This window comes from Colletes gigas, unplaced genomic scaffold (assembly GCF_013123115.1).
Source record: "Colletes gigas isolate AHSC1104 unplaced genomic scaffold, ASM1312311v1 Colletes_gigas_Sc00007, whole genome shotgun sequence".
Taxonomy (NCBI): Eukaryota; Metazoa; Arthropoda; class Insecta; order Hymenoptera; family Colletidae; genus Colletes; species Colletes gigas.
Genome location: NW_025106636.1, coordinates 6,392,417 through 6,514,312, shown reverse-complemented (window position 1 = coordinate 6,514,312; position 121,896 = coordinate 6,392,417). Strand labels below are relative to the sequence as shown.

The following is a 121,896-nucleotide window of genomic DNA, read 5'->3' as shown; positions in this document are numbered from 1 at the left end:
TAACAGGGTGATACGTTTTCTCGCAACATTTTACATTCTCCGTCCGGTTAAAGTAGCAAATTTCACCGAGAAGTTTTTGCCATTATGTTTTGCGCAGCGTCCTTTCCCCGTAAAATTGAATTAAACAGCGGACGACGCGAATGCCCGATGAAAAAACCATCTCACGTTGGTGCAGTATTTTACGTAAAAACAGGAAAAAGTAACGCGAGGACAGGCTAGCCAGAAACGTGTACGTGTGGTGAAAGTGTTTTTTTTTTCTTTTTTTTTAGAAATCTTGCCAATCGATCTCACCGATGGCACGATGTCAAGCCCCCGATCGTCTGCCCGTAAGACAGTTTATCTTGTCGCGGTAAACGACTGAATACGTAAATAGTCAAATATGGCTAAGGCCAGTTAGAAGCGGATCGTAGATGTACTTTCGTTACGACCGCGTCGCCGTGGTTGGATGTCCTTTTAAACTCGCCGCCTCCGCCATGGTCTTTGGATAGAAATCACTGATCTAACCTCCGCTTCGAAACCTTGACGAGAAAATTGTGAGAACGGAGGCAAATATTGCTTCGATAAATATTTTTTCGCGGTCGACACGCGTTTGCTCTTCGTACCGTTTACGTAAACTTTCACGTTATGCGTTTGAAGTAGGCACCCGGTGTCATAATAGTAGATTTCCCGATAACGAGGATTTATATAATGTCTGCTAATTATCCCCCATTACTTTTAACTTCTCATTCGAGTAACTAAAGTTCTCGTTAAGCGTATTATCGTCGATATTGTCTAACGAAGTAATTTTTCTTTTCATGAACTTTATTTGTAAATGCATACATAATATATAAATAAATAATCATCAGAATACACAATAATCACATAATTCAATTATCATACAACGTAACTATCTAAATTAGAACTCCATCTTCGCGTCTGAAAGAAGAAAAAAAAATCATGTAGGAACAATTATACTTTTTACACGGGTATAAGAAAATAAATACCGCTTTCGATAATTTTCTGGCCTTTACGATCGTTCTCTAAATTCCATAGAAATTCCTGGAAAAGCCGGAGCGATTTATTCAGGCTTGTCTTTTTGTAGTCTTTTATTCTCTTTGTGTTCAAATCGTATGTCTTCTGTTCGACTTTATCCTTCAGATCGTACTCGTTGATTTCTTCGATCAGCGTTGCGATTGTCGGTACTTTATCTGGTTGAAACTTATCTACCGTGTTCGCGGTGAATGGTATGCAAACTTTGCCTGTTTTCGGATGGATACAAAAAGGGGATTTCAAAAGATGATTCATGCCTTTACTGACGTTTATGTCCAATCTTGGATACGCGTATTGTAACATTATTTCCTCTACCAAATGACGATACAATCGCCTCTTTTGGTCACCCTAAATCAAATATCCAATATTAAAAAAAAGAGTATCTCAATAATTTCGAAGATTCGATCAAAATTATGATGTAGCACCATTGTCTTTTTGCTTTTAACGTATTTAACAAACTGGTGCCATCTATCTTTGCTGGAATTGCACTGATTAAACAGTGCTTTCAATTCTTGTCTGTCTTCTTCTTCAGACAATATCTGCAGAAACTTCTCCACTCTTTCATCGGTTCCTAGTATATTTTGCTCTTCTACGCAAAATGGTATGAAAACAGCTTCTATCGTTTCAAGAGCACGTCTGAAATCATAGTTTCACATTTTTCAATAAAAATTAATAAAATCAAATTCGCTCAACGACAATTATACTCGCTTGATAGAAGGGTGTATTTCATCGCGATTTAATTTCACTTTTTTCTTCATGTACTCTCCACCTTCTATGATCTGTAAATACTCTGCCACTGCACCACGCTCGTAACTGGACAGACTACGTGCACCAGGATCGCATACCCAACAATGTATGCCTCTCCTGCCGGAGAATATCCACAAAATATGCTTGTATCCAAAATCCTCTGAAAAATGTAAAACCAGGTTGATATTCTCATCCATATCGACGATAGAATATTTTTACTATTTCTTCTTACGTCTTAGAGCATTGTCTAATATTTTGCAGGCGACAGACATAAACTTCCAGCACTTGGGACAGATATCTGCACCGCTGCAACATGTTCTTACTTCGTCATAATCAGTCATATCTATATCGAATACTAGTTCTCTCTCGACAGGCTGAAAATTCGGGGTCCCCCGCATTTCCTTCGGGCTATGTGCAAAAAAATAAAAAATTGATACATCGATAAACGCTCGTAATCACGCGAATGCTTACCAGTAATTGTACACTGCCCCTATATCTATTTTGAAGGGTAGAAGCCGTTTTATTTCGTGTTCCAAGTCTTTTGCGCCTTTGAACGATTGATACCGGATGTAAACATCGTCTTGTAGAGTAAACGAAAACTCTCTGCGGGTGAATACGCTCACTGAAAAGAATTTAGTGGAAAATGTAGAGAAAATGTAGGATGTTGGATGACAGAACCCAACTTACAGAAATATTAATCATAATTTGTTTCGCGTAATCACGATTAACGTACCGTTTCCGTAACTGAGCCAACGATAGTAATCGAGAAAGGGAAATAACCTCGCGTAGTAAGTTGGCAGTAAATCAGCCACGTTCGATAAATCTTCCATGTCGATGAAGAAGTGAGAATTTAACACATAAACAGATAATACAAATTATTACAAATAATAATTACAAATGCCACTGTTTAAACGCTTTATCGAAGACAGGTTCTGGCGGGAAAGTAATAACACTGTTAGAGAAACGTCCGTAAGAGGCGCTGGCTGCTGGGAACATGCCAGAGATTGTTTAAATAATAATCTTTAATATGTTTAAAAGATTCCTTAAATGAAAACCATATATTACTTGTTTTATATTCTTATAGAGAAAATTGTGATATTAGAATTAACAAACTAGATGTACCACCACTTCCGGATGTCCGGTCGAACTTAATAGGTACTTCGGGAACGAAATGAATTGCATAAAGTTTGACTGTAACTTTTATTTTTTTTAATGTCGTTACACGTATACTGAATCAAATTTAGAGTGTAGTACCTTCAACCCTTTTACATAGTGCAAAAATAGAACCATTCTATTTTTGAATAAACGTTACTGGTAGGAATGTATCGTTGAACTTATCTAAATAAAAACAGTGTCGACGCTACAGTTAACGTCGACGACACTCGCATATACGTGTCCAATAACAATTCTTTGGAAGAACGTCAGAATCCCTTAACGTGCAAGAACTTGCGAATTCAATAAAAAAAAAAAAGAGAAAAGAAAAGAAACCAAAATTCTTTTCTCGCCGACGTGTTCTCGTTTATTTATTCGCTGTGCGCGCCTCTTGCCTTCTTCCTCGAATTTCATTAAAAGAAAGATTAACATAAGTACGAACTATTTAAACGACTAAATATTTTCTTCACGGTGTGTTTATTTACAATTCGGTGAATATAGCTGTGTATCTATATGCACATCACGTTTAACCATATATAAAGTAAAAATAAATTCGACGATCGCCTAAACTTATCTAAACGTAAGGAATTAAAGATGAGGAGAGGAATATGTCTCGTGTTTGAAGAATATGTCAGAATGCGACTAACATGTATGATACAGTCTTTAAGCCTGGTGTTGGTTAACACACAGTTCTCGTTTTAAATACGTTTCACGGTAAAACGTGGCCGTAGGTTTACCTAAACCTGGCGCGAACATTCCGCGTGATATGACATTGAATGTGATATCCCAGCTCCCGAGAAATTATACAACGAAACTCATCCTTCGAATAATCTATCGCACAGTAAAGGATGGAAACGTACACGCTACACATTTCTCACATGTGTGTTTATAAACAAATTTCATCAATGAATTACTCGTGGTCTACTGTACTTCTGTAAATAGCTTCTTTTGCGTACAGTAGCATAAATAGAGTCGTAAATTCTATTTCGTTAAAGTTAAAGCTACGATAGGTATAATTCTAATATATATGTATTCGTGTCAGTTTTATGTTTCTATATAGTAATTATATACAAATATTTTTTTTTATCATCGGCAACAGCAATAATAGTTGTAAAACTCCCGTAATAAATTCTCCTTATAAATAGGTAAATCTTACATGTCGTTGAATGGATAAAAACTCTTGGAAAAAATGTCCTAAAAACGATCCGATCTACGTAGGTATGCGATGGTCTTTGACTAATAGGCGAAATACAATCGATACAAATCGAAGTCTCGTGATAAGTACGGTTAATACGTATTAATACACAAAAGACGATCAATGACGTATGAATATGAGATAGCTTCGATGTCCTAAATGTAGATACGCAATAATAGGAGCGACGTAGTACAGAAACTCGTGTGTACTAAAAATTCATTGAAAACTAAGCTGTCCTTAAAACTGCGGTTTTTAAAAAAAATGTCCAACCTCGAAACGAAAGAGTCGAGCGACTGTCGAAGCAGATTATTAGCCAAACAAATTTTTTCCGCAATTCTATCAAGCACGCAGAAAAAAATGTATTAAAAATCCTATGCGACGTGCCAGACAGACTGCATCATCTACACGTCTCTCGTTCAAAGAGACATACTTTCATCAACGTTCAAACCCTTTGCAATTTCTCATCTAGAAGAGATTGTTACAATTACTTAACAAACGAGGAATATATTTAAAGGATTTTCGGTGATTCATCTCTCGTGATCTGTGATTCCTTTCTCAAAGAAACTTCGTAGAAAACATCGTGAAACGACTACCGTTGCTCGTAGTCGCGGAACGCGACGTGCGTACCATTCTTCCACGAGAAGAAGGCACAGAGTGTTCACATCCCCACTCCTGTTGCAGTCCGCCGACTCACAGGTAATTGGTCGAGAACGGTGACGAAGATCGATGACAGCCAATCAGCGGATTGCAACAAGAGTGGGGGTTGTAACACGCTGTGCCTTCTTTTTTGCGGAAGGACGTGTCGGTAGGATAATACGATCGTGCAACAGCGCCATCTCACGGTGACTGGTGCATGTTAAACCCTTTCGGTGCTACGATTGGTTTTCTTGGCACGCACAGTGTATGGAAACGGTGTAATCGTGTATGTTCGATCACATCACGGACTGCACCGATCGGTCAGAGCAATTGCGAGCACCTGTACCATCGAAAGGGTTGATCTATTGCTCCTGGGGCACCTCGAGAAGCACGGTCCTGGTGCCGTCGGAATCTGAAATGTTGATTTTCAGCTCGTTCGTCAGCGCCTCGAGCTTGTCGACCACCTTCTTCTGCCCGCCTGGTTTAGGCGGTGGCCAAATGTCGTCCAACGGTGGCTCGATGTACTGCCTGGTGGACTTCGATATGTAGTTCTGTCTTCCACAGAGCGTCCCGCCGACATGGCTGGAAGACGAGACACATTTCGGTGTCGATTCTATCTCTATGCGAGGACGTTTGTAGAGGGGCGGCTGGATCACCGGGCTGTAATCGTGATCCAGGAGGCCCTCCACTTCCTGCAGCAATTCCTCGCTGTATTGCTGCAGCTCTTCGTCCATCAGCTGCTTCGTATAGAGTAATGTTCGAGAGCGACCTGCAACGTAAAAGCATAGGCGTGTGTTTTGAGGTTAAATAGCGTTGGTGATACAAAAAGTTTGATAGGGAGGTTAGGTAAGGTTGCAAGATTCTATACGAGATCGTTTCAATCGTTTCATATCGTTTGTCGAAAGCAATTATCTCAGATGCCATTTACAGCGTGATTAATTGTTACCCGCTGCAAGCAGTATTTGGTAGGCACGGTTTGGGCCATCTGTTTCGTAACCGACAACGGGAAACAGGTTACACGCTAACGGATCTAAAGTGCTGGCGTTTGAATTTCAATCGAGTTCAATGACCTCTCGAGGTTCACGACACGCCTTCGAAAATCGAGAGGCTACTCGAAGGCCGTTGTCGACGAAAAATGTGGCGATGGACTTCAATCCCTTCTGCTATAGATTCGTTTAGATTTTACGCGACAAATAGTCTAACCTAAAAATCGAATCGGTGGGGCAAATTTTATTTACGATCAAGGAATAGTGATTTTTGATTCGTAAAAACGATTGTAATAAGTTTTAAATTAGAAATCATAAATCAAAGCATTCGAATACTATTGTTGCCCACTGTATAATCTGAAACGAAATGCGTTCGAATTGACGGTGCTGTTGGTATTCATCATGAAAGTGGTTGGATCGGAATATCGGTGGAAAGGATCGTCCAATTCAGACGTTGAGAAAGGATCCGGAGCTTTCTTGCCCTCGTTTTGAAAGTAGCCGAGCAACTTCAGGCTCGATCTCATAGCCTGCTCCGATTTCACCATACCGGTGTAAATATATCAATCCCATAGCTATCAGTTTCGAAATATATTCATCATTGTATCTATCAGGGAATATTTAACGAAACATCCGCGACAATAAATTTTCTCGACACCTAAATTGGAGTTAAAATGTCTTTGTTCGACTCGGAAGAATATATTTGGCTGTATTATATTATATCTGTAGAATTCTAAGAAAACAATGGCGTTTGGACAAAGACGTTGCGCGCATGTCGGCCATCTTGGTGTTTGCTAAATATTTTTCGCGTTCGCGTTCTAGGATTAATTATTTGAACATTATTCTTGCACGTGGCCATAAATTGTTGCTTTTATATACTACGTTGCAGAAACGATTGTGCGTAGAGTAAATTTTGTTTCGTAATCTGAAATATAACTGATATCGTATCGCGCGTCTCGCTATTTTTTATGGCGCAATTCAAACGTTCCCAGCTCATGGAATTTGCTGTCTGAGCAATCGGCATCGCGGGCAATAAATTTGCGACGGTTGTATGCAAATTAGCCGATGAATCATTTTCGCGCGATATATAATATGAACGCAGAAAAATCGACGTCTAATATCCGGTATGCAATAAATCATAATTGGAGGCACATTTTATTCGTTTAAAAATTTTCCATCGCCTGGAATGTTGGATTATAATGCTCTCAATTTATGAGCGAAGTGTAAACGGATGTTAGTTTACAAATGATTTAAAAATTCCTACTCGTTACGCGTGGATATGTTCTTGCATTTAAAAATCGAGATTACGAACTACTGTATGGTTGTGAATAAAGGTGATTTCATCCAAGATATTAGGTTGTTATCCTCAAGACAATTTTATCTGATAACTTTTTATGTGAAAATCATTTGGTCGATAATACGATAATTGTTAGTAAATGAAAAGAGTTCGACTCTTCAAAACTGGATCGACTTTGAACACCTTTGATCGTTTGCATTCTAACTATGAGAACGGTTATCAGGATTACGAATCGATGGTTGCGTAAAATATTCACCTAACGCCACACAATTATCTGGGGTTACCTAATCGTGTCTGAAGATAATGGATATATGTCAATGTATGTACGTCCACTTCGACGAAGTTACGTCTTCGATACGCGTTTGTTTTTTTTACTAGGAATACTCGAAGGACACAAATTAAATGCCTATTAATAGCGATATTTACCTTCAATGTGTCGCGTTAATCAAAGTTCGCTCGGTTATCAATCCACATTTTATACAATCGTGGGCATTTTTTTCGTGGTAGGATAAAGTGCTGATAAAACTATAAGAAATAGTAAACATAAGGCGACGATACTCGATTATTCTCGAGAAATAAAAGAAAAATTAAAAAAGAGTTTGAAACACCAGTCACCAGTGACTACCACGGCAGTGCAACGTATTAAGAAACCTTTCTAACTTATAAAACATGATAGTATTGTATACTTAGAAAGTTGAATTGTCTGTGTCATTATTTTGTTCTGTAAAATATTTGTTATGCCTCAGATAGTTCGAAAGTTCTGGAAAGTCAACTTATATGCATATGTAACCATTGTACTCTATCGTTTTTAATTTTTTTTTAAATTTGTTTGAGAATATTACACAAAGATTAAGCGACATAAAATGAAGCAATTTTCATCTTTGATCGTTTTTACCGATTATCCAAAGGTCATGTTGTAACAGGTCTTTGAATTTGTCTCAACACGAGCATAATCAATAATGCATAGACACGCAGCTCTTGCAACATAGAGCTAAAAGTATCTAACAATAATTTAAAAAAAAAAATCCATCAAAAATTAGCGGTCTGGACTTTATCTTCTCAAGTGGATCAATAGCATGGATCTTCGAATTGTGGAAAGTGCGCTACTTTTCGGTCATAGACTTGAAAGTACATGCAAGAGGAACACATCCAAATACTTCAAGACAATTTCGACGGAGCATAACGTCTCTATTTTCTGTAAAAGTAATAACGAAAATGAGGATAGTGGACTGGTACGGTGAAAATGATAATTTTAGATACTTTTCCTGGTGTCCACTGGTCCCCGGGCATTCTAGGGTTAGACAGAACTTGGAGGAAGACTGCATGCGATTGGAGATGGAGGAAGCGTTGCACTCACCTGCTAGCGGTGGCATTTTCTCTGGCTGTTCCTGTTCCTGCGTGAGTTCGTTGTTGGAGTTGGAGTGAGGCCGCAAGTTCGGGACAGCAACGAGAGCCAACGAGAGCAGCAATACCATTAAACAAGTGGCCGGTTGGGCGCTCTTGTTGCCCTTTTGCAGCAACGTTTGCAGCCTCTTCAGTTGCCCGGCCAGGCTCTGATTCTGCGACTGGAGCGCCTTGATCCGCTTCAACAGCGTCATGTTCTCCTCCGTGCACTGTTTCACGCGATCCTCCAGCCCGTCCACGTACTCCTTTTTCCTTTTCCGCGAGTCCTGCGCGGATATCTTGTTGCGGATCTTGCGCCTGATCCTCTTCAGCTCGCGTTCCTCGTGCTTCGTCAGCGGATAATGGGTCGGCAACGTTATCCCCTCCTTCTGGAGCAGACGTTTCTCCTCCGCGTTCAGCTTCAGCCTCGGGTACGGGGAATCCGTCTCTGATATCTCGTCGCTCGAATTGCGGCTCTTCTCGCTACCCGAGTCCTCTTGCTTGATGGTCACCTGATCGACAAATGAAAGAGAAAACTAATTATACAGGGCAAGTGTACCGACCTCTTATTTATTATGATTCAAAGATATAACTGGAAAAATATAAGTGTATAGCTCTATATAGGTCTCGAGGTGACTGGCGTTTGAATCAACGGCTGACCTACTAATTTTATGAGATAATGATTTCAGTGGACATCTTTTATGTAGGAGATGACGGAATGCAAGAGATGTTCTAATTTTTGTGCTCTCAAAGGTTATTTTAAGATCCTTAAGACAAGATTATCTGGAGCTTGAAATGTTTAGAATGATTGAAAATACTGTATTTGATAAAAAAAAATAATGAATGATAATGATACACTTTTATTATTAATTTTCATGGCTCGCGTACTTGAACGGGTTTGTTGATGATATTTGCTTGGTTGATCTTGAATCCTTTCAAATTCCTCGCTTGCGACGCGTTGATGATTTTTATGGTCCGCACCTCCTTCATGTCTTTGAGACTCACCGGCAGTAGAATTGATCTCGGGTTTCCAGAACCCATCGGCGTGACGCGTATCAATTGTCTGATATTGCGTTTACCGTTGCATGTGATGTTACGGACATTTATCGTGTTGTTCTCTTGAGACGCGACGCGTACCTTCGGTAATTTGTCTAAAACAAGAACAAAAAACAATTCTCTTTCATACCACACGTTTAAAAAATTATAATTGCTGATTGAGAAAAATTCTGTCGCTGTTATATTCATGTTGATGGAGGCTTCGTTAAAAAGTTATTAACGTTCAAAGTTCCGCTCGTACTGAATTTTTTTCTCGAAAGGGGGTAGGATTTCGGGGTTATGTCTATTCACCAAAAATGATTGTAATTGACCCCCGCAAATAAACATAATTTTTTTAGAACGATTTGAAATTTTTTAATTTTGTCGAAAAATTTCATCCTTCTCGAATTTTTTTCTAGAAAGCGGGTAGGATTTCGCGGTCATGTCTATTGACCAAAAATGATTGTAATTGACCCTCACAACCGAAAATAATTTTTTTAGAACGATTTGAAATTTTTTAATTTTGTCGAAAAATTTCACATATACTCGAATTTTTTTCTCGAAAGTGCGTAGATTTTCGGGGGTATGTCTATTGACCAAAAATGATTGTAATCGACCCCTGCAATTAAAAATAATTTTTTTAGAACGATTTGAAATTTTTTAATTTTGTCGAAAAATTTCACCCCTTCTCGAATTTTTTTCTCGAAAGTGTGTAGGATTTCAGGGTTATGTCTGTTGACCAAATATGATTGTAATTGGCCTCCGCAAATAAAAATAATTTTTTTAGAACGATTTGAAATTTTTTAATTTTGTCGAAAAATTTCACCCTTCTCGAATTTTTTTCTAGAAAGTGGGTAGGATTTCGGGGTTATGTCTGTTGACCAAAAATGATTGTAATTGGCCCCCGCAAATAAAAATAATTTTTTTAGAACGATTTGAAATTTTTTAATTTTTTTTTTAATAACTTTTTAACGAAGCCTCATTCAACAAATTAGTATCCTTGATTTTCGTCTTATTTTGGTCTCTAGAATCTCCCATTAAATTTTTTATCAGTGTTTTTCATTTTCATTGATGAAGAAGAATGGGGATGATTTTAGTATCTTTTTCTATATTAACAGATTTGTCAATATTAAATAATCGCAAGAATACATTTTTTATCTATCATTTTAAATATTCTTTGGTGAATGGTAACTTTGGCAAACTGCGTGTTACCGTCGTATTTAACTTCGATGGTCGTTCAGACAAACAACAACTGTTCAAATTGTATTAGTTCGACGAATTGCTAAGCATTGTGCATCCTCTCAAAGCAGAGAAGCAACGATCGTTTGTTTCATCACACCAGCGCGAATAATAACTATGACGCGTTTTATGGCGGTAGACCACATTCCTTCGGGAGTATCTATTATACTATTTCTAATCGCGATAAAGATTCATTCGCTCAGACCTTTCGAGCGTCACTAAACTAAATAGCAAATAACAAAGTATCATAAGACACCATCAACTAGAAATACATTACCGAATATTTAAATTTTCTATTCGACTGATGATTACTTTAACTTTCAAGTTTACGACGATAACAATATTATCAAGAATTCAATAATAAATTAATCGAACTTTCGGGGTCAAACTTTGATGGGTGGTTTCGTCCCTTAAGCTTAAGTTACTGCAGCTAAAAAAAATACGTATGTATTTCACTCTTTTACAAACCTAACCTAACCCAGACCTAACCTAGCCTAACCCAACCCAACCCGACTTTGGCTAGAATATTCAACGAAAGTAATCTCACGATCGAGACAGTGAATAATAGGAATTTACCTAAATTCAGAACCGGTTGGTCTGCCAGAATAGTGGCGTTGGCATCTGCCAGGGTGTTATTGGGGTTCACCACCGCCACGAGTGTCTGCTCCACATCCATTTCTTCGGCGATGTCTGTACCAACCGGTGAACCGATGTTGGAGCCGACAACCGACCTTTCCGGACTGTCCACGCTGCCCACCGATTGGTTCGGACTGTCCAAGGATTCGAAATCCATGAAATTCTGCGGACTGCTCATTTCGGAGTTGCTGATCTCCACCTGATCCTCCTCGATCGGTAACAACGGGCTCAGTTGTTGCTCGCAGGAGAGGCTGAGAGCGCTCGAGAGCCCGCTGTCCGAGGAGGAAGACGGTATCGTCTCCAAATCATTCTCGATCAGGTTGAACTGATGATCCTCCAGCTTGAAAATGGAGTCGAGGAAGTCGTCGGGGTTCGTCGGCCATTCCTCCGCCTTAAACAATGAAAACGTGGTGCGTTTAAAATTATTCTTGCTTTATTTAACCATAACCTCAACTGGTATCGTCTGTTTGCAATAATTGTTTTCGTTTTATGCGATTACGCAAAATGATAAGGCTCGATATTGATTGTGAATAAAATGAACGTAGTCGTTGGGATATCAAAGTACTCCGTGATACCAGTTGAAGGTTAATTGCCCGCTTTAGATCGCGAACGTGTCAATTTTATTTTGACTCGAGTATCAATGGGCAGATGTGGAATCATTTTATTACAACAAAGTACAGTATGACCCCTCGTTTTGACCGCAAGTTATTCCCGTCCCTTCTTGGAACTGCTCATCTCGAACGAGGCTCGAGAGGGAGAGGTTAGAATTTCTCACATCGAGTGGAGCTAACGACGATTCGAGTTAACTAATTCTTTTTAATATAGGTGGTGATTTTTTGAGCTGGTGGCTACGAATTTGGGGTTAAAAGAACTTATTTATTAATTTATTAACCAAAAATTAGGTTTCTAATATTAGTAATAAGGTGCTTGTTTAAAATGTAATTTTGCATGTTAAAGAAAAATAGGAAATTATTAAAATTCAATAGATCGAAATGTCCAAAATATCGATGCGTTTTGATATCGATACATCGATATGACAATACAAAATGGCGGAAATTCGACTTTTATACTGGGATTCGTTGACATTACAATGGACCGATTTCTTTGTTGCACGTTTCGCGCATGGTTTCTTATTGAGATCGGATTATTGACCTGATGCATGCTCGCTTAGCTCGCTTGGACTCGATAAATGGCTAATACGACTTTTAAACCTACATTGCACAGAGTCGATCAAGGTTATCGAAGTTCCAAGTTAAAGAAAATGGCGGATGTCAAGATTGTCGGATATTTTTACAAGAGAAAGCACCGTCTCTCAAAATGTCTATGAAAATAACGATTGTAACAAATTCTTTCAATATTTTTAACTCCAAGTTAAAGAAAATGGTCTATGACAATAACGATTCCAATAAATTCTTTCAATATTTTAAGTTTTATTAAGAAAATTTCTATGTTTAATCAAAAACATATTTATTTTACAAAGTTCAGTTTGCTACATATTAAAGTTATCGCGAAATGATAAAACGTTTAATTGACTGAAAAAATGTTAGTAATTCGAGAATAATCGTGTCGTCGAGCATTCGTAAAAATATATTTTAATGGCTGTGCGCGTTCCACTTATGTATCTGGCTGAAAATCAGGCTAATCAACTTAGCAAAGTTTGAGAAATGGCTGTTCGTACGACGTTTTGTTGCTCGACCCGAGCGAACCAAATGTTTAGCCAATGTTCGGGTAACCCAGTTTTCGAGGAATTGTAAATATAGTCAAGTGGTCGTCGAAGATAGGATCGTTCGAATTTTGTATTTATTCCTTGAACCGTAGACAACGAGCTTAACATTAATTACAATTATAATACGCAGAATTATCAAAATTATTTTATATTATCATTAATTTTTACAAAAACTCATACAGTAAATAAAAAAACTAATCGATATACATTATTCCTTCATTCACAGGACTCATTGCAGGGATTCCTCTTTAAGGTGGCTAGCGATACATTAAAAATATGAGGTAATTTATTTTATCTATGTCGTATAACGCATAAATGAAAAAGGGAAGTATAGTTTTTCAATACGCTTTAAAAGTACTAAAAATAAATCTGAGCTAACGCAAGATACTCGTGTGTTTACAGGGCTGGTCTGCTTTCCATGATTTAAGTTCCAGCACAGTCCGTCTGGTCTATTTCTTTTCACAAAATAACCGGCAAGCACTTGTTCCATCAAACGTAAGTATTCAGAACAATATACGTGTAAATTAGTAGAATTAAATTAGAAGATCATGTCGATGTTTCCTTGTTAAGTTGTAACCATCTCTTCAGTGAATCGATTACAGAGGTTCTACAACAAAAGGTGATGAACGAGAAAAATAGTAAGGTCATCGTGTGACGTCTGGTGTGCACTTTGTTCATTGCTAAGTGCGTTTCTAACGGGGAGTCCCGTGAAGTCTCTCAATAACCGCCGACCAAAACGAGAAACGAGAGAAATTCCTGGCTGAAACTGTGCGAAGATCCGAGAGGCCTGTAACCATAGCGTGAGACGAGATAAAATCTGAGTGTTTAACCGTAACCCTTACCGAAATAACCGAAAATCTAAGAGGAACGGTCGGCAGATCTTTGAAGCTTGAAACCCTCGAGTTCGACCGTATCGAAGAAACCAAGAAGATATGCTATTTCTGGTCGCATTGTCCATCGCTCTCGTATCGGGACTTAGGCTTGAATTTCTTGAAGACAAACGCTCTTTGTTACTCGATACTTTAAGGCTGCTACGCTAGTACGGCGTCGATGCAAAGAAACAATTTCCTTTTTCAAAGTTTAAATTATTTTATTAAAAGTACAGTGTTCCTTGCATTTATCTCGTACGTTGGAAATATCTCTAAACTAAAATTAATTTAGATATAAAATTGTTTTTAAGTAATTGCGAAATAATGTTTACAAATTGCAGATATAAAAAAGAAGTACTCAAAATACTATTACGGCGGGTAAGAATGGCTCAGGTCGTTGCTCCTATTACGACCGAGAGAGTTTGAGAGAATTTCTTTCAAGGAACCCTGTTGAGGCGATCGCATATCCCATTTGGGTCGTTTCAATGACCGTGCCCGTGACTGTAACCGAAACGTATCGGTTCTCGACTCCCCAGGTCTCTAAAATAATCGACAAACGTTTATTTTATTAAATGAACGATAAACAAGGAGAAAATATCTATACGATAACGCACAGAAGCTAAGAATTTTTGCTGATATACTTTCTCAGTCGTCGAAGCTCCTTGATTGCTATGGAAAAAAAAAAATATTTATCTGTAATGTTTTGGTCATAACAGAAACGCAGATTGCGTTTCGTCGTTCTACGCAAAAATGAGTCAATTTTTGAGACTGTTCGCAGGAAGTCCCGTAATGTAACGGTATCTCACATTCGAAGGTCGCTCGCCATGATGAGCAAGTTCCCATTCTCGTTCTGATTTCATATTTAAAGCCGTTTACCCGCGCCACGGATCATACAACAAATTAACCGGACCATAAACTATAATCTGCTCATGCACGCTTCCGAACAGTCGATTGTATCAATTTTTTGAGAAAACGGTTGGTCCTTAACTTTCGTTAGGCGCGTTGGGTTTATACATAGAACAGTATTAGTCACAAGTCACAATAGATTTGGCAGGCTCCCGTAGTTTACGTTTTGATTGACATCACTCCAACAGGTGGTACTATGATACTACGAATTTAGGGGATTTTCAATTATATCACCGTTAATGTTACGTGAAAATATTAACAAGCTCTTGTTTCTCATTTAGGGTTCACCACAAGCTGAGCAAAAGAGTTTCCAAATTTTCATGCAACTTCAAAATTATTTGCTAAAGAGTTATTAGATTTACATAAAAAATGGTATACGAGGTTTTTTAGTGCCATTAATCACGAAATTATCACGTGCTGAGTATGCTGATACTTTGAGATAGCATTAACAATGGCATTGGAGATATCCTAAACAGTTTCATAGTCCCACCTGTTGATATGACATCGATCAAGACGTAAAGTATGGGTCTGTTAGGTCTATTGCCATTAACAAATGGTTAATGGGTCAAACGGAGGTAGGTATGTACATTCCCACCCAGGTAATGAAGATTCCAATATGGCGGCGCTCGCTGCATAAGCACGTGCATTATACCATTCCATATGTTACAATAAGTCCGGCATGATTACGTAATATTCGTACAAATTCTTTTTTAACGGGTGACAGCGAGCGTGGAATACAGATAATTGACAGGTCGACCACCCTCGATGACTTGACAGTTATAAAAAATTAATTTTTACGTCCAACCGGTAGAACGGTGAGGTTATGTAATTATTATATCTCCTTATAAATTGATCGCGTGCTACTCGAATACGTCTCGATATCACACGACGATAATAATATAGCAGACACCCGACGATTCGTCTCTCAAAACGAAGTACTTACACAATGCATAATAGGTGGCTATCTAATGGCTCCTCGAGCAGCTATTGCACGTGGCGTACGTGCACGTGGACCGTACATACCATATGTTAACGCGAATTAACGGCAATTGCACAAACAACGGAAGTTGTCAGTTAATTTGCATTGTTGTTTGGATACATCGGCGTAAACATCCGCTGCACAGAGTGTACACTGGACGAAATACCCTCCGTGCCTCGTTGAAAGTTTGAATATGGAACGCGTGTTCAGTTGAGCGCAATTAAATACAATCGTTTGCAATGAAAGCAACAGACGCCCTCGTCTCCTTAGTCGAACGGAGAAGATACGATGAAAGTGGCACAGGCCAAGATGTACCATTACTTTTCGCATATTAAGCTACGAACATTCACCCGTCGCTGCACGGAATCGGGTGCATATGTTTCAAGCCTGCAACCATCGATGGAAATAAAATAAAAATACAAGAAAATCGTTCATCGACTTCAATTTGCAGAACAATGAACTACGAACGGATGGGGGTTCAGCTCTCGCGTGGGCGTCGATCTTTCTACGTTCGCGATATTCCTTTTCGTCAGCTTTGAGAATCATTCCCAGTATTAGCATTCGCAGATAACTGCGACAGAGGTCAACTTTCTTAGTCTATGCTCTCTATCTTTTATGGGAATCGAATCAAACGCAAAGCAGATACGGGATAGCTGTGTCCCCCTTTTCGTTACATAAAGGAAATATCTGAACAAAGTTCCCGGAACTTTGAAAACCGTGCGTATTAGTAAGCGCGTTTGCTCGATCGTTTGCCTCGATGTTTTGGCGCAAGAGGCGCCAGGTTCATAGTTCACGAAGGTCGTCGAGGTATGTGCCTTTATCACGCGTACCCGCAAAGGAGCGTATCGCGAGGATAAAGGGATAGAAATAAGTGTAAAGTCCGGCGAGCGCGTATTAGAAACTCACCGTGATGGCGTCGTCGTTGTAGCTTTGGTCTATGAAAGGCTCGTCCTTAATGTCGCCTTTCAGGAACGAGTCTTCACGCGGGAAGAGCAAGTCCATCAGGTTCATATCCGACGTCGACATCCCGATGCTTGGTAATCAGCGATCAGGTTAATCACCGTGACAGGCGTGGACACTACGCGCACACCGTCGACCACTACGCTTCCATTAAAAAAAAACACTGCCCACTGCACCGACGTTGCACCTCGACACGATACGGTACGCCAGTCGACTAATGCACACGAAAAGAACTCGTCACGGACAGACGGACGTTTAGCCACCTCGCCCCACCCTGTGCTTCATGCACTACGCGAAAACAAGGATAGAGAGAGGGAGAGAGGGAGAGAGAAACCGGTTTTCGAATTCCTACCTGTTCACTCGAGCATTTTTCGAGGGTTCACTTTTTAAGCATCGCGGGGCAACGATTGTACCGAGAAATAGAAATGTTGCGCCACAATACCCGCGGTGCACCGTAGACGGACGATTGTTTTTTTACCGAGGTACACGCAACTATCGTCAATTGGACTGCCAGCGTGGCACTGAACGCGTCATTTCGGCGCATGAGTCTGCGAGCAGAACGATTGGCTCAGCGCAGTCTACGTGCAGCGATAGGTCGATTCGTCGAGATTCGAGTCGTCCGTTACTGGCCATTCTCTCAGTAAACCGTATTAGCGTTAAAGAACTATACCAAAGCCGCACTTTTAAATAATTTAAACTCGAACACGAACACCTCGGGATTGATTTTTTACATTTGAGCCACTTGGACTCTAAACCGATCGACGTTATTAAACGAAGATGATGTGACAAAATTTTTTACCTTAAATGAACTTAATAAGAAATAGGAACTGAGCCTTCCTGCAGGGCATAATTTGTATCGTATTTACTTATTCAGCAAATGATAAAGACTCATTATCTTTCATTTAGTTTAAGTTACTTTGGAAATGATGAAATATTTACGAACTGTTGGACCGATATTTTTTATTTGATTTCGAGATTACGTCAGAAGCTGATGATTGTTCATGCTTTCGAATTCGATGATCGATGACGTAAAAGCTGATTGTAATAAACGCGAATTTTATACGAGAGTTAAAATAGATGCGCAGAATGTTAAATACGAAATTATGTTTGTAGTCCTTGATATTGCATCAGACTGATCGATATCGGCTGGTTGGAACTGCACAACATATTCTGTCCACATCGATGAGTCACAGTTTATTTACCCAAAGTATCCCTACTAATTGACTTTTCAAAATTTAACCACTTTCGAAAAAAGTTGTCATTTTTAATGTTTGCAATGCTATGAATCATATCTCGTTACAGAGTTTAGTTTATTTTTAGTTTAAAATTATTCTGGAATCCGTACCTCGGAAGTCCCATCGTAATATGCATTAGGTCGTAGACCTTTTTCCCTTTCCTTTTGACTTCGAGAAGGGTCAGGTATACTGGAATTTATGTCGTCATTGGGTCTCGGATTTCTATAACATATCGGTCAACGTAAGAAATTTTCATTTTCGATCGTCGTTCGTTCAATTTAAAAAAAAAAAATTGGAAGGTAAAAGGAAATAAATTCATTTTACGGATCTCAAATCGATACTGTTGTAGGTCATTGAACGGCTTCTAAAGGAGCGGTGGCGTTACACGAACAAAAACATACAGATTATGTTTATTTCTTTGGTTGCTTTGTTACGAATACCTACATGTATATAATTATAGTAGACTAATCCGATTGCTGTGAGGATTCCAATAAAGACTAAGAAATTCCATCCTTGCCATGCGAAAAGAGAGGATCCACGAAGTACGGCTGTTCTTCTTGAGCACACCCCCATTTTGTTTACCAAAAATGGTGCTATGGTTATAATACGATACGAACTTTAATTAGACAGCAAACAATTTTTTAATTCGAACGTAAATGTTAAAACAAAGAAAATTGCAAGTGGAAGGGTTTTACTTAACCTTTCGGAGATTCAAATTGTTATATAATGTTACAATTCATCGAGCTTTGTAAATTTTCAGTTATTCGAAAAGACAAGACATTCGTGTTACGGGACATACGAGAAAACGAACATTCGTGAATGTCTTCGTTGAGGGTTACGAAAAATTTTGATGAAATGAACCTGATCGAGTCTTGACAAACATTTTTGTAATTTTGACGTTTATAAAATTATGAGAAACTATACGCTAAACTTGTATCGATCATGCGTTTTACGATGCCGAATCGCGTCGCCGCTCAAATAGCCACTACAGTCACACCATGGCGTTGATCATGGCGGTTGTGAGAAGGTTACGACCGGAAAACCAATTTAAAATATGCCAGTTGTAGTAATTTATTAAATAATTAAATTTTATGAAATGAGGTAGGCAGAATAGCAGCGTCGGCAGGAAAATTAGAAAATTAGTTTTCAACTTTAACTTCTAATCGAACAGAGACTGCCGCGTTTTGTCTATACTTATAAGGTTATATATTCTAATATTAAATGTTTCGCGTATAATTAGTTCAATTATTGAGAAGTAATTCAGTGATCAATCCAGTTCGTTATATACTTCTTTACGATAATTTACGATGTTACAGACGTTACTTATGTAGGAGAAATTATGTGTAATCTTCTAACATCAGCTATGGAGACTAAAGTAACTAGTAAAACCAGCAGTTTAAAAGCTCTTTTGCTACGAGCATGGAGAGAACGCTGGAGTGATTTACAATGGGGTATTAATATTAAAACAGTAAGCAATACTTGCGGTACAAATAATTATATATAAATATAATTATTGCATTATTTATCTACATACTATCGTTCGACCTTTCAGATTTTACCAAGAGGTGTTAGCGGAGATGTATATAATTTAGCAGACTGTATATTACAACAAGCATTAGTTGGACTTGGTCCAAATCAGTTAGTACTCTCTTACTTGAAACATTCTTTAAGTTCACAGGTACGTATAAATTTGTAATTGTTTACTATCAACTTGGCATCTACAATTTCTGAATCTACTTTCAGTTGGTCTCCTATGCTGCTGTATTGCAACGGATAAGCAAATACGATGCCTTTCACAAGCCCCATTGTATTTTAAGTCTACTAGAATTTCTAGAATCTATTCAAATAGGTATAACCTGTCGTGGTAAATCAGAAGAGGATCTCCTGGCAGCTGCAGTGTTATCTATTGTGCATTGGCTGTTGCAGTGTTATCTGCATACTTTAACAAAAATGCCTCAAAACAGTCCACTAACACCACAACCGACAGAACTGATGGATAAACCTGCCAGTATATTGAAACAGATGCTTAGTTCAGATTTTCTTTGCGCTATGATGTACTTAGCCAAATACGATGACAAAGGTGACTACAAACGAAATATTTTACATACATCATAATTCTCCTGTTAGTATGCTCAATATTGAAACTGTGTTTTCAGATTTGTACATAGATGTTGTGAAGAAATGTCAAGAAATCGAGGCTCTACTGAAAACTAGCAGTTTAAAGTCTTCTGTGCCGATCGAGGAGTCTCTTAAAAAGCTGTGCAATTTAGAGATCGAATGTTTAGCTCTTTCTTTTGAAATGACGCAAATGGAGTCCATAACTCACTGCCTGCAGCCATTGTTCGCGGTCCAAGTGTTATTAAATCCTAGTACAGAGACGGCCGTGTTTGTTAATCAGTTGTTAATGGTCCAAAGACTTAAGAATTACACGAACGCGAGGTTGTACTGTGAAATAATTCGTGCGTGTTTAATGTGCCTGCACAACGTTACAGGCACGTTCAAAGAGTCACAGTGGGGTGCTTTCACGTTTTTGAAAGTACCTCTTATTTTAAAGGAACTGCATGTTGCACATTCGAACGGTAGGTGATAAATTGTAATACTATTTTTGTTTATATTAACCCTTTGGCGAGTAAATTTTCTAGACAGCAATAATTTAACATTAACCGTACACGTACGTCCATGTATTATCCAGCATGATTTAACCCGGACGTATTCATCAAAGGGTTAATAATACGAGTACGCGATATAAAAATTAATGTCTATCGATATGTGTCTCGATAGGCGATGATAAATCGGAGTATTCTCAAGATATTTTAGATGCGTTCGAACTTCTACTCCAATTTACACCGCTTCTCGACATAATGGACACCGCGTGTTCTTGCAACAGTGTCGAGTGTTTACTGAACGCGTTGCAAAAAGTGAACTTAGTCACGGAGAAACAGGCCAAACAATTGAGCAGTAGAAGGTAAGAAAAATAGGTAGCAAAAGGTAACGTAAGAGCGTGGAAATGCATCGGTTTCATTTTCGTTTCTATTTTAATTCAGAGAGGGTGTCACAGCAACTTTACAAAAGTTGGAGTCCTCTACGTCCACACCCTCTATTCCAAAGGTAATCGTGCGCGCAGAGCCCACGTTATCCGGGATTTTAAAAACGCTCAACGCCGATTACACAAAGATCCACGAGGCGCTGTTGAGCATGCTGCACCAGGTGTTAACCGGGAACAGTTTCGAGCTGATGTTGGCCGTGGCGACCGTGGAAGGTAAACTGAAAACCTTCGTTACGAAACTGATCAAATTCAACGAATGCAGCAAGCAGAATAACGAACCTGTCCCACCAAAGACTGCCGCGACCAGAGCAATGCTATTCGACGTATCGTTCCTCATGCTGTGCTCCATAGTGCAAACGTATGGATCTGATGTAAGTTAAAAACACAATTACATGACACAGTTCAGATTTCTGTGGCTGCAATAAGCTGGTTACAGTGTAATCGAACGGATGCTATTTTACAGGCTGTTTTAGAGGAAGGAGGAGGAGATTCCTTCTTTGAACAATGGGTACGCGAATGTATGCCGGAACGGAACCAACCAAAGTCGCCCCAAAAGATGTTGCAAAACATTGACCCTGCCAGGGTGGACGCGTTGCTTGCGCAAATCAATTCCCCGGATCCTGACTTTAAATCTAGTAATATAAAATGGCACATCGCCTGTCAGTCGGCTATGGGGGTCGTGAAAGAGCTTCTTTGCGCGTGGGAAAGCGACGTACTGGGAGCTGGCGACGTTAAGAGAGCTTTAGACGGTCTGCGCGCGACTGCGTGCTGTTTACCAGTTTGCGCAGCAGCCTGGCTATGCGCGTACATGAGCATCACGCATCAGGATGCCCTCTTGAAACCTATGAACATGGTGCAACATTTTTTAACGCCATTGCCCGGGGATGAAATGCAGGACAATCTCAAGGAACGGTTAGTATATCGACAAATAGCTTTAAGTCTGTTAAATTAAAGCAGAACGTTTCACTGTTAGGTCTAGCTTAATGTCTCAAATCATTCGCAAAATGCAGTACGATGTTCATCCTCCCACTCAATCGAAAACTAAGGTGCTTTCGATGTCCCACAGGTATGTAATCTGCTTTTACTCGTACAATACTGAATTCGCGTCGGTTCCGTGGACAGTTTTTATTTTTCTTAGCATTATATCGAGACAACCTATATTGGAGCAATTGGAGGCCGTGTGGAAGAACGTCAATCAACGGGGGTGGATAAATATCCAAGCGACACAGTCTTTAGAATCTTTATTAAATACCGGTGGCTCGCTGTGGTTCGTTTCGAACATAGTGAAAGAGGTGTTAAAGTATCGTTACCAGCAGGAGCTGGACCAAGCCGTAGACCTTGCATTCGCCATTTTTCATCTTGATATCGAGAACTGTACCTTAGATCTCATAAATCATATCATTCCACAATATTTATATAACTCCTTACAGTAAGTTCTATTCGTTTAAACTGGTGATAATTTACTGTCGATTTTTAACCTCGAATCTTATATCGTAATATATTTTTTTCGTATTTATTGTAGAAGCGAAGAACTCGTTGAGCCACAGTCCTCGGTTTTAGCGAAACTGTGCGTGTACTGTATATTTTCTACGTTAGAATACAACAATTCGAACCCGTATCGTGGAAGTAGCAGAAAACGCGGGCGTCGTGACTTAGATGCCGATGAACTCGATGCTCTTGGGGTGCCAGCGAATAAGATCCTTCGATTAAACGAGTCGGGTGATTCTAACCCCATTTTTGGTTCGCAAAGTCCGCAAGCTCAGGGACCGACCAACGGACAAAAATCGATCGTATTGAGGGATCCCCTGTTGTCAGCGTTAAACGGATTGTTCACGATATTCACGTTCCTCGCCGGCAGAGACGGCGAAGTGTCCCAGCAAACACATTTTATACTTCAATTTTTGCGTCTTATGGTACAATGCGGGAAAGACAGAACCCGTATCGTATTGCAAGGGATGCCACAGACATTGGTGGGTTGTAATTTCAGTTACTACGTACGCAATGGATGAAGAATCAGGTTTTCACTTTTGTGGCTGAATTTTAGGTTCCTTGCCTTCTAAAAGCACTGCCTGAATTGTTCACGACTGATATTCTGTTAAGATTTTACGATATTCAGACAGCAGTTGGACGGAAAGCGACAGCGCGTGATCTGTGCATGCTGCGAAATATCACTCTGAAACCCACGAAGTAGCGCTGATAATATTTTTTAAGCAGACTGCTCTTTCGGACGATTCATAGAAACGAACAATTACAAATAATAGACATCGATTATATAATTATTTTAAAATATACGAATTTAATACAATTTAATTTTTTCGTTTTGTGTACCTTTCATTTTTTTTTTGTTCAAGCTTGCAGCAGGATCGGAGAAGGGGTAATTGTTTCAGAGGTTTTATTTCTTGTTTTAAATTTATAAACAGATCTATAAATAACTCTTACATTTAAAATTATGTACAGTAAATGATACATGGAGTATTCCCGAGACGAGAATTTTTACATTATATAAACATGTTGTACGCGGATAAATGACTGACATAAAGTCGATGTAAGAATACAGTCAAACCATTTTGTCCGCCACAACTAAAAATGTGTCTTGTAAGTGATTCCTTACCGCTCCTACGTAATATTTACATGAAATATAGTATTTTTGCGACTGAAATTACAAAAAAAAAAAAGCAATGAATTTTAAAAGAAAACCGTACAAATCAAGAGATCCGAAGGACGAGGAATACCAATGGACGTAGATGTTTCTCGCATGAAATCCAAATTAATAGAAATAATACAGATTTTGCACAGATACCGCGAGAAACATCTACGCTCGCCGATATTCTTCCGTATTTGTTGAAGACTGGAAGCACAATTAGGCCCGTTGGAGAACGCATTTACAACCACGGATGCCAAGATGGATCCATTCTGCACAGATTGTCGTGGCTGTTGGCTGCAGCGACCAGCGTACTGACCTTGCTGTCAGTCCCGTCAAAGTTTGCCAAAGAGTTCAGCCTCGCGACGATAGCTGTGACCGCGCGACTTACCATCGTTATTAAAAGTTCACCCTTCATGTCCGTCGGGGCTTGAGATGCATTCTCCGCGTCCTCTTGCTTCTTGTTATGATCTGCGATTACTTCGTCCCGTAAGATGGCGCGTAATATCGTGTGCACTTTGAACGACGGTTGCACCAAACAACGTGCAGTGGCGATGGCACTGGCAGTCAACGGCCCGGAGACACCTGCACCAGGTGAGTTTATTTCAGTATTGCATCGAACGAGATTGCTTCTTGCACATTTTACGAACCTGTACTTGTGAGGAACTCGAGAATATTCGGAGTCAGACGGAATGGAACTGGCCTGTTGGCGTCCAGCTCGCCCGACGTGTCGTCAACGTCGAACTTGAAGTAAGCAATGTTGATGAGACCCGAGTCCTGGTGCACGTACATCATATCCGGGTTTAATCTTGTCAGGTGAAGTACGTACTCCGCGAAACAAGCCAGAGATAATTGCAAAGTAAACTGTAACACGAAAACACGTTGGAATATTTAGGTACCCGATATTATACTTTGATTCATCGTCGCGTATAATATTACCATTTTTCTGAAAGTCCAATAATCAGTGGCACCCGGGAATGTTTTAATCGCCCAATCCTTGAGCATAGTCCTGGCAACCATGGTCGTTTGCACCTCTTTCAGAATGTCCCTCAAGACTTGATGACTCGCTTGCGCGCCCCTAGCTTGCACCGTCGCCAATCTGTCGTAGTACCTAGCTATTGGCGCGTCGTGTTCTATTCCTAATTTCGCACAGCCTTGTTTGTAAATGTCCAGCAAAGAGACCGACGCGGGATTGTCTTCGACGAGTCGCATCTGCGGCGAGACCGCGACCACGCGAGGCACGGTGAAGTGCAAGAACCTCCTGGAGGTTTCTTTCTGTTTGGCCAGGTAGTGATTCAACATACGCAGCAACTGGAGAACGCGTTCTTCGCGTCTCGCGTCCCCCAGCCCTGCGTCGTTCACCACTAAATAAGGATAGAGGCGACCGTTGTGACCGCGAATACGTAGCCTCCTGGCGGCGGTGTTGTGTCGTTGAACGACTTCGACCCTTGGCATGAACCTGGCTATCCTCACGTAGTAGTGAGAATGCTTGGGCAACAAGAATTCACCGGGAAGCTCGACCTCGGCAGTTTTCAGACTGAAGTTACTCAGGAACCGGCACTTCTCCTCGATCAGAAACGATCTGTTGAGAATTGTTCGTTGATCGACCATTGTTCAGAAGCAAACGTTAGCTTTTGTAGAACTATACTTACTTTGGTAACTGTTTCGTCTTCCCTTCGAGGATCTTGATCCACTTCTTGAGCTTGCTGATCAAATTGTGAAGCAACCTTGCCCCGGGGACGGTAAAATCGAAGTCGCTGGTGAATTGACCTTTCATCTTCTGGAAAACGGGATCTTGGACGGTAGCTTGTGCCCTGCGCGCCAAGGATTCTGAAGCCGCTGAGCCAAATGTGTTGTTCACGTTTTGAGACGAGGATATGTTTTCTACGATTTATAGAAATCGTTCTTGACAATTTATTTCGTTCGGAAAATTTTAGAGATCCGGACGCCTGCCTTACCGATTCCAATTCCGAAGGTCGAGACCAGCTTCTTAACGAAGTTCAGCGTGTGGGGGGTAATGGTAGCTTCGCTCACGGCACCACGGTTCTCGAACGCTATCGCGTAACACTTGGCCAGACCTTGCCTGAGCTGCCTCAGAACCTCCTCGTACCACGTTTCGCGGAACCATACCATCTACAAAATTTATTAATTCAATTTTGGTAATAAATAACAACGCGACTACCAACTAATCCGACCTAACCTGATCTACAATGCCCTCCAAGCTAGACAGAATCGTAGGATGAATGTCCCTTTGCATGTGCATGATCTTCGAGCATCTCCACATCGGCGGTGTGGCTCGAATTGGCCCCGTTTCAGGTACTCCTTGTTGCTGTACATTCCCCGCAGTTCCACGTCCCTCGACGCCCTCCTGGTTCTTCCCCGCGGCTAACTCAGCGCTTTTATACCTCTCGCGTTGCTCGATCTTCAGGGTAAGGTACAGAGTTCTAATAGAAAAGTAAACCGCCTGGGGGAACACCCTTCCGACTTGGCTCAGTAGATTCAAGATAACGTTGCCCTCATGTCGAACCAAACACATCAACAGTTGAGGTATCCAGGGTAGCCACTGAATCGGAGGAACTCCCACCGCGTATTTGTCCACAGCCTCCATCAGAGAGAACTTGTCGTCGTCGTACGTGAGCAACCACAAGACTTTCGCCAAGTACTTTCTGGACTTGGACTCGTTTTGATGCCTACAGGCGTGAAGAAAGCAGGTGATCGCCGAGATCCCGATGGATATCTGACGCGCGTCCCGCGTGAATATATGCTCCAAGTAATCGCCCCACAGGGCCCAGGCTTTCACCAAAGTGTCGTGCAGCTGAACGGCAGCGGAGAAGGCTTTATTCGCGTCGTCGGATCGACCGATTTGCGACAACAGCATTCCTTTCAACGCATAGAACTCGGCAGTCATCTCCTTCGTGAAGTATCGAAGGTTCGTCGACTCGATCACTTCCAAGCCTTCCTGTAGCTCGTTCTTCCCGCTAACGGAAGCCATTTGGAGGTAACATTTCACCTGCTGTCGGATCTTTTGGAAGCAGTCGACGATAGGGACGCTAGGTATCGTGTAGATCCTCGACAAAGAGTCCAAACACACGCCGCAAAGATTGTGCTTTCTGGCTATTTTACCAAAGTGAATGATCGCCTGGACGGACGCGTGCACGCCGAGCATCGAATGGTTGGTCGTCTGATCCTGCTGCGAATCGTAATGGCTCGAGATGAACGTGTAATGGTGCTGCCGCCAGGTGAATATGTCCGACCAGTGACTCAGGTCGTCGGCTATCACGGGCAGCCGATTCCTCCAGGTTTTCACGATCGCCTTCATATCGTGCAACGACGTGCTTCTACCATGCAACAATCCCTGATGGATCTGCATCGCTTCTTGCAGCTCCATGATCTGTTGAGCGGCTTGAAGCAGCGGTAAGTGCACGTGACTCACTATATGTGGCAACCTACGCCACTCGCGCATGCAGAGACCGGAGGCGAGCTCCACGTATCGTTCCACCGTGCTCAAGTGTTGATCCTCGCTGTTGCATATCGCCAGGAAACCACGATACAAATTTACCTACGAAGATACAATTGATCAGAAACATATGTAGATAATTTAAGAAGCAACTAAAATCAACTGTTTATTGTACCTTCCAAGCCATTTCCTTTGGGCAATTGTGCTCCACCTGGGCGAGAGCCTCCTTCATCATCGTCCAATTGGGTATGCGCCAAGAGCTCTCTAAAATTAAAAACGGATTCTTCTCCGCCTTCTTGCTACCATAGTCCAGTAACAGGTCCCATTGATTCAATTCCTTCGCGCATCTTATCCAATGTTGCTCCCAGAGCATTGCTTCCCGTTGTATCTTGAAAGGAGCCGGGGTGGACACGTAGTCCTGCTTGAATTTAGTCATCGCCACGTCGTAGGCTCCTTGAGCTTGCTCGAAGAATCCCTGCTGCTCGAGGGCGGTCGCCTGTAGGGTTTCTTTGTAATGAGCGTGTTTCTGCCAGAGGCCGGACCACATGTCCTCCTCGCACAGCAGCGAGTACATGTCCGACAACGAGTCCAAAATCTCAGCATGAGGGCTATTGTCGGGCTCGAAGTCGTAGCAGTCCGACTCCCTCTTGATCTTGAATTGGTTGTTCCCATTGTCGAACGCCATCTGTTCAAGGCTCAGGGTCATTCTGTGCCAGAGGTTGTGCGATCTGCCCAGATACTTCATCAGAGCTGGTCGCATGGGCACCGGGGGATTGCAGTGTGATATCGCCTCGACGAAGGTAGCAATGGCGCTCGGGTGGCAGTCTTTCTGAATGACGTGGGTGCCGCTGCAAATGAAAGGTACCACCTCGGCGATCAGAGTGTTGTGCTGATGCTCGTCCAGGATGCCCCATATCCTGGGGAACGTGTCCAGCCAAACACGTTCCGCCAAGTTGGTGTCCATGTGACAAAGTTGCGCCGCGGCCAGCAACAGTTGCTCCGTCCTTATCTTCTTCGCGTAATCGATGAATTCGCCTTGCTTAGCGATCAGCTGCGTCAACGTCGCCTTCCCGGCGTTGGCGATCTCGTCCGGGACGATGGTCGAGTCCACGTTGGACAGGTCCATATCCAGAAGCTCGTCCTTCACGTCCACCGCGTCCGAGATGTCTTGAGGCTCCTCCTTGATGGAACTGTATATCATGAAGTTCTTGTGCTCCTCGCTGTCCGCCATGTTGATCACGGACGTCACGCTGGGCAACAACGTGTCCTGGTTGGACATCTGGATCTGAGTGGACGAGTTCGCCGTGACCAGGAGCAACTCGATGCACTGCTTGATCCAGTAATGTGGACCGATCGCGTCCCAGCTCTGGCTGCAAATAATATACAAGAGTCTGTCGTGAAGCCGCCGCCTCATGGACCCGTCGAACACCTCGAAGAATTTCGCACGGATCTGAGGCTGGACGCATCGCAGACCCGACAGGAACGCTGGCTCCAGCTTGGACGTCAGCTCGGACGATTTCAGCGTTTCGTCCCTGTAAATGAAATTAACCAGCTCCAAGAATTGCCTGTTCAACTCTAAATCGTCCGGGAAACGTTTCTCCACGTATTGCATCATTTTCACCAACAGAATCGACTTTTCCCGCAGGCTGGGCGCCTGGTTCATCGCGATAGGGTTCTTGTTCTTCATCCATTCCTCGAGCATCTTCGTGATCGCCTTCATCACCTTTATGTCCTGCGTTTTCTCGATCAGACCGACCAGGATCGAACCGATGAACGACTTTCGCATCTCCACGCCCATCACCACCACCCGATTCTTCACGAGATCCAAGCTCAAGATCAGCAACTCGCTGCCGACCGGATTGGCCTCCGTTTGAGTCGACTGCAGATGATCCTTGGCCATCCTATGCAAAACTCTCATGAACGGTGTTATGAGTCGATCGATGTAACTTTGATTGTTCGTGCAGGCAGCCTTCAACATCATCAACGTGCCGAATAACGTGCTGGGAGTAGCCGCGGTGTCCTTCTCGTACGTTGCCAAACCGTCCACCACGAATTTACCAACGGTGGTGTACAGTGTGTCCAGTTCCTCGTACTTGGAGGCAACGGTGGAGGAGGTCGGTTCGGCTGGAAAGATGGTCATCAATCGCGACAACAGTCCGTGGACCAGTCGAATGACTTTGGTGTTGCTGCTCGCGATGCAGGCGCCTATGCCACGCTGCAAAGGTTTGAAGCTCGCCAATATCTGCTCCCTCTTCATCACGCCCAAGAGGAACGTCAGCACCTCCAAAGCTGTACAGATGTTGCCATAATTGGGCTGAGCGCTGTCCACGCTGGCGAGCACCTTGTCCAGCCAAGCAAGCTTGAGGTCGCACGACTGGGGCCAGACGTCAGGCTTCAGAGCCATTTTTAACAAAGCCACGCAACGTCTGGACAGCTGTTCGCCGGGATTCCCGTGAATCGTCGTGACATCGTTTACCTGACAAGCCAGACGAAGCAAGAAGTTCAAGATAGCGTCGGCGTGCGCCCTCTCGATGGGCTTCGTTGATCCTGGTTCTATCCTGGGCAAGATCACAGGTATCGCGGCGTTGCCTGCGACCGCCTGGGTCGCCATGCGTTTGGTCCCCGTGGGATCGTCGTTTATGGGTCGTTTCATGGACCCCAACGTTGTTCTGTTCCCACCGGAATCCGAACTCTCGGCCTCGTCTTTGATCCTGTGCAATTCCCACTTGATGATCACCTCCGCTAACTCGACGGCCAATCTTCTGTGCTCGATCGTAGCAGTCGGACTGAATCCCAATCTCTGGATCGAGTTCACTATATGCTGGACCAAATGGTGCCTCACCGGGTAGTACACTTTGTAGTGTCTGACCACCAGTTGGAGAATGTGAAACAATTGTTGCATGGAATGTCCTTCCTCCACGATGATCTTCTTGGTCCAATGCGTCAGCATCGTATTGCCGTCCTCCATTCTTACGGGCATGGCGGGCGTTAAAATCTCCAACGCTTGCCTCACCACGTTCCTCGCGTCCAACGCGTGGGCCTTCAACAGGCTGTGGAACACTTGGAGGACTATCCTCTTGTGAATGGCGAACTTGGCGATTATGTGACTGAGGAGCAAGTGACCGTGGTACCTCGTCGTGGGATCGACGCAATTCTTGCCCAACAGACAGGGCCACGCGAACGTCATCAGTCTGCGTAACTTGTTGCCTTGTCTTTTGTTGGTGACGTCGTGGATGTGCTGGGAGGCTTGCTCCACCAACAGACACGAGAACTGGAGCAGAGAGATACGAACGCAATCGGCGGAACCGAATGGATTATCGGGATCGATGATCTTGCTGATGAACACCGAGACGACGTTCTCTGGGTTATCCTGATATGGCATCGGCGCGCCTCCGACTAGTTTCATGCCCTCGCCTCTCTCGAAGCTCACAGCGAAACAGGGAATGACGATCAGTTGCAGCACGTTGGCCTTCAGCTCTTGGGACAGGTTGTTCGTGGGGAAGTGATCGACGAACCTGAAGAAGGCGCTTCGTTTCCACTCGACCGTGTACTCCTGCGCCACAGTGTGCTCCAGGAAGTCTCGCAGGAACTGAAAATCGGGTATGAATCTGTCGCAGGTCGCCCTGAGCAGCTGGAAAAGCAAATCGATGTCGTTCGGATGATGCCGGAAATAATGCAACAGAATCTTAACGATCAACTTGGGCTCCTTCCAGTGACAATAATCCACGCTTTCGACTTTCTTGTGCAACGCCTGGTACTCGTCGTTGCACCAGATCTGTTTCAGCGCGCCCACCAATTGACTCTGGGTCGACAACCATTGATCGTCGTACTTGATCAGTATGGCGATAATTTTAATAGCCTGATGCTGTAGCTCGCTCTTGTCCGTGTGAGTCAAATTCGAGTTCGTTTGCGAATGGGCGAGCAGCATCGTGATCAGCCTCGCCGTGCTGTTGTGCAGCACGTCGCGAAACGGTTTCCCGTCCTTTTGCTTCACAAGGAACTCCAAGTACCTGCTCCATTGCTGATCCTTGATGTTATTGTCATGCAAGAACAAATTCAAGGTCTCCGTCGGGTATCGTAACAGGAATTTCATCAGGGGAATACGAAACGGGCTGGACACCTCGACCATCAACGACTTCTCCGTCTGCAAAACGAGCCTGCACAGAACATCGATGAACTTCGGAGTGGCAGCGGGAATTTCATGAAAGATTCCTATGATGGTTGCTATCTTCTGCTCGTTCTCTCCCGACTTGGATATACCTTTGTGCGCCTGTATCAGATTCTCCAACAGTTTCTTCAAGTGTTGGAGCAGCTGTTCGCAGAGCGTGATGCTGAAGGTGCTGGGGAACAGCTGCGTCAAATACGACAGCCGCTTGACGCAATTGAGACTCAGGTTCCTGTGATCGCCAAGAGTCAGTAGCATCGGTCGCATTATCGCGTGAACGGACTCCATGTCGATCTGGAAACCGGCGATGAATTTCTGCATGCACTCGAAAGCAGCCTCCTGCAGCTCCGCGTTCGGTTTCTCCAGCGCTTTGTAAAGAACGCCGAAGATCTTTTCGCGGCAGGCGATTATGTAGTGGCAGGCAGCGAGCGCCTTTAACGCCGACTTCCTCAGAGGAATCAGATTGGAGACGGACTTGTAGCAAGGCAGTTTGTTCAGATTTGCGTCCTCCGCCTCGCTGAGCGCCAGCAGCTCCTGGAAGAACACTTTGTGCTCCATGACGGTTAAATCGATGGTGAAAAGACGCGGATTCAACGTGGTGCAGAACGTGTTCCCATCCATCAGACCGATCTGAGCGTTCGCCGGTTGGTGTCGGAGCAGGTGCTTCTTGGGTGGAATCATATCCGCCAGAACCTCCTTGTGTGGCTCCATCACCTCCGTCACGGTTTTGTTTTGTATCTCAGCGAGCAGTCGCAACGACGCCATAGCTTGTTCCCTTACCATCGTGTGCGGCGACGTCACCTGTCGCACCAATTCATGCGTCACCTCGTACAGGCTCTTGTTCTGCGCCTCTATCAGTTCCGTGTTCCCATCTTGTATACCAGGATTCACGCATACTCTCAGCATCTTTTCCAAATTGGCTTTAGCCATGTCTATGGCGCCGTTGGACACCTCCTCGGTCAGGTCCATCATCACGAACATCAGCGCTTTCAAAAAGACGAACAGGTGATTCAGCACCCACTTCGTGGCCATTCTCTCGAACAAGAACTTGATGGCTATGCAGCCGCCCAGCTTCGCGTACCAAGCGCGCTCGTAGCAAAGGGAGCACATCTTTTCAGCCAGGTACTCCATCAGTGGCAACTGGCAGGCCCGTTCCTTCGAGCCCAGAATATTGGTGGCGGTTTCGAGGATCAGAACCAGAGCCAGGTGGCCGGATTTGTACAGTTCCTTTTCCTCGTGGCCCATAATGACGGCCAGAGCGTCGATCAGAACGAGAGGATCCTGACCCTGCATGCGAACTTGCCTCCCGGTCAAACAGAAAGGACCAGCTTGCTGGGCTATCGCGACCATCGTGTAATGCCTGACGATCGACACCACGGTGCCCAGCACCGAGTGTCTCAGCTCTTTGATCTCCGCGGCGACGAACAGGCCGGTCAGAGCTGTCTGCTGAACGTTTCTCGCGACAGCGTCGGGACACTTGTAATGAGGTCCTTGCTGATGAGGAATCTTGCCCTCCTTGAAGCTGGGATGCATGAACAGCTTGTAGAGAACGGCGTTGTTGTCGTCCAGTCGGAGCGAGGCTGCCAGGTAGCAACTTATCACCTCCCAGCACTGTCTGCGATAGAACGAGTCGGTGTTGTTCGACTTGAGGGCGTTGAACGCGGTCTCTATTACCTTATCCACCGTGAAATCTATCGGTTTGGTGGGCTCCTGAAAGTAGACGACGATGGCCGGCGAGTTGGTCTCGCGATCGTTGTACTCCAACTTTTGCGGTTCTATCATCATCTTCCTGTTCCCGCCGCCGAACTTTCCCAGAACCCTGAACGCTACGTGAGCCTGATCGGTGGGATTGTGCAGGGTCCGCCACAGCGCCTGCATCAGGTCCGCTCTGACCGGTTGTATGTGCTCGTAGAGGAAATCGGGTTGAAGGTTGTCCACGCACAACTCGAGGGTTCGCAATCCTTGGCTGACCAGACAGTAGCTTCCGTTCAGAGCGGAGACCAGCGGGTCCATCAGCATCGGTAGATAAGGCAGAAGGGAGCTGAGCCTCACCGGAACCGTCAGGCACAGTTCCACGAACAGATCCTTCATGTGCTGTCTGTGCAAACCGGATTGCAACCTGTTCAGACCCTCCAACATGTTCGGGAGCAGCGGCAGAAACTCCTGATACAGGAGATCGTGGGAACCGCCGCCGATGGATCTGAACAGGGCGCGCAACAGCAGAAAATAATTGTACGGTTCCTTCGCGGACATGGCCAGTTCTATGGCTCGATTCACGATCTGATTCAAGTGAGGGCGCAGCATGTGCTCGTTCTCAGCCGGGAAAAGGGACACGCTGCCAAACACGAGTTTGAACAGCCTCAAGTACAAGTTGCTCCTCTCCACGTTCGAGCCCATGTCGCCCATCCTTTCCAGCAGATACTCCACCAGTATCGTCGCGAACGTGGACGATATCGTGTGGCTGGACAGAAACGCGCTACCGATGATCTGCAGCGCGCAGTTCTTGAAGATCCTCTCGACCATGTAGTCGATCGAGGTGGAAAATATCTCTTGGAACGTCTGCGGGTTCATCTGCGTGAACACGTTCCCGAACAACTCCAGAACCTCTTTTTCCTCTCGCGTGCGTATCGTCTGAGACTGGGCCGGTCTGCCAGGCTGCGCGACAGCACCGATCGTGGGTGGACCTATCGTGTAAATATCCAACGCCGGCAGCGCCCATTTCACCAGCTTGATGTACACCAACGTCTCCTTGGATTGGAACTGGTTGGACTGCGTCGCCTCGCCGGTCTTGCTGTTTATGCAGTTCGACGTGATGGCTTTCGCGCCGTGCACCAAACTCTTCACCAAGTTCCTGTAATCCGCCACGTTGTAGCTCATCGCCTGCGAGGACGGGAAACCGAATTTCGACTTTCCGATCTCCTTGTCGTCGTTCAGGTCCGGTATCACGGCCTTCGCGTCCTCCGTTTTGATGTCCAACCCGGGGGGCATCAGCTGCTTGGCCTTGTTGCGCAATATCGGTATGTAGATCTTCGCGATCGTCTTAAACTTCAACACGAACACCAACAAGATACGCATCAGCAGCTCTCTGCCTTGGGTGCTGTTCTCCGCGTCGGATCTCTGCCTCACAGTGTCGACCAGGTTCATCAGCAGCTTGCAGGAGACCATTTGAACGGCTGTTGGAAGGCTCTGGTCCAGCAGGTTCTTGCTGTACAGGTGTACCGCTCTGGAAACGTCGCTCAACGGTAGTAGCAATCGAACGTGGTGGACCAAGTCGGCCAGGGTCGAGTACGCCAGCGGTCTGAGAGACTCGTGGGTGGTCCAGCCTCGTCCTATGAATATGTCCTCGTCGAAGAAACATTCCATGTGCGGGATAAACTTGTTCCTTAGATCCGTGGCGAGAATGTGCCTGGACGCGATCACCAGCTCCTTGCGTAGATGCGCCACTTCCATGGGGCACAGGGTGAACAGACCCAGGATACCTTTCACCAATATGGAACTGTGCTGGGACACCACGTCCTGATAGACTCTAATCACGTACGCCAAGAACGACAGAGTCTTGATCTGCGCCCCCATAAAATCGACGAACACTTCCTTGTTGAATCCAGGCGAAGCTCTGTGCTGTGGACTCGGTTGCAGCGTTATCGTAGTGATCACGAGAGGAATAAAGTCTGACACGTCTTGGTGAACGTTTTGCTTGTATAATTGGTTCATGAGTACAACGATGATCGGCAGTTCCTGGAGTACTTTAAGGGACATTACTGCTTTAGGAATGAGATTGTACTGAAATAGAACACGTTTTCTGTCATTAGTCTCTAAGTACTTTGCTGTAGCAGACAATGAAACAGGTTCGATGCTTACTGTTACGACAGTACCGTCAGCTGCTTTCTTCTCGCTCTGTATAGCTGTGATCGTGAATGTCTCTTTCAAGAGTGCTTCTATGTTTATCTCCGACAAGTCTTTCACCCTTAACGGCGGACGAGGCTCGAATATTTTTGGCAAATTCTTTGGTAACTCGCTGTACACGGATTTCACAAATTGCAGAAAATATTGTATCTACGAGCGAAAGCAACAACAGAATAGTACACCCCTTCCGTACAGAGACGTCGCGTACGTCATCGAACGATTGGTCACTTACCTCCGGATTGAAGGTCGGTTTGTACTGTTTGTGCAGCTCGATGATGATCCTCAAGCAGACCAACACGTTCTCCTCGTTGTCGGTCTCCAACAGCTTCGACATTAGACTCAATATCTGTTTTACGTACGGTCGTAGGTAATCGTTGCTTGGCAATCTGTGTATCATTTCTAAAATTAATTTCCGGACTTGTTGGATGTTGTACTCCGATATGAAGTGAGGCTCGCCTTCTTGGAGGATCTTTAAAAATATTTTCATCATGTGATCGAGAAACGCCGGGTATTGCGAGGAGCACATGATCACCTGCGAACAAGAAAACCGGGGGATCGGTTTCTCCCACCTTTCGAGAGAATAGAAACGAAACGATTGTTCAATCTCGGTACCTCGAAGTTTTCTGACAGTTCTTGGGCGGCCTTCAGTTTCAGTTCGTCTTTGGAAACTGGATCGGCCAGCATAGTCACGTACGACCGGTACGTGTTCATTTGCGTCACTGGATCCGGTGGTGCCATTTTGACCGTTTAATCAAAATCTCGATTCCTGCTACGTCCGGTCCATCAGTAAACCTGCACAGAATTTCGCGAAATTCATTTCTTTTTCTGTTGAAAATAGTGCCATTGAAACGCTTCCGGGACTTTTGGTAAAAATGGCCCCTCAAAAGCGTACATCGTGCTTGAGAATTAAATTCTTTTTTAATACTATTTATTACATTAGAGAGAGGACATAATTCTTAAATTGGAAAAAACGACCAACGTTGTAAAATTAAATTTTCGAATTGATAAAAAGAAGTCTGGGAACTTTTTAAACGCACCCATGTACGATATACTGATTTTCTTAAAATCAATGAGGTGCACTCAACGCTCCGTAAACAATCCCTGGCAACCGCCACTGTCGTCCACCTCGAGTTCTAATTATTCGTTAAACGATTTCTCGATGATAACGTTGCTCTTGGGTGTTCGCGCGAAGCGAGTTTAAATTTGTGATCGAAAACGTACGGTGGAACTTGCCGTTTGATTCAGCGTCGGCGGAATTGGAAATATACATGGAAATGTTTGCGACACACGAATATATATCCACACCCTATAAATGCTCACGGAGTTCTGGAGACGATCGCAGTGTCCCTGCAATGTTACGAGTAACCTGATGCAATTGTAACTCGACGGTTGGATTGATAGACAATTCAGAATATAATACGCGTTGAAAGGGTGAAAAAATGGACGAGGCAATCATCGACTCGATATTCGCGGGATCTTTGAAGTCCCTGCCAGCGGTTAGCTCCAAAATTGTGAGAATATTCACCAGCTCGACTTTCACCGGTAAGCAAATCTTCGATTTTTTATACCTGCGTGAATTTAACGTTTTTATTTGTTGTTCGAGAATAAAACTTTGCTAAACTCCGCGAGCTTTGATCTTATGATTAAAAAATAAGGAACACTTTGATCTAGACACGACGATGGAACGGAACACATTAATGGCTCAGTGTTACCCTAAACTGAAGGACTACTGCAGAGAGAAACACGGATTAGAATTTCAGGTGATTAGTCGAAAAAATTCTGAGTAGATTGGAAATGCGTCGTTCATGGATATTGATTTTATATATATATTTAAAAAACGTGTGAGAGTAGATATAGGTAGTAAAGGTTGCCAAAATCTGTATTGTGTAAACATAACCAGCTGCCCTTGAAGGAACAATTGATTTTCATCGTGCCAGGTACCGATCCGTGCACACGAGCATAAAACTTTCCAAAGTTCGAACACCCACGTTACATTCCACGTTCTAAATTTAATTCTAATTTTAACTATACGAACGTTGACGAATTAATCAACGAACGATGGAATTTCAGGTGGTTGATATGAGATGGGGTGTAAGGGATGAAGCCACCGACGATCACATGACCACGGAACTCTGTATGAGGGAGATTGAAAATTGTCAGAGACTCTCGATGGGACCGAATTTTGTGGTAAAAAATGGATAAATTTATTTTAATAACGTGGAACGCGATTTAATATTAAATTTTTAATGTATCAAAACACTTATCTTCTATAATGGGAAAAATTTTAATGGGGGATTCTAGGAGCCAAAATAAGACGAAAATCAAGAATAACAATTTGTTGATTGAGGCTTCGTTAAAAAGTTATTAACGTTTAAAGTTCCGCCCTTACTGAATTTTTTTCTCGTAAATAGGCAGGATTTCGGGGGTATGTCTATTCACCAAAAATGATTGTAATTGACCCCTGCAATTGAAAATAATTTTTCCAAAACGATTTGAAACTTTTTTTCCGTCAAAAAATTACACACATTCTCGATTTTTTTTCTAGAAAGTGGGTAGGATTTCGAGGGTATGTCTATTCACCAAAAATGATTGTAATTGACCCCTGCAACTGAAAATAATTTTTCCAAAACGATTTGAAACTTTTTTTCCGTCGAAAAATTTCACACATTCTCGATTTTTTTTTCTAGAAACTGGGTAGGATTTCGAGGGTATGTCTATTCACCAAAAATGATTGTAATTGACCCTTGCAATTAAAAATAATTTTTCCAGATCGATTTGAAATTTTTTAATTTTGTCGAAAAATTTCACGTCTTCTCGAATTTTTTTCTCGAAAGTGCGTAGGATTTCGGGGATATGTGTAATGACCAAAAATGATTGTAATTGACCCCTGCAAACAAAAATAACTTTTTTAGAACGATTTGAAAAATTTGTAAATTGATCTAGAAATTTTAAATTTAACATGCAAGTACGTAATTATTATCTTATCACTAAACCGTTGCAATGGTGTAAATACGCCTAAATATCGGTATGGGTGTCGTTATGAAGGTTTTTTGGGACGTTAATTACGAAGATTGTATCAATTTTGAAATGCAAGATGGCGACATGACATAAAATTAAACTAAACTAGGGGGAATAATGTTGCAGTTTGAGCACAAAGAGATATTCAAACAGTCAACAAGTTAGATCAATTTTACGAAATATTTCCTGATTCCCTAAAAGTAATGTTTTTTATCTTTTTTCAAATAACTAAATGTACTTGTAACAGAGCTTATGGCAGAACTAGGTGCATTTAGTCTTGATTTCTTAGGTGTTTCTAGGACAGAAATACGGGTATCGTCCTATTCCAACATACGTGCTTAGCTCTGAATTGGAGATGCTGCACAGCGACTTGGAAGCTCAGGGAATGGACGTGAGTCTTCTGGATAAATGGTACAAAAAGGATAGCAACGCGGTACCACCAACGAGTATTTTACAACCGATATCGTCGATTCTGAAGAATTTTAACAATAAAGTAAGAAAATACAGATTGAGAACAACTGTAATAAAAAACGTACTAAATTGATACATTACATAGAGAATACCAAAGCTACAGCAGGAGGATCAGGCCATTTGGTGGGACACCATGGTGAAAATGCAGAAACTGTTCAGAAAGGGAGCACAGTCATTGTACAACTCGGGGAAATTCGACAAAGACACGATGCATAATTATTTCATGTCCGGTATGATACATCGAACCAAAAGAAAACGCCCGGTTGCGCTCGTTAATTCTTATTTTTGTGTACAGTTACCGAGAGAGAAGTAATCAATGGCGTTTTGAACGTTAAAAACACGAAGAATCACTGTTTGGCGTACGTACGATACATAAACAATATCAATCTTCAGAATTTGAGAAAGGCTAGTCTGTTCATAGATATACTGAATCGAAGCTTGGACAACGAGGCCTGCAAGTTGTTGGCGAATTTAAGGGACGAGAGGCTACCGGACAAGATCGAAAGTACCAATTTGGAGAGGTATTGAAAGTAAACATAAGATCAAAAGATCATTTGATAATTACGATTTTATACAGCGAGCTCTCTTTTTAATTTCACTCAGATACACCGTGGAGTGGATTGGCCGGGAAGGTTTAGACCCAGAAACGCACAGCGAGTACCTCCAACACTTCATAACGCACTTTTATCGAAACATAGTGAAGTTGGTGGACCGAGCTATGAGAAAAGAGGACAGCTCTGCACAGGGTCAAATCATAACAGAGATGTTGCAGCATCTCCACGCTTGCAACAATTCCGTCAAGGTAGACGTGCTCGAACATTCTTATCAGACACTCTGGACGAGATAACGTTTCGTTTCTAAAATCTACGGTCTTGTCATCGATGTGTGAAACAATATTCAGGTGTTTTATGGCCGAGAAGACACTCTGGTGACGATCAAGGAGTACATGCTGGGCAACAGCGACAAGCCTTTGGTTTTGTACGGGGAAGGAGGATGCGGGAAGACGTCTTTATTAGCGAAAAGTGCAGGTCTCACGAGCGGTACGTGGCTCACTGGGAAGAGACCAATCAACATAATCCGATTTCTTGGCACCACTCCAGACAGCAGTGCCCTGACACCTACGCTGATATCCATTTGTCAGCAAGTAAGTACGCGAATGGATGACAATGTCGAACGACGACATGACAGAAGCCGTTCCCCTGCGTGTAGATTTCCTACAACTTCATGTTGCCCTTTGAAGAAATCCCCGACGATCTGGTGCCACTGACAGCTTACTTTAAATATTTGCTGACTTTGGCCACGGTAGAGCAACCGATTTTGTTATTCTTGGACAGCGTCGACCAACTGACGGGGGTGCAGGGAAACAAATTGTCGTGGCTGCCCACCAGACTTCCGACGAACTGCAAGGTATCCGAGATTCCGCGAAAAAGCATTCTAAACACGTGCCGAAAACCGTTGGGTAATTTTAGATGATGCTGTCTTGCGCGGCGGAGAAATCGAATCCCGTGATCTCTCGCGATTATCAGTTGCTACGCAGGATGATAGACACGGAGGAGAACTTTATCGAGGTGGTTGCTCTCGGCGAGGATCTAGCCATGGATGTAATAAGGTAAAAATAATAGGAAATTCACCGAGAACGTTTTAACGTTAAATTTGAAACTTCTTTACGTGTATAGCGTCAAAGTAAATTGCAAAATAAACATAGAAGGGAGCGTAAATTATAGTAGTTGGTATAGTCATTGGATAGGGGATGAAATGCCTTTTAAAATGAGTGTTTGTACGAGTCGATAGCGTAATTAGTTCCGGAGATATGAGGATTTTAGTTTCAAGTCGATGCGGTGTCTAGTTTCGGAGATAGAAGGGTTCGAAGCGTTTGTTTACGTCGCGAGGTCAATGAACTCTCTCTACGCACGTGACCGTAGTAACTAGGTCACGACTCACGCGCGAGAGAGAGGCCCAACGCGACGCGTCAGACGGAGACAGAGACAGTCGAATTAGAAAAACTACCTTTCACATAAATTACGATATCTCGAAAACGGAAAGTCGTATCGTCAAAAACCAAAAACCATTTCAAAGGGGAGGCTTTGCCGCCTCTAACAGTGGCTCAATTTTGAATAAAGCATTAGTAGCTTCGAAACTGCACGGGTCTAAAGTTTTACTGGAAACTGAAATTTCCAAATTTCTTCCACTCTTTTACAAACCGATCAGATGGTAGGTTTGGTGTTGAACAAAGTAGTAAATAATTTTCGTAGGATGTGGATGAAAACGGCCCACAGAGACCTGAACAACTATCAATGGCGTCTGGTGGCTAACGCAATATCAAAGTGCTCTTTACCGATTTTCGTCAAGCTGGTGTTCGCGGAGATCTGCAGGTGGAGAAGCTACACGAAACCAGCGAACACTCACTTAACGAGCACCGTGATGGACAGTATAATGATGCTATTCGAAAGGATCGAGAAGCAACACGGTAAGATTTTGGTGTTCCACGCGTTGGCGTACATCACTGCCGCCAAGTCGGGCTTGTCGGAGTCGGAGCTCGAGGATTTGATCTCGTTGGACGACAAAGTGCTGGACGACGTGTACCAGTATCATTTGCCACCGGTGAGGCGGATTCCACCTTTGCTGTGGACGAGGATACGAAACGATTTGCCCAACTATTTGAGCGAAAGGGAAGCAGACGGGGTCAGTGTCCTCAACTGGTACCACAGACAATTCAGAGACGCCGCCAAGGAAAGATACTTCAAAAACATGAACATGGCCATGTACTTCCATTCGATGATTGCCGATTACTATCTGGGCATTTGGGGAGGCGGACGCCCCAAACCGTTCAAGTACACTGAGATTCAAAGGCACAGGTGAACAATAAAAATTGTTACAGGCGACCTAAATGGGTACTCTAGAGCTTCGAAGTATAAGGTAATAAGACCAAATTTCTCAGATTCAACTTGGCAGACAAGGAAGGTGTGGCGGACAGGAAAGTACCCGAACAACCCCTGGCATTCTACTCGAAAGATTCCACCATCACCAGATACAATTTAAGAAAGGTAAACAATGATGTCTAACGCATACTATGCTCGTTGATTCGCTTATGACTTTTCAGTTCGGCGAACTACCGTTCCACCTGGTCAGATCGCGACGATTCAACGATCTTTTCGAGAACGTCCTCTTTAACTATCAATGGCTGCACGCCAAGCTCCGTTCTTGCCCGTTGCAAGCGGTGCTCGCCGATTTCGAGGACGCGTGCACCTTCATCGACAACCAGAGCATCGTTAGGTAGCAAGCTTACTTCTTTAACTTTTCTTCTCATAGGCTTCGTTCAAATTTTGCACATTCGTATAAAAATTCAAATTCACAACAAAAGGTTGATATCGTTGATTCTGAAGATCCTTTTTACCGCTAATCGTGGAGGAACGAATGGGTTCTTTTCCAGAGAATTGATGCTGGTGGCTGACGCGCTCAGGTTGGGTGGCGCGATTCTAGGCTCCCACCCGGACATGCTTGCCCCCCAGCTAATCGGGCGATTACTGCCCGAAATAGGGGGCAACGTGAACGTGAAAATGTTGCTTCGAGCGTGCGACAACGACGGCGCCAAGGATTGCGCTTTGCTTCCGGTTTATCACTGTCTACACACACCCGGGGGACCCTTGAAAGTAATTCGACGACAAACTCTTCACGACGAAACGTTTCTAGCCCCGTTGTCTTTCAGTATTCGCTGGAGGGCCATCAATTCGCTGTGTTCGGGTTTTGCCTAACGTCGGACTATCGATACGTGGTCTCGATATCCAATCGGTTCATCACTTGGGATCTGAGCACCAGCGACATGGCCAGGGACGTTAATCCCGGCGTACAGGGAATTATGCAACACCTAGTCCTGAGTCCCGACAACAGATACGCCGCCGCGTTTACCACCAACAACCAGGTGCTCAGAGACGCCAACAAATTTAGAGAATACGTTCTTCGGCATAATTAAACGTAATCGTTTGAACAGAGCGTCGTGTTGAACACTTTGACCAGCGAATTCGTTATTATCGATAATCCCCTGCCGAACGACGATCCAGTGTGCGGGGTTCATCTGATGAATCAATTTTTCTTTGTCTGCGGCAAGCTGGGGTGGTGTAGATTCGATTTACGAGGGAACTTGCTGGAGACTCACACGAACCCGGAGGACTCGAACAAGTGGCCGATTTTGCGTGAGTACGAATAACTCGTTCGTTATCAGTCGGAGTAGAATCCATACAGAGAGATTTACACTCCCCACAGACGTGGAACATTCGAGTTTAGACGATTACAGAGTGGTGTTTTGGTCTGGGAGTATAGAAGATACTAGAATGCTTCTTCATACGTACAGGAAGAAAGGATCTTTGGATCCTCTGCATTTGCACAGGTGAACTATCAGGTTGGAATTAGTGTTTGAAACGTTTATCGAGGAATATCTTCTAGCGTTCTGACGATGACGAAGAACAAAACGGTTTTGTACACTTGTACGACCAAAACCGACAACCGAGTCACGAAGTACACCTGCGACGAGACGTCCTCGGAATGGGAAAGGGTTTGCGACATGCCCAGAGCCTTCAACGACGACGTCGAGTACTTGCTACAGTTGAAATTGGACAGAGAGGAAGAGATGCTTCTGGCTACGAGCGCAAACGGTTTTATCGTTTGGTTCTTAGAGAGCAAAAGCGACGCGTGCATCTTGATGTTACCGAACGGGGTTCGAAACATCAGCACGAGGATGATGTGCTCCAATTCGATAATGGTCAGCAGTACAAAGAATTACGCGGTCGCTGGTGTAAGGTACGCTTAAAGGATACGTTGAAAGGAACAACGTGGAAGAAGACAAGACTATAATCGAAACGCGTCCCTTTCGTAGGAAGAACTTGTACGTTTGGAATCTAGAAACAACTGACCTGGTAAAAATATTAGACGCACACTTTGCTAGAATCATTCAGTTGGAAGCATTGACCATCGGGAATTGGAACAGCGTAGTTACTTCGAGTATCGACAGAAGCGTCAAAGTGTGGAATATAAATAACATTTTCGAACAAGTTCACGTGATAGACAGACACGAGTTGCAGATAGACATGATAAGGTATTTTGATGCGTTAGTAGTGCAAGGGAATATGATATGAACTTTATGGCTAGAACCACTTGTTTGAATCAATAGTCTCGCGGAGGAATGCAACTTAGCAGCTATAGTCACCAGAGACTGTGTGGGGATTTGGGACTTGCATACAGGGAAGTTGATTTCAAAATTGGCGGACAGTCCTTTGGGGGCAATCGTTACTCATGCTTGCATAACACACGATGGGAAGTCAGTAATTCCACAATAACCTAAGTGCAATTTTGGAGTAAATGCTTCATTAGGATATTTCGTTTTAGATATATCGTTTCAACAGAATCGGGCAACGTATTGATATGGAACAGAATTACAGAGCAAGTGTTGTTTAAAGAGGAACAACAAAACATAAGACAGTTAACGTTGATTGATAATTCGTCCAAGTTTATAGCTGTTTCGAGACCTAAGAATCCCGTTGGTGTAGAGAACATGAAAACGGTTGCTACGCTTGTCATAAGAGCGATTCCGGGTACGTTCGTAATTAACAAAGATATTAGAAATCGTTGCTAATTATTTTGGTTCGATCATCAGATGGAAAAACAATATTTTCGTTGGAGTATCCGGTCAGAAGTCAAACAGGTACACCGTTCAGAAACGTTGTAGTCACATCCGACAATTCTTTCTTGATTGCTCCGGCAGCGGATAAGGGTAACAGAGATTGTGTTATAATTTATAATGCAAAAACGGGTGCATTGATTAGCAAGGTTCCCGTAAAGTTGCCAGGATTCAAAGTAAGAAGAATAGTATTAGAACAATCTACTTTTTTTTTTTTTTATTTACTGTATGGAAATATTTTTGTATACTGCTCGCGTTTTAATAGGATATTGTGTGCATCACTCCCATGCCAAATAAACCACAATGGGTAGGAATAATCGGGTTGGACAAAGGTATTATTTTAGATATAAACAAAAAGAAAATTGTCCGTACAATTCCGAAATGGAGTGGAAATGTTAGCAAAGATGGAAAATACACATTATATGCACCCAGCAGGTAGATTTTGCAACTTAAAATTTATTACAGGCATCCCTCGAGTTACGCGGTTAAGTCGAGACTTATTTGTTTTTTATTGTAAAATATCTATTATCTTTTTTATTTAAAAACATTCATCTATTTAATAAGGGATTCTAGGGGCTAAAATAAGACAAAAATCAAGAATATCAATTTGTTAATGGAGGCTTCGTTAAAAAGTTATTAACAATTAAATTCAAAAATTTTAAATCGTTCTGGAAAAATTATTTTCGGTTGCGGGGGTCAATTACAATCATTTTTGGTCATTACACATACCCCCGAAATCCTGCGTACTTTCGAGAAAAAAATTCCTTACCGAAAATTTAATCAGATGCCTAAATTTTTCGATGAAAAAAAAAAATTTTTAATCGTTCTGGAAAAATTATTTACGGTAGCGGGGGTCAATTACAATCATTTTTGGTGAATAAACATACCCCCGAAATCCTGCGCATTTTCGAGAAAAAAATTCAGAACGGGCGGAACTTTAAACGTAAACCCCTTCCCGTGATTCAACGAGTCCGACTCGTGATGAAGATTTTGGCCCAAACATGAATATGGCGAACCAGACTCGCGAACAGAAAGTCGGCCCAAACGTAAACATCACGAGTCAGGCTCGCGGACAGCAAATCGCGATCGTGATCAAGTTTTAGTTCCTATCAGTACACCACAAGAGTCGGTCACGATTCTTATAACCTCTGTTGCAAAACAGTTTTAGTATCAGTCTGATCTGTTTACCGCGCGTTAGCACCTATAGTTTGGGCCCGGATTTCGTCGAGGTAAATGGCACGGGAAGAGGTTAATAACTTTTTAACAAAGCCTCCATCAACAAATTGGTGTTCTTGATTTTCGTCTTATTTTGGCCTCTAGGATATTCCATTAAAATTTTTCCTAGGGGTGGTCGAACAACCTGTATATTCTCTTTTTAAGTAAAATTACTCCGAAACCGCGTAACTCGAGCATTCCCGCAATTTTTTCCGCGTAACTCGAGGGACACCTGTATAAGATAAAAATTTAATATTATTATTGTTATAGGGGAGGTTTAGAGCTTCTAGAGTTAAAGAAAGGTGCCAGTGTAATGACTTACATTCCAAAAGTAGCAGAGGGAGTATTCACTGTAATATCTATGTTCAACCGTACGGATGAATATGTTCTTTATTATCACAGTGGACGAAAAACTATACGTGTATTTAGGTAAAAATATATATCAAATTTGCGAAACGAATGAAACTTAGCTACATATTTAATTTTTAGATCCGCGGATTGTGAAATGATAGCAAATTACAGAGTTCAAGCAGAATTAAGTGCAATTGATAGCACTTATGACGGTAAAAGCATAGTTCTGGGTACAGTCGATGGTTGTGTATCTGTTTTAGCTATAGTGGATCCCAAAAAAGAAAAAATGAAAGAGTATGTTGCAGGCTTACCATCTCGCGATGAAGATGTAAGTAAACAATTCTTAACACTATCAACTTATCACATTCTTGACCCAACAATACATACTTTCGAAGACATCATAGAAACTGCACACGTAAACGAAATAATTTGTATTTCTCATTGGTTTCCTTTCTAATAACCATCTGGCAAATTTTTATAGATAATATTGCAATTGAAATGAAACATTTTTAGTTCCTAATACGGTCACAGATTTGTCAACTATCGAAATAGGTTAGGATAAACACTTGCCGCGTTGTCGAGTAAAATCGTTTTAAAATGGTTACCAAGCTTTATAAAGCTAACTGGCTACAAGTATTTCGTTTAACAGAATTTAAAACACTTTGAAACACTTATTTACAATCGTTTTTGTCAAAATTTTAGTTATCACAACATTCTGTTTAAGAGTAATACAAATCGTTATTGCTGTATACAAAGCGGTACATCGAATAACGAAATTAAAGGTATATATAATTTTTGGCAAAACTGACGAAAATTACCTTACTTCATTTGTTTTCCAAAAATATAAAACCACACATGTAACACGGATATAAGATACAAACTTAAAACGTTCTCTCAAAACACTCGACCATGATATTCTTCCTCTCCTACTCTATCTTACTTTGGTGGAAAGGGAAGTATCAAATTTAGTTAATTTATGTGCCAACTACATTTAGAAAATACCCACAGAAAATCTTCAATCAATTTTTTTCACCAGAATTGCGTTTATTTGATAGGTTGATTGATAGTAATATTTTTTACACGTATTTCTATTATAGGTTTTATAGTTTATATTTATGTAAAAAACAAATTGAAGTATAAATTTCTTTATTTGTAACTATATCCAGTAGATGAATATATTAATTTACACTTAACGTAAAGTATAGGGAATTATTGTGTAGCGGTTGGTGCTAATATTAGTGTAGTTATCCATTCCGACTATCAGAGCAGTTTTTACATATTTTATTTATTATAAGATAGTAAGAAGAAATATAAAAATTCATTACTTGCATTTCACGCGAAAGAGAAAGTGGGATATAATTAATTTTTTAAAATAAGACTTCAATACGTGTTTTATCACTGTTTTAGTGGAAAAAGAAAACTGAAAAGCAACGTGTGGCTATTAAGTTTAAAGCTGCGGCTCGAATTGCTCGAGTAACGCACGACTTAAGTGCGATTATACGAAGTTCGAACGTTTCGGAAACGATTGAGGAGTTAGATGAAAATACTGAATAAAGATCGCATCGTTTTTATAGGAAATATTTTTATTCCAGAAAACATAATGTAGTGTCGTAATGTAAAATTTCGATAAAAGCATCAATAAAGGAATAATAAACGTAAAACAAGAGCCATAGAATTTATATTACATTTATTTGTGTCTTTTCATGTAATTAATTTTATAATCTTTCTTTTCTTTCTGCCCGACTTTTCTTCGCGTTCAAAAAGTAAAGAGCACGAGACGAATTCCGTTATCATTGCAAATGAAGCTATCCCTAATTGTAAGTTAGGTGGCGCTTACGCCCTTGCACAGACCAAGTCGATGTTTCCTTAAATAACAATTGTTTAGCTCGTTCTATGCGAGGGATGTCCTTTTATTTTACAATGTCATATTGCTACCGAAGACGTCTCGTGCCGACGCAGGCGTGATATAGTGTTGACGTTTGCGTTTTCTTGTTTACAAATTTCGAGATCGATAGTACCATATGAGGAGATTTGAAATAATTTGTATCATAATTCGCGAATGAACGTAAGATTTCAATCAGCATCGAAGTAGAAATAGTTGCATATGAAAGTTTTCGTTGATCGTTTCTTTTTAAATTATGATACTAGTTAAAAATGATGAACCGTTTCATACGGACTTAAATCATACCGCGGTGATCGATTTGTTTTAAAAAATTGGTACTTTGTATAATAATCGAATCATGTTACCACCATGTATATCAATGATCTGTAAACAACTACTAAACGTACTTGTAACAATGTAAAACTAAACTAAAACACACCTGCATCAGAGCACATGTATGAACAATAGTTCCAGCAGAACGTAAGTTGTATGGCAGCTTGTTAGACAGAATAAACAAGACCCTTCATTGAAGAGTACGGTTCGTGTTAAAAATCGAGTATGACGCGTTCCATTGCTTTACAAAATGCTGCTCATACGACGGGATCAATGTATTTGAAACTTATTTAAAATTCTAATATTTGATTTGCACTTTGTTTTCATAAAGTGCTCTTTAATCGAAACACGTTGAATTTTATCTATGATGCTGATTTTCATGATAGGCTTATGTAGTAGTTTTGCAATGGTTTCCTTTTAGTATCCTGTTATCATTGTTTCCTACTTTCCATCAAACACTGGAACTTCTGTGACAGGATGGTAGCTTCGTTCATGGTATAGTGCCTTTTTAAACTTTTATTGCATTGCACCTCCTTTTTGCTTTTGCTGTTGTTCCCGTTGTTGTTGTTGTTGTGCTTGTGCCGATGCCTCTGTATCTTTAATATGTTTTTCAACCTGTACAATTATACAGATTAGTGATATAAATACACATTATCATTAGGGGTGTGCGAGAACCCGATGATCGAGACGAATCGGGTCGATTCGAGCTCTCGAATTCGGGTACCCGTCCCGATCTCGAACAAAATTTCGTCTTCCTGATCAGACCCGATATTTCGGGTTCTCGCATCATGTATCGCTTCTTTGAAATATTTACCACTTTTTTTACATGTTTGTATGCTCCAGATTCTATATTACCATGAACATTATCGACTTTGTACGGTGGTCTAATTGTAACATTATCAAATACAACGATATTTGCTCCATTCCACGTAATTTCCGGAATTGTCTTTGATATAGTACTGAAGAGTTTTTGTCCCTCTGGAGATACTCCGGCCTGCAGAGCCATTACCAGTTTCTTTTTCTCTTCGATTTGCTTACGTACTCTTCTGTTCAATTTTTGCAAATTAAGGCTTTGTGGTGGTTCACTAGTTGTGGGACTAACTTCCCGCTTTACTTGGACCTCAGACACCAAGGATAAATTTACTATATGTACGTCGTTTAACGTGGGTGCACCACTCGAAGAAGGACATTCTGTTTGATGTCAGTTAAGGAATCACTGTTATCATTGGGTTTGAAAGTTAAATGCACTTTCGTTTCATAGAGATTCCTGTCACAGTGTCTTATGCTTAAATGAATTCTAAGGTTATAAGTGAGATATTGGAATTTTTCTTATTGCACCGAAAACATTTCTTTTAGCAATTTTTGCGGGAAACGAAGGTGAAAGTATCTCCATAGAGCGTGGAAATACATTCGAGAATGGATCGGCAAAGAAATAAAACGAATGGAAAATCCAGCATGGTTGATTGAGTGACGAAACTAACCTGACTTCGTGTGGCTGTTTAGAAAATCACCAAATAATTGACAAGCGGTATTATACATTGCCCGTGAAAAATCGCGAAACGGAACGTAATTGTCGCTAATTAAAAATTACAAAACCTGTCGCAGTTATCTCTAAAGTTATTTACACTGTAGCAATGTTAAACGAACGATGTATGAGCGCTGAATCAAAGTATTCGTTGAGAAGGGCGATACTTTCAGGGAATTTATAAGAAAAGGATACTTAGGATCAGCATTTTAGTTTGTGGATCGAACGCTAACACTTCGCCTTCGATCTCCTCCTTGTAACAGGTTTTACAGGCCACCGTACTTCCAATGCTGAAACAATCGTTGGCGCCGGCCATTTTTCACTATGAACTGAGAACCGCGGGCTCCCTATCGCCATCTGTTCTGATTTCAAATGTCCCTCGAAATTTACCCGATTTCCGTAATTCCCGCTCTACGTTGTGACTTGAAACATTCGGAGGATGTACTTTGTCTAATAAACGATTGAAACAATCTGCTTTCTCTATTAGCAAGAGGTTAAAATCAGAAGCGCCATTGCAATATGAATGCATGATTGTTTTCGGTAAGATTTTTCATTCGAATGCTTTAAACTGCAAATAAACAAAATTTTGTAAGAGGTTACAATCAAAATTGTTAAACTGTTGCTCCATGGACAGAAAGAAGAATAATAATAAGAAAATTCATTATTCTTGAACGATTATTTTTAGGGGTGTTTTTTTAATATTTGAGTCGTTCTCTTTTCTAGAGAAAACCTTTGCGATCACGCAACCTGTACATCATTGGTGTAATTATGATTTCTTTTACAGGTTGCACGAGGCATCGTTTATCTTCGTTCATCGTTCGAGATAGCTCGTTCGAGTTCGGGGTGAATCGGGGCAACTCGGGTTGGCGGGTAGTTCCGTAGTCGCGTGGCTTCGTCGGTCCTTCAGTTTATAGATACCACTCCGCCGATGAGCATCGTGGTAACGTGTTTCCCGAATCTGTAAACTTCGCGTCTGTCATGGAGTAAGTGACAAATGAACGAACGTTGCATTGACAATCAAACTCAGTGTATGTGTTCAGTGAAGCACAGTGCCTCTGCTTCAACTGGTCCAGTAACTTTTTCATGGTAAGTTTTGCAACTGTATTTTAATACGTCCATACGAAGTTTCATTTGCAAAAAAGCTCGTAGATATTAAACGCACAGTAATTTGGAGTTTCATTGATTCTTTTTATCAAATTGAAATCTTTTTTCGTGAAGTTGGGGCGACTTATTATAAGTCTTAGTTTGCTATCAGTGGGTTGACATTTATTGGCAGAAAGCTTTTCGGCAAAACCACTAATGTCGCTCTGTCACACGAGGTTTAATGGCCACGAAAGATAGTGCGTGAAATTCGATATGAGACACTGCTTCTTGACACGACAAGTGTTCTTGGTACTCAATGATAGGGGTTTAATCTTAGCATATGGGATAAAAAGAATCTTTCTTCGTGCAGATGAGGGGTAAATTGTAATAAGTTTAGTCGCCGGTTAAATTGGCCAGTTAATTTATACGTTTACATTAGGGCTTAACATTATTTTTATCTTGTCCGTAGACACGAGTGTTATGAAACGTGCGAGGTGTCAAAAGTTGTCGGAAGCTGATGGAGGTCATCGTGAAAAGATTTTTTTCGCGAGGTAACGACGCTCAGCGTAAAACGTAAATAACAGGCCTACAAAAGGAACCCGTACGAGTTCAATACAGAAGCTTTGAAACGAATGCTAATTACAAACTTTTGCGTGACTTATTCATCGTAGGGCTTAAGGAGTTTTTTCAACGGTACTGCTTAACAAAAGCAAACATGGAAAATTGTCTTTTAAGTGAGCAGTGGTAAAGGAGTATCATGTTTTGCGTTGGTTTAAAAAAAAAAAATGCAATTCTACTATCACACATGAATCGAGTAATCAGATTTTGTACATTCGTATGTAAGTGAAAAACGTGACGCGAAATATTTTCCGTGTTGTATCTGCGATATGCTTTTTCCGTTTGACAAACAGTTTTGTTTGTGGAGCTTTTTACTTCCTATTTCGTTTTGTCGTTCGTCGAGTTTATTATTTTAAACGCAGGTTCGATACTGTATTATTGTTGAGAGACACGAATAATTTCAAATTGAAAAATATTAGTTGGTCACAAATAAAAAGAAATGATGGTCACATTCTTATTTCGTCCTTCGAGCAGCTTTTTTTGTAAGGTACGATTAATTACGCAGCGAAATTGGTATACTTTTTGGCTTACCTTCCCATAAAACAATATCAAATTTTTAGAATGCATATGATAAAACTAAATGAAATATACAATTTATTTTTGCATATGCACTTAGAAAAATGATTCCAAAACATACGAGCTAAATATCTTTATTGTTCATGGTTGTACTAAAATACTTCATAGGATAGAGTCATGCTATAACAGCCGCCTTTTTCAGTTTGAATTTTACGTTGAATTCCGTAGTCGTCGTTGGCCTATAACAATTGCGCGATAGAATACGTAATTTTATCATTTGTCACCCGCATCTCTTCATTTCGATTCACCTATTCGATTAAACTCCGGCCTTTGAGAATTGACAAAGCTGGATACGTAAACGTGAACAGGATACATTCCAAAGCGTTCGACCATGTGAATAATCGATAAAAGGGAAAATAACGTACAGGGTGAGACGTCCAACGTTATCATCCCAGACATCTCAATTTCTTTCTTCGATACATAAATACGATCCATGAAAATATCGTTCCGTTCGAAGGGATAAATACCACGATTAGACGAATCATCCAATTCCATTTAAAAAATGAAGAAACACCCGCGAAAAGAATGATCTTTTACGATATTTGCCGCTTCGAGTCGGACATTTTTAGTATTATCAGAAAGGGTGAGAGATTTTTGAGATTTCACAGGGGGGGGAAAAAAGAAACGCTTCACCCTGTATACTAGGAGACAACAAAGTTTCGCTGCAGGGGATGTAAGTCGTCAGCGGATCGTTTTCATCAGAGAACGGAACTCTGTTCGTGTATCGCATAGAAATTTCGATATTTTCCATTCGATTTCCATATATTTTTATCATCGATATATTTGGTATTCAGTTTGCGCTGGAATTCATGCTTGTTTAGTTATATAATAGAAAAAAAATTTAGTTCCTTTCACGGATTTGAATGAAATTCATCGCATTCTGTAGATTTCTTTTATGCTACAAATATGGCCGCCGAATTGCGCAAGTATGTCAGAATTTCGAATATGCGAGGTTAAACGCGCCAGAAAGCCTGTTATTAATCATTCCGAGAGCGACGTATTTAGTGGAAAACTATGTAGCAGAGTTGTGATAAGTGATCGTCTAGGATCCCCGACGTTCGAGAGTTTGAAATGATTAAAGAAATTAGAAATATTGTACGATGTCTGAAAACTCATTATATTGTGAAATAGAATAATTCTCTCTGCGGGGACATTCCACGAGAAATCGATTGCTTTTTGCGGTCGATGTCTGGGATTTTGTTGAAATTGGAACACGATATAGTCCACGTGTAATTAGTTCGAATAATCATTTTACTGATTTCAAATCTGTTTAAGAAATACATTATATTAATCAAACTCAATATACATTGCTAACGAGTGATGTTTGTGAGTTCTATAATTTCAAATATGGAATCTAAGAGAAAACCGGCTGTGCAAATAAATTTTTATCTACGAAGCTAGCAATTATACCGTATTATTATTTCGAACTTTTCTAGCAGATTAAAACTCGTCTTCGCAATGTAAAACTTCCATACAAATTTTTATATTAGATTTGCAAATTAATTTTTGGTCTTTTTTGGTAACGTTAAAGTATATTTAAGCATAGTCAAATTAGATTTTTAGTATCAAAAGAGTCTCTATTAACATTTGTACACTTCTAACAATTTCTATTGCGGCTATCTAATATTTTGCCTAGCTTCGTTCTCAATTCTTTTTTTAACATGGGTGATTTTTGTGCACAACATTGTGTATTGAAAGAAGGTTGAATCTCATGCAACGTGAGTTGACATAAAATTTAAGGCTGTTGGTAGTTCCGTAAGTAAAGTTTCTCAAGTTGGATGAGAACCACTAGGACCAATTTACCGCGTGTACGCAGCTGTTCACAGATTGCCGTTTTACAGATGGATTTGATTATTGTAAATATAATTCTATATACGTTCCGAGTTCCAAATTCCGAGTAGTTTAATTTTAGGTCATCGAAAGTTTGCGATAAACCATCCTAATCACACGGTGTCGAATGCATGTTTAGCAATTCACAAGTAAACAGGGATCAACACAATAAAGATCTGGCAGTTCGACAAACATCCGCAGAAACAACTGTCGAAAATTCGCGTATATTCAGGAGAGAGTAAGGCTCAATCCGACTATTGCCTATAAATACTAGTTTATTGCGAACACGTGGCGCTTGTTTGAGTGCATAACATCCGACGCGATATCGTTCCTTGCGCCTTGCGCTCTAGCCACAATAGGGCCAGGCAAATTAAGTTTATCACAGAACTGTTTATGCACTAATGCTTCCAATTTCCACGCGCATAGTTTGAAGTTCAGTGCACTTTAGTTTTCCCAACTATCGATGCTTCGATTACAATTACCATTAATACTTGACTGGACCAATTATTATTAATGACTTTAATACGGAAACTAGTTCAAATATTTCGAGCAGTTCATAAACACAAACCTCAAAGTTCAATTTCAAATCCAACCCCATTTTATTACAATGCAGTTTTCTCAATATAGGAAAAAATTTGCTGAGAACGTGGAATATTAATGTTCGCGTGGTCCAGTACGTAAAATCTATTTTAAAACAGCCGTTGTTAATATTGCAAGATTAATAGGGTTCACTTTGGACAGTTTTACCGCGTAGTAAATTTATTGCTAGACCCCCGGCAGGTAAGAAGAAAAGTCAGAAACAATTTAGATATGGTACGTTACGCAACACGATTTTCTTATCAACGACGCGAACAAATAGTTCGGAATGGAATTTCCATAATAATTGCGAGCTCGGGGAACCAGACAATGTAACAAGGTGAATTATTTTACCGGGAATGAAACACGATCTTCGGTTGTGATATAAATCGATTGGAAATTTATCGATATCGTTTTCTCGGTCGACGCGCGAATGGACGAGAATTCGTCATTGTTCCAGCCGATTCTCATCCTCGGGAATTCATTTCTCGCACAGAAGCTCGGACCATTGCCAAAGAGCTCGCCCGCGCGTTTCGCTTTTGCGATCGACGATCGTTTTATTTCGAGACAAACCGAACACCAGAGACAGGGGGAAAAAAAGAACAGTTTTTCGTTAAATTATACCTTTGAGTTATTACTCGATGCACATAAATTGTTACAAGATAAAACCATTCGAGATACTTTATTCTGATAGAAGAATAATAAAAGTGATATAGATCATCTTAATTTAAAGAATCGCGGAACATAGATCAGTAGCTGATCTTACTTTATTCTAATTTAGAACCGTGCACGTTTTTAATTAATTTTTTGTTACGATCATTATCATCATTCTGATTAAATTACATATAATATTAAACTCTGAAATATTAAATTAAATTTAACTACTGCAGCATGTATTTTTTCAAATTTATTTTTTAACCGCTATAGCTCATATTACATCCAACTTTTAAATAGTTAATTTCCATGGATATCAATAATAATAGTAATGAAACACAAGACGATGTTCGTAAAATTTTTCATACCGTGTGTGGCAGATTTCGTATCACACAAAGATAAAATAATTTTGCATTCCAGTTGGAATGGTTTCATTACTGGCAGTTTCAGTTATTTCGAATAAGTCTGCATTTTACAGTATGTAAATTAGTTGTCCTTTATTTTCGTTTCGAATAAAATTTATTCAGCCCGCGCAGCGGGGACTTAACGTTCACTCGCGGAACGAGAAAACAAAGAAACAAAGGTGACAGGTTGAACGACGAAGAAACGCAGAGAGACGCTGAACCAAAAACACATTAACTGGGTAAGCGAACTCGCTTAAGAGTTTGGCAAAATAAAAGCATCGACGACGCGTGACAGTCAACCCTGAAATAAATTTAGACAACTCTTGTCTATGCGTCCTTGTATCGGGTTGTTCCGTAAATCTTTGTCGTTTCTTGCATGCCTCGAACCTGATCTAATATACCAAACACCAGTTTGTTTAAAACAAAAAATTGTAACATTTGAAATTAATATCATAGAGATTTAAATTCATTTGTGACTTACACTGTTGATCATAAGACTAGAGAATAACGAGTACAAATTTTAGAATCATTCGTAAAGTATTAGGTGAATTGAATACTTTTGAAGGTTATGTTCTTTTGCCTAGCTATATGTCAACACTATTATAACTGCTTAAGATAATTTGGATAATTCATTCGTACACCTAATAATTTTCTCTTTAGTAAATTAATTCATAAATTAGAATTCATTTCTGACTTTTCTGAAAGATTCATCTGGTTTTGTCATTGTACCTTCGCGGTACGATCTGCCATTTTGTTGCCTCGCTATTCACCGGCTTGATGGAATCTAAGTAAAGTCTATTGTACTATCTGGAATGACGGTTTTGTTTGAATTGCTTTAAGCCACGATTAACGTTTCTTAAATATTTGCTGATGAAACGCGCGAAGATTTTCTCATTAATCGCTTGAATGGCGCTGAGGGAGTCTGAGCATATGGCATACAACGCGTGCTTGTTCATGTTAGCTAGGTCTACAGCATTATTGACGGTTGCACACTCAGCTGTGAAAACGGAGGCGTTAACGTCGAGAGCGATCCTCTTCTCCTAATCGAACTGAACACTAAACTATAAAAGATTATCGCCCATTGTTTTGTTTTGATACTGTCCATCGTAAATTTGTATAATTCTTGTAATTTGGGTATCTTTCGTAATAGAATCGTGCTGTCCATTATTTTGTCTATATTCTCTTAATATCAATATCACATCCACAATTTCGCTGGATGTGCGATCTCACATCGTTCATAAACGCGATCATCTCGTAATAACAGAGTACTAAGGAGCGAAGCACAAGCAATTCTAAAGGTATGGAGAGAAGGAATTCTGTAATGATGGTCCTATATCCCACGAGTACCTGTTCGTAGTTACCATCGATATAAAACGTTCCTGTCGTGTTCGCCAATTTGTATTATCGCCCGTCTCTTCGAATTCTTGCGTTGAGAAATGTTTCAGGAAGATTCTTGGCATTCACTGAAACTTAATTACATTCTATGTAACAAGCCGTTGGATTTGCGTTTCGTCCTGATTCGTAAATTGAATATTACTTCGTCCTCCCTGTCTCGTAAAAACATTATTTTAATCTTCGAGCGAAACAGTATCTTATCATTAATTGGTAAAGTAAATTTTAATTGGTATTAGACGATGCTTCTTATCTATTACACAGTGTGCTTGTAACAGAATTTGTAAGAAAACTAGGACGATTCCGTATTAGTTTGATGACGTGTTTATTTGACCTAGTTTATTTCCCAGTTAATAATTAGAAAAGTTTTGGCAAAAGTTAGTCGGCGGTAATCTGATTTCGAAGGGAGAAATGGCGGAAGTCGAGGACGGCGTAGCGCGAACTTATGCTGTTCCGGGCGTTTGGCGCTTTTTTTACGTCAACTATTAATGATGACAAAGTCTAAAATTAGCCGCGAACGTTGTAAAGAGATCGTAACATCAGGAAGCTGGACGCAAGTTCGCGCTCGTCTGTCACCGAGCCGCGCGAAATAATTTCGCCCGGTTTCGGAAATTCGGGGAGGAAAGAATGAACGAACAATACGGGACAAATGGCGAGAACGAACGAGAATCAAAAGTGAATTCGAAAGAATTTAATCGAAACGGATACGCGTGGTTTTTTTTTCGATTGGTTCTGTCCGTGTAAAATCAAGGATCGAACGAAACTGTGAAGTTTCGAGTCATTCTTTTGAAACTGGCGATACCGCCTGAATAAACACGGGCTCAGGCTAAACGAGGGGCTGATTGCTTGCACTGTATAAAGTTCTGCTCGGTTCGGAATAGCGACGAAGATTTACCGTTTTTATATTACCCAATTTTTATTCTGATTTTGAAAATCTTCGAATGTCGAGAATTATCTTCGTAAACAGGAAGAATTTTATGTATTTCTATATTTCAATTGTACGGATGCTTTTATCGATAGTCGTGTATAAAGTTTCAGAATAAACGGAATGCTGAGTTTGCAGAGCGTTTAAAAGAACAAACAGGTACACAGTAAAAGATAATTAGGTCAGTTTCGAAAGTTCAATAATGAAACTGAAGATGCAATTACTGTTTAATAACATTGAACAAAAAAAGAAACGAATCGATTCTATTTGTAGTAGGTCATTGCATAAATTCGTGGCGAATTTTTGAGAGAATGGAGCGAAATAATTGTATACCACATTTTTTCCTTATTTTAAGTGTTCTTAAACGTTTTCGACTTTAATGTTATACCTTTTAAGTGAGAAATTTCATCCTCATCGGTCTAAGGAGGACGAATGGCGGGAAGTTATGGGACGATCTAATATTTCGAAGTTTTTGGAGCGCAGTTATGCATTTCGTTTGATAAGGTCAAATTATGTTCGCGTGCTCGTGTCGAGAACGGTAAAAAATTCTTCGAAAACCGTTTGATAAGACTTACTTGTCTTGTAGTAGTATTGATAACATAGTGTTGACAAATATGGTAACCTTGTTGGTAATTATTTTCTAAAAATAAGACACTAGTAAAGTAATAGTATCAGTCGGTTATGGAACAGATAACATTGTATAAGATTGTTACAATATAGAGCAGTACATAGAAATTAGAATCAATCTGATTTGTATTCTATTTTTAAGTTTGAATACTCCTACATTTTCCAAACAGAATGTGACTAAAAACCTCTCTGATGTATCGAAAATTTAATGCGTGTATTTAATAAAGGATATTGTTCTCTCGCTCTTTGATTAATATGGTTAAGGGGAGCTTTTTCCATAAAATTGCGTTCATTAATGTTTGTAAAATTTTATGCAGAACAAACTATGTTGAAAAGCAGGAAATACCATACGAAACAAATTGGAAATTTGTTAATTGCCGTTTTATAAAATTCTGTAGTATGTTAGACTTACTTTATTTGAATTATTTGGAAAACTATCGTAGAATAATGAATTGCAGTGAATGAACGATATTAAAACCAAACAAATTGTTAGTTATGGTACACACGACCTTAACTCGCGTGTGAATTCTTGCCTTTCACGTGTTTGGTTAAACTATGGTTTGTATTGTCGAGATCGGGACGGAATACAAACTACAACAAGCTCACCCACACCCAATGGTACGGTAATGAGCGTCAGGGTGTTGTATTTCAGTTCAGATGATATTTCAGTTCTGAATCCAGCGGCCTGAATTCTAGCGAGTGCAATGGATTTGGTTTCACCGGAATGAAACGAACTGTCGCCACAGTGAATTAAAGAACAAGCATGTATGCACATATATTGTACATACAGCTTCTCATTCCCAACAAAAAAATACTAAACCACTTTTGTCTAGTTTCGCGATATTCGCATTGAAATATCTCCTAAACTAATACTATAATTTTTTAATTAGAACCATTCGTAGACTCGATAGTGTCTACAAGCTTCTTGGACCTCTCTGAGGAGCCCCAGAGGTGGTAGACACGCCACACGGTAGATGGCGCGATAAAAAAAACAGTAAAAAAACAAAATGTCCGGTCACTTTCAAACTTTGTTTCAATACGAACGGAACTATTTCTAAGGGTTATTTGCATTCGTCGTGAACGTTTCGTCCTGGAAATTTATACGTATTCAACGGCGAAGTTTTATCCGTTTTAAGATCGCACTCGAACTACTTGACACGGAACACGAAAAGTACATTAGATTAAAAAGTGGTTCCATACCGCCATGATATATTCGCGGATACGCGGGCACATAATAATTATCGATTCGACAAGGGTGTGCAATTACATAACTACTTCCCACCGAGTTTATGCGAAGCAATTAAGCTAGAAAATTAGTGCATTGAAATGCATCATTTACGAACCGAGATTTCCCCGGAGTGAATAGTAAGTCTTGTGAAAAACATAGGAACAACATCGTTAACTAATAAATAATCCCATTTTTTCTAACTTTTTTCATAGCTTATGGCAATAGTTTGAAGTAACTTTCAATAAACGTTAAATTTTCTTGCAAATATTCGCATTGCAACGCCTCTTCTTCATTAAAGGATTCAATCATTTGTTTGATCTCTTTCATGTGCAATGTATAAAAAAAAAACGATGCATTCAACTACGTTCCCCGCATTATTAAAATTGATTCTGACGGCAATGGAACGTTTTGTAATTTATTTTTATAAATTCCCACGCGTAAAACGGAGCTTTTAAAAATACTTTCTGTACAGTTAATATTACTTCATTCGCTCCCGCAAATTGCAATCGTATTTATTCTGATATTCTATTTAAATCATGAATAAAACTTGTTATACGTAACATTTATTAACTGCAGGAAATTGCAATGTTATTTCTTGTATCTAATAGCAGGAGGAAAGGAAATCAAAGAAAGGAGGAAACGTTTCGAATAGTCTCGGAATTTTTACATATTTTTCACTAAAATTCGCGTTGTTTGCATTTTGAGACATTAAAATCCTCCAATCTATTCAGAAATTATGACATTTTAAACATACGCATTTTTGGGGAAACATTTCAGGATCAGACATTGTATTTTTGTTAATGAATTTTTTTCCCGAAAGTGAGTGAGATTTCGAGGGTATATCTATTCACCAAAAATGTTTGTAATTAACCCCCACAACCGAAAATAATTTTTTCAGAACGATTTGAAATTTTTTTTTTGCATGAAATTTCAGGGGAATCGGAATTTCAAGATCAGACATTATATTTTCGGTAAAGAATTTTTTTCTCGAAAGTGAGTGAAATTTCTAGGGTATGTCTGTTCACCAAAAATACTTGTATTTAACCCCCACAACTGAAAATAATTTTTTCAGAATGATTTGAAATTTTTTAATTTCGCATACACCTATTCGAATTTTTTTCTCGAAAGTGGGTGAGATTTCGAGGGTGTATCTGTTCACCAAAAATGCTTGTAATTTACCCCTGCAACCGAGAATAATTTTTTCTGAATGGTTTGAAATTTTTTTTTTCGCCGTAAAATTTCTGCATGTATAACATTGAAATAAATCGAGTGTTTTATCATTTTGACCAGCACTATAATTGAAGATGTTATGGTGATCTGCTTTTGCCGAGTCACACTCTATATTTTCTGCTCGTGCAATCATCATTGGTATTATCACGAAGTTATACTCATCTTCGATGCATACTAACTACGCGTGTCCTGTGATTTGATGTATAATATATTGCTGGCATACGAGGCAAGTCCAGCGCGGTCCATCCGACAAATCAAAGTTGTTTAAAACAAGGGTGGATGCATTGTTACGTGTTACAAACACAGCAATTTGTTGTTATTTTCTATCGACAGCGGAACGATATTGTATTGTCAACCGTAATTGTTCTAGTTTTAAATGTGTAGAATATTTTATGAACACGCGAGTCCATGGCGATGAATAATAATAGCGATAAGAACGTAACTATATTATTTTGCGATATCTAATCGTGTCCGTAGCAGTTTTATTATATCTTGTTTCTAACGTTTTTCAACAGAATCCAATTATATATTTCATACTATAGTTACAAAAGTGTTAGTTGTTGCAAAACTTTCCTAGTATTACTAGTTTTGTTAAAAAACAGACGTTTTCTTTGGACTTTGAAAATTAGCAAATGGTTTCTTTCTCGCTATATAAGTATAAAATGAAATATTCACGAAGCTTAAGAAATCAGGCCATAGCAATACTTTCCCCTTGTTACGGTCTCTAATCGCCAAAAAAGTAAAAATTACTATTGCTCGATCTGCATATAAATTATTTCCTTCGTTCCCAATATCGACAGATTCAAATGAAATTACTAATCCACGCCCGCCTAATTTTCTGCAATATTCAACGACATGTAATGTCACGTCCATTTCCATTATCAATTACTATGAATATTTTAGACGCGATGTCACGTCTATTACCATCGTCAACCGACACGAGCATTTCAGTTGTCTGAAACATTACCAAATAAAATTATTTTATAGCACGAAAATAATCATTTTATATTTCAGTAAAATAATTATCTGGTATTAGTCGTTTGATCGAACAATATTTCCTCAGCGATGATTGAACCGAATCCCAATTTGTAATCAGATTTAATGAAGCCTGCGGGAGCTAGGTCACGGTTGCGATGATTTTATTACTTAGATTCATTAAATGAAAGCTCGACGCGTTTTAATACCGCGAGAAATTCTTGAAAACGGGATTTCGTAAGCGTTGCTCGGCAACCTTTTCAAACGGAATCGAAGTTTGATGTTGGCGAAATAAAAAGGAAGCTCGCGCCGCTGGAAGATCCGCTTCCTTTTATGCGCACTTTGCAGACCTCGGTAACTAGCAAGCACAGTAGCATCCTTTTTCTCCTGCAGTTCTCTGCGCTCTAGAATATTTATAAAACTGTATTTTTTCGAAAATTCAACAATAATCTCAAATAAAATAAAATCGAACGTTGGCTACTTAAAAACAACTAAAATTTTGCCTTCTTCTTGTTTGCTTAAATAGCTTCTAACTTCTATTTCTTTAAGGAGAAATACGTTGATTTTCAATATGATCTGAAATATGGTATGTTTCTTCAAATTTGATCAAGAATGCGTGGAGATTGAAAATTTCAGGTTGGTTTTATGGTTATGACGCGCAGCTTGCATACAGCTCGGTTCTTTGACAATTTGCCGTTGCAATTGCGCCGGATTATAGGATATTCCGCGTTCGGTTCGAATTCCATTGCAGTTTCCGTTATTTTCGAAAATTACACGACCTCTGGGATCGGTGGTTCTTAATGTGTTTGTCGACCTAAGCGACTCGGTAAAGGGCTGGATACTAGGCAAATTGCATATTACGCCGGCGACATATGGCGTTCGTATCGGATGCAAAGCATAAATTGAATTTCACGTATTGTAGGACGGAGCCTGTAGTTCATTAAAAGCTTCGTGTACTTTGTCGGGTCAGTAAATTAAACAGGGACTGCTCGAGTTGAGCCGCGTAGAGGAGGCACATAAAATTAAAATGTTAACCCTCCCCTGGGATCGAATCGGGCAAGTCTCTTGCTGGCGAGCAATTTACATCTGTGGGGGGTTTCAACTTTTTAAAGGGCGCATTCCCCCTTTTAAACAAAAATTTTCGCCTAACGCGCTTCCAACCTTTTTTAAAATCTGATCATGGCGAGGATTCAGTGGGTGTCCCGTAAGAAACGGGCTCAGTTAAAAAGCGGTCAAGATACTCCAAATTATATATGCGTTATCAGATCAAATTTCGGGTTAGGTTTCAATTCAAGTTCGAAGAAAATTGTTTTCTCATATTGGGACAAATTGATACGATGTGACGTCATCAAATTTATCTTTCAATGCATTTTTTTCAATTTTCACTCGTGGTGTTTAGAGATGGAAGGTCAAAATATACTTGGAAGTGCTTTTTACTTGAAATAAAAATTTAAAAAAATTGAGACACTGAGAAACGTATCAACTTGTTCCAGTCTTTCCTGTCATGTACAGTGTTGGATAAAAATATGATATTATGTACACTTCTGCATCTCATATGTTTGAAGGAGAGGAGAATGTATATGTGTGTATATGTATGTTTTCGTTCAGCACTGTATAGATCCTCTTTTCTTGTCCAAGGATTAGGAAAACGGTGCAGGGACCCTGTGCTGGAAAGCATGCTAAGAAAAGTGGCGATCGCGGAGCAAAGCAACGTTTGTCGCCGCGACGAGCGAGCTTGGAGGATCCTCGACAGAAACGGTTCGCCAGCGACAGAGAGAGAGAGAGAGAGAGAGCGGGATCGCATTTGCAAATTGCGGTGCAGTTACGTGGAGTAAGTAAAAGTGCATGATGGAAAACGTCCGCGCGAACGCTCGACAAGTGGGCGCAGCCTCTGAAGTGTCGTCGCCAAGAAGCTAATCGCCGTCATGTCGAACGAGACTAATACGACGGACGATTTTCTCGACTACGACATCAACGAGTCGTTCAGCCGCTTCGACTGGGTGGAATTGGGGCCCGTTCTCGCCGTCTACTCCCTCACGTTCATCCTTGGATTAGTCGGTGAGTGCAGATTCCTATCACTACTGCTGTCCACGTACTTGAGATTCAACCAAAGCTCCCTGACATAATAAAAAAAAAAAATAACAACAACAAAAGCACACTGGCTCCAGCAAAATTAAATTTTTTATCCTAAAAATATACCTTCATGAAAAGGAGAACCATGAAAATTAATATAAACTTTCCCCAGTATGAATTGAAATCAAAATATTATATAATTGATTAATGTGTACAAAAATTTATTTTATAGTACATTAACTGTGACTACTACCCCAATCTGTTTTTTTATTTTCATTTTTGCATCGCTTATCTCTTGATGAATCTTTAAAGACGCTAAATGTCTAAATGCACGGCAATTGATTGAAAGATGGCGCGAATAAAATCGAAAACAAAAGTAATACATAAATTGAACCGGTTCAATTCGAACAACTAAGTTCAATTTAAGCGACTCGTACGTCAAGGAGTCTTCGCCACGCATACACGTGACCTCTCTATTACGTCCAGAGATTTATTCGTCGTAGCGTTATAAAATTGTCAAATTATGTCATAAGTTTATTAAATAATAATGCGTATTACCCTTTGGGTCGTAAACCTGCCAGCTGCGTGCTCTTCGTATTACATTGAACTCCTTGAAATTAGATTCTACCGTTGCATTTACTAGCACGAACGTCTGGAAAATTACGTTTTCATTCACGGTAGTTGTGCAAATGCAATTTTTTTTTTTATATTTCGTTCTAATTCCGGTTGTCTGATCTTGTCGCCTCGGGTTCGCGAGCATGTACAATCAGTTTCATAGCGAGAGTCGTTGAGCGTCGTTTTTGCGATGGATTTCCTCTTATCGTCCCATGTCGCTCATCAAGTTGTATCACCATGCTAAACAATTTTTTATTTAAAGAGCACCGCCGCGATAATTGCTTTTATCAACGACTTCCTGGATTCTGTCATTGCCACTCGTATAACATTCATCAGATTGGAAATTGCACGCGCGACAATTGCACTACGATTTTTACTTTATTCGCTGTTCGTTTTAATCAAACTAGCAGTTTTCTATAAAAACTGAAGAAATTGGTTCTTAATTCGGGGGTTCACAAACCCCAAAAAGGTCGTAGCTTGTACATAGAAACATTAAATATGTATTCTCAAATATTTCAAAATATCAACTTTATTTTTTCAATGTTTCAACATTAAGATAGCTTCTCGAATAAAATAAATCGTTCGATTAAATGTCCCGAACTCCCCCACGGAGGGATTATAAAGCTTCCTTAGTTAAGCTGCTGATTCAGAAGAGAAGGCTAGAGGCTGACGTGTTTGCAAACTTTCAACTGTTGACAGAAATACTTTACCAAGACGTAGTTAGGACCCAACATTCTCTAACAATATCTTTAAGGGACGGAATTTGCAAACACCTGAAAGTACCTGAGAATCAATCTTCTTCTCTCTAATACAACATTTTCAATCTGATTATTGCAAAAATCAACTACGATCATCCGTGAGGCTTATACTAAGTCGCGTTATCAATCATGTTCGCGATAGATCGTCAAAATATATTCTCAAGCGTAGTTGATGCAAATTGTCTTTCGGAATCAAGATACCCGTGGTGCATGCAAACCACCAGATGCAATCTAAGTTTAAGTGCTCTGCAAACATAAAGTTTGCTGTTAATATTGTTAGGGAATGAGAGGTATAATCTATGAAGCTGGATCTCCTATATTTAGAAGAATATTCAAGCAGTCGAGCTGTGTACTGCGATTGTTATGCTTGCTAACTCTTGCTTATTATACTACAAATCTATCCATCGATCTTACCAATCTCTAAAGATTGAAAATATTTCTAGTAATTTATACATTTCTACACCCACTGTATTTAGACACAGTTGTAGAAATTCATTAATTCATCATTAATAATACCTCGATCACTTTAACTCGATATTGTGCTCGTCTAGTCGACACTAATCGATACCTTTGCGGACAATTTAGTGCAGAGGTTGCACAGCGGGGGCGTGTTAATTATCAAGTTTTAATGAGAAATGGCTGCAGCGGCGTACTAATTTACAGTTTTATTTCAGGGAACGTCGTCATCATCGCTTCCACGCTGTGTCCGAAACTAAGACCTTTGCCAGCAACACCGACAAACGTCTTTTTAGGCGGTCTAGCAACGGCCGATCTTTTGCTCATAATCTTCTGCATTCCCGTGAAGGTAAGCTTCTCACAAAATTTTTTTCCCAACAAGCTGACATACCAAAAAAACGCACGATTTTTATTTCAGTTTCAATTGCTTGCCAGTACAAAACTGTTTGATATCTTTCTAAACGGTTGCGGGACGTTTTTGTACCACTTTGTAAAATTTACTCGAGAGTTTGAGTAAAACAGTTTAGACTGACAATAGATGGTTCTTTACCCTAGACTGGAGGAAGAATAACATACGTAAATGCATTGCTCATAGTCTGGAAATCGTAAAAGTATGAGAAACGCGGAAGTCAGGGAATTTAGCGAGGGCGATAGAAACTGCTGGGACATAAAAATTCACGAGCATGGTTCTAATATCGTAACCATTACCGTAGCATTTGAATAGCCGTGGAATATTCGCGTAATAAATTATTCGAGTAGTTCCAGCTCTAATTTTAACTCATATTTGTCGTTCTGACTGGCTTGTTAAGAGCCACCGTTGGCATCTTTTGTTCGTGGTAAGGATATCTCTCATCAACTATCAATAGCTTCATGCATGTGTATCAATTTCAAACGTAAACTTTCGGTTCTGTCATCGCGTGCAAGAAAACCTTGTTTCTATATTTTGGTTTGGTTTTGTACCTTTACACTACGTTTCAGTTTTTAATTTGAGCTTTATAAGTCACGTTTAGTATCCTAGTTCCTTTTTAACGACTGTATATATATTTGGCACAAAATTAAACAAGCGTAGTGCAATGAAAGTGTTTTGTAGTTTTGGTGGTGTTGCGAATACCGGTGTAGGTGGGAAGAAAAATGTTTTTCTGTAAACCTCACAGCTTCACTCTCTATTCGCCTCTGTCCTCGTCGCTCCTCCATAACGGGCGTCGTGCCGTTCTGGCCTGAATGGAAATAAAATCGAAACGTGCCAAGTTCTAAAATTACGTATCCAAGAATCGGCTCGATGCCCTCCGCGCATATGCGCGAATTTTAGGCCCGTTTTACACCCATCGAGGGTCAATTACATTTTGCTCGTAACGACTTTGATACTTTCCTTCGGGCCGGTTAAATTGCACTCGGTTACCCGGATTTAATGCACATTTAATTTATCTGCTTTTATCTCGTACAATCGTCTGGCCCGCCAGCGGCTGAGTTATTGCATGTTTTCAACGATAGTGGAGCAGTCTCCAGTAACAAGATTGAAATTTCCTCGAGAAATGTAATTCGAATTTATGGTGAAATCCGAGAATTTATTCGAGCGTAATGCGCCCGATGGATATTTAATCGAAACAATGGTTCGGAAATCGCGAAACGGACGTATGAAGATTGGAAGAAAGTAAATTTAATAAATAATAGCAGTTGTTTAGAATAAAAGTTCTTCGTGACTGTTCCAAAAATCGAGATATTATAACTGTTTTCGAGCTGTGGGTGGTTGTTAGCTGCTCGACAGTGACTGATCCAGTTAAAAAGAAATGAGAAAGTATTAAGAAATACAGAAGTTTTCGCCTCGGATGCAATTAATACTTCGTCGCTGTGTATTTTCGGGCGACGTAAATATAGAATTACTCGAATGTGATCGTCGAAAATTGTTGTTTTAAAGAGTTTAACAGAAACTCTTTAAAAATAGAATCGATAATTCGTGAATATTTTAATAATAATCGTCGAAATATTGTCGATTTTTGGATTACGTTATCTATTATTTTAGTGGTCGTTTATTTCGTGTCTTCGAAGCTTTAAATTTACTTTATTTCAAATACAGAGCAATTTTTGTAGTAATTTCATGTCCTCGAGAAAAAGTTCTCGAGAAGAAATTTCTCGTGTCTCTCAATTCTTACTAAAATTACCGCTCGAAGAACTTTTCTGGTATCCATGAAAGCCGAATAAGTTTACTCTTACAATCTGTACAGAAAACTGGGGAAAATTTTCGACCATTAATCCAAAATTGTTATTCTCTTTTACGTGTTAAAGAAGTAATATTTTTTATTACCTCGATTGACTAGGGATTACGAAATTGAGTATAACTTTTTACTAATTAATTCTACCAAGTACAAACTAAAATTCAGTCAAGTTTCAATTTCCTCTTCGACCATTTATTGTGTTTTCAATCATTAAATCGTTTATTGTAAAATTGTTGTGCGTTTTGAAATCAAAAGTGTGTTGATTATTTTTAACCCTTAACTGGTATCGGGTATTTTGACCAGGAAGTCAACAGTGACCACAATTCTCGAGCTGGTACATATCTTTCAATCACCTCTGACAGAAACGAGAGACGAGAGAATTTCTGACCGAAATTGAACGATCCGTGAGGCAACCGAAATTACTGACCGAAATGTATCGGTCAGGAATTTGCGACCGCCGCGCGAAACGAGAGAAACGATGAGTTGAGAGAAAATCTGAGACGTTTTAACCCGTAACCCCCGGCCGAAATAACCGAAAATCTGAGATGAACGGTCGAAGGTCTTAAGAGCTTGAAACCCTCGAGTTCGAGTTCGACCCTACCGAAGAAACCGGGACGATATGTTGTTTCTGTCGGACGCATTATCTGTCACGTTTGCGTCAGTGCTTGGACTCGAGTTCCTTGAAAATAAACGTAGTTGTTTGCAGACTGCGGATCATTATGCAATTACACCAAAGAAGCGGTAGAAATGCGAGATTTATTTATTTTTTAACCTAGAGAATCTCAGAATAGTCAGAATTAAAGATTCATACCAAGCAAGCTGCATGAAACTTATGAATTTGTCTCTTTTTTTAAATCGATGTAAACATAATTGATTTCTGTATACGCGAATATGCATTCTGCGCGAATGATTTTTCTTTTTATTCCCTGCATCAGAGTCCCAGAGTGTATTTTCTTTTCACTCTCCATATTTTGCTGTTATTATTGACCGTCGATAGAGGAAGTTGTTAATTTTGATAATGGTTACACGGTAGCTCGATCCGGAACGAAGCTGATTGTCCGTTATCCGTCGAATAATTATGAATAGTGCGTGTGCATCTACTGAATGCGCGGCTGATCACATACTTGTCTTCACCACTTGCGCGTGTCACGTCCCACGCGCGAAATTGTTTTCAACGTTAATGAACCTCTCAGAGGTTGAACCAATCCACGCCGGTGAATCGAGCCGCGACGTTATAAACATCGTTTCAAAATAGTTTCTCGAACGTTAACCACAATTGGGAAATTTGCAGGATAAGTGGGGTTAGAGCTGCCAGGATCCATCTACCTAAATTCTTGTTTCGCGTTAAGTTTTATGCAATTCCGGGAATGGAGTTATGTTTCCTGTTTCTTGGTCGCACGCTGGACGCGGCATCTCGAAGTGCCTTCCGGTTCCCTATTTTTGTGAAGTATAAAAAGTTTATGGGCGCTGAAGTTCAAGATGGAACTAAACTCGTATCTCTCTTTATTTGGCGCGCGAGATAGTTGAATGGGAGCAACGATTTAAAAAAATAATGTAAATAATGTAATGATATACAGTAATCCCCCCTATAACACGGTACTCTTATAACGCGATTTCATGTCCCTCGTAGAACACGTGTTTTCCCCCATATAACGCGGGGATTCCCCACGTTATATTTCTGTACTGTGAGATTCATAATGATTTGTGCAGTTCATAATCAATTTCGCGTATGTTTGCACATTGTGTCAATTGTGTTCTTATAAAATTAAATTAAATTTGTGTTTCTAGTTTTTGAATTGTGAGAACATTGATTATACATATACCTGTGGCGCTACCGTGTTATAGGGGGGATTACTGTAATTTTATTTATTAACATCGATACAAATAATACAGCGTATCAAGTTAGGAATATTTAAAGAAAGTCTAATACTAGTAGACTTTACATTTAAGAATGATTTTTCTTTTCACCAGATAAAATAATAAAAATAGAAATTACCAGATTTAGATGATACGGACGAATTATCGATACGGGCTGCTTCAGAAGATAATAATAGAAAAAAAATCGTCCAGAAGTTACAACACCAGAGAGAACATTATTTAAAGGAGTTTTATAATAGAACCGGAGATCCATTAATTTGGCGGGAGAGAACACCAATTTAAATTTCCATGAGTGAAATATTTTTAAATGTCGCGAGTCGAAAAACAGAGATAAATATAGGTCTCAAGGGCGCGTTGATCTTATGGACTTTAAGCAGATTTAGTGTGCCAGAACGCCGTCGAATGGTATCGGTGATGTTCAATGGCGCAAATATATCCCATTCCCATGACTTGTAAATCGTTCAAACGAATCGTGTTGCGGATAGCAAATTTTCCGGACGAGAAGCCCTTAACTTCGCGATTTACGAGTATCGCCATTGACGTTCGCGCCGTTTCCACCTTTCTATCGTTTTGTCCCTTGCTTTGGTGAATCCGTTAACGGCGGTTTTTTGGTCGAAACGAATCCCCCGTTGAAATGAAACGTTAAATGTTGCTCATGGAACGGCCTGACGTCACTCTTGGCAAACGTCCTTGGCACCGTGACAAACATTTGGAAAACACGCATCCCCGCGAAAGTTTTTATTCTGTCGCGCGAGATCCGCATCCATTGCCTCCTTCGTCAAAAATAAAATCGTTACGTTTTAGATTCAACGGACCATCGTCCTTTGTTTAAAGCGACGGACGAGCGTTCCTCGTTGAATATTTACGCCGGAAACACAATATTGCGCAAAAGTTTCATAAAAGCTCCCCGAAAGGCGACATCTTTTTCGAACGAATTTAATCTTCACAGATGTAGTTGAAATTATTTCTTTTAACTTTTCAAATCTATAAGAAAATAAAGGTATCGTGATCGTAAACGTGTCAGGAAGATAGGGTACAAGAAATATTTTCTTTTAATCGTGGTACTTTTCTGTTAAATTAAAGGAAAATATATATAGAGACAAAAATTATAAATGTCGGATGTAATAAAATTTATTTTATTTAATTTTATTGCAGGGTGAGTGTAGATGAGTGATGAAGCTGGACGTGACGGTTCTACGTGTATAAATAAGTCGATAAAAGAGAATTATATTTTTCCCCTTTGGGGATTTATTTTTGAAATGATTAAATTGAATTTATTGGACACGCGTGGGATTAAATACGATTTGTCTGACGCGTCTGCCCATTAATCACTGTTTCTACTTATTCGAAAATCTACGTCCCGCGGCGTGCAAAAATACCAAAATTCTGGACAAAATATGAAGGTAGTTTTGGGGTCGTTGATTACAAATTGGATGTGAAATTAGTATTTGAGTAAATCGTTCATTTGTAAAAAAATTTTATAAAGAGTTATATGCTTCGAATCTTTCGGTAATCGACTTATCCAATGCTCGACTGCATGAACAGTGGATTCGGATTCGAGTTGTTAAATAATGAAGATCTTGTTAAAGGTGAAGCGGGTGCGACACAATGGCAATATCGGGACTACGTAAGTAGGTAATAAACTCACGACGATCGATGCCACCGAAAGCGTCAAATACGGACTTCGTTTGCTTTGAGACCCTCGATGGGTGGAATATACATCGCAATTCTATACGTTAGGGACATATATCTGTCAAGTGGCTTTTCTTTCTCGCCCTAGCACGGAGGTTACTGTATAATTTACCATAGAATTTATTATAGTAGCCCTTTTCGAAGATAACTTGGGATATATATTAGAATTTTTTACGACGTTGTGCAGCTCATAAAATTGAGTAGTTATTCGGATGAAGAGCCTCTCACGAAATCGCATTTTTATAATCCATAAATCGCATTATATGTGTTCCCAAACTGACAATGTGATACTATGACAATGGACTGAGACGTAATAATGTAACTTAAACGAAGATTTATAAATATTTAATATTAAAACTAGATTGAACGTGTCTTATTACACAATCCAATACTTTGATATTTCCAATAAAATATAGAATAAAAGAGTTTCAAATTGTCCCAGGTAATAAAACGTGTGAATTTCCCGAGAAAAATTAATTTGCCGGCTGAAAGCGATTAAACCATCGAATTATGGTTTTACCGCGTTACACGAATGCTTTTGCCCGCACTGTACGTACTGGAATTCGCTGCTAGAGCGACGTTCATATTTGGCAAGAATTTTCATGCGCCATGTTATGGGAAGCAAGATTGTTTCCGCGAAGTTGCCACGATGACTTATTAACCGAAAGCTTCCGCAGACGAGAGATTATTATGCGCGTTCTGAGGTAGTTTTGTAGACAAACTGTCATATTAACACACGAATGTTAGCGATAAAATTGTCGTTTAACTACCTCTTGCGAATTCGCAGCGTAATTTATCGTTTCTTCCATCTTACGACCTTATTGCTCGACGTGATTCACATAAATATAGAGAAAGTGGCGCCTGAAATGGGCCTTAAATTATTTTTCTAGTTTTAGCGAAAAACTTGTATCAAACTAGTAAATTTTATATAGAGATACATACACGGTTCACGGGTTTTCCAATTTAGAATCATCAGATTTTTATTAACGTGAAATTGAAATACAAAACCCATAAAGACGCAAAGAAGATCAAACGTAAACAAATTCTATCGATAACTCGGCGATTTGCATTCGTATAATCCTATTGAATTTATCAAAATGAACTGGATCGAGAACCTTTTAAAAATACAGGTTTAGCGGTGCAGAATTATTCGATTTCACTGGCGGTTTTATGATTCTAGCATTCGTTTAAAAATACCTTTAAATTAACATCTAACTTTTAATCGTTAGAGTGTACTGTATCTTGTTTATTGTAATACTTACTGTCTGTCGTTATAATGCAAGTGATTTTGTCACGAAACAAAAAATTTCTTTTATAAGTGTAACGAATGCCCAGGAAAGAAGAGAAGATCTGTAGCGCATGCGCAGAAAGAAAACAAGAAAGCATGTGCAGACTTCGTGTGCATTACGAGTTGGAACGTTACCAATGATCGTTGTTCTTGCTAATAAGTTATTAAACTTAAATTGTAGAATGTGAAAGTTCATTTCAAAGCAAGGAAACTTAAAATGTTCCTCGAATTGCACTGCTTCAGCGTGGATAAAATGTTTTGAAGCTTGCAACGACAAGAGGCGATCAGATGTTCGATGTTGCTTCGATGTAGATGTAGCTTCATGCTGTATCGATGTCGTTGCCTTGCTAACACTGTTTGGAATCTCCACTGATACAGGTATAGTGTTTGGCGACGAATATCGACGCTGTATCAGTACGTCTATAACTCGAAGCCAATGGTCGGCCAGTGTCAGTCTTATCGTGTTACGCGAACCATGAATTACACGGTTGTTAGATGCATCCTATTCGCGGCATTGTTTGCCGTGTAGCTGTAGAATTTATCGAGAGGAACGTGTTGAACGATGGCCCCGCGTGCCCCTTTACCGCGTGATTTCATTTGTTCGATTTGTATTGGATAAACGTGAAACATCGCAGTTCCCTTTGAACCTCTTCCCCGGTCGTGAAACAAACAGCCAATGGCAACTAAACAGAGAACGTTCGTAAACGTTTCGATCACTTTTCGAAACGATTATTACGTTTCTTTCGTTACTTTGCCCGTATCTCTGGAACTGTATATTCCTGCAAATGCACTTTATCCATCGTTAACGTAAAAACCAGTAGTAAATACGAAGTAAAAAGTTCGTAAGAGTGCATCTGGTCGTGCATTTAGTGGGATATTCAGAGTTCCTGCTTTATACAGGGGATCCCTTGGTATCTTCGCCTCGACTTAACCGCGAGACCTGGTTCCCATTTTTTTTTGCTATTTTGGATTCAGAGATGATATCGTAAAGTTTGATTGCAAAGGAAATGACCGTTCTCGAAGGGACTCTTGGGGGAATCGCGATCCAACGATAGACACTGTTGCGAATAAAAATGATAATAACCTCGTATATTGTACGGAATGACGGACATGTTGAAAGTTGTTGACAGAATAATGAGTCGTATAAAGCTCGTCAAATTCTCGCGTGTTCGATTCTTCGTTTATAGAAACAATTTGGCGAGATGGAATTAACAGAGACGAATACGTTCCAATAATAATACTAATAATTTCATTTAAACTTCTAAATTTTTTTGTCTCTTTTGGTAACAAGTCAATATATTTGGTAACATTTGATTTGCTCGCTAACAGCAGAATAATGTAAATCCACTCTATGTATGCTTATATGTAAATGTGAAAATTTGATGGAGAATTTCTTTTTGAATTTTCGGTACAATGGAAATTCCACTGTGCATCAAAATGGCGCTCGTCTTCCGCGTTCGATCCACACCATCCGGCTTTCGAGGGTTAAAAATGAATAAAGAGCGGACTGACACGTGAACGACGTACATTTTATGTTACACATATTGAAGGAAGAACGAAAGAATTTTCCCGAGTCGAGTGTTTCTTTATTGAAAGCTAAGTATAACGTCCACCTCAATACTAGTCGCAGAATTTTAACGAATAAATACAATCGATACGACATAATACCAAATGAAAATCTGAATTTTGTTGGATACGTGACCACTTTCATAACAACCGGCTCGATTTGAAATCCCTATGTTTTACGAGTTCATATTTTTCGCAGCTTTCAATGATTCATCGAGCAATTTTTGTTTCTCGAAGGAATCGACGGTTTCAGAATTTATTCCTGCATTCAATTTATCGAACCGTTGCGTCCTCTTGTCTTTTCTGCAACGCTCGGACTTCCGGAGAGTCTGTTGCTCGTATGTGATTTCGCCCAACATCTTCGTGGGTCGGACCCACGGGAGTTTGGGTAAAAAGTCCGCAGACGCTTTGATGAGCAGCCATTCGTATTCCGAAGAAGGAGAAAGAGAAGACAGCGGTTGGTAGGAAAAATAGGCCGCTGGGAAACGGAGTAAATGGCGAAATTGCACGGTGACTGCCTCCCGTGGTTTTTCCTTCAGCCTCTAACAATTGTCTCGTGAACTCGCGACAACGAAAATGAGCTCTTTCGTCTGCCTCGCGAAGAAATGTAGAGAATAAAAAAATATCGAGTATCGTGTGCTTGTTTTTCGATAGAGTATTTTGGGGTAGAAACATTTCAGTCAATAAAAGGGTTAAACCAATATTATTCGTTGCTCGAGAATAGAAAATTTGTCGAACTAAACGGTACGTGGGTGTACAAATTTGGTTGTTACTTGTTTATGAAGGCATAACCAATCGATCAGCAGCAGTGGATCGATAGTGGATGAGTATTTGGTTAGGGCAGTGCTTGTTGGTCGGGACGCTGCGTATTACCGTTCCCGTCCCCTTAGAAGCATTTAATTTAGCGTCGTTCTATTAGATTTTCTTTATAATGGCATCACGACCTAGGAAAATATCTACGTAACTAAAGAAAAACAATTTCCGTATCCAGCTCTTTGTGCGTAGCTACGGTAAAATGAAAACGCTAGGGAAAAAATGAAACCGTAGTCGGGCGGAATTTTTATTAAATTTCTGTCGTCCCGGTAAGGAGGTTTTTCTTAGAGTGAATCTTAAAATTAAAGTAGCGCGATGCTTGTAAAGAGATTTGTTTTTACGACAAAAACATAAAAAAAAGAAAAGAAAATGGTACTCGAAACCGAGTAACAAGAGTCGATGTTCCGAAAGAATTGAGAACTTCGTATGCAAATTTAATATCGGTAAGAAGAATCCTGATGCGACGTTTCCTTGACAAAGAAATTCTCGAATTTAGGGTTCGTCGAGGGAAAATTGCATACTTTTTATTCCGCGTTCCATTATTCATAGCGGTTCACACATCGTCCATTCTCCCTTGTTCGCGTGCAAAGTGATATACTTGTCACATTTGTCAAATTTCTCACACGTTTACTATGAAATGAACGGTATAAGGTCTCCATTGCAGAGGGCACAGATTGTCTATGAATTTTCACACGAGCGTTGATTGCATTTATTTTCGTATATAAAAGTACAAAGTCCAAAGTCCACCGACGACAATATTGTCGTTCCATAATCCGAAAAAATTCGCCTTTTTAGACTCTCGGGCGACCTCGTATCAGGTCTCTATTGCTGAAAATTTCCAAACGCTTTAATCGTATGGGTGCAAGCAAAAATTACACGGTACACACTCTGCTTTGTAACGTGATAACAAAACACGTAATCTTCTCTGCAAATGAGCTCTCCTTCGTGATTCATTTTTTCCGCCATTCCCTTTACGATCTTCGACACAGTTACAAATTCCCCGCTATCAAAGGCGCGGGGAACTCCCGCGAATAATTAGGTTCAGTTTCTACGTGTAATTTCTTGCCGCGTATCTTGCGTCGAAGATAAATTGCGAACAGTCGGTGCAGTTTCTAACAGAATTCCACGTGTAAAGTAAATTTCGAGGCACGAAGAGGCAAGCAAATCCAATTGCCGGCGCGTTCGTAGCTCGACTGCCTGTACCTTCCGCGACGAATTTTCAAGTTTCCTCCGCCACTTGGCCGATTATTCTTGAATCTTCTCGGCGGCGAGGGTGCCGCGGGTATAACGAACCAGCGCGCGTGCCTAAGTGCATCTGTGGCGTGCATATTGTTGCGATCGCGACGAGTGGCTCGTTGCACGGGAATCGCACTCGAAACGTTCCGTGAACGGATAATCGCCAATGCACTCGAGCCATGCTCGTGAGAGAAACCCTATACTAGTACGAATTAGCCCATTTTGCAAAAAGAAACCTCCCTAAACGATCCCACATGACTGGAATCTCGATAAGGATCATGGCTTCTCTAACCTCTAAAGGGACGAGTCGCACAAAATTGGGATTCGTGTAACATTTTGGAATTGGTGAGGATTTTCCTAGCAACTTTAATATGTATAGGTAATAAATCACGCGGATCGAAAACGATCTGTGACGAATGACACGGTGCAACAGCTGGAGGGCGCCATTTTCGCCATTGCTCTTGCAAGGGGGAAACTGTGGTCCAAGCTTTTTTATTCATTCTTTTTCCTTTTAGGCGTAGGAGATTTATTATCTGAGAAACGTATTATTAAAAATGAAGCTGAGATATTGCAAAAAGTTTATTATTATTTTGGAACTAGAAAATAACGATTTTGGAGACCCTCCTTTCCATATTTGCTCTAAGTAGTTTCGTGAAATGTTGAGACTCTGGAAACGATGCTTTATTGAAATTATAGATACTTAAAGCGTCATAAAGTTGACCCTTTGTGGCCATCCGAACTCCAACTCGGTTGTGCTACTTTTGGAACACTTATGCGCTAAAGTTCGCTGTCGACTTTAACTTCCTGTGTTTATGCACGTTTGGAACGCATTGCATTCAATTTTGCTTTATCCTGTTCACGATGTGCAATTTCCCCTCTTCGGTATAACCTACTTTTCCGATGCAATTATTTCTCTTTTAAACAACGCACCGCTAATGTGTTCATATAATTATTTACTATTAACGGGATTTAGTTCCCCGAGCGTAATCAGCAAACCAGTTATCGGGCACAGAGTGTAATAAGGTTTCCCTTTTACGATTAAGGTATCCCAACGTCGGGGGAATTTAATGGACTATTATCAGAATGATGTCCTTTAATTGTCTCGTTATCTTGTCGGTTGTTCGATAGATTTTCTCATGGCAGAAAACAATATCGCGAACATCCGATCGATAAAATTTGTCGCTGATTTTAACTATTGTTTCTTTATTTGCATTCGTTGGTTCAAGTATTGAACGAATGTAGAGGTAGACCTTTGAATTTCATATTACAACTTCGTCCTGCTTCAGTGGAAGTGTTCGAGACTGGAGTCTCTTGAAATTTTCCTTTCAGGATTTTCATGCAGAATTTTCTGAAAGAAGTAACTCCTTTTTACTTTGTTATTCCTTTTCCCTGTGCAGTTATCTTTGAATAATTTTAATAACATTGAGTTTGGAACTTCGATACAAACTGTTACAAAATTAAATGCTGTTTTCTCCCGGTTTTACTAGTAGACTCGTTAGTGAGGCTTCAGTAAATCTTGTTCAAAGTTCCAAGCTGGAAACTCGTGATTATTAAAATCTATCGGAAGCACAATTATGCTTCCGGGGCAATTTATTTTTAATCGTTTGCTTTCGAGTTTCTCTATCAAAGGAGCATTACTTTCTGAGTGTGCATCATTTTGTAAAAGTTTTGTATTCAAGTTCAATTCTCACGAAAGAGGTATTCCATTGTAATGAATTCTCGGTCTCCGTAGAAAAAATTGAACAGATTGCCACTTAGGGGGCAGAGATACCGGTAATCCAAAGATCTAGGATCAACAAGTTTCTTAGGATCTCTCAGGTGGTAATAATACGAGACAAATGTCCATTCCGTGACGAGAATCTCGAGTTCCGCGGGATGGTTTCGCGTGACAGTAATTTCTTCGCCTGTACACTCGCACTATTCGTCGATTCTTTATTGAAACTTCGTTATACAAGCCCGATAGGGAGTTGAATAACAATGACAACCGCCCTGTTCGCGTTACAAGGCTGAAAAGGCAATACCACCGCGAGGAATATCGATCTCGCGGTTCATCCAGGAAAGCTGTTATCCCCGTAATATGATGATGCGACAGTAACAACGTGGATGATAACAACGTACGATAATACACGGCGGACTAACTTAATTATAGCGAATGACGAGTTAATATTATTTACGTTCGCTCTTCCCGTCTTCTCCTGTTATCACGCGGTCCTTCTTCCTCGTTTTCTATCGACGATCCACACACAGTCCGGTATCAACATTTTGCTGATCGATGGAATTAAGCGTATTCTCATACGTACATTTTGTTTTATTTACTTAACCACCGAATCCAACAAATCAAACAAAATACACGAAGGAAGTGCGCCAGTTAGCATCAAAGGACAAAGTTCGGTAAATACGGCTGTTTTACAACCAAACTAAAAATGTCCAAGCTCGAGGTCCGTTGATTAAAACGTTTAAACCAGCGTATATTCGAAATTAATCGTCACCGGTCGAACAACAAATTTTAATGGACGTTTTCGGTTTATTTTCGCTATAAATTACGGAACAACCGGTGTATTATGTTTTTTTAAATTATGGGTTTAAGAATATCGAGCACGTGTAAAAGGATTAAATTAAGCACGGTATTATCGTTGTGTGTAAAATAAATTAATCGAAATAACCAATTTCCTCCCGCGGTCCTCGGTTCGTGACCATTGCTGGCCACAGCAATGCGATAATTAAGCAATTACGTCAATACTAATGAATTGATCGTGCTGGATGACCAATAGTTTCATCATTGGCAGTTCACTTGTTTGCTAATTTCGTGCGGTGTGCCATTTTAATTACTGTTTGTCACTATCCCTTAATTGCCAGTAACGTTTACGATTTTAGGAGGTATTCTCGTTTCACGAATCGAAAAACAGATTTTTGAGGAAAGAAAGAGTTGCAGTTGAGAGAAATTTCGAAATCAAAAACACACTGTGATGGCCGCCACACTGAATGTATTAGAAATGCATTAGAATGCAGTAGAAACAAGTACAAGTGCCATTGAATTAATAGCGATACTTAATATTTCGTTTCCTTATGCTTCATACTAAAACATTTAATAAAATAATATTTACGTTTTAATTCCATGCATGTGTTTAATATTCTACTGTATATCTTGCGTAATTTCGTTTGCTCAGATATATAGGTACAATATAACCCAGTTAATTCGGATCAGTGACAGGAGGGATCTTTTGGATTAAGCGACAATTCGAGTTAACGGAGTAAAAGATTGGCCAGAGAAATAGAAAAACATGGGGCGCGGTTAAATAGAAAATTAAATACGTACATAGTTCTAAAGGTCAGTATCAACGTTGCAGCCAAGATTTTGGCAGAAATGCCAAGTGTGCTGCATCTTTCCGCGCAATCGATAGATAAGTCAGAGTCTTGGTCGAGATTGTTCGAATGATTTATTATGGAAGTATCCGTACATTTGAGTAATTTTCCCTTTTTATTTTTCATCGGGTTTTCTAAACTATTTTTAATGTTTTCGCGCGAAAGCAGCGACGAACAACTATGAAGTTATTTAAAGAATACGATCGAGCTTAACACCGATCGTCCGTAGCATTAAAAATTAACCGAAAATAAATTTCATCTCGCAACAAAAACACGCGAATGCTTTCTAAGTATTTCGGACGTCTGTTGCGCCGCGGAAATATTGTTTTCACAGCTGAAAACACAATTTACGCAAACAGTGTCTGTTTGGATTGAATAAATCTCAATTTGTTAGCGGCTTAGTTTCAAAATTTTCAGTGTTGTACAAATTTATAATTTGCATGCAACATGAAATGAAAACAAAGTTGAATCCGACATATTATTCACATCGAAGATGATAATTATTTAAATAGGACAATATTTTTACACCATTGGTGTTGTATTTACTATGTTTACGAAAATATTGTTCTTATAAATCAGAAATATTTAATTTTTAAAATATTTAATTGCAAAAGCTAGTGTGATAAATTTTGAAAAAAAAATGTTTCACGTACAGTGGTGTTATTCGACTAAAGTTTTGCCTAACTCTGGTCGCGATAGGACCGTTTGATAGCAATTGATTCCGTCGCGAAACGTCGGTGCTCGATTAAGGCGGACCCATTAAGGTTTCTTTTTTAGAAGCGCAAAACTAATCTGCGCCGAGGGCGATCGTCAAGCAGCAATTTTCTAGCCAGTGGTAATCATGTTACATTGCAGCTTGCCTGCATTCAATTACCGTAATCGACTAAACTGCACGCTGATTGCATTAATTTCAATTAACATTCTTGGACGGGAGAGAAACGCTTCTCATGCTGTTAATAATTTGGCGGCACACAGGTAGACTCTAGTAACCGAGTCAAGCCACAGGTATTCTCTAAGGGAGGACGTAGAGAATTTATAGAGGAACGGGTTGAATCCCTCTCGACCAAAATAATTTGTTTAGTGCAATAGAAACGTGCATTTAATTTCCACGTCAAACTATGCATTCTTACAGTTCTATCGAATAACTGAATCTTCTAAATTCTATTTACCTTGCTAGATCATGACGATCGTGGTTGCAAGTATCGAGTAAACAATGTTTCATTCGCGTTTGCAGATTCTTGCTTGTCAATTTGAAAGATATCTGTGTTTCTATAGGAAGTTCGTCCACTTTAGGCCTCCTCAAAACACCTCGAAAGGTCGCGAGTTCTCAATCTCTGGAACAGAGCCTCTTGATTACATCGCGGCTCGTATCGAACCCATTCCGCTCGCCTTTCGCGCCACGGAAGTGCATAACACGACGGAAATCGTTGGAATAGCGTGGCGTTTCAGCGCACGCACGTGTCAATTAACGAAATTCTCCGTGCTGGTTCGAATCAATTCACGCGACATTTAAATAGCTGCTTTCGACTCAAGTGCGCCAATAAACCGATTAAACAGCCGGAGGCCTCTCGAACATAATTAAACGCGAATCTTTGACTACCGGGTTCAACTTGCTCCTCTGTAGCGGGAAGATTTGCCGTTTGAAGATTTCATCGCTGAAAAGATACTTCAAAGTGGATGCTTGTACAAGTCCGGGGTCCGAGAAGTTTCAATTAGATCCAGTAGGTATTTGAGATTCTATGGTCGACCGCTTGACATTCCCTATTTTCAACCTGTCGGTGTCAGAAGCACGATTCTACCATAATTGTACCTTTATCTCTGAAGTTTACTGTTATGAATTTTATTAAATACAAATATCATCTTTTTAAGAGTGTGAAGAGCTTCTGTCAGAGATCGGGCTGATCTATCGTTGACTCGTACTACTGGTAAAAATTGTACACGATAAAAGGAACACGTGCAAAGCATTTTATTAATAGATTTGCGTTGTAATTAATGTATGGTAACTCAGAGCATAATTTTTGACTAAATAATAACTTTAAAACAGAATCAAACATTGTCGATCATAAACAACGATTATAGATTGTAATTGCGATCATAGCTTATACCGACAACAATTTCACAATTCCAATCGTAACCGTATTCTGCAGCACGATTAAAAATTGATTATGCCCGATTCGAGCGCGTACCGATTCGGGAAAGCAATTCAGAAATTTTCCATATCCAAGTTATCGCGATTCTACGCTTCATCAAAATCGTATTCAACGCCGAAAATACTTTTCGCTATTTGCCGGAGTTGATTGCTTTCATTGAATCCTCGATCCATCGTCCCTGAATCTCTCGTTATCGACGACTTGAGATTTATTCCCTTCGATAAGAGACTCGTCTTGAGATATTATTTGTTCGATAGCTCGTCAAATCGATTCTACGTCTGCCGTTCTACCAACCACGTCGCTTCAACCCAAATCTAAAAAGTTATTTCAGAATCTAATATAAAAAAAAAATGATGTTACTCTTATTCGATCAAGCAGACGTTAAGTTCGCGTTCGCGAGTCGCGGAGAACGATAAAAGCAGCTTCTCGTTACTGTGAAACGCGTAATAGTGCGCGTTATAATTTTATGCGTATAAATTACAGCGTAAAAGCCGCATATAGAAATTTGCATTATAGATGGAATTACTCGGAGTAGTTTAATTTAATTGTACGCAGCTCGTACTCGTTACTCCGCTTGTAGACACGCCGAACTACGCGGGGACTCGAAACTGTATTTTATGCTCATTAACAGCTTCAAAGGGCATATTCCGATTACGTGTTTTTTTTCCCTCCCCCACCCACCGTTTTGTTGAAAGGGGTCGATGAAACACTCTCAAGCTTGGCGAACGTTTTTCCTGTACTTTCTTTGTTCCGATGGCCCCTCTTTCTTTTACTTCAATGCGCGGTTCATTGTGCCGTGCGATTTTTGTTCTACCCCGTATTGTTTCGAATTTCGCTCGGGTCAGTGAGGATATTATTTCAATCCCTGGTCAAGAAATCACGGCGGTTATGAAATAATCTTTGAGTCACAGCGCGAAGCAATAATCGAGAGACAAATTTTTATACACCTCGATGTCACGTCCATTATTTTCGAACGATAAAAATTATATGAAAATTGAGTTTCTGAGAAAACAAGATTGCATTTGAAACATACGTGATTATATTACCGTTGCTATTTAATTTCTTTCGATGGAAATTTTCGAATAAAATTGTGCACCAACCTAACGAAATTTCGATCTTGTTTTCCAGGTCGCCAAACTGTTCTCTTACACGTGGACCATGGGTTTGTTCCTATGCAAGTCGGTGCATTATATGCAAAGTGTGTCGGCCATCTGTTCGGTCGTCACGTTAACTGCAATGTCGATTGAAAGGTAAATCTAACGATATTATTTCATACGAAACGTAACTCACAAATTCGCCACATGTTCTTGACGTCTTTGGAATACAGAATTAGATTGCTTTAAACAACGTTATTTTTAAGAAGTGTTACATTTTATCAAAGAAGAGAACATATAGTTTATACGTATGTTGCCTCCCATGCTCGCCACCAGAGGGCTCGCGCTCTCACAAGCGCTCGAGACATATACACATTCGCAGCGCGACCATACGTAGATGTGAACGGTTATTTGAGTTCAATTCTTTATTATTCAACTGCGATTCCTCTTGGTTTATTACTTACTAATATTAAGCAATATTTTTCTGGAATTTTCGCCTGTTTTACATTAACCTCAAGATTTTTATCAGTGGAACTATAGTCTCTTACCGATCATACAGTGTCTAACAAGAGTGTGTACGATGATTCTTAAAACGAGCCCCCAGACGTGATTCATAAACTGAACTAACTTGGGAGATCTCCTTTATAGAGCCCAGTGAGGCGTGGAATACAATGCTTTGTGAAAAGCCGCCGGCAAGCTCCGGCTTCTTCGTCAGATCTCGCCAACTGGTATTTAAAGACCACAGCTTAGAAAGATATATTCTTCAAAATATGCCATTCACAACGTTGAATTATTCAATAATTTAATAACATAATACTATACGAAAAATACGAAAGAAATATTGTTTTAATCCTTTTAATGGCGCGAACGTCAACAGTTTCATAAAATCGGTGATTTAAATGGACAGAACAGACGAAAAATCATACAGAGTCCTTTTCTTCATTCGCTCGCTATTCCTTTCCTCGGTTGTCGACAAAAGACAAAGGAGACTTCGAGACTGAACGATATCGCTGTGCACAAACATTCGCTGGTGTCGAATTTCGGTATAGATTTTCTCAAGTAACACCGGTATTCAGTCTCCGTTCCGATACAGCTTGTTCGAATGCTTCTTGCACTCGAGACTCGGTCCTACGAGTTGTTTCTCTTGAAAAAATATGGATGGTAATTATAAACCGTTGAAATACTCATTTGGTTCGTAATGCGACGCAATAACGTTCAGGTCTCATTAAACATGCACATTGCAATATAAACGACAATTTGGGCAATTGTCGCTACGCTATTTAGAATTAGTCACATTTCACCGAGCCTCGACTGCTCGTAACGACTTCGTTCCACGCGTTTTACGCAAATTTTACGTGAAAACCGAAGAACAGATTTTAGAAACACGGAACGAATCTGTAAGTCGCTGTTCGTCGAAAGGAAACTGTGTCCCGGACTGTACACAGTGTATCTAATGGAATGGAAGAGGAAGAAAACCGTTTGACCTATGGTCGCTGGACGTTCGAAGTGCATAATTTCGCTTAATTGAAGCGCTCAACGAATTCCTTGAAATTTAGGTTATTTACGGCTGCGACTCGTGTCGGAATTACTCTGCGCCCCCGCTCGAAAGAGCTCGCTCAACGAAGAAACGGTGCCATCAATTCCGACAATTTGTTCGATCGCTGAACAATTTTATCGCCTGTGTCTTAAGGTTCTCGATTTTTTTTTGCTCGAGATTAATGGACACGTGGGATTATAAATTTCGCGCGTGTTACGCGACCCATCCGATAACTCGCGTCCATCGCGACACCAGAACGATTCAGTATTGACCATGATCGAACGTCCCGTTACAATAACGCCGCGAACGTCGTGACAAACTTTGATGAACGAGGAAACGCCGCGCGAAAGTAATGGAAAGTTGTCGAGTTTTTTTGCGAAATAAACTTGGAATGCATAGAAAGCTGGACTTTTAAACTTCGCCGTTGCCCGCGAATCTATCATGCGAAATTATTTTCTCGAAAACCTACGAAGACATTTTTTTTTTTAATTATACGTATCGAAGGAGTTGATATTTTCAATGTACAGAATTTAAGATCGTTATTTTCCACGGTATTTTACGAATATTGGCACGAGAAAAGTAAGGTAGAAAATTCAGTAAATTTTAAAGTGAAAAGTCAATCTCGAATGTTGCATCTTTCACGCGTGCATTCTTCGGCGAACTATATGCTCCGCTGCATAATGCATGTGCTCAAATGCTATATCAGATGAAGCTTTCATTTTCGTATATCGATTTCTTCGGCTACAGAGTCAGGAACAAAGAACTTACTGAGATGCGATTACGCTATTTTAAGTGGCGCATGCAGCGACGAAACGTATACAAATATCATTATACAGGGATTTCAGTAAAAAGATTCGCAATATTCGAGATAATTATAAATGTCCTATTTGTGGCGCTTCGATTCAATTTCGATCAATTTTATTCCGCCGAAATCAATGGAGAAAATCTAACTTAGATCAGCGTACGCTCCCTTTCGAAATGTGATCAACATAAAAATCATTCCAAGTCGCATTCAAGCGTCCCCGTTTCAATTTCCCTCGAAGAATAGTACTCAGCCCTAAAGAGAGACGCGGTAAATTCATCTCGAAGCTTACGCCCTCTGACGCAATTCCAGCGAATTCGTGGACCTTTAGCATTCGAAGGGAATTGTGAGTTTACAAAGTACAGTTATCTATTACTATGCACTATTGTTCAACGTTTGCTTATTCTAAAATCGTTCAAGGATCAAAGTACGTACGTAGCCTTTTTACATAGTAAATTTTTATTTTACCACACCGCAATAGAGCTTTGGATTGAGAGCTTTTGATCGTACGGAGTTAACTGGTTAGAGTCTTTCCGACGAAATCGTCTGTAATAATTAGGAAACCTGGTATGGCGTTAGGTCGACGGATTTATGATTTTTCTCGAGAGCTCGTGATTCCAGCTTGCCGCTCACGTTTCGCTTTAATAGAGAACCGATAAAAGATGCCCCCGTGAAGCCTCAAACGCGTGATCGGACAGCTTTCTGGCTCGATCATACTTAAAATTTATTTTATTTCAGGGAGGAATCGAACCGCCATTTTCAGGCTCGCTGAATCGATCGACACCGCCATCTATTGTTCATAGCGCGTTGTCTGCGTGGAATGAAACTGATAAATCTTACAGATTCTCCTGTTTTTTGTTGTTGCTCGCGTGGGATGCTGGGTTGAAAAATTCTATCTGGGGGTGCGTGCATCGAAGAGAACGATGCAGCCGATCCATCAAATACAGGGTGCTCCACTCGACTCGAGCATCTTAAATGTCTCGTCTATTTTTGGCGATAGAAAATAGTCGAATAATTTAAACAAAGTTCAGTTTTTTCGTTTTAATATTACCCGCGACGTTCGAGTCGGTTTCTGTTTGAAATTTATTTCAGAGAAAATGAACGCTGCGTCTGATTGTTGAATAACCGGCCGCGCTCGTAAACAGCTGCCAGTGTCACGGAAAATGGAAACATTATTAGTCCTGTACAAAAGTCGTTTCTCCGTTATTCGTTCAGTGGAAAAGCTGACTCGTTCCTTTGTTTTTGTCACGGACGTTGTCTGTGACCGTGAGGTGACCGTAGATTGATTTTTGAAAGTCTCTCGCGCATGGAACCATATTAACAAAGCTTTGTTCCAATTGTAATAGTTTTAGAATCACGATATTCCAAATTCAAAGTGTTACTATTGACTCCAGTCTGCTCTAATATTAAATCATGAATAATTGTTAAGTATATTTTGTAATAATGAACGAATATAAAAAAATATCTCCGACCGAAAAAGCGACGGATAATCAGCAACGATATTTTTTTTCGCCTCGAAAGGAAGTGAAAATGGAGAAGCAATGAAAATAATCGTGGCCGTAAAACGAAAAGCATTTTCACGGGGATTTTTCGCGTCATTACCCTAGTTCATCGCTCTTGCATAATATATTTTCTTTTATCTCTCTCGTTCTGGAACCGACTGTTTTATAATCCAACGGATGTGAAAGCCCGCGGTAATTTCGCGGAAATTACATTGTCGAGAATTATTGGACTCGCCTCGCGAAAACTTTTAATCCCTGTCAAACAACGTCGAGAATTTCACTTTTTCTGCTACGCTGTGATTCGGCGATTCGCTCGAGGTACAAAGTTGTATCGACTGGACGATACGATATTGACTATACAAGATGTCTCGTTAGAAACGTGCCAGTTCCTAGTTATCGATATCGAGCTAACTGGGAACTTCGTTTGTGTTTCAGATATTATGCCATCGTTCATCCAATGAGGGCGCAGTACACGTGCACGATAAGCCAAGCTCGCAAGATCGTGATCATAACCTGGGTCGCGTCCTTCCTGCTTGGTATCCCGATGATCTTCACACAGGTGAACAATCAACTTTGTGTTTTATTTTAAATGTTTACCATAAGCTTTCTCATTGATTACGACGATCTTGACACGAGGAAAAGTTCCCTGATACCGACCAAAACGAATGTTATTATATCGTCTACTTCGTTATAGCTAATATTGCAACGCGTTAAAACCTTCATTTTTTTGCGTAAAAAGTTAATTTTCAAATAACATTCGTGATTCGACATGTGTGATCTTACGATTTCGATTTCCGCTACTCCTTTTAAGTGGCCGTTGAAAATACTCACAGAGAAATACGTAATGCGCGCAAAATTGACGTCCATCTGCTCGTTTCACGATGGCGGAGAGCGTCTGTTTATCTGCAGGCGGAAAATCGAACGAAATCGTCCTCCACATTAGCTTTCATCTCGATTTCCATCCCTCGCGAAATATTTTCCAGGCATTTTCCAACGGTTTTCACGATCGGATGGTTTCTCGTGCAGGTCGTCAGGATTAAGTCGAGTTTCTAGGGATTTTATTTCTACTCGTTCTCCTCGTTAACCTAGAATTTCGTCGCGTCGCTTTTTTAGGCTGAAGGTCCTACTAATATCACTGTTTTTACTGTCCACCGATCGCGAGGATAAACTGTACATAATGCAGAACTTTTAATAAAAATCAGGAGTCTGTGAATTGCGTTGCAACGCGAGAAATACTTCCCTTTGTTCTTTCCGTAAAAAACGAGAACAGAGAACATTCTCGTGGGGTAGGGGGATGAAGGAATTAATGAAACATGTAGGGAACCGCGGTTTTATGTGTCTCGTAAAGTAAATGGCGTGAATATGACGATAAAACTCCCTTATGTGGTCGTAGAAAAAGTTTGTGTGTACATACACGTATTCCGAACATTTTAATAAACACTTTTATATGGAATCGTAAAACTTGCGGTTGTTGAAGAGATGCTTCTGAAATGTCGTGATTATTTTCAATTAAGATTGCTTCCACGATCCATTGAAACCTTGTTTCGATTCTTTTCAGTGCGAGTTAATTTTCGTAAAATACTTCGAATCGTAAGAAAGCGCGGGGGTGGAGGGCTGTATCGAGTTTCGTTTTTAATCACCATCATTTATTAGTCGCGTTGACCGAGTTTCTTTACTGTTTCTCCCTACGAGAAGATTCCAGTCATTGTTGAGCTTCTTACTGTTAGTATTAAAATGAAATTCTTGTAATAAAGATTTACAAAATTATCTCCTATCACAATTAATTTAAAAATGAATAAAATAATCGAGGTAAACTGTATTCTCTTAATTTTTAAATTGAAATTTATTTTTCGTCCACGAATCTACTTCGTGCCACATTTTCAACAACTATAAAACTCTTAAGTTAATTGGCATTCCATTTGTTTTTTCATAGGCACAAACTGTGTATTAAATTTCAATAATTGAATCAATACAAATATTTTTTTTTTTCATTCACTTTTGTTCCTGAGCTTTTTTTTTGTAATAGCGTTTTCAATTATTTTCCAACAATGTTTTATCGGATTTCGCTAAGGGCTGTTGGTACGCTATTTCAATTTAGAGGCTTTTGAAAGCTTTCGATGAACGATCCGATTTTGAAATTGAAAATCAACTTGTCAAATCATTCAGGAAAAAATAAAACTGGTGTAGTAGTTTTGGAAATAGTGATAACGTAGAATGAAACTGATTCGCTTTGGGAGTCTGAGAATCTAATAAAAGCTAAGTCTCTCTCGTGGATTACTGCAATTGGGATTGTTTGATGAAAAAACTTCTGACATCGATAGTTTCTTTGTTTCAGACACACAAAGTGGTGGGACTGAGAGTGATCGCCTACTGGTGCGTACGTGACTCGGAAGCTGGGCTTCTTTGGCGTGCACACGAGGTCTACATGCTCGTGCTGGTTCTCGTGTTGCCCCTGATAGTTATGGCATTTTGCTATACGGCCATTTGTTGGGAGATTTGGCGCGTCATGAAGCGTCGATACCATATGACGTCTCGACACGCGTAAGTCTGAGATTTCTTTTCTGCAAACTATATACAGGGTGTTCAACCACCTGGGAACAATTTTAATAGAAAATTCTAGAAACCAAAATTATATTTCATATTATATTTTCGGTAAAGAATTTTTTTCTCGAAAGTGCGTAGGATTTTGGGGGTATATCTATTCACCAAAAATGATTATAATTGACCTCCACAACCGAAAATAATTTTTCCAGAACGATCTGAAATTTTTTAATTTTGTCGGAAAATTTCAAACCTTCTCGAATTTTTTTCTAGAAAATGGGTACGATTTCGGGGGTATGCCTATTCACCAAAAATTATTGTAATCCACCCCCACAACAGAAAATAATTTTTCCAGAACGATCTGAATTTTTTTTTTTCGTCGGAAAATATATACCCTGTTGGTTTTTCTTAAAAATTCGTTTTTCATTTTTAATAATTTTGTCTAATACTGTCTTGTAGGTACCCATGAGCACTACTTCAGAAAAAAATTTCATTGAAATATATTCACTATTGCAGGTATTATGGCCGTTTTGAATACTCGGCCATTTTCATGGGGTTTTTCTAATTTTACGGGGTCAAGGAACAACTTTTCGAATATTTTTGGAATTCCTACATATTCTTCATTAAAATACGCGTTGTTTGCCTTTTTAAACATTAAAATCCTCCAATCCGTTCAGAAGTTATGACGTTTTAAACATTCGCATGAAATTTCAGTGAAACATATCAACAATATGGTCAGACATGTAATTTTCGGTAATGAATTTTTTTCTCGAAACTGCGTAGGATTTCGGGGGTATGTTTATTGACCAAAAATTATTATAATTAACCCCCGCAACTGAAAATAATTTTTCCAGAACGAAATTCTTTAATTTAATTTTTTAATAACTTTTCAACGAAGCCTCAATCAACAAATTGATATTCCTGATTTTTATCTTATTTTTGCCTTTAGAATCTCCCATTAAAATTTTTCCCAAGGGGTGGCCGAACTAATGTACCGGTAAGATCTAATATTTCATCCCTTATCTGCTAATGTACACTTGAAGTAACCCTCGAACCCTCTCGTATATAATATTTGTCCCTTCGAGCGTTTCTTAAACCATTGAACTTTTAGTACCTAAAAAGTGTTTAGTACCCTCGTGCCGTTATGTTCTTCAATAAAATGTTTTCGCCCGTACACGCATCATGCATTTAAAATAATAAGACCACGCGTGAAATGGCGAAACATGTTAGAGAAAATACAGTACTCTTGGTGCATTCTTTCCATTTGCAGTTTGATTACCGTGACCATTTCAAATACCCAGTAAAATTTATTTCAGCATTTTCGCCAAAACGCGTGTAAAATTATTCTGAACGGTGGTAGTAAATTTCAAGCTACTGCGCTTCAACGAACGGAATTATCGCGTTGCAGGAAAAGAATCGTCGAAAGTTCCGAGTGGCAGCTGTTTCCACGAAACTCTGGGGCAGTGGAAACGACATTAAAAGGGACCTCCAAACCCTCGTGGAAAAGTCTTAAGAGAATTGCACGGTGCAAAAATTAAAGTTAGATTGGAAGGGAATTTGAAACAGTTTTACGAAGGACTCGAGTGAATTTCGAGGCTTTAAAGGGGGATGTTTTAAAAAACGTTCAATAATCGAATAGCAGTTGTTTCGTAAATGTCACGCGGTTTTCTGCACGATATGGCCTCGTTGTTTCGTCGATCCACGAGACCGCAAACTAGATAAACTCCTCGGATGTATTTGGGGGGAGTTTGGTTTTCGAGCCGGACGAAAACTTTCGATTCCGAGCTTGGCACCGATATCTCCTTATCGATCGCGAACGCGGTACCAGCATCTTTACAAGGATGCGTTGTTTATCGTGCTTGTTAAAAAGTTTGGAAGAACGAGATCTACAGGCTGACCGTACACAACGAAATCCATCCGGTTTTCGTTGCAACTTTCAGCGAAGAATTTCCCTTAAAATACTGCAATTCGTCCATATCATTCTATTTACGAGGGAGTTACGTTTATTTCATGTAATTTCGCGATAAAATCGCGCCGTGGAGACCATTGTAAAGGTGCATACAGATTGAACAATCTTACCGAGGCTTAAATTTTAGATTTTATTTCTTGTTAATTTTGGACCTTTACTAATATATTTTTGAGGTTTTTCTGATCAAAACAAGACGAAACACGATATAACTTGGATCATATTTGCGTATTTAACGAGTGCGTATTTAATCGTATTTAACACGATTTTGTACTCTATCGGAAGTAGATTAATAACAAAGTATATCGTGTTTTGTCTTATTTTAATCAGAAAACGCTCATAAATGCATTGGTAAAAGTTTCATTAAGAAAAAAACAAAAATGAAAATACTTCGTCTTTGCATTGGGTATGTGTACTATGTGTGTATGAATGTTTCGCTGAGATTCGAGCCCCAGATCAGGTTATCGCTTAACGTTGAGCTTTCTTAGCGTGTCAAGGGGTGTCTCCTCTCAGTAGGGATGACTACCCTTCACTTATCCGATCGAAAGTGACTCACGTTATCCAAACACTGCTGTATCGTGAAAGATATTCATTCCATTGCTCTGCCACTGTTAACTGATACAGAATCTCTGTAACTGACAGTATGAAATGTGAACTATAGAACTTGACACACTAGATCTCGCGTATAAGGAAATTTGTCAAACATCTGGTTCATCAAATAACTTAGAGCACCTAATTATTTATGAATAATTTCCGATCGGATAGGATGGTTTATTTTTCGAATAGCTATTTAAAAATCGTTTCACTGTAATAACTCCCCGGTCTGCTAGTACGTTATTGTCACCTTTTCAGGATCCTGACATGTAGTTTCCCTCTGAGTTAATTTAAAAGTTAAATCCCTTTTGTTTCTCCACGCGATCGACGTTTAATCAAATGCTTCGATGTATTGCAGATTGAATCCGACTAATACCGACACTGAATCGATACCCATGACACAAAGGCAGAATGCGCGGAACGGACGTCGTTCCTATCGGGAGGACGGGCAGACAGAGGAGGAATCTCGAACCATGAAACAGGTTAGATTTGAAATCGTCACGGGCAGCTGGTAGAAACTTTCCAACTTTCAACAGACACCTGATCTTCAGTTTCAGTCGTCGCGAACTAACTCGATATTGTCTCTCAAGTTGTCACAGCTCGGCGACGATCGTGTGACAACTCGAGAGGCAAGTAGATTAAAGGAGCACGTTAAAATATTGATGAGTTGATATGTACATACATTGACTGTTCTTGACTTTGAATCAAGCGCATAAAATACGAAACTTCAACGAATATTTTTATTAACGGCATAAATGATCGTCACCAGTCGCCAGTGTGTTAAAAGTTAATTGTGGTTTCGTCAGCGCTCGGTTAAAAGTGTTTGGACAGAGACGTTGAAAAGTCTTGGGCGTCGTTGAGATCCATAAAAGTCTGATACCGTTCGCCTAAGCAAACCGCCTGGCACCTTCATTCGAATGGTAATTATTGTGCATTTCAAGCAGCACTTTAGGGTAAATAAGATGCAAAGCTTTCGTGCGTGCTAATGGTATTACTATTAGCTTTGTTTCTCTCCGCGAGAAGGCTTTCGGAAAACATTTATTACTTTTCCGATAAAGGAACGAGGCGAGCACGGTGGTTGAAATAAGTAACAAGCTGTATCAACCGATAAAGTTTTACAGTATCAACTGTCGTAAAAACCGGGCGGGAGGGGCTTGAATATAGGGCAAACTTTCGTACCCCAACAGAGACAGATCTTCCTCGAAGAGAAGCTCCGTTTCGGATTAACGTAGTCAAGGAAATAATAAAGGAGACAAAGCTGCAAAAGTTTATTCAAAATGTACCCGTACTTTGCTTGGATACCGTTGTGGAGCTGTGTGGGAAATTTGTAGGTCAGAAAAAAGGAAAGGAGGGTCCTGCTAGTGGCCTCCTCAGTAAGGCTTCCTAGCAGGCCCTGCCTTAAACGACTGGAATATTGGGAAGTCGGTCAAGCGCTTGTGAGAACACGATCCCTCTGGCGGCGAGCATAAGAGGCGACGCCACACCGTTGTTAATTTCAAGCAATCGATATTTTTATGGGTCCAGTAATGGAAGGGGGATTCATAGCTTAACAGTCTAGAATTGTTTTTTGTCGCAGGTGGTGAAAATGCTGGTGGCTGTGGTGGTGTTGTTCGCCATCTGTTGGGGTCCGATCCTCGTGAACAACGTGCTCACCGCCTACGGTTTCTTGCCACGCACCAAAACAGGAACAATCAAACACGTTAATACGATCTTTCAGCTGATGGCTTATTTCAACAGGTACGCGCGATAAGCTACAATCATTTCGAGACGACATCCTGCCGCGACATTGAACGGGAAGCTAGTGCATCCGCTGGGGTTATTAAATACACGCGTCATCTCCTTCTTATTTTCCTGAACGGGTACTCGGGATGCGAGGAATCACGTTCTGATAGAACGAAACCTTTCAAACGAATTGCATATTTCTCAATTTTTATTCTCTTTTATTTTCTAACGAAGTTGTTGCATGAAAACGCTTTCTTCGCCGTGGATGCAATTTTATAGAGAAAGGGAGAACAGTCGACGCAAATAGCGACGGAATTGTACGTGGGTTGTTTTCCATAGGATCGTCGCAGGTGCAAAGACATTTAATTAATGCTCGACGGAAAGGTTGCATTTCCCCGTGCCATTTTCAAACACCCCCCTCGAGGCGCTCACTATCGATTCCCGTTTCATTTATTTCCATTCGTGATGCAGTCTGACGACGTTAATAATCGTCGCGGAGGTGCGATTGCTCTCATCGACGTAATGACCCCTTTTTAACTTAATGATACGCCTATGGAAGAATCAATACTATGGACTAATTGCGCTCAATCGAACTAATAACAGTTAACGTTTAAGGTATACGTCCCGCGGCGCGCCATTCGTTTCACGTTCTTCTAGGTAATTTCAATTTCAAATTCATTGCCGGGGGAATTTGTCCACATAAACCTCGATCAAAGTCGTTGGAATATATTTATGTTACGTGGAACACTTTGAATCCTCGTTTCCAAATTATCCCCGAACTTCTCCACGAGACATTTTAGCCGTGACTGTAGGTTCTCGTTCAAAACGGTGTCGACGTCTGGCGCGATACTAAAGGAAGGTATATTTTTCGAATTCGTTATACTTGCAGCTGCATAAATCCGATCGTTTACGGATTCATGTCGAAGCACTTCAGGGAGAGCTTCCTGTCCGCGGCATGCGGCGGTTGGTGGATCTGCTGTCCCAGAAGAGGGTACAGAGCGCCGGTGAAGAGGCATCCAAGCCTCAGCCAGACCAGGACCACCAGCGTCAGGTACGCAGCAACCATAAACTCGCACACGTTTCACTCGCGCGATCTCTTTCCGCCGTTCGTGCCTATCCTCTTTAAAATAACGAGAGAACACAACAGGCTCAGTCGAAGATATCACTGTTTTGAATTTCAGATTGGTATGGATAAATATGTATGATACCCTGAGGCGGTAGACACCGCACGCAGTCGAGTCCGTGCAACCCTTAGAGTAATACGTGCGCCCCGTGTTTAATTATGATATTTCCGACACGAAAGACGTTTCACCGGCCGCCACGTTGGCTCGCGTGGACGCGCAGCGTGAATGCTCTGTAATTTTCTCCAGGATCGAGCTTAACGTCTTAAGCGGGGTATTGCAATGCCAGTAAACCGGTTTATCGGCAAACGGCGGATATAAGATTTATTCACCGGTAAATGGCGAACGATTTCTTGAAACGTTTTTACCGGCAACTCGTCTTCCGTTCGAATTTATGTCTCGTACAATTTTTCTCGGAGGCCAAGCATAATTCGACGTTGGATATGTATTTTTTTTTATAAAGAATCGACAAACCATATATTGTTTACGTTTGTAAAATAAAAGTACCATTCGTTTTTTTTTATGTTTATATCTGGAATAAAATTGCACGATTGCATGAGACAAAATATTTGTTGATTGAACGTTTGAACAATCTCTAAATCGTTCAAATTTCGTGTATGACGTTCGACGTGATCGTTTGTTTTCTCCGTGCTCGCGATTTCTACCCTCTTTTAACACCCGGCTATTTGAAATACATTAACAGTAAACAGTAACCCAATATATATACATTCTGAGTTTACTGTTACGGGTATCGAATCAGCCCGATACTAGAGGATAAATCTGTCGTCCGTAAATTGTATCGCGACAGTATCAACGCGTGTGCAAACCGTAAAATGATTTTACGCGCGCCGCCGGCATTTACGAGTATGTTTTACGAATTGAGGAAATGAGAACGGGGTCTTAAACGAATTGGTTTTAAGGAACTTGGTCGTGAAAACGGATCGTCGAGAAATTTGGTTACGCGAGAAACATCCGCGGTGTCAAATTGAGAATTATTATATTATGGTGGATAAGAGTAGGGAGTCACATTTGCATCCTCTGTTCGTTCGACAAAAAACAGTTTTTAAATTTTATAAAAGAAAACCTGTTTATGATATCAGTTTTTAATTTAATTAAACTACGAAATATAATATTAAAATAAAAAATATTTAAAATAGCTTTAAACATATAGAAAAGAAGACTTGTTTTTAGTGAACCGAATTCGAAAAAACAAAAGAAGTTATTAAATGATACGAGTGTGATTATAGCCGGAACTAGAAGAAATTGTAAATCTTAAAAACAGACAAAACGACACCATTTTGAAGTAATCGTATCGATCGCTTCGTAGAAATTTTAATTCAATGCTTTGATGAGTGACGTAGTTTTAAGATATCGCGTTTTCCTTAGTTCCGGCGATAAAGAAATATTTATTTCGTATGCGGACCAAGTTTTCCATTAAAAAAACGGATGCAATCGTAATTGTGCAATAACTGATCTCGTAATAATTAAAACAATAGCGTCACACGTATACACTTACGGACAAAAGTTAAGAAACTAATTTTGTTTTTTGAACAACACTATCAGGTCTCTTAGGTATTATTTTAATTTCCTTCGGACACAATTTCATTAATTTACTTTTCTATTTTTAGGTTATGGACGGTCACGGATTTGTTTCGATTATGGCTTTCTTCCTTTACGTAATTAACTTTTTGTACCGGTATCACGTGACCACGCTATGTCTCTGCCATTTAAGATTTGCATGTAAGTCCTTTTAACCTTTTTATTTGGTTATGTATTCCTAAGTTATTTTGTACATTTGCGACAATTTTACTCTTTTGTACTTTACTATTTTATTTGTATCGTCTGCTAGCAAATACATATATTCCTTAAGAGGTTTTCTTTGTGTTCCCTCGATCCAACTTTTCTCGGATTAACAAAATTTTAAGAACATCCCGAATCATTGCATATGTACAGATTGTTTCTTTTATCTTGCACATCCTAATATCTTCGCTATTTTTGCGAAAATAACGACGATATTAAGATGTGCAAAATGAAGGAAATAACTTACATAGAGATAAAATTGTTAAAATTTTTATCATTTGTAAGAGCACGCGTCTCGTTCCTCATAGTCCTTTTACCAGAAGACATTCCAGCCTTCCCCACGCTGTGGTCAGATCCTTTGGGAACAAGATCGCATTCTTTAGTAGAACGATGGCGGCCATCCTTCCAAACCCTTACATTTCACAAACAATATCATCTAACCAACTATGCAACAAATTTCCAGCCATCGTTCGGCGGTCGGACTTAATAGTGTCAAACTATTCATCTTAAAACATCGCCAAAGAGCGTTGACGCTAACGTATCAATTCAGAATTACTTAATTTTTGTCCGTAAGTGTTTTGAAAAAAGAATTTACTTCAAATTTTTTAATCTAATGCCTTCATAATAGCTTCCATGCTATAATTTTGATAGTTCTTAGGATTCTTGTTCGTTGATATCAAATATGGTTTTGTCTCTGGTCCTGTAACTATCGTAAAGTACTAGATTGATGGAAGGGAGGGGGATGAACGACAACGTTTGGGAGTGTCTGAGACTCTCGACTGAGATTCTACGATGTTCACGCATCGCCTAATCGTATAACCAGCATTCAACGGGTTACGAAAGACTTCAAAAACAAATAACTCCAAAAGTTTCGAGTTCCTGCCCCCCATGGGGGTGGACGATTTATAAAAGGAAGACGTCCATGTCCCAAAAGTTTCGATAAAATCGAGGACTCCAAGTTCACGGTCCTCTTTTATAAAAGATCAAACTTCCACCCAGAGAAGTCTGCTTATAGGACGATCGAAAGGCGCTAACAGTTCTGTCAAGGGATTTTCGTAACCTAATAATTCTGATCGAGGAATTCGATGAAAACGTTCAAGGAATTTCTACTTTTTTCCATTTTTTTCCCCCCAGTCTCGAAGGACTGAATTGCTCTTTGAATGACAGTGCTGGTCGTTCTATTCCCAGTAATACATCTGCAAGCCTTTGGTTGTAATGTTTTCGCGCTCGTGAGCTAGAAAATGGAAAATCGCCCGGTATTTCGAAGAGACATCCGAATATTTGCGATCACGAAACCCATTAAAGTTCGAGTTAAAATGAATCACAACGCGTCGAAGTGCAACGACTGTCCGTTTCTTTTGCTTCTTTTTTTTTCTTTTTAATATTCCATTTGAATTTTTGTTGCAGCTTGTGTTTGTTTTCAGGTGCACACCCCGGAGATTGGATACAGTTTTTGTCCCTAGTTTATTATCGCAAAGTTAACCTTTCCTCTTACCATTCGGAAAAGCGAAAAGCGCGTAGTAACGTTCCATTAATCCATTAGGCTAAATTAAGATCATCGAGGGCTCAACGTATCCGAATGCAATATTTATAAAATCGATCCCTTCGTTCGCTAGCGAGCGTCGTCGTGGAAGAAAGAAAATAGCAGAGACTCTTTGTATTCTTCCGTGTTAATAAAGGTTGTATAATTTTCAACGACGATTTGAATATAATGCGATGTGTCGAGCTGGTTCACGATGAGCAATAGCTTGTACGTCGTCTTTGCTCGGTCGATTTTGGTCTCGACGTTGGCTCGTTGCGTCGGTGGTCGGTCGAAATTTGAAATTTCGCGAGCATCGAACCGCTTTCGTTCTACATTCGTCCGTTTCCATCGCGTCTGCTTTCAGATGGACTTGATTCTTTCGTCGTGCCCGGCCCACGTCGAGGCAGCCCGTTCGCAGGTAAATAAAATAAAGAATAGAGAAAAGAAGGAGCGCGAGAAACGAGGAAAGGTCGCTGAGAAGATCTCCGATGCTCGACGAGAGGACACGGCTGTACCCCGGGACTTCGAGTCCATTATCTCCAGGACATCGCGAATTACCGAAAAAACACTAAAACACGTGCCACCCCCTAACACTTTGAGCACCAGGAGGATTTTATTTATTCGATGTTGGGCAAATTTTGTTCTCGAATGAGTGAAAACGTTGGATTCGATCGTGAAGCAGCTTTTCTCCCTTTGTTTCTTCCGAATATTGGTTTAAAATGTTCATAAAAGTTCCTTTATCTATCAATTTCAAATTTGTATTCGTTATTCGCGAATAAAGTTTGCCTAACTCTGCTCGAGTAGTAATATATTAAATTGTGATACGCAAACGAAAAGCAATTCTTTCATGGCAGGAAATATCTCCGATAACGAAGCTTCCGCTCGAGCTTATAAACTATTTCCGTCTTTCTCGTAAAAATTTAATCGAGTGCTGTTTAACGGAATTTCTGCTTTCAGGAATCGAAGTTTTGTCCATTGAGGGAAGTTTGCAGAGGACGAAGCAGATGGTAAAATATTTTTATTTCGAACAAAATAAAAATGTTTCAATAACCACTTGTTATTTCCTTTTTTTTTAAATATAACAGCACAATATGTTATAAAGCAATCTAATCGCAATATTAATTAGAATTTTACACATTATCGGTTAAGGGTTAAAGTCAGCGTTGAATCGGTTATTTTTGTTTAAATAAGATGCACATAATTCAAAATTTCAAGAGTTCTCAGAAGTTAACTTATCTATACGTGAAAATATTGATTTATTTTTGTTTAATAATATTTTTAATAAACCAAAATTGATCATCAAACGTCAATCTTAGATACACAGACAACCAATAATTTATTTGGAAATATTGTGAGAATTGTTTTTAAGATTTTAATTAACTCAACAAGCCTCCTCCTAAGACTTTCTGAAATATTTACAAATTGTATTTTATGAACGCAGTAACTCCCACTCAGAAAGTACAGTTTTACATTTTATTATCTATAGTTTCCCAGAGAAAATGAGTCCCAACACGACCTCCAGTTCCAATACTTTTGGAACATTTATTCCTCATTCAATTACAACTGGAATGAAATATTCAGACAGTTGTTAGTCAAAGAAATAATCGTTGCAAAAGTTTCTTTAACATCTCAATAAGAAGAAATTCATGCACGGTGGAGATTCTCGAACTTTTTTTTTTTTACGATGTACTTGGCGGCTCAGCAACTTTTTTACGATACCCTTGGTATCTCAGCAGTTTTTTCAGAAGACCCCTACTAAATGACTTGATACTAAACCCCAGAGAGTAGTCTGATGGAGCACGACAAACTACTGTCGATAAATATTGCTTTATATCTTTTAAATGCATGACATCTGATGCACAAGCTTTAATATAACTTCCAAGTAACTCGCTGTGCACATGTCAATATCAGTTTCATGATCAAGATGGTCACAGATTTTCGATTTCTATTGCTCACTTTTACTTTACAAAATTTTCTATTTCATTTACAACATGGAGGGAAATTAATATATAGAAATAAAGAGTATATAGCTATTTACGTTTAGGGGTCGTACTTTTCCTATAAGGATTGTGATTTCTAGGCCAATAATTATGGACGTATGATTTATAAATTATAAGAAGAATCTGAATCAAATTTAAAAATATGAAATACTCACAAGAGTTAATATTTTCTACTAAATAAAATGTATAAACTCGCGTAATTAAATATAAGTCGTGTTGGGAGTCATTTCCATCTTGCAAATGGCGACGATCCATTGGCAATACTTGCACGAATATTTGAAAAGCACAAAAATTTGTTTAACGGTAAACGTATAATTGGGATTAAACAATCGAGCCGGAATTCTCGAGAAACAGTACGTGATTTGACCTCGACTGGATGTAAAAATCTTTCTACCTGTAATGGCTACCTTCCCCGGGCACGTGAAACCGAACAATCCCGATTTGGTTTTTCATAAACGGGAGATTCTTTGGTACAGAGAGATTTGTATTATTTTTACCAGTAAGTATTAACTATACGCGGGTACCCGAGAAATTTGGACCAAAGCGGACCATCCATCCGGCAACTCGACGAAAGCGATTTAGAATGGACGATGACTGAACGTCTCGCGGGAGAGAAAAAATGTAACGAACGCCGGGTTGCAACGTTTGACGAACGACTCTACATCGATCCGGAAGCGAAATAACATTTTAAATTACTCATGGGGCAATCCAGGTCGTTTGTTGGTTTTTAACGAGCGAACTTCGGAACGGTGCGTGCACAGAGTGGCCCAATTTAAACCGAATGTCTCTATTCCGCGTGGATGTCAGGAAAAATCATTCAGGATAAAGTTACGCACGGTGACGAGACAAAAATTATTTCCAAATTGAAGAATTCGCGAACCTTATCCGCACCGTTCGAAGTATTTAAATTATTGCAAAGGATACAAACTTTATGAATGAAGATGTCTTTTTAGTCCTGCGTTTGGTCCTTTGAAATAGTTTAACTTGATCCTAAATGGTTCTCGTGATACGTTCGGGTACCCATTCCTATTTTCAATTGTCCTCGACACGTTTCTATCGCTGTATTTATTAAAAACGGAGCACGACTGTTGGAGATTGCAGGATGGACTCCCCAAGAACTGTTTCGCAGACCATGGCGTCCATTTTTTCATTGCGACATTATTCTCCCCGCGCTTGCTCGATGTAACAAAACACTATAACGTACTCACTTATTTATTTGTACGCGTAAGGGCTTAGAAATTAATTCGCGACTAGTTCACGACGAGTCGAACCGTCGTGCTCGACATTCTATCGATCACACGTAGGCCAGAGAAATTCTGGCAAAGTGCTACGAAATCAAAAAAAACTACACGGAGAAACGAAAACGATTTTTCTCTTCATATCATTCGAAGCAATCGCTGTGCTTCAGGGACGCCTGATCGCGTCGTTAAGTCTATAATCGTGTACTCGAATTAAGTGTATAATATTTGTGTAACAGGAACCGTCGTTGATTATCGAAACAAAATGGGGAAACGAATCGCTAATCGATAAAAAAATAATACGTAAGACGTTTACGTATATCGTTGATCGTGTTTGAGCTAATCGACGTATTCGATTAGACTAGAACGCCCCAAGACATTTGTACAAATAGCTTTCATCGTGAAAATAGGATTGGGACTAGTTGTCGAAGCAATATGTATTTAAATAAACCTTTATATTTATTAATTTCTATCATCGATGAATTATATCAACACAAAAATTTTATTTTCTATAAAACGAATCGAAATAAATTCTTTGACGTGAATTTGTGAACTTAAAGAAAAACTGTGCAACTTTTCTTTACGTTTCTTATCGTTCCAGAGTTATTCCGTGAAAGGGGGTAGATTTAGTTTCGTCGAGCGGTGGTCGCACCCTCTTAAAATATTTCTCAGCGGTAAGAAAATTGGTTTTTTTTTTTATTAGCGTTAAATAATTCCAAGCTCGGACCGGGCTTCAGGAGTTTTGGAATTTCCGGGTTCGATAATCTCCCTCGTAAGGCAGCCTTACCCTACTGCTACCACATTTGGTATTAAATTATGGATAGTGCAGTAGATAGATCGTGGCAAGCCATCAAACGCGATATTATACGCTATCGTACAGTAACGTAAGATATGCTGCCGTTACGAGCCGCTTGTATTTGTGCGCGTATATGTACAACTGTGCTCGTACGTGTTTACGTGCATGCGAGATTATTGATCATCTTGAAAGTATCGTTGATTTTCGTTACGACATACGTTCGTGCATACGACTCGATGATCAATCGATACGAACACGTAATATTGAAACGTATCAATATCTACGTTACATATTCTTTTGCAAAGAATTCTAATACGATGCAAAACTAATGTGTAAACGATACGTTATACATAACACGATGTATTTTCTTTTTTTCTGTTCTATATATATATGCTCAGTTTTTCTCCTTGCAGTATTCAAATATAAATATTCAAATAGTCCCAAACCTTTTTCAACTATCGTCACTATAAAGGCGTACGCAGAGTTTTCTTGGTCCTGAACTAATTTTTTAAAGGCCCTCGAGCGTAGATGTATTTTTTAAATTTATTGTGCTTGTACTTGTTAGACAAGACAAATAAAACACGTTCGATCGATCAGTGTCAAAATATACCAATTCTCTTAATGTTTAATTCATTCGAACTTGAGGACTATTAAAATTTGACTTAGTATTCCCACCATTGAAATTTATAGTATTTCCATTCACAAAGATGACCTGAAATAATTGTTATGGACAAAATCTGTCCGTTTCTGTACAGAGATCAGGTTTCTCTCCGCGTGGAAAGTTTTTAGTTTCGACGCTGATTTCATCTTGCTTTTCGAAACAGTTGCTTTTCTTTCTTTCTACGCCATTTAGAAACTTCGTGGAGACCGAAACCGCCGCGGGCAATTTACGCTCGTCTCGTAGCGACTGCTACTTCGAACGTCCCTTCACGTTTCATCTCGCCATAATTTTAACGTTTGGTAACAAAGTTTGCAACCAGTGCTACTCGAGCAAAGTTTCATTTCAAATGTAAGCATACATACTTTCTTCTTTCTTAGTTTCTGAAAAATGCAGCTAATTTATTGCTTACCTCTGCTTAAGAAACGGTCAGAACTTTCCGGTAAGACCTGATCATTTTTTAAAGTTGACACGCTGACTTGGAGCAGTGAAACTTTAGAGATTTGGTATATTTTCGATACATATTGATCTCGAATTCTCGAATTCTTGGACAGAAGAATCGATCGTGCATTTGTAAAATATTCCTCTCCAACGTGATGGCTCAATTACTTGTCTAATTAAAGAAACAAATGACGGGCAAGCTTCCGTTCGCGTTAATTATAAATTCGTGGAATATCTGTGTACAATTTGCATGTGATCACGAGTACTGTGTGTCTGCGTGTATGTGTGCGTGCAGAATATCTATACAGAGATACCGGTTTATGGAAATTGTATAACGCGCGTGGAGAAATACCGTGTTGGTGATTGTCAAACTAGTCGTTTCGTTTTCACAGCTGTAACGAATTAACATTGTTCCGTATTCTTCTGTTCGACATCGCGTGGCTCGTATCCGCGACGATGCGATATGATTCTCGACTGTGTATTTATTTTTACAATGGCGGTGTATCAATTTTTTACGCGAACGTTGCGTGTAAATAGTGAAATAAATCGAGGGAAAAAGATTAAAATTGTGTAACAAGTAATTCGACGCTTGATGAGTTTTACCGCTTTCGAAGAGAAAGTAGCGAAAATGTAATTACCCGGCGAATAAATCTATCAAGATAGAATGGAAATTGGAATCGAACCGTAATTCTCTATTTCAACGAACATATTATTACAAAGTCCTGCACGAACACCGAGCTGCCCAAAGTTAATTCCAACACCAACACGTAGCAGTAGTTCAATTTCTCAGAATCATCCCTTTTCGACGGTTCCCTTCTCTTCTTTTTCCCTTTCGTAGCCGTTCCCGCGTCTTTTTCTTTCGTGGAATCATCGTCCATGCTCGGTCGATGGAAATGTATACCGAATTCCATCTGTAAATACGAGAGTCTGTTCTTATTAAAAATTATTTTTCATAAATTTTTTTACTAATATATTGACTTTCATAGGGTTCGTCAGGATGTCAAATGACATTTCGTATCTTTGCATTCGATGTTTTCACAGGGAAGAGGAACATGTATTAATTCGAAAATTGTGTTACATAAACGAATGAATCTACATTGCTTGCGTGCAGCTAACTTTTGGGGTCAAGTAGACCTCATCGGAGCTATAACGTTCCAAATTTTAGTTAAAATATGGAAAGATTAACAGCCACATTGGGATCTATTTCAGGTACCCATATGCTCGATCGATCGTGTTATGTTCACGCAAGCATGCTCATAGTAGTTTCAATAGTACTGTTCCTATCTTTGAAACAGTTTTACTGACCATTTTTGTATTAATTTTAATAATACACGTTTCGTCAGATTTATAAACTACTGTTGGATAATAAAGCAGAGTTTAGCTTTCACTGAGATTCATTCGTGAACCAACGTTTCGTTCGCGTATCATTTGTCTAACAAACACATTTATAAATAAAGATAGGAATAAAAAGAGACATTTGTCACGATCGACGTCGAAACAAGTTATTTCCCAAACTCTCTGAACATTCCTCGAGCAGTGCAATTAGCTAGAAAGTCACGATCCTCGCATTACACAGCTGGAACGTGTCATAAACCTGGATCTATCTGACCATCGCGATCCACCCACGCGATCAGCTTTTGATGATTTCGGGCAAGTTCATTCGCAAGACGTATGCAAAGAGAAAAAGCAGACGGAAGCCTGAGTCAATACGAAAACACAAGAATCTTTAGTACGGAAACGTCGAATCTGAAATCGAGCCACTTTACGAAGATTTTAGTACGAACAATTTATTTAAACAGCGCAGAAATAATAAAGGGTCTCGAAAATATTTTTTAACGTTGCTCAAACAGTCGACGATGCATACACAACTGTTTAATCAATTATGGAAGTCACCAAAAAAAGAAAGCTATAAAAACGGTAAAAAGAAGTGGAGGAAGCGAGAAAAATGGCTCGTTATGCTAGAACAGGCAAAAAAGAAACTGAGGACACGACTGTGGAACTTTAAAATTTGCCAGACTCTGCTGTGTATTATAATTTTAAAATTGAAAATACATAAGAGTGAATTACAGAAACTGAAATTTCTAAAATAAATAATATATTTTGAAATAGTAAAATTAATAATATTATATTATTTATTGAAGATCGATCAATGCACACAACATAAGAAATTAAAAATTGTATCATTTTTGCAATTGACTCTATAATAAGTTCAAAAACTTTCGTTGTTTGTGAAAGTGGTGTTCTAGTTGACTTTAATAAATCTGTTTATTAAATCTTCATTCCATTCGAGTTTTCATACTTTTTTATTATAGTATTCATTGGCAACACAATTTCTCGTCTGCCTCGATTGCTTCCGTTTTTATTGCTTCAACGCAATATGATACATTTTTATACAAAAAAAAAATGCAATATACTCCAACGCAATATAAAAACTTTTATAAAAGACCTTCCACTGATATAGTAATAACGACAGAGTGTTGCTTTGTCATATAAATCAAACTTTTTGATTTAATATCAAAACCATTTATCACTTCATTTTAAATTAAAGTGAAATTTACATTCAAATTATAATTTGCAATATTATTACGAAACGTTTGATTACTCGAGCATCGTTACTACGTACTTACAGATGCCTTGGTTCAACCATTAATAAAATATATTTCAATAGTGATTCTACCTTTCCACCCCTGGAAAAATTGTTAATGGGAGATTCTAGAGGCCAAAATAAGACGAAAATCAAGAATATTAATTTGTTGATGGAGGCTTCGTTAAAAGGTTATTAACGTTTAAAGTTCCAAACGTACTGAATTTTTTTCTCGAAAATGCGCAGGATTTCGGGGGTACGTCTATTCACCAAAAATGATTGTAATTGACCCCCGTAAATGAAAATAATTTTTTTGGAACGATTTGAAATTTTTTAATTTTGTCGAAAAATTTCACACATTCTCGAATTTTTTTCTAGAAAATGGGTAGAAATTCGGGGGTATGTCTATTCACCAAAAATTATTATAATTGACCCCCGCAGCTAAAAATAATTTTTTTAGAACGATTTGAAAATTTTTTTTTTCGCCGAAAAATTCAGGCACCGTCTTGTCAATTTCTCTTAAAACTTCGTTCTTGATTTTTAGTAATTTTGTTTGACACCCTACAGAAAAGTTGTCCAATACTTTTTTGTAGGCGCCCATATACTCTACTTCGGAAAAAAGTTTCATTGTAATATATTCACTATTAAAGGAGTTATGGTTATTTGAAAATTGAACCATTTTTATGGGGTTTTTTTAACTTTATGGTGTTAAGTAACAACTTTTCGAATATTTTTGAAATTTCTACATATTCTTCAGCAAAATACGCGTTGTTTGGCGTTTGAAACATTAAAATCGTCCAATCCGTTCAGAAGTTATGACGTTTTAAACATTCGCATGAAATTTCAGTGAAACATATCAACGGTATGGTCAGACATGTAATTTTCGGTAATGAATTTTTTTCTCGAAACTACGCAGAATTTCGGGGTTATGTCTAATGACCAAAACTGATTGTAATTGACCCCCGCAACCGAAAATAATTTTTCCAGAACAATTTGAAATTTTTTAATAACTTTTTAACGAAGCCTTGATCAACAAATTGATATTCTCCCATTAAAATTTCTCCCAGGGTTGACCAAACACCCTGCATAATAAATTTACAAATGCTTGCAACGTTCCAAAGACAGAGATTGCATTCTATATTGTTTCCATAAATTCATTTTCCCCCGAAACGAAAATACCTTTTTCTTTTCCGGCACCGGTAGCTGCATATTCTCGTCGAGATTCGAAAATGAAAAGCATCGATCCACCGATCGTTCCAATCCCCCGCCAAATATCGCTTGTTCCTCGTCTCGTCCCAGAACGTTCCTCAGTTCCGGCATTCTCGGTGTACTCCTTCTTTTCTCGTCGTTGATCTTTCCCCTCGTTTTCCTTTTCCCCGGTTTCTCCGGTGATTTCTCCGGCGCGCTTGTTCGCGGAATATTCCCTCGGAGCGCGTCGATTACGCGAAGTCGAAAAGTCAACGGGCAGATTCCAGTGTTTTGTACCTGGAAAACGTCCCCGTCGAGGAAGGTATGAAACGACGAACGTGCAAATTGGCAAATCGTTCGAGCGTCGCCGACTCGCGAGGGTTTAAAATGAAATTTAATCGAGACGCAGACCCGAGAAAACTCCAGGTCGCTAATGAAACGTTTTCAGAGCGAGAAAAGTACAAACGCGGGGGAATGAATTCCCGTGAATTCGAGCGTACGAAATTTATTCCACCTCTCCGATTTTTTCCCCGCGCAGAGTCGTTTTCTTCTCGATCCCACCAGCAATACTTGGACACCCCGTATGATCGCGCGGTACGTTCCACTGACCCCGTTGAAACGTTTCACGTGGAAAATTTATTCACCGATTTCGCTAGATTTTTCATCGGCGAGGCGAGACCCGAGCTCATCAAAATCCCTGTTCCCTTGGTAACCCATGGAAAAATCCCCAGTTACAATTTGCAATTACAATAGCTGCTATTGTCGAATGGTAATTGGAAGCGATTTGATTTCCTCGATGGCTGCACCTCTGACGGTGCTGTTTTTACCTTGCAACACCTTTCCCCGGTAATCTTTATAAGAGTACGGCTCGTTTCCAAGTGGATAACACGCGCCACGTAACCGCGACCGGAAATTGTTCTCGGCTGAAAGTGGCTCTTACTTTGAGGCTGTAAAACGGCCGGAAGTTGATGTCGCTTAAACAGATCGGATCGGGAATGCGCCTGGAGTTAAACGTTGGAAAACGACGATGATAACTAACCCAGACAGCAGGAAACGTGTACCGGTCTTGATTTCAAGGATGAACGCCCCAGCGCGATTAAGGTCGACCCTACTCGATTACTATAATGATTCCTCAAGGTAAATAAGTCTGCTTGCCTTGAGGAATCTTATCAATTAATTGTAATTAAGAGATGATCCTAGCTTTTCATCTTCCTTAACCCTTTAGCTTGCAATGGCGTCTCGGAGACGTGATAAGTCTACTGTGCCAAACCTTGGCGTTGTTTTTGGCACGCAGAGTTGGCAATTAAATCGTAAGGCAACGGGGTTAAGGGGATATTCCAGTCTACAGTTTCATTCTTTTGATCTTTTTTACAAGATAGATATAAGTTTCTTAATTTCGACATTTTTCATATTTATTCATGATTTACGAATGTTCACGATCCTCGTGAGAATAAACGTGATAAGTCTAGTGAGCCAAACCTTGGCGTCGCTTTTGGCACGCACAGTTGGCAATTAAATCGTAAGGCAAGGGGTTAAGGGGATATTCTAGTCTACAGTTTCATTCTTTTGATCTATTTTACAAAAAAGGTACAAGTTTCTTAATTTCAACATTTTTCATATTTATTCATGATTTACGAATGTTCACGATCTTCGTGAGAATAAATTTCGAAGATAAAGTAGCTCGACGTTATTTTTGAACACCAACGACTGGATAAAGGAATGAATAAATCCTTGACGCAAGCATCCTCATGAGTGGGCACTGATAGCTGGCGACTTGCAGTCGCGTAGATATCGAGCGTCAGATGACGCTGTTTGGAAACGCGAAAATGCTCCGCCCCTAAAACTCCAACGCTGAACGGAAGATCTCGAGGAAACTGTGCTACATTGCCACTTACAGAACTTGGAACGCGATGAAACTAGCGTGGAACTAATAAAGACGGACACCGGGTCGTTCTGGATCGTAAGAACACGATCCAAGATCAAGTCTTCTATCTGGTCGCCGATCTGCGAAATTGCAGTCGTAGATGAAATTATACCGATACCGAAAACTCAGAATTTTCAAACAAAAATTAAGAATCAAGAAGAACGAAAATCGACGTACACTTCGTCCAACTGGATCTTGCTCAGTTAATTTCAATTTTAAAATAACACTAGAAAAATACAGATACTACAGATGTTCAAGTTATCCATATAGAAGGAATTATATTCTTCCATTTTCATCAATTCCCATTTTAAGTTTTCCTTTTGTAATGAAAAAATAAAAGAAAAAAAAACAGTTTATACTGTAACAATGTAAAACTTCCTTCCATGATACGTGGTATAAAGGAAATTTCATTATGGATCACGTTTGACCTACTGTGTAGCAGCGAAATGTTATATGTACCTCTCTGATTGGTTATAGTATAATCTACTTCCTTCTACATTACACCAACTTTCCTGGGTCGAGAGGAAGTACTACAGCTAGACAGACCCCATTAATTCCAAGTTAAATCCAGAGAGTTAAATATACCTCCACACTAATCTTTAGATAGTCGGATAATACAATTTAAAAAAATTCTCATTTTTGTCTACTTGATCATATAATTAAAATTACGTAGTGACCCAACTCATGGGTATTGCCCTATATCGTCCGTCTGTTTCCATCCTATTTTCCTTTCCTCAGCCTTTTCCACCCTGTTTCGTTCCGTCACCCGCTCTCACACTCTCCGACAGTCATTATGTACAATGTTTCCCGTTGCAAAGTGCCACGTGCTCCGAAATATCCGTTTCAGGAAAGAGGGCATCGTCGGCGAGGGACAACTTTGTCGGCTAGATAAAAGACTCGGGCAAGTTTACACCCGTGGAACCTTTTTCTCCCCTGTTTTCCTTCGCATTCTCTGTTGCACTGCTCACGCTCTCACACGCGTTGCTTTTCCTCCTTTTCGAGTTGCCTTTGCACGCGAAAGTGTGCCATAATGCCTTCAGAAGGGTGTTCCTTTCAAAACTGACAGGGGAACCCCGCCAACCATGTACTAGCGAATCTAAGTTAGCTTCAATAAACATATTTTACGAGATTTCCTTGGCATCTGTTCATTTCATACAAGTTAACGAGTATCAGATCTTGGATAACTGCGAGAAACACGGGACCGGAGTCTCGTAGCTATAAAAGCACGGATAGCTGGGAAAAAATTATAATGGAAGATTCTAGAGGGCAAAATAAGACGAAAATCAAGAATACCAATTTGTCGATCGAGGCTTCGTTAAAAAGTTATTAACGTTTACAGTTACGCCTGTAGGACGGCGATCTGCGAACACCTGGTGAGCTACAGGGGGAACTTTGAACGTTAATAACTTATTAACGAAGCCTCGATCAACAAATTGGTGTTCTTGATTTCCATCTTATTTTGGCCTCTAGAATCTGCCTGTTTCGTTAATTTCACGTCCAACTCTTCATGATTAAAAAATGAAGTCAATTGATTTTAGCAATCTCAAAATCGTTGTTTAAATTGTGATATCGTATCGCGCTGTTTTGGGTGAAATGTTAGACGATCGTCGAGAAGCTAGTTTGCCTTGGAATCGAGCCACGGAAATTCGTCAAACAGGAACGAAATCGATCTTGGCGCTCTCGAGATTCCGCAAGCGTAGTCGTAGACCCTCGGTGATAGTTCGTCGCGTAATTTCCCGATATCGTCGACGAAGATGAAATTGTGTTTCTCGTCGCGTCTGCCTCATATAGCAAAATACGTGGCTGATCCTTCGACATCCTTCGAGCAGGACAACCTGTTTTGCGTGCTGGTCTTTAGGTCGCCCCGAGGGACACAGTCGAAGTTATCGGTACCCGTCGTCACTTCACGCTCTATTTTCCCTTGAACACTTGGATGTCGCCTTGGGCGACTAGCTTTTCGATTTACAACAATATCTCCCGATGGCCACTGCCCCGTCAATAAAATATTATCTACGCCCTTTCACGCCAAGATTTATGCACTTAATATCGTTCTCTGCCCCTTTGTGCCGTTTCCTTACGTTTCTCACATTTTTATAAGGTAAAACCGAGTCGTTTGGATGGAACATTTATGTTTGAAGAAGTTACGTTTTATCAAATATCAGAGGGAAGTTTAGTTTATGGAATAACCTTAAAATAAAGGGAACTATATCTAGCAAGACTATGATTGCAATGCTCTAGTTAGAATTACTTGTTAATTATATTGTTAGAAATATATTAGTTTCATTTATTCTCAGCTCTTTCGCACTATATAACCCGGCAGAGTATTATAACCCAATTAACCACGTGCTTGTTTCGTTAGAGTCCGCGTAATTATGATTCATTTTGTTTCGCCTGACCTTTTCCTTGAACTTCCATACACCTCTTGAATTACATCGATGATTTTTTCTCACTTATATGAACTTAAATTGCAAATTTCATAATACTTTATTTTGGCGCTATATTTGTTTAAAATTGTTCTCAACCACAAGTAAAATGATCATGTTGTATGTAACAACATGCACCTGTGATTACTCATCGATAAGACGAGATACAATGATAATGGGTTGTCATTAATTAATTCGTGGTCACCTGACGTTATTGGGCGCAATCAATGTCTACTCCAATGTCCACGAATTAATCTTCCGGCTACGGTTTCGTATGTTTGCATGGCTAATTACAATCGCCCCCATATCACGTTTGCATCTTCATGATTAAACTAATCCAACAATGAACGTGGTATTATTTCTGCATTAAATTTGCATGTAATCAATAACTTCTAATTCACTATATGTATTTAAATAGACAGTATGCACATTCAAAATTCGAATTACTTTTGTCGGTGCATTTCCAGGTACAATATTATTTAGAAGAATCAAATTACAGACGAGGTGTGCAAGACCTTACACCCTATGGACTTTCGTGGACCAATCTGACTGCCATACCGACCGGAAACTTTTTCGATGAAATTAAAAAATTTCAAATCGTTCTAAAAGAATTATTTTTAGTTGCAGGGGTCAATTGCAATCATTTTTTGTGAATATACATATCCCCGAATTCCTATCCAGTTCTGAGAAAAAAATTACTATCCCGAAAATAACAAACAGTACATATTAATGGGACTCTAGAGTCCCAGAAAAATTGACCCGAAAAATTACATTGGATGTAAGGTCTATTCGTATACCTCGTCAGTGATCAAATAAAAATGAACGATCGACAGTGGGTTAGAAAGGTATCATTTTATCATGTAAAGATACTTTCTCATTTCTGCCATCTCGTATACCTTGTCTGTGCTTTCATCTTATCGACTTTCGCGGCCCAATGTGACTGTCATGCCGACCTGAAAATTCGGAGGTGATTTTAGCGGCCTCCCCGCATGGATGGCGGTCAGTTGAGAAACTATTCACTGATTAGTATTGATAGTGAGTTGACTATGATAAAAAGACAAAAATTAACGAGATACACTCTTCCAAAGTGGAACAAAATGTTAAAAAGATCATGCATCAAATTGTAAGGGGATCCTCGTAAGAAGGCTTTAATCTTTGTAATGGTTTTAATGGGTCGATGATCAACAATGACTAGCTTATGGTCACTGGTGGTCAACAGTGAGGTTGACATCGAGGTCAGCGGTCCAGTGAAGATCCAGAAATGGTCAAGAGGTGGGACCAATCGAAATAGTTTCCTTGTAGACAAGACAGTCTTAACTGTTAACTTCAGCTCTGGCTCTGACTGGTCTCCCCACCCTTTCATCACCTTAATCATATAAGCAGGGTCTCTGCGAAGAGTTCTTCAGTCTCGTCGCGGATTCGGGAGTGGGCAAATAGCCAGAAGTGAACCGGGGACCGCTGATGACCGCTGATGGCCGCTGCGGACCACTACTGGCCAGCGCTGACCAGGGCTGACCAGGGCTGACCAGGACTGACCAATACTGACCAATACTGACCACTACTGACCAGTGCTGGCTCGCGTTCTTGCCACTACTGACCACTACTGACCACTGCTGACCACTACTGACCAGTGCCGGACGGTGATGACTACGGTAAGAACTGTTTAAAAATTCTCTCCCCTCTTCTATTCTATCGTTTGATACCAATTTCGTTTCACTGAACTGATTTTGCCTTGCTTGCCTAACTGACGTTGCTATAATATGAATATTTTCTTACTTTACAGCTGATCCAGTGGTAACTACCCTATATACTGACAACAAGTAGTAAGTCCACTCCACTTATTTATATTTTATTATTTTTATTTGTTTGTTTGATGTGAATTCAGCTTCGTTTATCTATCTGATTTTATTTGGTTACTATGAATGTTCCTTTTCTCGGTTTCTACTTTTACATTGTTCTTCGAAACAATGTGATTGCTTCGATATGTATAATATTGCAGGATATATTAATGTAACATTGTTTTCGATCATATACTATATTTGTTTCTATACAATAGGTTGATAGGTCATTTTTAAGTGTTTAAAATCCTCCTCTTTAATCCCTTAGCTTAATGATGTTTCAGAGACGTGATGAGTTTACCGGGCCTAACATGAACAAGACGTCTCAGAGAAGTGATAAGTCTACCTGGCCAAACCTTGGTGACACCTTTGGCACGAACAGTTGGAAATTAAATCGTAAGGCAAAGGGGTAAAACGACTGGTTGTATACGTGCTTTCTTTGGCAAGTGTAGTTAGTACCTTTTGCTTAAAATTATAATCTTCTTGCACACCGCGATTTTTAAGATGACAAATGTCATAGTAGATTCATTTTTAATTTGACACTGATTTTAAAATGAATATATAATGAGTACATATACATATACGAATAGTTCACTTTCTCTCGTCCGCTCGTTCTCTGGTTCTCGCTTTCCGAGATTATGTCTCGACCGAAAGGATCGGAGAGTTTCGCTCGATCACCTCTGTTTGATAGAATGAAACATGTGACGCCTGTGTATTAGGTGTGATAGCTCTTACCGCTTCAACCCCGGTGCAGCTTGGTTCAGCTTAAGTGGGGCCTCACCGAGCGCATATATTCTCCTCTTTATACGGAAAAGAGAATGACCTCCGGTGAGAGTTCTTGACCCATATCCGTTCTCGAGTACTAAGCGGGTCCTGTTGTGACCGTGTGTCCTCCAGGGCCCGGCGGTTGTACGTAGAGAGGTCCGATAGACGTGGGTCAGGGGCGCGACTTGCTTTTCTGATAATCAAGGCCGGGGGGGATCAATCTGATACCCACACTCACTGCACGCTATGAGCACGTGTCGCGTCGCGTTTTATTTAAGCGTGCGATCTTTTTACACGCCGCAATTTTCAATATGACAAATATCGTAATATCGATCGAAAGTAGAGTCATGATTTTAATATCTTTTACAATACTTATAATTATATTAATTTTAGAATGAGTGTCAAATTAGTAGCTTCCGATTGTTCTTTACATTCTTCAATAATTAAATTCACTTTCATAATTTAGTTGACGACTTTGGCTATCTTCGATGTCGAAGGTACCCAAAGTCTGTCTTTACTTATTAAAATATATCATTAGATTGACGTGCAAGAAGATATTTCGCGACGAATACATTTTAGAGTCAAAGTAACCTCGTATATTATGTACTATTTTTACTTTCTCACTGCACTTGCCTGGAGTTGTAGTATTTGTAGTTTTACAGGTTCAGTGTTGTTCTCTTACTAATCTATTAAACAAGTTTCTGTTACAGAGCATATTCCTATGGAAGTTTTAGGTCTATAAAGGTAACAATTAAGAATTCTTACAATTTTGTTTGATATTGCTTTGTTTGTGTTTCAGGAAATCATCGTGGGATAAATAGAAGATAGAAGAAAGAAGAATGTATTTCATGTATTTTGTTCCGATTGCTTAGTTTATGTTTTAATAATTTAGATTTATAGTTAGGTAGGATGTAACGGTATGTTTCAAGAAATCTTCGTCGAAGGATCAACAAGGAAGAATATATTTTCTACGTATTTTGTTAGATGATTAGATAGGTAGGATGTAAACGAATTTAGATTTATAGTTAGGCAGGAGTTTTCTATATTAATCATTATATCGGGCGGGCAATACTTTGATCTATTTCTCTGTTTTGTTGATGAGAATTTAAAGGCAAATTCTTTCTCAAAAAACTCTTTTGTTGGTTGTTTCCTTCGTTGGTTGCACTTTCGTTTGTTTCTTCTTCGACCAACGATTGTTGGTCATAGATTTTTATTAATGGAGGGTGGTTGGGAATCGGTTAGGGCGGGTCTCCGTTCGCAGCAACCTCCTCGTGGTGAGACCTGGGTAATATCATTTAGCGTTTGATTAATAATCGTATCACTCTTAGCTGGGTAATGCAATTATTAATTAAAAACTAAATAATATTAGCAAATTGGCTGCGATCCGCCTTGCATAGGTCATCATAAATATAGAGCTTCTTCGCTAGGTTAGTTTTGATTCTCATTGATTCATCAAAGATTCTAGAGTATTGTCACAGATGTGGTATAGAAGTAGATCCTTCATCCAATGTATTTTTGCGACCTATTTTTATGGGGTCTCGAAACCCCATTACCATTTTCGTGTCATTCGCAACGTTACCAACAGATTCAGAAATCTCTTTCATAGTCAACTCACATCTATTTATGCAACATTACACCTGTTTGCCTATCAATACTAATTCAGTGAATAGTTTCTCAACTGACCACCATCCATGTGAAGAGGACGTTAAAATCACCTCCGAATTTTCAGGTCGGTATGGCAGTCAGGGCCACGAAAGACCATAAGGTGAAAGGTCTACTCGTATATCTCGTCTGTGGTACAGCTTTCATTCGGTTAAAATACAAAAGTATTCTTGTAATTTCATTAGCTATTGTACTAAATGCTATGATCATTTTCTATTGCCTGTTGATAATGTTGCAAGTCGGCACATTATATATTCCTTTCAATATTGCAAAGAAAGCTAGCCTTGCTTTAAATTCTAAAAATATTAATTACAGAGATCGAGTACTTACAGTTATTTTTAGTTCCACTGGCCTGTTGTCGATAACTTCGAAATAAGCAACTCGAAATCGAGGTCTGATTAGGTAAGATGGCACCACTCCGCGTCCCGAGACTTTCACACGCCATTTTGTCCTCGTTCTGTAGCTCGATACTTCGAACGATTCCTAAATTCATTTAGAATAAACAAATCATATTATGCGTCTTCGATAAAACAAACGAATCTCTTCAGAATTCCATTAACATTCGTTGAAGTAAATTTCGATTCTATTTTAACTACACAAGACCAGCCTAGTATAGCTTCGATCGATATGTATCGAATATACGTCGAGTACACATCGAACGAGTCGATTCACGACGTGACGTGAATTCGAAAACGCGTGCTAACCTCCTTCTTTTTAAAATTGTGCAAATACGTCAGAATAAACGAGAAGTCAGAAATAAATAAATATTTTAGCTCTCAAAATTTCCGAACGGCAGTAAAATCACGATGCCTTGCGGAACTAAGACGAAATCCTTCAAAATTTGTCGATGCGTCTGCAAATGGCGATGTCGGTGTTTGATTCCTCGAGAGAAGAAACCTGGACCGCCTTTTGGCAGTGGATCGAGACGCGACACGATCGTTGGAATGCACCCAAAATTTAACATTGTCAATGTCGATTCCCCGCCCGTAGGATTGTACAATCCTCGATCCATCGAAAGAAAATCCACTACCGCGAGGTACATTTCAAGCTAAACTGTCCACGCGCTACAAACACTTTAAGTTTTCAAGATGGCCTCCATTGGTGCTCGGTCGATCAGTTGACCGCGTACGGTAAACGCCTACGAGTGTTCATAGAGCACAGTAGAACTCCATAATCGAAGCTAATGGTATTACACGTTTCAATTACTTATGTTGCAACACGCGTGTTCCAATAACTAACTAAGTTAGTTAGTTAGTTAGTTCGTTTGCAGTTAGTTAGTTAGTTAGTTAGTCAGTTAGTTTGTCAGTTAGTTAGTTAGTTAGTTTGCAGTCAGTTAGTTAGTAAGTGAGTTTGCAGTTAGTTAGTTACTAACGAATATGAATTTGCATCAATATTATATTTTTGCACCCTAGAAAGAGCCATGCATCAAAGACCAAAATGTTGATTAAAATAAGTCTCGTATTTTACTATTAATTTTGCACAACGTCACGCGTTTAATAAAAACTTTCCATGGAAAAATTAGTTGGAAGAGGGAGTTGGAAACTAGAGAGTTTTCGGCGACAATGGGAGGTCTTTTGTTGGAAAAATACGCCATAGAGAGGAGTCTGATGAAGACGGGATTAGGACCTGGAACGCACGAAATATTGCAGTGGCCTGAAAATGTTTTGCACAAGGCTTGCAAAACTATTCAAAGGGACGTCGGATTTGGAACTGTTCCCCTTTTCAAACCTGCTCCGGTGTGTACTAATCCTGGACCAGGTAGATCGTAATTAAAGTGGAACTACTTGAATCTTGTATAGATTTACGAATAGAAAACAGAAATATTCACCAAAGATCCTAGTCTTAATTCGAATGTCTCCGATCGAAGGAACTCGTTCTAATTGATCTAAGTTTCTCATTTAGTAATTTCGAATTTCCAATTGTCAGGCATTCGAGAAACGTCACTCATAGCTGTGTATATTCCAGGATATACGCGAAAGTGTCCTTACTATTACATGGACGAAAGGAAACGCGTTGGTTCTTCGTGTGTACCCACTTTTGAATACGATGGCCTGCAACCTAGGTTTCAAACGATCTCAAAACCCTGGAGCCTGCCTTGCAATTTGTACCTATTTATATATCTTATATACCTCAACTCATTCCTTAGACTCATTTCCAGAGATCATTATAATGATGAATATAAATTTTTGCCAAGAAAGCAATATAATATTTAAATTTGTAATCTTTGAAAATGAGAATAAGATTCATCAGATAGGGGGTTGAAAACGATCGAACGAAATTTTGAAATTGACGTAATATCAAGCTATTTACGTATGTAAAAATTGAAATATTGTTTGGTTAGATACGACGTGAAGCATCCAGGTAGTCTCGAGGCAACTCTGAGGAAAGTCACTGGGAAAAGGGGCCCCTACGATTTATTTACAGGTTAATCGAATAATTATACAAATAAATAATATTCGACAGCTTATATTTGTCATTTAATCCAGGGCCAAGAGACGATAGTACGCTCATTGGTTACCAGAAAGTCGCGAAATTGTTCGATTATGGCGACTGGCCTAAATCGCTACCAAGCGAGATATTCTGCAAGTCGAACTATTTTAAAGGACGTTGGACCACTTGTCCAAGGTATTCTAAACACACGTCATTTAAGATATTTTTAGAAAAACTATTTGGAGTAACAGTTCGTTGAAAAGATGCACGTTTAACCTGTATTTAAATTTATAAATTAATCCGTCTACATTCGAAACAATTCACGACTCGATTTGAATACGATAGGCAATGAAGTCTGTTTTCTGACAGATTCCCAAAGATATCAGGCGTGAGATTGATGTTGCAAGATCTCGCGTTGTGTTACAAGGACCCTAAGCATCCGGGACCCGGGCACTATAATCCAAAATTACTCAGAAAACCAAAGAACGCGAAACAGTATCCGTTTGACAGTAATATTGAACACGTGAGACCAGGCCCTTCGTTAGAAATTCGCCCTGGTCCAGGCAGATACAAAATCAAAGAAACAGGCAGCGTAAAAGGGCACGGATGGACGTTTGTTTTCAAGAGTAAAGCGCCACGAACGGACTTTATATTTATACCTACGTACAATAGCTTTTAACATGGTCCTACCGAGTCTATTAAATTTGTCGAGTTAATTAAAACATTTAACGAATGCTTACTTCTTCGTCGTGGCTTTGAATCGGTCGATAAGTGACTGGAACATTCAAAATGGAGCCAGTTTCGATGGTCTTCCCGGGAGGCATGTAGAACGGCCCGAAAGGATCCAACAGACTCGAATCTATCTTCACGCTCCTTGTTAAAGTTACGAAAATTATTAGAAAGTTACATTTTCTATGGTCGTGATCGTTCAAGTTTACTTGTTGGAAATGTTTTTGACCAGCAAAAGCTTCCTCGAGGAAGTACCGATCGCCGTTGGTCCAAACTCTATTTCGCGGTTCTCGTTCAGGATCACGATTTCCGGTTTCGTCACGGGGCAGATTAATTTCGCGAACAGGAGTTCCTTTCGTTTGTCACCGTCTTTCGTCTCCAAGTCGATCGCACAGGTGACGATAATTATGGAAACACGTGGCTCGAACGTTTCCAGTAAACCGATCTCGTCGGGAATTTCTGATTTTTCGTCGGCTGATTTCGTCTTTTCTCCATTTCTCGTTCTTCCTTTTGACGAAAGCGTAATCGTCGTTAGAAAAGATTGTGCAAACTGGTCAAGTGGCCGTGTGAATTATGATTTATGTCGAACAAAGGTGCAAACAGTCCCTCGTACACCTTTTCTTTTCGATTTATCGCTCTTCTCGGTCTTCTCTCGTTCTCGTTCCTCGGTGTTCAGGTTTGATTCTACGGTCTCTTCGGTTTTCAGTAACCTCGGTTCGAAGATGAAGTTGGCCTTGACGAGCTGTTTGCTATGTAAAAGACCACGCTGTGGGGCAACCTTGACTTCATCGGAGAGACACTTGAATTTGAAACGAGCCGTGAACTCTTTCTCTTGATTCTTCACGATTCCGCAAGTGCAGTGAGGATAGGAGGCCATGTTGAATCCTCTCAGGTGAACGGAGACCTGAATTTATATACGTAAAACACGATTCTATCAACAATAACATTCCAATTGCAAGTTACTGCCACAATTCTGAAACATTGTGGCTATCATAATATTCGAATACGAAATTCGTTTACTATGGAAAAGGAGCCGCAGGGTGTCGCGGGGAACTCGATGATTTGCTCGCTAAATTCGCAAAACGTGTCCACGATATGCACCAAAATATCAATCTCGTTCTTCTCTTTTCTTTTCTCATTGGGACGAACCCTTTTCATAATTTCTTCGACACTTGACGCTAGACGTACGAAAGACAGTTAATTGCGCAGACCAAGATAGTTAATCGTGACATACCTGGGCTATTCCTATCTTCAAAAAATTCACTATTAGCAGAGTCGTTCGAATCTCTCTCGTCTCTATCGTTCGTGACCATAGTTGCTGGCATTTTTATAGCTGGTAGCAGACCTCTTCGTTGAATCGTCGATCTTGCATCATACAGATTTCTTAGCTCATTCATTTGTATCTGCTTCTTGTTTCCAGCGAGCTCTGCTATTGTTACCACGTGGATCTTAAATCTAACGAGCAAGAAAATTTTTTAAAATTAGAAATTCTTATGCAAACTAGAGTTCCTATACTTTGGTGGTTGTAGAAATGTCCACGCTGTCAATAAAGATTTAATAACCTACGTTCACCGGACAGACCATTCGATCCGATCGCGTTTCCAGGAATATCGGTCAAGCATCCAGAGTACACGATACGAAGTTTGACAGTTTCCGCGGGTAGAACAGTACCGAAACCATGATTAGGTTGCACCTCCATAAATGGTGGCAAGTTTAGAAAACCATACTCTTGTAGCAACAAAGAATTGTTCGTCAGCGTTAGTTCCGTGTAAACGGATTCGTGCGTGTGAACGTGACCAAGATCAACGTACGCTGGTTCTGTATAAAATGAAGCCAAACTAAGCAGGTTTAAATAATTGTGCATCGTTGCAGTTATTGGAAAATTAATTGGACCTAATACCAAGCCGCGACAGGTAGTTAAACTGGCGAGAACTTTTAAAATGATCGGTGGTGGCTTTTCTGCATCCTGGGTCACCGTTTGCACGCGAATCGAGAACTCCAGCATGCTCGATGTTGGGTCGTAAAACCTGAAAACATGTCCTTATTATCCTCACGAAAGAATAATCAGTTGTCTGAAATCAAATTGTTATTATTTCTTCCATTAAAATGCAAAAAAATAGTTTTTAATTGAAATCTGGAATGAAAGAGTTAATGGAATATAAACTATCTTTATTATAAATATTAAATTTTAATTTTAAGTAAAAATGCTTAAATATTATTAAGGGACGATAAGATTACCGTTTGGACAGACGCAAAATGGCAGATTCGGGTGTCAGTCTCACGCTGACCGTAGAAAATGTTTCTGGTTGTACGATCGTCGATCTTGGATGAACCTCCACTTGGTTTCCCAAAAATTTCGGTGTCTTTATGGAAATTTGAACACTGGAACGTCCTACAACACGCGTTACAAACGCTTGCATTAGTTTTAATTGACGTAAACATGGATATTTAACCGTACCGGTGTTAACTACGTTAAAAGTCCGCTGACAGACGTCGGAATCGATCATGGCGACGCCGAGATCGACGCAGGGTGGATCTAAATGAATCTGGGATCCGGTAACTTCGGTCCAAATAGGGACGTCCTATTCAGGAAACGATATTTAGGAAAAATTTGTATAAAATGTTATTCAGAAGGGACCTGTTCGCCAAATATTCCTTCGTCGTCGGAGAAACGGATTTTGATGACCTCGTGATGCAAACCGATACGTCGTGGACGAAACGAGATCCTTAAACAACACTTTAACTTCGGGGGGACTTCGATTTGGAACATTTTTCGAGGCTCGTCATTTTCGAAGCTATTTTCCTCACGATTTTCTTCATTCTCATTTTCATCTTGAACGTAAATCGAATTTCCATGCATAAATTTTCTTGTACACTATTTTTCACGTGAAAGAATGCTAACCCATGGACGACTTTACGCTCTGCGCTTCCGCGTCGTCGAAGTACCAAACGAAGCAATCTTTATGTTCGTTTCTCTCCCCGATTAGAATGGAGAATGATTTCCGACCTTCGTTCGAAATAGTGAGAGTCCTGTCCGTGTACTTTGCATCGTTGAATTTCCATATCGGGGCTGTAGGAAACCTAGCAAAATATCACCATCATCTTTATTCCACTG

General features: G+C 39.9%; 10 protein-coding genes across 16 annotated transcripts; 5 read left to right on the top strand and 5 right to left on the bottom strand.

Moving 5' to 3' along the window:
* Positions 1 to 895: 895 nt before the first annotated feature.
* Positions 896 to 2,656, bottom strand: LOC122396597 (DNA primase small subunit). Its single transcript, XM_043395150.1, has 7 exons — positions 2,510 to 2,656; positions 2,248 to 2,398; positions 2,009 to 2,184; positions 1,738 to 1,936; positions 1,455 to 1,665; positions 984 to 1,377; positions 896 to 915 (listed from the first exon to the last, which is right to left on the bottom strand). The coding sequence occupies exons 1-7, from the start codon at positions 2,604 to 2,606 to the stop codon at positions 896 to 898; spliced, it is 1,248 nt and encodes a 415-aa protein (XP_043251085.1). The 5' UTR covers positions 2,607 to 2,656.
* Positions 2,657 to 4,229: 1,573 nt separating this feature from the next.
* Positions 4,230 to 17,417, bottom strand: LOC122396217 (cyclic AMP-responsive element-binding protein 3-like protein 1). 2 transcript variants are annotated; one of them, XM_043394408.1, is made up of 5 exons: positions 16,719 to 17,417; positions 11,273 to 11,723; positions 9,428 to 9,573; positions 8,397 to 8,934; positions 4,230 to 5,528 (listed from the first exon to the last, which is right to left on the bottom strand). In XM_043394408.1, the coding sequence occupies exons 1-5, from the start codon at positions 16,836 to 16,838 to the stop codon at positions 5,122 to 5,124; spliced, it is 1,662 nt and encodes a 553-aa protein (XP_043250343.1). In that variant the 5' UTR covers positions 16,839 to 17,417; the 3' UTR covers positions 4,230 to 5,121. The 2 variants fall into 2 exon arrangements, with proteins under 2 accessions (XP_043250343.1, XP_043250342.1); XM_043394407.1 differs by having other exon boundaries at positions 9,311 to 9,573; positions 16,719 to 17,413.
* Positions 17,418 to 19,004: 1,587 nt separating this feature from the next.
* Positions 19,005 to 23,308, top strand: LOC122396086 (mediator of RNA polymerase II transcription subunit 24). Its single transcript, XM_043394207.1, has 12 exons — positions 19,005 to 19,108; positions 19,324 to 19,475; positions 19,560 to 19,685; positions 19,751 to 20,087; positions 20,164 to 20,586; positions 20,789 to 20,972; positions 21,052 to 21,424; positions 21,517 to 21,965; positions 22,027 to 22,119; positions 22,192 to 22,482; positions 22,576 to 23,023; positions 23,098 to 23,308. The coding sequence occupies exons 2-12, from the start codon at positions 19,347 to 19,349 to the stop codon at positions 23,242 to 23,244; spliced, it is 3,000 nt and encodes a 999-aa protein (XP_043250142.1). The 5' UTR covers positions 19,005 to 19,108; positions 19,324 to 19,346; the 3' UTR covers positions 23,245 to 23,308.
* A 135-nt stretch (positions 23,309 to 23,443) lies between these two features.
* Positions 23,444 to 46,858, bottom strand: LOC122396084 (transformation/transcription domain-associated protein). The gene is made up of 11 exons (XM_043394205.1): positions 46,764 to 46,858; positions 35,832 to 36,011; positions 35,452 to 35,751; positions 35,175 to 35,369; positions 27,327 to 35,096; positions 25,895 to 27,253; positions 25,653 to 25,827; positions 25,347 to 25,578; positions 24,634 to 25,276; positions 24,345 to 24,558; positions 23,444 to 24,279 (listed from the first exon to the last, which is right to left on the bottom strand). The coding sequence occupies exons 2-11, from the start codon at positions 35,955 to 35,957 to the stop codon at positions 23,936 to 23,938; spliced, it is 11,358 nt and encodes a 3,785-aa protein (XP_043250140.1). The 5' UTR covers positions 35,958 to 36,011; positions 46,764 to 46,858; the 3' UTR covers positions 23,444 to 23,935.
* LOC122396085 (NACHT and WD repeat domain-containing protein 2) lies at positions 36,548 to 47,499 on the top strand. Its single transcript, XM_043394206.1, has 26 exons — positions 36,548 to 36,761; positions 36,891 to 36,979; positions 37,290 to 37,406; positions 38,527 to 38,730; positions 38,794 to 38,938; positions 39,004 to 39,229; positions 39,312 to 39,510; positions 39,610 to 39,852; positions 39,918 to 40,115; positions 40,178 to 40,317; positions 40,961 to 41,563; positions 41,647 to 41,752; positions 41,809 to 41,981; positions 42,139 to 42,358; positions 42,415 to 42,627; positions 42,697 to 42,898; positions 42,969 to 43,092; positions 43,149 to 43,502; positions 43,579 to 43,797; positions 43,873 to 44,019; positions 44,088 to 44,293; positions 44,356 to 44,555; positions 44,645 to 44,814; positions 45,865 to 46,023; positions 46,084 to 46,273; positions 47,353 to 47,499. The coding sequence occupies exons 1-26, from the start codon at positions 36,659 to 36,661 to the stop codon at positions 47,497 to 47,499; spliced, it is 5,097 nt and encodes a 1,698-aa protein (XP_043250141.1). The 5' UTR covers positions 36,548 to 36,658.
* A 59-nt stretch (positions 47,500 to 47,558) lies between these two features.
* Positions 47,559 to 50,002, bottom strand: LOC122396246 (protein LSM12 homolog). Its single transcript, XM_043394465.1, has 3 exons — positions 49,881 to 50,002; positions 48,975 to 49,351; positions 47,559 to 48,775 (listed from the first exon to the last, which is right to left on the bottom strand). Exons 1-3 carry the CDS (start codon positions 49,999 to 50,001, stop codon positions 48,677 to 48,679), a joined length of 597 nt encoding a protein of 198 aa, XP_043250400.1. The 5' UTR covers position 50,002; the 3' UTR covers positions 47,559 to 48,676.
* Positions 50,003 to 50,613: 611 nt separating this feature from the next.
* On the top strand, positions 50,614 to 98,214 carry LOC122396341 (QRFP-like peptide receptor). 6 transcript variants are annotated; one of them, XM_043394646.1, is made up of 10 exons: positions 50,614 to 50,771; positions 63,442 to 63,861; positions 65,924 to 66,054; positions 83,033 to 83,154; positions 87,275 to 87,398; positions 89,175 to 89,380; positions 92,299 to 92,422; positions 93,517 to 93,677; positions 94,552 to 94,713; positions 97,991 to 98,214. In XM_043394646.1, exons 2-10 carry the CDS (start codon positions 63,729 to 63,731, stop codon positions 98,124 to 98,126), a joined length of 1,299 nt encoding a protein of 432 aa, XP_043250581.1. In that variant the 5' UTR covers positions 50,614 to 50,771; positions 63,442 to 63,728; the 3' UTR covers positions 98,127 to 98,214. The 6 variants fall into 6 exon arrangements, with proteins under 6 accessions (XP_043250581.1, XP_043250582.1, XP_043250583.1 ...); XM_043394647.1 differs by having other exon boundaries at positions 98,008 to 98,140; XM_043394648.1 differs by lacking the exon at positions 97,991 to 98,214 and adding an exon at positions 96,412 to 96,912.
* Positions 98,215 to 103,930: 5,716 nt separating this feature from the next.
* On the bottom strand, positions 103,931 to 115,649 carry LOC122396596. The gene is made up of 3 exons (XM_043395149.1): positions 115,644 to 115,649; positions 107,002 to 107,307; positions 103,931 to 104,149 (listed from the first exon to the last, which is right to left on the bottom strand). The coding sequence occupies exons 1-3, from the start codon at positions 115,647 to 115,649 to the stop codon at positions 103,931 to 103,933; spliced, it is 531 nt and encodes a 176-aa protein (XP_043251084.1).
* Positions 115,650 to 115,695: 46 nt separating this feature from the next.
* Positions 115,696 to 117,391, top strand: LOC122396592. Its single transcript, XM_043395134.1, has 3 exons — positions 115,696 to 115,725; positions 116,396 to 116,658; positions 117,145 to 117,391. The coding sequence occupies exons 1-3, from the start codon at positions 115,696 to 115,698 to the stop codon at positions 117,389 to 117,391; spliced, it is 540 nt and encodes a 179-aa protein (XP_043251069.1).
* A 225-nt stretch (positions 117,392 to 117,616) lies between these two features.
* LOC122396375 (lymphocyte expansion molecule-like) lies at positions 117,617 to 118,731 on the top strand. Its single transcript, XM_043394702.1, has 4 exons — positions 117,617 to 117,726; positions 117,964 to 118,046; positions 118,109 to 118,247; positions 118,422 to 118,731. Exons 1-4 carry the CDS (start codon positions 117,617 to 117,619, stop codon positions 118,729 to 118,731), a joined length of 642 nt encoding a protein of 213 aa, XP_043250637.1.
* The last annotated feature ends 3,165 nt before the right edge of the window (positions 118,732 to 121,896 follow it).

Coding starts and splice junctions, on each gene's coding strand:
- LOC122396375 (XM_043394702.1), top strand. CDS start 117,617: ATGGACGAAAGGAAACGCGTTGGTTCTTCGTGTGTACCCACTTTTGAA. Junction 117,727..117,963: donor TGGAGCCTGCCTTGCAATTT/GTACCTATTTAT, acceptor TTGTTTGGTTAG/ATACGACGTGAAGCATCCAG. Junction 118,047..118,108: donor CCCCTACGATTTATTTACAG/GTTAATCGAATA, acceptor CATTTAATCCAG/GGCCAAGAGACGATAGTACG.
- LOC122396084 (XM_043394205.1), bottom strand. CDS start 35,957: ATGGCACCACCGGATCCAGTGACGCAAATGAACACGTACCGGTCGTAC. Junction 35,752..35,831: donor AACTGTCAGAAAACTTCGAG/GTACCGAGATTG, acceptor TCTTGTTCGCAG/GTGATCATGTGCTCCTCGCA. Junction 25,579..25,652: donor GACCTTCGGAATTGGAATCG/GTAAGGCAGGCG, acceptor TATAAATCGTAG/AAAACATATCCTCGTCTCAA.
- LOC122396086 (XM_043394207.1), top strand. CDS start 19,347: ATGTGTAATCTTCTAACATCAGCTATGGAGACTAAAGTAACTAGTAAA. Junction 22,120..22,191: donor GTGCTTTCGATGTCCCACAG/GTATGTAATCTG, acceptor TATTTTTCTTAG/CATTATATCGAGACAACCTA. Junction 23,024..23,097: donor AAGGGATGCCACAGACATTG/GTGGGTTGTAAT, acceptor GCTGAATTTTAG/GTTCCTTGCCTTCTAAAAGC.
- LOC122396596 (XM_043395149.1), bottom strand. Junction 104,150..107,001: donor CGGTGCCGGAAAAGAAAAAG/GTATTTTCGTTT, acceptor TCGTATTTACAG/ATGGAATTCGGTATACATTT.
- LOC122396217 (XM_043394407.1), bottom strand. CDS start 16,838: ATGTCGACGTCGGATATGAACCTGATGGACTTGCTCTTCCCGCGTGAA. Junction 11,724..16,718: donor ACAACGACGACGCCATCACG/GTGAGTTTCTAA, acceptor TCATTGTTTAAG/GCGGAGGAATGGCCGACGAA. Junction 8,935..9,310: donor TCATCAACAAACCCGTTCAA/GTACGCGAGCCA, acceptor TTTGTCGATCAG/GTGACCATCAAGCAAGAGGA.
- LOC122396597 (XM_043395150.1), bottom strand. CDS start 2,606: ATGGAAGATTTATCGAACGTGGCTGATTTACTGCCAACTTACTACGCG. Junction 2,185..2,247: donor GGGGCAGTGTACAATTACTG/GTAAGCATTCGC, acceptor TTTTGCACATAG/CCCGAAGGAAATGCGGGGGA. Junction 1,937..2,008: donor ATTAGACAATGCTCTAAGAC/GTAAGAAGAAAT, acceptor TACATTTTTCAG/AGGATTTTGGATACAAGCAT.
- LOC122396341 (XM_043394644.1), top strand. CDS start 63,729: ATGTCGAACGAGACTAATACGACGGACGATTTTCTCGACTACGACATC. Junction 92,423..93,516: donor AATCTCGAACCATGAAACAG/GTTAGATTTGAA, acceptor TTTTTGTCGCAG/GTGGTGAAAATGCTGGTGGC. Junction 93,678..94,551: donor CTGATGGCTTATTTCAACAG/GTACGCGCGATA, acceptor TTATACTTGCAG/CTGCATAAATCCGATCGTTT.
- LOC122396592 (XM_043395134.1), top strand. CDS start 115,696: ATGGCAGTCAGGGCCACGAAAGACCATAAG. Junction 115,726..116,395: donor GGGCCACGAAAGACCATAAG/GTGAAAGGTCTA, acceptor TAAATATTTTAG/CTCTCAAAATTTCCGAACGG. Junction 116,659..117,144: donor AGAAAATCCACTACCGCGAG/GTACATTTCAAG, acceptor TGGAAAAATTAG/TTGGAAGAGGGAGTTGGAAA.
- LOC122396085 (XM_043394206.1), top strand. CDS start 36,659: ATGGACGAGGCAATCATCGACTCGATATTCGCGGGATCTTTGAAGTCC. Junction 40,318..40,960: donor CTAGCCATGGATGTAATAAG/GTAAAAATAATA, acceptor TAATTTTCGTAG/GATGTGGATGAAAACGGCCC. Junction 41,982..42,138: donor GACAACCAGAGCATCGTTAG/GTAGCAAGCTTA, acceptor GTTCTTTTCCAG/AGAATTGATGCTGGTGGCTG.
- LOC122396246 (XM_043394465.1), bottom strand. CDS start 50,001: ATGGCCGGCGCCAACGATTGTTTCAGCATTGGAAGTACGGTGGCCTGT. Junction 49,352..49,880: donor AACTAAAATGCTGATCCTAA/GTATCCTTTTCT, acceptor GACATCAAACAG/AATGTCCTTCTTCGAGTGGT. Junction 48,776..48,974: donor ACAAACATGTAAAAAAAGTG/GTAAATATTTCA, acceptor ATAATTGTACAG/GTTGAAAAACATATTAAAGA.